We start from the raw sequence: 118,677 nt of genomic DNA, 5'->3' as shown, positions 1-118,677 counted from the left end.
CTCTCAATTGTTCGCTCCTTCCATACTTGGCCTCTGAAATCACACTCCCTCATCTCACCCCCCCAACCCTGATCCAAGTAGTTCTCCTGTAGTCAAAATCATCCTCTAAAAGACAAATTGAGGCCAGGCGCGTGGCTCACACCTGTAATTAATCCCAGCACTTTGAGGGGCCGAGATGGGAGGATCGCTTGAGGCCAGGAGTTGGAGACCAGCCTGGTCAACACAGCAAGATCCCATCTCTATATTTTTTTCTATAATGTATTTTTTTAAATGGAAAAATAAATAAGAGCCAAATTCAGTTATTTAATTTCCCCTTCCTCTTAAAATCCACACTGCTTTCCAAAACCTATCTCTGAGCTACATCCAGCCCCTGCCTACTTCTCTCTTCTCTCATTTCGTGTTCCTCTTCCTCTTTCTGTGTGTTTGATCACACCCTCATTCTCCAAAAAAGCAAAGCTGACTCTCCACCCCCAACCACTTCCACTTGCCCCCACCCTAACACCTTCTGACCCTTTATCTCTCAGATGTCACATACTCAGTTTTCAACCAGAGAAACAGAAGTAGTAGTAGATGTATATCAAGAGGTTTATTGTAAGGAATTGGCTTATATGATTGTGGGGCTCCAGCTAAGCAAGTCCAAAATCTGTACACTATGCTGGAACTCTCATACAAGGGCTATTGTTCACAGGAGGAATTTCTTCAGGGAAGCCCAGCTCTGTCTTATGGCGTTCAACTGATTGAATCAGGCCCACCCAGATTATCTAGGATAATCTCCCTTCCTTAAAGTGAACATCAGTTCACTTTAGGAAGGATGGACTTTAATCACATCCACAAAATACCTTTACAGCAGCATCTAGATTAGTGTTTGACTAATGACTTGGGAATGTAGCCTAACCAAGTTGACACAAAAAAAACTGACCATCACACTCAGGGACTTAGTTCTTTCTGGCTGCTATAACAAAATACAGTTGGTCGTTTGGGTTTGACATCTGTGGTTGGTTGACATCAACCAATGTTGGATCAAAAATTTGGGAGAAAAAAATTACACAAGTTTCCAAAAAGCAAAATTTGAATTTGCTGCATGCCAAGTACTACATTGAAGCCATGTGAATGAAGTGATATGTAGGAATTGTATTAGATATTCTGAATAATATAAACATGATTGAAAGGATATGGGAGGGTATGCATCAGTTAGTTATATGCAAATATTACACCACTTTTTATCAGGGACTTGAGCATCTGCAGATTTTGGGGTCAGGTATCCGGGAACCAGTTCCCCAAGCATACTGAGAGACAGTTATACCTTAGGCTGGGTACAGTAGTCCTTTCTTATCCGTGGGGGATACATTCCAAGACCTCTAGTGGATGCCTGAAACCACAGATATTACTGAACCCTCTATATACTATGCACACATTTCCTTTTCCTCAATAGTTTCATGGATAAAAGATTTATTCTTACCATAGATCTTAGCAACCTGAGAATATAGGTTTGGTTTCTTTCCTTTTTAAATCAAGAAATTTTCATGTTTTCACTTAAAAAAAGCATTTTACAGTTTCTCTTTGGCAGATCCAAATCACCAGCACCGCTACTTTTGTGCTTTGGGGCTATTATGAAGTAAAATAAGAGTGACTTGAACACAAGCACTGTGGTACTGCAACAGTGTATCTGATAACTGAGAAGGCCTTAATGGGCAGGTAGTATCAACAATGTGGATACCGAGGACAAAGGGATGATTCATGTCCTGGCCTAGAGAGAGCAGGATGGTACCAGAGTTCATCACGCTACTCAAAATAGTGTGCAATTTAAAACTCAAGAATTGTTTATTTCTAGAATTTTCTATGTAATATTTTTGGACTGACTTTGACTACAAGTTACCGAAACCCCACAGAAGATGAAACCATGGATAAGGGCGACTACTGTTATTTATAAGCAAAGACATTTATTGCTAACAGTTGTAGAGGCTGGGGAGTCCAAGATCAAAGCGCTGGAGATTCTGTCTGATGAGAGCCCTCATCACCTAATCACCTCCCAAATGTCCCACCTTTTAATTGCCAAGTAGTCAATAAAATATCAGATGTGAAGCTTGGCAGAGAGGACAGAACCTCGAAGGTTTTATGTCAACATATGAATTCTGGAGGGACAAAAACATTCAGACCACAGCACCATTTAATAAAAAATAGGCTACCCTTCCTATTCTAATTATTTTCTTTTTTTTTTTTTTTTTTTTTTTTGAGACGGAGTCTGGCTCTGCCGCCCAGGCTGGAGTGCAGTGGCCGGATCTCAGCTCACTGCAAGCTCCGCCTCCCGGGTTCACGCCATTCTCCTGCCTCAGCCTCCCGAGTAGCTGGGACTACAGGCGCCCGCCACCTCGCCCGGCTAATTTTTTTGTATTTTTTAGTAGAGACGGGGTTTCACCGTGTTAGCCAGGATGGTCTCGATCTCCTGACCTCGTGATCCGCCCGTCTCGGCCTCCCAAAGTGCTGGGATTACAGGCTTGAGCCACCGCGCCCGGCCTCTAATTATTTTCTCTATGGGGTAAGGATTGCACTCATCACTCTCAGTTCTATTTAGGCAGGAATTCAGCAAACTAGACGAGGGTGATATAGAGGCTTGGCAGTTCCCTGTTAGAATACACCCACCTGATCAGCAGGGAAACATTATAACTACATTTGAGCCTTTTCCTTTTAATAACTCAAAGAATTTAATCAAGCTGTTAATCAGTATGGACCGGGTTCTCCTTTAGTAATGGGACTGTTAAAGAATGTTGCTGTTTCCAGTCGAATGATTTCTACTGACTGGGATGCTTTACTTGAACTTGCCTGATTCCTGCTCAGTTCTTAAAATTTAAAACTTGGTGGGCAGATGAAGCTTCTGTTCAGGCTGCTTGCAACGCCCAGACCCAACCTCAAATTAATATAACTGCAGACCAACTTTAGGGTTGGCGGCAGGGCTGGTTTAGATGCACAAGTGGTCATGCAGGATGACGTCACAGAACAGCTTACGGGGGGTGTGCATTCCAGCTTGGGAAAAAATCACACAGGTGGAAAACAATATCCTCCCTTTAGTGTTGTAAAACAGGGACCAAAAGAACTGTATGTGGATTTTATAGCTCAGTTACAGGAGTCTCTTAAAAAGGTGATTGCAGATTCGGCTGCTCAGGATATAGTGTTGCAGTTATTAGCTTTTGACAACGCTAATCTGCATTGCCAGACTGCTCTGCGACCTATTAGAGGGAAAGCACATTTAATTGATTATATCAAGGCCTGTGACAGTATCAGAGGTAATCTGCATAAAGCTACTTTGTTGGCACAGGCAATGGAAGGACTGAGAGTGGATAAAGGAAATACTCCATTTCCTAGAGCTTGTTTTAACTGTGGGAAGCATGGTCATACTAAAAAAGAATGTAGAAAAAATCAGCAAGTCAGGCCGCCAGATAGGGGAAAAAAGAAAACTGCTGAGCCTGAAATTTGTTCAAAATGCAAAAAAGGAAAACATTGGGCTAATCAGTGTCACTCTAAGTTTGATAAAGATGGGAACCCCATTTCGGGAAACACCATGAGGGGCTCGTCCCGGCCCTGTTCTAAACCCAGGCATTTCCAGCTCAGGCCATTCTCACCCCTGTGCAATGTCTGTCCCCCGCCACAGCCAGTAGTGCCACAGTAGATTCATGCTGCCCAAAAGTTGTGAGCCTTCTGCCTCGGGAACCACTGCAAAAGGTACCAGCAGGAGTTTGTGGACCCTTGTGAGGGGGGACGATGGGATTACTTATAGGAAGGTCTAGTTTAAATTTAAAAGGGGTACAAGTACAAACAGGAGTCACTGATTCAGATTACAATGGGGAAATTCAAATTGTTATTTCTACTTCTGCTCCCTGGAAAGCAGAGCTAAGACAGCGCATAGCACAACTCCTGATTGTGCCATACGTGGGAAGGGGGAAAAGTGAAATTAAATGAACAGGAGGATTTGGAAGCACAAATAAACAAGATAAAGCAGCTTACTGGGTAAATCAAATTACTGATAAACATCCTACCTGTGAAATAACTATTCAGGAAAGAAATTTAAAGGTTTGGTAGATACAGAGGCGGACATTTCAATCATTTCTCTACAGCACTGGCCATCTGCATGGCCCATGAACACGCTCAATTTAACATAGTTGGAGTTGGTAAAGCCCCTGAAGTATGTCAAAGTAGTTATATTTTGCACTGTGAAGGGCCTGATGGACAACCTGGGACTATTCAACCAATTATAACTTCTCTACCTATAAGTCTATGGGGAAGAGATTTGTTACAGCAATGGGGAGCACAAGTTCTAATTCCTGAACAATTATATAGCCCTTAAAGTCAACATATGATGCATGAAATGGGTATGTCCCTGGTATGGGACTAGGAAAAAATTTGCAAGCTTTAAAGGAACCACTTCAAGCAGAAAGACAAAGTTCCCACCAAGGTTTAGGATATCGTTTTTGAGGGCGGCCATTGTTAAAAGCCTCCAGAACCTATACCTTTAAAATGGTTAACAGATAAGCCAATTTGGATAAAACAATGGCTGCTAAGTAAAGAAAAACTGGAGGCTTTAGAGGAATTAGTTACTGAACAACTAGAAAACGGGCACATAGCTCCAACATTTTCCCCTTAGAATTCTCCAGTTTTCGTAATTAAGAAAAAATTAGGTAAATGGAGAATGTTAACTGACTCAAGAGCCATTAATTCGTTATACAACCTTAAAATAATAACTTGGGGTCGAGGTTATGCTTATGTTTCTCCAGGACTGAATCAACAACCGATTTGGATACCATCAAGACACCTGAAACCTTATCATGAGCCAGATGCCGAGGAAGGGATTCTGGGAGGATCCTGAGGACTCCCCTGTTGCACCCATCTCAAGACTGATGCTGAGGAGAACCCCAACTGTCACGAGCAACACCCCCCAAACACAGTCACCCACCTGGGGACAGATCAAGAAGCTGTCACAGCTGGTGGAAGAAAGTCTGAGGAAAGCGGGACAACCAGTCACAATGAGTAATTGAATGGTAGCTGTGATCGCGGTGATCACCATTGCCCTGAGTATTCCTTCAACAAGGGCTGACAAGAGAACAATTATACTTATTAGGCATATTTATCAATCCTGGCTGGCAATAATGCCTGGATGTAATCACCCTATGACACAGTTACACATGCTTTCTGACCTCAGTATTTACCATAATAAATCTGCTCCTATAATTGAGGCCAACTGCCCTCAAAAACCTATTTGTAAACAGAATTGGACCTGGCCAGAAATAATGAACATACTCGTCTGGGAAGACTGCATTGCAGAACAGGCAGAGGTGCTGTGCAACGATTCCTATGGAATCATTATTAATTGGTCCCCTAAGGGGATGTTTAGCTTAAATTGCACCTCTCAGTCTGCGTGCCACAGCCACACTATATTCAGCTGGTCTGAACAAAATGGTCAGATGGTAGAAATGGTAAGAAGTATGGCAAGAGTTCCTATTATCTGGAACCATGGCGATATAGTGGCACCTCAACCTCAAATGATATGGCCCGCTGTAGGAGCTAAACATAAGGATTTGTGGAAACTATTAATACTCTTAATAAGATCAAAATTTGGGAAAGATAAAAAAAGCATCTAGAAGGACACTCTACAAACTTGACTTTGGATATTGCAAAATTAAAAGAACAAATATTTAAAGCATCCCAGGCACACCTGACGTTAATGCCAGGAACTGGAGTACTTAAAGGAGCTGCAGACAGATTAGCAGCTAGTAACCCATTAAAATGGATAAAAACACTTGGAAGCTCTGTGATTTCAATGATGATTGTGCTTTTAATCTGTGTTATTTGTCTTTGTATAGTCTGCATATGCAGATCCCAACTCCTGCAAGAAGTAGCTCACCGTGACAAAGCTGCCTTTGCTTTTGTTGCTTTGCAAATCAAAGAAGGGGGACATGTTGGGAATAGGCCCCCAAAATCTGGCCATAAACTGGCTCCAAAACTGGCCATAAACTAAATCTCTGCAGCACTATGACATGTTCATGATGGCCATGACGCCCATGCTGGAAGGTTGTGGGTTTACCGGAATGAGGGCAAGGAACACCTGGCCCACCCAGGGCGGAAAACCGTTTAAAGGTGTTCTTAAACCACAAACAACAGCATGAGTGATCTGTGCCTTAAGGACAGGCTCCTGCTGCAGATAACTAGCCAGGTCCCATCCCTTTATTTCCCATAAGGAATACTTTTAGTTAATCTGTAATCTATAGAAACAATGCTTATCACTGGCTTACTGTCAATAAATATGTGGGTAAATCTCTGTCCGAGGCTCTCAACTCTGAAGGCTGTGAGACCCCTGATTTCCCACTCCACACTCTATATTTCTGTGTGTGTGTCTTTAATTCCTCTAGCGCTGCTGGGTTAGGGTCTAACCAAACTACTCTCGGCATTCCCATTAACTGTTTTATTGTTGCCTAAGACTTTGTGCCTTCTGTGGCCTAGAATAAGCCACCCATCTGTTTGGAAACATCCTTTCATAGAGAGCCAACTTCAGCATTTCCACTCTTCCAAAATCCTTTTTGATTCTCTATTTCTGCAGGTGATTATTTATTTATCCCCTTCTGTACACCAGTGTACCTACAGTTCTTTAACAAAGGTATTTATTTCCATTTCTGTCTTTCTAGTAGACTGAGAGCCACATGAGTGCAGGGACTACGTCTTACTCATTCCCATATTCGTAGTGCTTAGCAAAGAGTGTCATAAAATGGTAGCCCAATAATGCTCGTAATGTTAATTATTGAATCACTTTACCTTCAGCTACATTCAATCAGCCAGCTTTATATGCCATGCTTTTACATGCTTTGTCTGATTTTCATAACGGTTCTGTTGAGACAGGCATAATTATGTCTAATTTTAAGGTGAAGCTTAGTCCCAGAGAGGTGATGTGACTTGCTCAAAGTTCCCCAATCAATAAGATTTGCCGACATGGCAAAACCTCATCGCTACAAAAAATATAAAAATTAGCCGGGCATGGTGGCACATGCCTGTAGCCCCAGCTTCTCAGGAGGCTGAGGTGGGAGGGTCACTTGAGTTGGGGAGGTGGAGGTTGCAGTAAGCTGACGTTGCACTACTGCACTCCAGCCTGGGTGACAGAGCCACACCCTATCTCAAAAAAAGAAAAAGAAAATAACCTGCTTCACTTCCTCCTGGTCACATTCTTGTTTCCCCTTTTCAGTCCACAGAGTTGTCTGTCCATAGTTGGGAAATGAGATTTTTCATTAACTTCGTGAAGAAAATATGACAGCATGACAACTGGAAAGGCAAATAGTATGCTATGTCAATGAAACAAACCACAACTCCCAAAAGCAGTGTTTTCAGTGCATATCATGATTAATGTTACACCAAAATGTGTTTTGGTTTCCATAGTGCAGTTCCTCAATCAGAAAGCCAGTTTTTATTCTGCTTATCTCCAGAGCTTTTGTTTGCCTTTTGCTCACCCTAGCCCCACTAAACCAGATAAAAAGACCAGAGAGCCTGGTTGAGATTACTCTTGGAGGAAGGCATCAGTTAAGGACACTGGAAAAGACAGGCTTTTTTGTTCTGGTTCCTAATGGAGTGGCTTCGGCTGTTCTTTCTCCATCCTGTATCATTTTACCAGGCGGCTGCATTTCCCTTTGCATTTCTGTTCAATTATCTCTGCATCATGGATTCATTCTCCACTCGTGCCAGGTAGGCTGGATGGCTATTTTTACTCTTATATCCAGAAATATGATAGTGACCGGGCGCAGCGGCTCACGCCTGTAATCCCTGCACTTTGGGAGGCTGAGGCGGGCAGATTACTTGAGGCCAGGAGTTCGAGACCTGCCTGGCCAACATAGCGAAACCTTGTCTCTACTACAAATACAAAAAAAAATTAGCCAGGCATGGTGGTTCACGCCTATAGTTCCAGCTCCTCAGGAGGCTGAGGCAGGAGACTCGCTTAAGCCCAGGAGGTGGAGGTTGCAGTGAGCCGAGATTGCGCCATTGCACTCCAGCCTGGGCAATGAAGCAAGCCTCTACAAAAAAAAAAAAGAAAGAAAGAAAAAGCCAGAAATACTATAGTAGGGCAAAAAGCAGAGTAGACTGCAGATGTAAAGATTACAATACATTAATTACAATTGTTTTTAACTTACTCTCACTGTCACTGATTATTGATTGCTTGATAATGAGTATGTGTAATAGAGTAAAACTAAATTGGAAATTCACACCCTGTCTGCACTGACGTAAGGTTTGCTGGGTTCACGTTAAATGGCAAGTGGATGAAAATAAACTCTCAGGAGAGACAGTTGTTGCAATAGTACAGGAATTCTCCAAATGGATATATCTCTGTCAACCATAGATCTCAGATATTCTTGAATAGACCTAATTTTATGGAATTTTATCGTTTTCGATCAAATTACATTTTACACAAAGTTACATCAGTATAAGTTTTATCATAACTAAATGTGATTTTTAAAGTGCCTTTATATGAATTCTCAGAGAAATGAAATAAGTCAAAATGAATCTTGTTAGATTAGCTATATGATCATTTGAAGTTCAAAAATTATTGTCACTAGAGATGTGATGACTTGATTTTAATAATTTTTTTAATATCAAATAACCTCAACACATTAGAGATAGTACCTATCTTTTTAGATTGTTCATGTAAGATTTTATTTTTTTAACATAGACAAAAGGCAAGAACTTAACTGAATGTAGAACAGAAATGGCAAGTGTATTGTTAACGTGGCTACATGATTTTCTGTTAAATTGAAAAGTCGCAAATACATCTTTAATTTTATTTACTTATATGTATTTTTGGAGACAAAGTCTCTCTCTGTCACCCAAGCTGGAGTGCAATGGCATGATCTTGGCTCATTGCAACCTCCACCTCCTGGGCTCAAGGGATTCTCTTGCCTCAGCCTTCCCAGTAGCTGGGACTACAGGTGCGCACGACCATGCCCAGCTAATTTGAAATACATTTTAAAAAATAATCCCAACTTTTATTTTAGATTCGGGGGTATATGGGTAGGTTTGTTACATGGGTATATTGTATGATGCTGAAGTTTGGTGTACGATTGATCCCATCACCCAGGTAGTGAGCACAGTACCCAACAGTAAGTTTTTCAACCCTTTTTCCCTGACAGTCCCTATTTTTAACAAGGTTTTGTGGAATGTCCTTTCGTAAAGTGAAAATCTGTTGTCAAAGGGCCACTTCCTAATAATTCACTTATTTTGGGAATTAGGATTTTTATATATTGGGTTTCTTTCTTTTTTTATTATTATTATACTTTAAGTTCTAAGGTACATGTGCACAACGTGCAGGTTTGTTACATATGTATACTTGTGCCATGTTGGTGTGCTGCACCCATCAACTCATCAGCACCCATCAATTCGTCATTTACATCAGGTATAACACCCAATGCAATCCCTCCCCCCCTCCCCTTCCCCATAATAGTCCCCGGTGTGTGATGTTCCCCTTCCCGAGTCCAAGTGATCTCATTGTTCAGTTCCCAACTATGAGTGAGAACATGTGGTGTTTGGTTTTCTGTTCTCGCGATAATTTGCTGAGAATGATGGTTTCCAGCTGCATCCATGTCCCTACAAAGGACACAAACTCATCCTTTTTTATGGCTGCATAGTATTCCATGGTGTATATGTGCCACATTTTCTTAATCCAGTCTGTCACTGATGGACATTTGGGTTGATTATATTGGGTTTCTTAAATAAAATATAGCTGTATCTAGATCAGTTAGGATTGTGGAATTTGATTAAACAATAGTATGATCACCTGTTCACGACTGTCTGATGGCCCTTAACTTCACTTATGGAGATTGGAGTTGGGGAACAGCTGTAAAGAAGTTTCCTTTTAAGAAAGAATCTCAAAACAATAAAGAAACGTGAGTGCAAAAATTAGGATTAATCCTCATGGAGTTACCTTAGGGTGAAGATTGCTCAGTTTCTGGCCGGATGCAGTGGCTCACACCTGTAATCCTAGTAATTGGGAGGCTGAGGCAAGTGGATAGCTTGAGCCCAGGCATTTGAGACCTGCCTGGGCAACATGACAAAACCCCTGTCTCTATGAAAAGTACAAAAAATTAGCCAAGTGTGATGGTACATGCCTGTAGTCCCAGCTACTTAGGAGCCTGAGGCAGGAGGATCCCTTGAGCCCAGGAGGTTGAGGCTGTAGTAAGTCGTGATCATGCCACTGCACTCCAGCCTGGGCAGCAGGGCGAGACTGGAAATAAATCAAATAAAAATAAAACAATAATAAAATAAAAATAAAAATAAAATAGAAAAGACTTCTCACTTTGGATTCAGCCTGTCAAAAAAATAAAAATAAAATAAAAAAGACTTCTCACTCTGGATTCAGCCTGTTGAGTCCTAACTCCCTCACCTAACTAAGTGTCCTTGTGTATACGAACATACTTCACCCAAATGCCCTCTTCTTATCTATAAAACAGAAAACATAATGCCTATCTCATGGGGCTATTTTAAATATTAAATAAGTATATTTCTCATAAAGGATTATTAGCACAATGCCTAGAATGAAACAAGCAATCGCTAAGTCACACATTCTACATTGTCCATGTACAGACAATTTAATATTTATAAAACTTCTAGGGAGTTGCCTCTGGGTGGGAGGGTTGCTGTAAAGGATAAATGTTCCCTCTATTGTTTTCCCATAGTAGGGAAGTGAAGGACCACAGTGTTAACTGGGGCGTTAAGTGGGGAAGTCACCCCAAGTGCAGGCTCAAAGAGAAGCACAGAAATGGCCCAGACTTTTGAGTAATAGATGCTTTCACACTGAGACACTTAACGTTCTCCCCCAAGAAAAAAAGTGGTTCTTGCTAACCTGTGCCTGGCACTGTGCCCGGAGCCGTGACACACATTTGCCTTGCAATGGTGTTTCCTGGTTCTGAGTTGGTAGAGAAATTCTAAGCTTCTTTGACTCGCTTTCCCTGACCAGTCAGTCCTTTTTTCTTTTCTTCTTTTCTTTTCTTTTTTTTTTCTCTTTTTCTCTTTTTTTTTTTTTTTTTTGAAACGGAGTCTCTCTCTATTACTCAGGCTGGAGTGCAGCAGTGTGATCTCAGCTCACTGCAACCTCTGCCTCCCAAGTTCAAGCGATTCTCCTGCCTCAGCCTCTCGAGTAGCTGGGATTACAGGGGCCCGCCACCGCGCCCTACTAATTTTTTTTTGGTATTTTTAGTAGAAACAGGGTTTCACCATGTTAGCCAGGCTGGCCTTGAACTCCTGACTTCAAGTGATCTGCCCGCCTCAGCCTCCCAAAGTGCTGGGATTACAAGCATGAGCCACCACGCCCAGCTATTCCACACTTTTTCTGACCCCTTCATTCAACTTTATTAATTTGGCACCAATTAAAAAACAAGCCTCCATATAATGCAGAAGGAAGAACCAAGTGTGCATAATGTGAACCTTCCCAGGCCTCTGCAGATCCACATCTCCTTGGCTTCTGAGAGAGGCATGATTCACAAACCATTTCATCAATGTGGGTATTTTGCAACATTAAAAAAACACTGGCCAGGCACCCTGGCTCACGCCTGTAATCCCAAGACTTTGGGAAGCCAAGGCAGGAGGATTGCATGAGTCTGGGAGTTCGAGACCAGCCTGGGCAACATGGCAAATCTCCATCTCTACAAAAAATATTTTAAAAATTAGCCAGGTATGGTGGTGTGTGCCGATAGTCCCAGCTACTAGGGAGGCTGAGGTGGGAGGATTTCTTGAGCTGGGGAGGTCAAGGCTGCAGTGAGTCATGATCGTGCCACTGCACTCCAGCCTGGGCAACAGGGACCCTGTCTTAAAAACAAGACAAACACTGCTCTTTTCCTCCCTGGCCACCTGAAAATTGGCCACTGTGATGAAAGACACAGCAGCTATCCAGACAAAGGAGTTCATAATCAACTGACAACTTCGGTGGAAACATACGGTCGTGGTCATCCTTCACTCTGGGAAGGCAACAGTACTGAGAAAGAAATTTGGGAAAAACTAGCCAAAATGTACAAGATCTCCTGGACATGATATATAAGATGGAGATCATCTTTGTATTTAGATTCTGACCGCATTTTGTTGTAGCAAGATAATTGGCATGATTTATGATTCCCTGGATTATGCAAAAAAAAAGTGAACCCAAGCATAATCTTGTAAGACATAGCCCAGATGAGAGAAAAAGACACCAAGAAAACAGCAAAAGGAATGCAAGGACAGAATGAAGAAAGTCAGGGGGCCCCAAAAGCCAGTGTTGGTGCTGTCAAAAAGGAGTCCAGATTCTGCAATGGCCGGGCACGGTGACTCACGCCTATAACCCCAGGACTTTGGGAGGCCAAGGTGGGCAGATCACCTTAGGTACAGTGTCTAACACTGTACCAGGAGTTTGAGACAGTGTCTAAGACTGAGGCCAAGAGTTAAAGAGCAGCCTGGCCAACATGGCGAAACCCCGTCTCTACTAAAAATGCAAAAATTAGCCAGGCATAGTGGCAGGTGCCTGTAATCCCAGCTACTCCAGAGGCTGAGGCAGGAGGATCGCTTGAACCCAGGAGATAGAGGTTGCAGTGAGCCAAGGTTGCACCACTGCACTCCAGCCCAGGCAAGAGAGTGAGACTCCGTCTAAAAAAAAGAAAAAAAGATTCTGCAATGACTTCATCTGCGGTGATTGTGCCGATTTTTCATGACAGGATATAATAAACTGTAACAACCTTTTGGGTTTTTTTAGAGACAAGATCTTGCACTGTTACCCAAACCGGAGTGCAATGGTGCGATCATGGCTCAAGTGTAGCCTCTAACTCCTGGGCTCAAGTGATCCTCCCCGCTCAGAATCCTGAGTAGCTAGGACTACAGGTGTGCCACCATGCATGGCTATTAAAAAAATTTTTTTGTAGAGATGAGATCTTGCTATATTGCCCAGGCTGCTCTCAAACTCTGGCCTCTAGTGATCTTCCCTCCTTGGACTCCCAAAGTGCTGAGATTACAAGTGTGAGCCACTGTGCCTGGCCTAAACTGTATAAACTTTAATAAAACAAAATCCTAACTCATAAGATCTTAAGGTGCAGTAGTGAGGATGAAGGGTGGATATAAAGATTTTTCTGAGTTTTCACTTTTCAAAGGGAAGTATTGAGTCTCCTTTCTCTGTCAGCCTCTGGAATGCTTCCGGGTAGCGCAACCTGGTGAAAAGGAAGGCGCTCGTCTTGAGAGGATGTCTTGGACGTTCTTCGAGATCCTTTACACTAGGTTCACAGCACGTTTCAGTCAGACAACGTACCAGGAGATTTCAAAGATGTCCTTGCTAGCCAGACTTCCAGGACTGTCAGGGGCAGGTGGTGGAATACCTTGGGTGGGAATCGCTTGAATGGTGGGCATCAAAGAGAGAGGTTCCAGGGCCACTAAGGCAGGAATTGAGATTTGTCGCCAGGCCAGGGATGTGGCTCATGCCTGTAATCCTAGCACTTTGGGAGGCCAAGGCAGGAGGATCGCTTGAGGCCAGGAGTTTGAGACTGGGCAACACACCAAGACCCCACCTCTAAAAAAATAAAAAGTTAACAGGCATGGTGTTGCATACCTTTAGTCCATCCCAGGTGGGAGGATCACTGGAGCCCAGGAGGTCAAGGCCATGCTTGCAACTCTGTACTCACCCTGGGTGACAGAAAGAGACCCTGTCTCAAAAAAAAAAAAAAAAAGAAGATTAAGAAGATTTGTCTCCAAGGCGGAAATTTACAAATTTACGCTGGCTCTTTCTCCTGTGATTGTTTTCTTCTGAAGAACAAAAGGAAGGCCCCAGGGTGCTAACAGCACGGCTACTTTAGGTGTTATGTGGGGCCTACTCAGATAGGGTTCCCTGGAGTGACATCTGCAGTGATTCCTTTGCTGTGTAGTTCTGAGTCATTCTCCCCAGGGTGTCCCTTCTCTTTCAGGTACCTCTTTCTCCTGGCTGGAGGAGGTGCCCTGGCTGTGGCTGCCATGGGTCCCTATGCCGTGCTCATCTTCACCCCTGCTGTCTGCGCCGTGGCTCTCCTCTATTCCCTGGCCCCGCAGCAAGTCCACAGGTGGACCTTCTGCTTTCAGATGAGCTGGCAGACCTTGTGTCACCTGGGTCTGCACTACACTGAGTATTATCTGCATGAGCCTCCTTCCGTGAGGTAAGCAGCCTGTCCATTGGTCATGCTCAGCCCTCCCGTGGTTTGCTTGTACCATGGCGGTAGCAGAGAGAACCTGGGTGTTGGGGTTGGAATCCTGATTCTTCCACATTTGACCAGTGTGACCTTGAGCAAGTCATTTTACCTCTTTCAGACTCATATCTTTTTCTGGAAAAAGACATGGAGCTAACAATAGTGTGTTGCAAGATTGTCGTGAATGTTAATTAACCACCCAATGGGTTCACCTTCTTCACTGCCTAGTCAGACAGGGGAATTGCAACAGAGAAAGAGTAATTCCCAGAGAACTGGCTATGCGGGAGACAGGAGTTTTATTATTACTCCAAGCATTCAGGGTCATCATAATCAGCTTCCCCGAGCATTTGGGGATCAGAGTATTTAAGGATAATTTGGTGGGTAGTGGGAGGCCAGTGAGTTGAGAGTGCTGATTGGTTGGGTTGGAGATGAAATCATAGGGAATCGGAGCTGTCTTCTTGTACTGAGTCAGGTCCTGGGTGGGGGCCACAAGACCAGATGAGCCAGTTTATCAATCTGGGTGGTGCCAGCTGACCCATCAAGGGCAGGGTCTGCAAAATATCTCAAGCACTGATCTCAGGCCTTAGAATAGTAATGTTATCCCCAGGAGCAATTTGGGGAGGGTCAGAACCTTGTCATCTCCAGCTGCATGACTCCTAAACCATAATTTCTCATCTTTTGGCTAATTGTTAGTCCTGCAAAGGCAGTCTAGTTTCCAGGCAAGAAGGGGGTTTGTTCTGGGAAAAGGCTGTGATCGTCTTTGTTTTAAACTATAAGCTATAAACTAAGTTCCCCACAAAATGAGCCCCAGGAATGAACAAGGACAGCTTGGAGGTTAGAAGCAAGATGGAGTTGGTTAGGTCAGACATCTTTCACTGTCTCAGTTATAATTTTGCAATGGCAGTTTCATTAGAATGAATATAAATGTGATTCTGTGGCTAATCATCGCTGCCACGTTTGCCTACCTGGTGCAGTGTTTGGCACTGAGCAGTAGTTGTCATTGTGCCTGAGAGGGAGGGCAAAGCAGGAATCCTAGAGCCCACAGAGCAGGCCTGCCCAGAAGTGACTCAGCACTGTCTGCCAGCCTCAGCACGGGCTGAGTGGACACTCCGCTTGCAGGTGTCAATCTTCCCACGGTGGCTGCTGGGAGAGGCAGCTGCTGTGTCAGTGTTTCTCGTCCTTCAGACTCAGCTGTTCCCATCTTGCTGAAGAAGAGTAGGCACCCCATCTAGAAAACAGAAACCAAGAGCTAATTACAGTCTAGAGAAGTGTTGTCATGAATCAGCAAGATCCGTGAGATGAGGGGAAACATTGCTTTGTGATCTGGAGATCTCATGTTCCTGGCTCTCTCTGGTGATCACAGTTGGCTTCAGGGTCACTCGGTGCAGAGGCTGTGATGCTCCAGGTGGTCACCTATCTGATTCTAGCCTGTGGTTGGTTCACTTGCTTTGCCATCCTGACTATACCCAGAATTTTTTTTTTTTTTTTCCTATGAAGACTATTTTCAGCCAGGCACAGTGGCTCACTCCTGTAATCCCAACATTTTGGGAGGCCGAGGTGGGCAGATCACTTGAGGCCAGGAGTTCAAGACCAGCCTGGCCAACATGGCGAAACCCCATATCTGCTAAAAATACAAAAATTAGCTGGGCATAGTGGCGGATGCCTGGAATCCCAGCTACTCGGGAGGCTGAGACAGGAGATTGCATCACTGCACTCCAGCCTGGGTGACAGAGGGAGACACTGTCTCAAAAAGAAAAAAAAAAAAAAAGACTATTTTCACCAAAAGCTTCAGGTTGGCTGCTCTAAGGAAAAGGCAAGATGGCAGGTGGGTGGGGTGTAGGAAGTACCAAATGGGATGGAGTGAATCAGGATTTCAGTAGGGAACTGGGGCCTGATGAGGCTGGGAGGGCAAGTTGAACAGGAGCTGGCTGGATGTGAGGGAGGCTGGAGCAGACCTGGAATGGGGGACTCTGCTAGTCGAGCAGGGCTGCTGCCATCACACGGTGCCACAGACTGGGTGACTCAAACAACAGAAATTCATTTCCTCACAGTTCTGGAGGCTGAAAGTCACTGATGATGGCGTCAGCAGGGCTGGGTTCTTCTGAGGCCATTCTCGTGGCTTGCAGGTGGCAGTGTCCCCCTGTGTCCGTGTGATGGTCACTCTTCTGTCTGTGCATGCATCGGTGTCCTAATTGTTCTCATAAGGACTCTGTGCATATTAGATTAGTGCCATCCTAATGACCTCATTTAACCTTAATCACATCTTCAAAGACCCTAACTCCACATACAGCCGCATTCTGAGGTACTGGGGTCAGGCCATTAGCATAGGAATTTTGGGGGCACATTCAGTCCATAAAAGAGAGTGAGTGAGCAGAGTTTGGTGGCATTTGGAGGCTACCTTGCTTCCAGTGAGAATCAGTCAAGTAAGCAGGTCAGTTTTTCTTAAATCTTCAGACAGACGGATGGAAACAGCAGCAGCTGGAAGACTGTTGTTTTCTCTCTACAGGACAGCGTTTCTGACTGTAGAGTGTGTCATTGTAATTTTCTTTCCTTTTTTTTTTTTTGAGACAGGGTCTTGCTCTGTTGCCCAGGCTGGAGTGCAGTGGCATGCTCATGGCTCACTGCAGCCTCGACCTCCCAGGCTCAAGCAATCCTCCCACCTCAGCCTCCTCAGTAGCTGGGACCACAGGCATGCGCCACCACATAGGGCTAATTTTTCATATTTTTTTGTAGAAATGGGGTTTTGCCATGTTGCCCAGGCTGGTCTCAAACTCTTGGGATCAACTGATTAACCCACCTCACCTCAGCCTCCCAAAGTGCTGGGATTACAGGCGTGAGCCACTGTACCCAGCCTAATTTTCATTCGCTGTTCTCCTCAATGATCTTGCCAGCAGAATCTTTGATGGTGAAGCAGTAAGAGCTCAGGTGATTGGTTAAGACCATATTTCAAATTGCTAATGGCTCAGCACACACTGTGATCCATTCCTTAGTACAAATCCCACATTAGACAAAGTCTTACAGCCAGGACCCGGTTTGTATTTAAAATCTTCACCTTCCTATCTTTTCTTCACTACCGAGTTTTTGTTTCCTCTATGGCAAATTTCTCCCAAGTCTCGGATCCTAATTGTTGTAGGCCTTTCTTGGAAATATTATAATCAACATTTCCCACAATGTTCCTCATCATTCTCTTATTTGCATCTCTGACTAATGTTTAATTTCCCCATTTACTTGATCCTGCCTGATGTCACCCTAAACAACAAACAGAAAGAGGCTCCCTAAAAGAAAATGATGGGGCTGGGCATGGTGGCTCACACCTATAATCCCAGCCCTTTGGGAGACTGAGGCAGGTGGATCACTTGAGCCTAGAAGTTTGAGAACAGCCTGGCCAACATAGCGAAATCCTGTCTCTACAAAAAAAAAAAAACCCACAGAAATTAACTAGGTGTGGTAGCACATGTCTGTAGTCCCAGCTTCTCAGGAGAGGGGAGGATCACCTGAGTCTGGGAGGCAGTGGTTGCAGTGAGCCAAGATGGTGCCACTGCACTCCATCCTGGGTGATAGAGTGAGACCATGTCTCAGGAAAAACAAAGCAAGAAAAAAGAAAAGAAAAGAAAAGAAAACAATGCTTATGGCTGGGAGCAGTGGCTCACACCTGTAATCTTAGCACTTTGGGAGGCCAAGGCAGGTGGATCACCTGAGATCAGGAGTTCAAGATCAGCCTGGCAGACATGGCGAAACCCTGTCTCTACTAAAAATACAAAAATTAGCTGGGCGTGGTGGCGTGCACCTGTAATTCCAGCTACTCAGGAGGCTGAGGCAGGAGGGTCGCTTGAACCCAGGAGGCAGCAAAGGTTGCAGTGGGCTAAGATTGCGCCACTGCACTCCAGCTTGGGCCGCAGAGTGAGACTCCGTCTCCAAAAATAAAAAATAAAAAAAGAAAATGATATGTATTTAGGGATTGGGCATTACAGTGGGAATATGTGTGCCATAGTATGTGTATTCAGGTAGGTAAAGGAAGACAAAGTTTTTGTTTGTTTGTTTGGTTGGTTGGTTTTTTTGAGATGGAGTCTCGCTCTGTCACCAGGCTGGCATGCAGTGACATAATCTCAGCTCACTGCAACCTCTGCCTCCCAGGTTCCAGTGATTCTCCTGCCTCAGCCTCCCGAGTAGCTGGGACTACAGGCACGCACCACCACGCCCAGCTAATTTTTGTATTTTTAGTAGAGATGGGGTTTCACCGTATTGGCCAGGATGGTCTCGATCTCTTGACCTTGTGATCCATCTGCCTCGGCCTCCCAAAGTGCTGGGATTACAGGTGTGAGCCACCACACCCAGCCAGTAAGAGAAAGTGTTTTAAGAGAAAAATAAGGAGGATTATATAATTGTGTTGAAATCATTATCCTTGAATACAGGATCAATGACAAGAGTGATGCCAGTCTGTGGTTGGGCAGGCAGTGGCTGTGCAGGTGACCTCACAAAAGTATTTTTTTGGGTAGGGTTGCAATGGTTTTTGTGCAAGGTTGTGGTTTTTGCAGCCTTTTGTGGTAGCTTTTGTTATCTGACATACAAGCATTGAGAACCCTCTCTTCATACCTTTCCCTGGCTCTGTTTGTCAGAATTGTTTTGTTTTGTTTTGCTTTTTAACACAAGTGATTTCGTTTTTTTTTTCTTTTTCGTTTGCTTTTTCTTTTTTTCGAGACAGGGTCTCACTTGGATGCCTAGGCTGGAGTGCAGTGGTGCAATCACAACTCACTGCAGCCTTGAGCTCCTGGGCTCAAGTGTTCCACCCATGTCAGCCTCCCAAAGTGATGGGATTACAGGCATGACCCACTGCACCCAGCCATGATTCCATTTTTATTCCCACAGCTTTCAAATTGGAGTAGTGTGTGGTTCTGAATTAATTCAAGAGTCTTCAGCTGTTAAAGTAAAATTTCCCAGGCAAATTCTCCTATTCAGGATGGCAGATTTCAGGATAGAAGATGGAATGGATCTCTGAGATCCCTGGGAAGCTTCTCAAGTTGAACATGAGTGTAAATGTGTGCATCTTTTTTTCTTTAAAACAAACAAAATATATATGCAATATACATACATATTCCTACAGATATACATATACTTATTTATAAAAAACACATGATCATTACAAAAAATTCAAACAAAGCAAAAAGTGAAAGATCTTCTTATGCTAATCTCATTCCCTAGAGGTAACTACTCTTAAAAGTTTGGGGTATATTAGTCTAGACTTAAGCTCCACTGCATATATAAGATCTGTAAATATTGCTGGGGGTAGTGGCTCATACCTGTAATCCCAGTTTACACTCCCAAAGTGTAATCCCAGCACTTTGGGAGGCCGAGACTGACAGATTGCTTATGCCCAGGAGTTTGAGGTCAGCCTGGGCAACATAGTAAGACCCCATCTCTATAAAAAATAAATAAGATTGATTTATTTTAAGATTTATTTTTTGTGGGGTCCTGCAGGTCATGAGATTAATCTTAGCTATACAGACCTATGTATTTCCTGTGAGATCATGTATGACAGACTGGAATAATAGAAAGAGAATAAATACAGAGTGTTTTTATGTTTTAAAAAAATTGTCTTGCAGGTTCTGCATCACTCTTTCTTCTCTCATGCTCTTGACCCAGAGGGTCACGTCCCTCTCTCTGGACATTTGTGAGGGGAAAGTGGAGGCAGCATCTGGAGGCATCAGGAGCAGGAGCTCTTTGTCTGAGGTTGTGTGTAAGGCACTGCCCTATTTCAGCTACTTGCTCTTTTTCCCTGCTCTCCTAGGAGGCTCTCTGTGCTCCTTCCAGCGATTTCAGGCTTGTGTTCAAGGGTCCAGTGCTTTGTATCCCAGGCACTCTTTCTGGGCTCTGAGCTGGAGGAGTCTGCAGATTCTTGGACTAGAATGCATAAACGTGGCAGTGAGCAGGATGGTGGATGCAGGAGCAGGACTGACCGATTGCCAGCAATTTGAGTGCATCTATGTTGTGTGGACCACAGCTGGGCTTTTTAAGCTCACCTACTACTCCCACTGGATCCTGGATGACTCCCTCCTCCACGCAGCGGGCTTTGGGTCTGAGCTCGGTCAGAGCCCTGGAGAGGAGGGATATGTCCCCGATGCGGACATCTGGACCCTGGAAAGAACCCACAGGATATCTGTGTTTGCAAGAAAGTGGAACCAAAGCACAGCTCGATGGCTCCGACGGCTTGTATTCCAGCACAGCAGGGCGTGGCCGTTGTTGCAGACATTTGCCTTCTCTGCCTGGTGGCACGGACTCCATCCAGGACAGGTGTTTGGTTTCCTTTGCTGGGCCGTGATGGTGGAAGCTGACTACCTGATTCACTCCTTTGCCAATGAGTTTATCAGATCCTGGCCCATGAGGCTGTTCTACAGAACCCTCACCTGGGCCCACACCCAGTTGATCATTGCCTACATCATGCTGGCTGTGGAGGTCAGGAGCCTCTCCTCTGTCTGGTTGCTCTGTAATTCGTACAACAGTGTCTTTCCCATGGTGTACTGTATTCTGCTTTTGCTATTGGTGAAGAGAAAGCACAAATGTAAGTGACATCTTTCCCTGGCTTTCATCTTATACACCCATGAAACAGTTTAGAAAGTGCCAGATGATGCATCAATAATGTGTACGTCTGAACTTTTCCATAATAAAAATTTTTCTAAAGTTTTAGATGAATATACCCAGTGACTTGCAGTAGGAATTTGTGTATCTACTTTAGCAAGCTATTCTGCTGGTACTGAGGATATGAAAGGGAAAAATACGTGGTTTCTTCCCACAAGGTTTACAGTCTAGATGGGGAAGCAAAGATTAAGTAAAGTGATACATAAAAACACAAGGTGCTGTGAATGAGATGGCAAATGCTCTACATATAGACACCCCAAAATTGAGTGTTCAGCTGGCCCACCTGATCCTGGAATGGGAACTTTAGCAACACAAAACCAAAACAAAACCTAACTCATTATCACATTGGTTTGTTATGTGGACTACAGACTCATATTCATTATTAAGTTTGAAAATTTTTTTCTAAATTTGAAAATTTGGGCCAGGTGCAGTGGTTCATACCTGTAATCCCAGCACTTTGCAAGGCTGAGGTGGAAGGATTGCTTGACGCCAAGAGTTTGAGACCAGGTTGGGCAACAGAGCAAGACCTTGTCTCAAAATATATATATGTGTGTGTGTGTGTGTATATTTATATGTATATTTGGGTGGGCTTGATGTATGCACCTAAAGACCTAGCTCCTCTGGAGGCTGAGAAGGATCTCTTGAGTCCAGGAGTTCGAGGCTGCAGTGAGGTGTGATTGTGCCACTGCACCCCAGCCTGGATGACAGAGGAAGGCCCCATATGCTAAAAAACATTTTTGGGACGGGTGCGGTGGCTCACACCTGTAATCCCAGCACTTTGGGAGGCCAAGGCGGGCAGATCAGAAAGTCAGGAGTTCAAGACCAGCCTGGCCAATATGATGAAACCCCATCTCTACTAAAAATACAAAAATTAGCCGGACATGGTGGCGGGTGCCTATAGTCCCAGCTACTCGGGAGGCTGAGGCAGGAGAATTGCTTGAATCCGGGGTGTGGAGGTTGCACACTCCAGCCTGGGCAACAGAACAAGACTCTATCTCAAAAAAAAAAAATTTTTTTTGAAAATTTGAAAAAAAATTGTCCTAAAAATAAATGGCTGATATTTTTCCCAGAGATATGTTAATAAACTAAAAACCCACATGATAACTATTTGCATAATTGTTAAATACAAAGCTGACTCATAAACATGTCTTACAAAGAGATCAATAACAGGAAGTAAACACTACTTTAATATGACTTTGAGGGTGGGTTTGATTCTTTTTTTTCTTGGCATATCCTAAATAACTCCCTCTGTTTCTTCCTGTTAGAATTTAAAATACACAAGAGAAAAGTATCAGGACTTCCAAATTATGCAGTAGCAATATCATTTAACTAGCACTTACAAATTACTGCCACATCTGCAGGTCACCTGTACTGTTATGTAATTACCATTTTCTTCAATCAACTTTAACTTACTTATAAAACTTACCCTGCTTCTAAGCAATGGCAGTGATGAAAATTGGGTTTGGTGTAGTAATTCTATTTTACTCCAGTACTCACTAAAAGAGACACATTCTTGTTCAAAAAAAAAAAAAAAAGAAAAGAAAAAGCCTCTTTATTTGTGTACTGTGTAAAACCATCTGCTTATCTAGGGTGACATCTATCCCACCATATGAAACATTGTACAGGTATCTCAGCTTGAGTATTCCAAACCAATCCTTCTCACCCTTTTCAAAATGTAAAATTGCAAATAAGCTTTTTGATGTGGTTTGGGTCTGTGTCCCCACCCAAATCTCACATCAAATTGTGATCCCCAGTGCTGGAAGAGGGGCCTGGTGGGAGGTGATTAAATCATGGGAGTGGATTTCCCCCTTGCTGTTCTCATAATAGTGAGTGAGTTCTCACAAGATCTGGTTGTTCATAAAAGTGTGTAGTACCTTCCTGCTCTTTCTCTTCCTCCTGCTCCAGCCATGTAAAACGTGCCTCCTGCCTCTTCACCTTCTGCCAGGATTTTTTTTTTTTTTTTTTTTTTTGAGATGGAGTCTCGCTCTGTCGCCCAAGCTGGAGTGCAGTGGCCAGATCTCAGCTCACTGCAAGCTCTGCCTCCTGGGTTCACGCCATTCTCCTGCCTCAGCCTTCCGAGTAGCTGGGACTACAGGCGCCCGCCACCTCGCCCGGCTAGTTTTTTGTATTTTTTAGTAGGGATGGGGTTTCAGTGTGTTAGCCAGGATGGTCTCGATCTCCTGACCTTGTGATCCGCCCGTCTCGGCCTCCCAAAGTGCTGGGATTACAGGCTTGAGCCACCGCGCCCGGCCTCTGCCAGGATTTTAAGTTTCCTGAGGCCTCCCCAACCATGCTTCCTGTACAGCCTGTGAAACTGTGAGCCAATTAAACTTCTTTTCTTTATTAATTACCCAGTCTCAGGTAGTTCTTTTTTTCTTTTTTTTCTTTTTTTCCTTTTTTGTGGGAGACAGGGTCTTGCTCTGTCACCCAGGCTGGAGTGCAGTGGTGTGATCTCAGCTCATTGCAACCTTTGCCTCCCAGGTTCAAATGATTCTTCTGCCTCAGCCTCCCAAGTAGCTGGGACTATAGGCACATGCCACCATGCCCAGCTAATTTTTGTATTTTTAGTAGAGACGGGGTTTCACCATGTTGGCCAGGCTACTCTTGAACTCCTGACCTCAAGTGATCCATCCACCTTGGCCTCCTGAAGTGCTGGGATTACAGGTGTGAGCCACCACTCCCAGCCTCAGGTAGTTCTTTATAGCACTACAAGAACAGACTAATACACTTTTAATTGTTAAAACTTCACAAAGATAATACTAAGTTAGAAGTTATAGATAACTTAGAAAGTTGTAGGTCAATGTCACTGATGGCAAACAACACGCCCAATCTTAGCACTCAGAACATAACACGACAAGTGGTGAGGGTCTTGATGAACAGAGATGGCAAGGATTTGTAGTGGCCTTGGTGGGGCGCAGTGGCTCACGTCTGTAATCCCAGCACTTTGGGAGGCTGAAGCAGGAGGAGCTCTTGAGCCCTCGAGTTTGAGACCTGCCTGGGCAACATAGGGAGATGCCATCTGTATTAAAAAACACACACACAAACCCAAAACTTGTAGTGACCTTACCCAGAAGGGTTCTATACTTTCTCTCACCATACTCAGTAGCCCAGAGGAGACAAAGTAGATAAACGGGGTTTCCCAGAGTTGGGAATAATCAAAGAGACTCTGTCTCAAAAAATAGTTTCAGACTCTGTCTCAAAAAGAGAAAAAAAAGAGTGATTTTTTTTTTTATTTTGAGGCAGAGTCTCGCTCTGTCGCTCAGACTGGAGTGCAGTGGCGCAATCTTGGCTCACTGCAAGCTCCGCCTCCCGGGTTCACGCCATTCTCCTGCCTCAGCCTCCCGAGTAGCTGGGACTACAGGCGCCCGCCACCTCGCCCGGCTAGTTTTTTGTATTTTTAGTAGAGACGGGGTTTCACCGTGTTAGCCAGGATGGTCTCGATCTCCTGACCTCGTGATCCGCCCGTCTCGGCCTCCCAAAGTGCTGGGATTACAGGCTTGAGCCACCGCGCCCGGCCAAAAAGAGTGATTTTTATAGGGTCACTTCTGGGCAGCTGTCTATGGGTGTGTCCAATTGATGAAAATCCTTTGAGAGGTACACTTTAGATGTGTGTCCATATATATGTTACACTTCAGTACTTTTTTTTTTTTTTTTGAAACAGGGTCTGGCTCTGTCACCCAGGCTGGAGTGCAGTGGCATGATCTCGGCTCACCGCAACCTCTGCCTCCTGGGCTCAAGCAATCCTCCCACCTCAGCCTCCCAAGTAGCTGGGACTACAGGAGCGCACAACCATGTCCAGCTAATTTTTTGTATTTTTTATACAGACAGGGTTTTGCCATGTTGCCTAGGTTGGTCTCAAATTCGTGAGCTCAAGCAATCCAGTCTCCTTGGCCTTCCAAAGTGCTGAGATTACAGCCATGAGCCACCGTGTCCAGCCTCGTAATTTTTTTAAGTGACTATTATTCATGATTAGGGAAACGCTCATGAAGGAATGTTAAATTTAAAGAAGAACTTGGTTAACAAAGCCTTTTGAAATGCAATCTGGGCCGGGCGCGGTGGCTCAAGCCTGTAATCCCAGCACTTTGGGAGGCCGAGGCGGGCGGATCACGAGGTCAGGAGATCGAGACCATCTTGGCTAACATGGTGAAACCCCGTCTCTACTAAAAATACAAAAAACTAGCCGGGCGACGTGGCGGGCGCCTGTAGTCCCAGCTACTCAGGAGGCTGAGGCAGGAGAATGGCGTGAACCCGGGAGGCGGAGCTTGCAGTGAGCTGAGATCCGGCCACTGCACTCCAGCCTGGGCGGCAGAGCGAGACTCCGTCTCAAAAAAATAAATAAATAAATAAATAAATAAAATGAAATGCAATCTGGCCTCCAAATCTATCTCCCCACTGATGGCCAGGGGTAATTCTACTCCTCTGGTTAAACCAGAATGTCTGCTTCCTTCTTTTTCTATTTGCATTCTGTAGAGAATGATTCATTTCTCTGGACAGTAGTAGAAAGAACATTTCTCTGGACAGTAGAAAGTGATTTGTGGGAATTGATCTAAGGAAAGAAGTTGGAGCCAAAGATGTAGACCGGAGCCATCTGTCTGCCCAGAGCACAGCCCGGATCCAAGATGGGCAGAGAACAGAGAGGAGGTGTCTCCTTCCAGTTCTGTTTCTTTTGTTAGGTCTTAACTTGTTCACTTCCCAACTCCTGCCCCTGCTGCTCCCACCCATTTGGCAACAGTTTCCCTATCCTTCATTACCCATTCTGTTTCTTCCAAGATGCCGCCCATTGCTCCTGAATTCCCTTTGCCACATGAATGGTAGTACCTGTTATTAACACCCCACCCTCTCTTTTAAAAAAATTCAGTGACTACCCTTCTGGAATATCCTCTCATTAAGGTGCTCTAACCTCACTTCCAGATCTGGGTTTGATGTTTTCCTTTTCTTGCTTGATCTAGAAGTAACCCTCAGGTTACCCCTGCTTTCTGTCTTGTTCTGGCCTGTTTATTGGCCCAAGCAGAATATATATATATATGAGAATGAATCATTCTCTACAGAATGCATATATATATATATATATATATAGAGAGAGAGAGAGAGAGAGAGAGAGAGAGAGAGAGAGACTGACTGTATGTGTGTGTGTATATATATTTTTTGAGACAGGGTCTCTGTCATCTAGGCTGGCATGCAGTGGCACAATCAGAGCTCACTGCAGCCTTGAACTCCTGGATTCAAGCAATCCTCCCATGTCTACCTCCCAAGTATAGAATAGTATTTTGACGAATTGTGCCTATCCTTACGAATGCAAGGATGGGGCCAGCTGTCTCTGTCTTGCAGGAAGTAACCCTGGACAAGTGAACTAAATTCTGTGGACCAAGTACTAGAGCTCAGTAACCCATGGAAACAGCGCCCAGTAGGCACATGCCTCCTGACCTCTGGCCTCCCACTTTCATCAGCCAAATCACTCTGAGAGGTTTGGCAGCTCTTTCAGGTCCCCAGGGGGCCTCATTCATTTGTTTGAAAATAGTGTCTGAGAGTTTGGTGATTAAGAAATCCCTAAGAGGAGGGTAAGCTAAGCCATGAAAACCAACTCAGGATGCTGGCAAAGCTTAATAAGAAAATGTTTAGCAGAAAGCTATAGCATTAGCCTTTCTAAGAGCAGCAAGAAACTATAGCCTTTATTATTTATAGATTGAAATGACATCATTACCTAGGAAGTGTCACGAGAGAACTCAGGTAATCTGTCAGCATATTATTGAGTTTTTTCTTTTTTTTTTTTTTTTGAGACGGAGTCTCGCTCTGTCACCCAGGCTGGAGTGCTGTGGCCAGATCTCAGCTCACTGCAAGCTCCGCCTCCCGGGTTCACGCCATTCTCCTGTCTCAGCCTCCCGAGTAGCTGGGACTACAGGCGCCACCACCTCGCCCGGCTAGTTTTTTGTAGTTTTTAGTAGAGACGGGGTTTCACCGTGTTAGCCAGGATGGTCTCGATCTCCTGACCTCATGATCCGCCCGTCTCGGCCTCCCAAAGTGCTGGGATTACAGGCTTGAGCCACCGCGCCCGGCCGAGTTTTTTCTTTTTTTGAGACACAGTCTCACTCTGTCACCCAGACTGGAGTACAGTGGTGCCATGTCAGCTCACTGCAACCTCTGCCTCCTGGGTTCAAGCGATTCTCATGCCTCAGACTCCCAAATAGCTCAGATTATAGGCATGCGCCACCATTTCCAGCTTTTTTTTTTTTTTTTTTTTTTTTGTATTTTTAGTACAGATGGGGATTTGCCATGTTGGCCAGGCTGCTCTTGAACTTTTGGCCTCAAGTGATCCTCCTACCTCAGCCTCCCATAGTGCTGGTCTGGCCTGTTAACCCATTATTCTGAATAATCTACCCTCATAGTGCAGCCCCATCCTTCTGAATCATAGCAGCTACTAAGCTGCGCTGGCCTCCTTCTTAATCTGTAGACAGTTGTTGTGATCAACAGTCAGCCAGTGGCTTTAATATGTGTCCCAGGTTTAGCGATCCACTCCAGTAGTTAAACTTCTCCAAAGGGGACAATCCAACCTTGGCCTTTTTCTTTTTTTTTTTTTTGAGACGGAGTCTCGCTCTGTCGCCTAGGCTGGAGTGCAGTGGCCGAATCTCAGCTCACTGCAAGCTCCGCCTCCCGGGTTTATGCCATTCTCCTGCCTCAGCCTCCCGAGTAGCTGGGACTACAGACGCCCGCCACCTCGCCCGGCTAGTTTTTTGTAGTTTTTTTTTTTTTTAGTAGAGACACCTTGGCCTTTTTCTATCCATGTAGTTTCTTTTTTTTTTTTTTTTTTTTTTTTTTGAGACGGAGTCTGGCTCTGTTGCCCAGGCTGGAGTGCAGTGGCCAGATCTCAGCTCACTGCAAGCTGCGCCTCCCGGGCTTACGCCATTCTCCTGCCTCAGCCTCCCGAGTAGCTGGGACTACAGGCGCCCGCCACCTCGCCCAGCTAGTTTTTTGTATTTTTTAGTAGAGACGGGGTTTCACCATGTTAGCCAGAACGGTTTCGATCTCCTGACCTCGTGATCCGCCCGTCTCGGCCTCCCAAAGTGCTGGGATTACAGGCTTGAGCCACCGCGCCCGGCCTCTATCCATGTAGTTTCATAAAGCAAACCACAGGAAGACTTCACTGATATACATCCAGTCTGTTGATTCATCTATACTGGATTCATCAATTCCATAAGAACTTGGAAAAGGAGGCTGGTATGCTTTGAATGTGTCCCCTAAAGTTCAAATGTTGGAAACCTAATCCTCAGTGCAGCAGTGTTGGGAGGTGGGGCCTAATGGAAGGTACAGTCATGTGTCACTTAATATGGGGACACATTCTGAAAGATGCATTGTTAGGCTATTTTGTCATTGTATGAACATCATAGAGTGGCCTTACACAAAGCTGGATGGTCTAGCCTACTACACACCTAGGCTATATGGTATAACCTAGGGGTCTCTGACCCCCAGTACTGATCCATGGCCTGTTAGGAACTGGGCCACACAACAGGAGGTGAGTGGCAGGCAAGTGATTGAAGCTTCATCTGTATTTATAGCTACTCCCCATTGCTCACATTATTGCCCGAGCTCCGCCTCCTGTCAGATCGGTGGCAGCATTAGATTCTCATAGGAGTGTGAACGCTATTGTGAACTGTTGTGAACTGTTCTCCTTATGAGAATCTAATGCCTGATGATCTGTCACTGTCTCCCATCACCGCCAGAGGGGACTGTCTAGTTGCAGGAAAACAAGCCCAGGGTTCCCACTGATTCTACATTATGGTGAGTTGTATAATCATTTCATTATATATTACAATGTAATCATAATAGAAATAAAGTGCACAATAAATATAATGCACTTGAATCATTTCGAACCATCCCCTGTCCACCACCTAGTCCATGGAAAATTGTCTTTCACAAAACCGGTCCCTGATGCCAAAAAGGTTGGGGACCTCTAGTATAGCCTATCGTTCCTGGGCTACAAACCCCCACAGCATGTTGCTATACTGGATAACGCAGTTCTAACACAGCAGCTACATCACTAGGCAATAGAGATTTTTAAGCTGCATTATTATCTTATGGGACCACTGTCATATATGTGATCTGTCATTGACTGAAACGTCATTATGAGGAGCCTGACTATATTTAGGTCATAAGAATTCCATTCTTATGCAAGGATTAGTGTTGATTATAAAAGGGCTTGAGGCTGCAAGTTCCATCTCTTTTTTAAAAAAAATATATTTTTAGTTTCCTTTTTTTTTTTTTTGAGGCAGAGTCTCACTCTATCACCCAGGCTGGAGTGCACTGGCTTGATCTCAGCTCACTGCAACCTCTGTCTCCCGGGTTCAAGTGATTCTCCAGCCTCAACCTCCCTAGTAGCTGGGACTACAGGCACACACCACTACACCAGGCTAATTTTTGTATTTTTAGTAGAGATGGGGTTTCACCATGTTGGCCAGGCTGGTCTCAAACTCCTGACCCCAGGCGATCCACTCACCTTGGCCTCCCAAAGTGTTGGGATAACAGGCGTGAGCTACCATACCTGGTTGCAAGTTCCATCTCTTATTCTCTCTCATACATGCTCTCCTGCCTTTCCACCTTATGCCATGGGATGGTGTAACAAGAAGGCCTTTGCCAGATGTGGGCTCCTGGATCTTGGACTTTCCAGCCTTCAGAACTATAAGAAATATACCTCTGTTCTTTATAAATTACCCAGTCTCAGGTATTCTGTTACAGCAGTACAAAATGGACTAAGTTAGAGGCACCGAGATGGAGAGTTTGAGGAATTCATATTGGCAGGCATTAGGAAATGTCTCAAACCAGAAAACTGCCAAGAGGTCGTGTTCTACCTCTGCCCTGAGGATGCCACTCAGCCTGTGTGATCTCCCTTCTGCAGGTGATGAGCCCTCTCTCTGGTCACCTGAAAGGTCCTGGCAGCTGCCTGCCATAGCTGGATGATGGGGGAAGAAGGATGAATTGATGAGGAGCATATTGATTTTGATGGTGAAGCAGGTCCAGTGGATGTGAAAGAACTGATTTGACCACCACATTCGTAGACATATCATAAAGACCCATAGATTATGGCCGTTGCAATGACCAATTGCAATCATTAGCAATTATCCTAATTAGAACGCCAACTATTAGTTAGTACATTCAAGTCACTTACAACAGATTCTTCACAGATTTATAACATAGGAGATGGTTCAGGAAATTTGATTCTCCATAGTCTAAGAGCTCAGTACTAACAGGTGAAGGGATAGTGATTATATTTTATGTGAGCTTTTTCCAAATGTCTAAATGCATCTATTTCCAAAGCATTTCAAAGGAAATGATAGAGTAAAATGACCATGACTACTTTAGCATTTTCTTCCTGATAATGGCTGATTCCGATGTTAGCAAAGCCATCTCATGGGGAAGCAGTCTGAACCCCTCTCCTCTAGGCAGGAGTTCTGGCTCTGTCCCAGTTCTAGCACAGGCTAACTGGGCGACCCAAGCAATTCCCTCTGGGCCCCAAGTTTCCTAGCACGCCAAAACAGGATGTGGATAAAATATTCCTTTTAGAGTATTTAATTTTAAAAACGAAGGCATTATGATTGTATAAGTGCTCTATTAATTTTTCAACACATTAAGCAGAAAAAGTAAGGCACCCATCTCCCAACCTGCCTCTATTCATCCAGTAAGAATTTTATAGAAAGCAGTGGAAGAGCCGGGCGCGGTGGCTCAAGCCTGTAATCCCAGCACTTTGGGAGGCTGAGACGGGCGGATCACGAGGTCAGGAGATCGAGACCATCCTGGCTAACACGGTGAAACCCCGTCTCTACTAAAAATACAAAAACTAGCCGGGCGAGGTGGCGGGCGCCTGTAGTCCCAGCTACTCGGGAGGCTGAGGCAGGAGAATGGCGTAAACCCGGGAGGTGGAGCTTGCAGTGAGCTGAGATCTGGCCACTGCACTCCAGTCCGGGCGACAGAGCGAGACTCCGCCTCAAAAAAAAAAAAAAAAAAAAGAAAGCAGTGGAAGAAAATCTGCTGAGTGCTCAAGGTTCTTTATAAATAGCCGGCATTTCCTATTACATTCCTTCCGTTTGTTTTCTATTGTATAAAAAGAACAAAGTGATATTTTTGTGGCTCACCAAAAAGCTGAGAGTCGACAATAGTTCTCTCCTACTAAGAAAACACTGTTAACTTCTCTGACTCTTTCTTTCCTGAATAGTAGGTTTAATTTCTTAGTCTATATTTGGCAGCTCATAACTGTCAAATAGTTATTGATCTCCTTTGGCTCGTTTCCAGGAACAATCATAACAACAGCTAGAGATACCAGATTATTTCTAGGGAAGTATTTTTGTCTTGCTTGGTTCTTGCTGCACCTTTTTCTTCAGAAACACCTTTTAAGCTACAACAAGTGAGATAATTATGTATGTATGTTTTCCTTGCAGGGAATTTTGTGCAGTTCATAAGATTCAGGTGATACTTTGATTTAGTTTCATGGCCAATCTGGGTATGTTACATGAGTGCCTTAGGTGGATTCATTAGCCTGAGGACATGTGAGGTGATGTTTTCTGGCATTTTCAACTTACGAAAGGAATGCTTTCCACAATTTTGCTTCTAAATTGTTTGTTTAGAGTTTAGATGACATTTCCCTGTAGAAAGAACATTATGTTAACTCCTAATGGGTGACACTCATGGCAATGACCTGAATTCAAGGGAACATGTTGTTTAGGATTGAAGAGAAAAGCAAAGGTAATTTCCTCCCCATTTCTTAAATGTGCAGCTGACCCTAAGTACATTTTATTTTTATAATTCCTTCTGTTTATATAGTTATGCAAATAACTATATAATAAACTATATATATGAATTATATATGGACTTTGTTTAGATCTTGATCCAAATAAACCAACTTTGAAAGGATGCTATAGGGAAATTTAAACAGTAACTGGATAGTAAAACTTTATTTTTAACTTTTTCAGGTGTAACAATCATATTGTGTTTTTTCTTAAGAATAAGGAAGGGTCACATTTTAGAGATGCTCACAGATTAAATTATATGTCTTGGATTTGCTTTAAAATAATCTAAGTTAGAGAGAATGGAGAATACATGGATGAAACAGAACAGCCACATGTTGAGAATTGTTGAAACTGGTTGATGGGGAGTTCAATATATTCTTCTATTTTTGTATAGGTTTGAAAATTTATATGAAAGCAAGTATGCAAGAGACTACTGGGTAGATAAGGAAGAGGGAAGTCAGGTACAGGAATTTCCATTCCCCAATACCTAATGAAAAGATCAAAAACTGCAAAAAAAAAATCACTGTGGCCCCAGTGACCCATCCCCTCTTCCGGCATTCTCATCATCCCACATTGAATCAAGGTTGGTCTGTGCGTTGCGTATTACATGACAGAAGTGATGGTATGTCACCTCTGAGATTAGGTTATAAGAGACAGTTGACAGTGTGAGACTACCAATCTTACCAACTTTGTGTTTTGGTAGTTTCTTCTTCACTGCACTCCAGGTACAATGGCCTTGCTATATTCTGGGGAAAAAAAAAAAAAAAAGAGCATATTCCTCTCTTTGAGCCTTTGAAATTGCTGGTCCTTCTATCCAGAATGTTCTTAACCAGATGTCCAAGGAGAGAGATGCTGCTTCTTTACATTATTAATGTCTCTGTTCAAATGACAGCTTGCCAGAGAGGAACACCTTGTCTAAAATAAATCTCATTCCCACGCCATCATTCTCATCTCCTCACTCTGCTCTATTTGGTTCATTTACTTTTCATTGATTGAAATTATGTTATTTATTGTTTGACTAAATGAATAAATTATAGGTCTGGATAGAGCTTCCTAAGCAGGAATAAGGATAGACATGGGAACCATGCAAACATACTCCGTACTTGAAGTTTGTATGTGTGTATATGTATGTGTGTGTGAGTGAGAGAGAGAGAGAGCAAAAGAGAGAGGAATGCTAGCATGACATCAGAAAACCTGACATATTTAGGAATAAATGTAGTAAATGACTGCAAGATCTGTACATGGAAAACTATGAAACACTGCTGAGAGATGTTGTAAATCTCAATAAATTGAGAGATATACCATGTTCATTGATTGAAATACTCAATATTGTTGTGGCAGATTGCATTTTCCAGAGATGGACACCATAATATATTCCTTCCCATATGCTTTTCTTACAATGTAACATTAACACTCTTCCCATTGAATGGTCTATGGTCATTCCCCTTGAACCTGGAGGGATATTTACACAACTGGTTGATCACTAGAGTATGGCAGAAGTGAAGCTTTGTGAATTCTAAGGTAGGTCATAAAATGTCCACACACTTCTGACTAGTTTTCTTGGGATGATTCACACTCTTGGAATGGATGTAAGAAAGCCACATTGCCATGGAGAGGCAGAGTTTTATATGGAGAGGAGCAGAGACCCCTGGCCTTCATACTAGCTGAGCTCCCATTTAGACATCCAGCACCAATTGCCAGCTATGTAAGTGAACCATCTTGGGAGATGATCCACCAAACCCCAGCTGACACCATGTGGAACAGACAAACTCTTACTATTAAGTCCGGACCAAATTACAGATTTGTGAGCTGAACAAATGATTATTGGTTTAAGTCAATACGTTTTGGGTGGTTTGTTATGCTGCAATAGATAACTGTTACAATTGTTAAGATTCATTCTCCCCAAATTGATCTATAGTTTCAATGCAATCCCAATCAAACTCCCAAAAGTTTTTTTTGAGAGGGAGTCTTGCATTGTTGCCCATGCTGCAGTGCAGTGGCACGATCTCAGTTCACTGCAACCTCCGCCTCCTAGCTTCAAGGGATTCTCCTGCCTCAGCCTCCCAAGTAGCTGGGATTACAGGCATGCACCACCACACCTGGCTAAATTTTTTTTTTTTTTTTGTATTTTTAGTAGACACGGAGTTTCACCATGTTGGCCAGGCTGATTTTGAACTTCCGACTTCAAGTGATCCACCGTCTTGGCCTCCCAAAGTGTTGGGATTACAGGCATGAGCCACTGTGTCCGGCCCTCCCCAAAGTTTTTTTTTTTTTTTTTTTGAGACGGAGTCTTGCTCTGTCGTCCAGGCTGGAGTGCAGTGGCCGGATTTCAGCTCACTGCAAGCTCCGCCTCCCGGGTTTACGCCATTCTCCTGCCTCAGCCTCCCGAGTAGCTGGGACTATAGGCGCCCGCTACCTCGCCCGGCTAGTTTTTGTATTTTTAGTAGAGACGGGGTTTCACTGTGTTAGCCAGGATGGTCTCGAACTCCTGACCTCGTGATCCGCCTGTCTCGGCCTCCCAAAGTGCTGGGATCACAGGCTTGAGCCACCGCGCCCGGCCTCCAAAAGTTTTTTAAAATAGAAATTGACAAGCTAATTCTAAAGTTTATATAAAAATGCTAGACTGGGTGAAGTGGCACCCGCCCATAATCCCAGTACTTTGGGAGGCTGAGGTGGGAGGATTGCTTGAGGACAGGAGTTTGAGACCAGCCTGGTCAACATAGTGACACCTTGTCTCTACATAAAAATTTTGAGCGAATTTTTGAATATAGAGTGAAGTAGGGATCCAATTTCATTCTTTTGCATGTGGATATCCAGTTATCCCAGCAGAATCATCTTGAAGAGATGATTCCTTCCACATTGAATTACCTTGACAACTAAAGTTAATTTATTTTTTTGTTTTTGTTTTTTTTTGAGAGGGAGTCTTGCTCTGTCACCCAGGCTGGAGTGCAATGGCATGATCTTGGCTCACTGCAACCTCCACCTCCTGGGTTCAAGTGATTCTCCTGCCTCAGCCTCTCGAGTAGGTGGGATTACAGGCACGTGCCACCACGTACAGCTAATTTTTTGTATTTTTAGTAGAGATGGGGTTTTACCATGTTGGCCCGGCTGGTCTCGAACTCCTGACCTCAAGTGATTCGCTCGCTTTGGCCTCCCAAAGTGCTGGGATTACAGGGGTGAGCCACTGTGCCGGCCTAATTTTTTTAAAAGATAAAAATAAAACAAAAAAGGAATCACTCGAATGCTTGGGGGAGCAGAAGGTAAGGAGCTCTCCACCAGCTTTCCTGTTAGTCCCCACACCCCTAATCCAGAGGTCAGGACATTTCTACTGCCATCTAGAGGCCAAGAAACCACTGCCAGAATCAAATATCCTCGCATCGGGTGAAAAACAGTGCAACAGAGTCTTGTCAGCCCCAGAAAATCCACATCAAAGCCCACATACCACTGCTGGCAGAGGAGGGATGTCTTTTGCTTTCCTTCAGGTGTCCAAGTCATTTCATGAGTTTATCTTATTAACAATATCTAGGCTGGGCATGATGGTTCACACCTGTAATCCCAGCACCTTGGGAGGCTGAGGTGGGCGGATCACTTGAGCTCAGAAGTTCAAGACCAGCCTGGCCAACATGACGAAACCCCGTCTCTACTGAAAATACAAAAAATTAGCCGGGGGTGGTGGCGGGTGCTTGTAATCCCAGCTACTCGGGAGGCTGAGGCAGGAGAATCGCTTGAACCCAGGAGGCCAAGGTTGCAGTGAACTGAGATGGCACCACTGCACTCCAGCCTGGGCAACAGAGTGAGACTCTGTCTCAAAAAAAAACAAAAACAAAAACAAAACCCCAAAAACAATAAACAGCAAAACACCCAAAACACAATATGTAGATGAAACACAGAACCCTGGAGGTAACGGAATTGAGTAAATGTAGTTTCAAGGGTCCTGAGATAAAAGGGGATGGGAATCAGTAAACAATATACAGCTTATCAACCAGTCCCAGAAGAACAAATGCTACATGATTCCATGTATAGGAGGTACCTAGAGGAGTCAGACTTATAGAAACAAAGTAGAATGGTGGCTGCCAGGGGCTGGGAGGAGGGGGAAATGGGAGTAGAGTTTGTCATGCAAGATGAAAAAGTTCTAGAGATCTGCTGTATAGAATTATGCGGGTATACAACAATACTGAAGTGTACACTTAATAATTTAACATGGTATTTCAGCCAATCCTGCTTAAAAAGAAAAACAAAACAGGTGGGTGTGGTGGCTCATGCCTATAATCCCAGCACTTTCGGAGGCTAAGGTTGGTGGATCACTTGAGCCCAGGAGTTCAAGACCAGCCTGGGTAACATGGTGAAACCTTATCTCTAAAAAAAATTATGAAGATTAGCCAGGCATGGTGGCTCATGACAGTAGTCCCAGCTATATGGAAGGCTGAGACAGGAGGATTGCTCAAGCCGGACAGGCGAAGGTTGCAGTGAACTGAGATTGCACCACTGCACTCCAGCCTGGGCGACAGAGAAAGAATCTGTCTCAGAAACAAAATTAAACAAAGATGGTAGATTTCGTGTCATGTATTTTGTTACCAGACTTAAAAAAATATATACATATATACGTATGTGCATATACATATATATGCATATACATACGTGTATATGCATATACATATGCATATATGCATATACAAATACATACAACTTATTAAGTGACCATTTATATTTTGCCCTCTTTATATTTTACAACTAAAAGAATATCATGTAACATCTTATGCATGTGCAGCCTTATGATAGTTCTTATTCTTCTATTTTTCCCCAAATGACTGGGGGAGATCTAGATCCATGCTGTTCTTTTATGTTTGTTATGGAGGAAGCAACTGTTAACAGATTTTCCAACTCAGAATCTGTTTCAAGGGGATGAGCTACTTGGACCCTTTTCAGAAACTTGTTTGGGGCAAAAATTATTAGTAATAATGACAATCAACTATAATTTTATCATTTTATTTGAGGTAGTTTAATGTGCAGCATTAAAAACATACATTTATTTATTTATTTATTTAGAGATGGAGTCTCACTCTGTTGCCCAGTCTGAAGTGCAGTGGCACGATCTCGGCTCACTGCAACCTCTGCCTCCCAGGTTCAAACGATTCTCCTTCCTCAGTCTCCTTAGTAGCTGGGATTACAGGCATATGCCACCACACCCTGCTAGTTCTTGTATTTTTAGTAGAGATGGCACTTGGCCATGTTGGCAAGGCTGGTTCTGAACTCCTGTCCTGAAGTGATCTGCCTACCTCGGCCTCCCAGAGTGCTGGGATTATAGGCATGAGCCACCAGGCCCGACTTAAAAGCTTATTTATTTATTTATTTATTTATCTATTTATTTATTTTTTAAAAGCTTTTTCATAAAAAATCGTTAAGGGCCGGGCGCGGTGGCTCAAGCCTGTAATCCCAGCACTTTGGGAGGCCGAGGCGGGCGGATCACGAGGTCAGGAGATCGAGACCCTCCTGGCTAACACGGTGAAACCCCGTCTCTACTAAAAATACAAAAAACTAGCCCGGCGCGGTGGCGGGCGCCTGTAGTCCCAGCTACTCGGAGGCTGAGGCGGGAGAATGGCTGGAACCCGGGAGGCGGAGCTTGCAGTGAGCCAAGATCGCGCCACTGCACTCCAGCCTGGGTGACACAGTGAGACTCCGTCTCAAAAAAATAAAAAAAAAATAAAAAAAATAAAAAAAATAAAAATCGCTAAGAAATTCTCCATATTTTAAAAAATATCTAGTTAATATTTTTGTATATAGCTGTTATGGGCTAAGTAGTATTCCCCTAAAATTCATATCCTAACCCCCGTACCTCAGAATGTGACTGTATTTGGAGAAAGGGCTTTAAAGATGCAATTAAAGTTAAATGAGGTCATTAGCATGGACTCTCATCCAAAATGACTGGCATCCCTCTAAAATCAGATAATCGGGACACAGACGCAAAATAGAAATTGACAAGTGAGTTGTGAAGTTTATATAAAAAAACTAGATAGGGTGCAGTGGCACCTCACACCTATAATCCCAATACTTCTGTGTGAGGACACAGCGAGAATGGGCCATCTGCAAGCCAAGGAGGGAGACTGTAGGGAAAAGAGAGATCGGACTGTTACTGTGTCTATGCAGAAAGGGAAGACATAAGAAACTCCATTTTGACCTGTACCCTGAACAATTGCTTTGCTATGAGATGCTATTAATCTGTAACTTTGCCCCAACCTTGAGCTCACAAAAACATATTTTGTATGGAATCAAGGTTTAAGGGATCTAGGGCTGTGCAGGATGTGCCTTGTTAACAAAATGTTTACAGGCAGTATACTTGGTAAAAGTCATCGCCATTCTCCAGTCTCGGTAAACCAGGGGCACAATGCACTGCGGAAAGCCCAGGGACCTCTGCCCTGGAAAGCCAGTTATTGTCCAAGGAGGTTTCTCCCCATGTGATAGTCTGAAATATGGCCTTATGGGATGGGAAAGACCTGACCGTTCCCTAGCCCAACATCTGTGAAGGGTCTGTGCTGAGGAGGATTAGTGAAAGAGGAAAGCCTTTCACTAATTGAGTTGAGATAAGAGGAAGGCCTCTTTCTCCTGCCCGCCCATGGGAACTGAATGTCTCCGTATAAAATCCGGTTGTATGTTTGTTCAATTCTGAGACAGGAGAAAAACCGCCCTGTGGCAGGAGGCGAGACATGTTGGCAGCAATGCTGCTTTGTTATTCTTTACTCCACTGAGATGTTTGGGTGGAGAGAAGCATAAATCTGGCCTACGTGCACATCCAGGCGTAGTACCTTCCCTTGAACTTATTTGTGACACAGATTCCTTTGCTCATATATTTTCTTGCTGACCTTCTCCCCACTATCACCCTGCTTTCCTGCCGCAGTTCTCTTGCTGAGATAGTGAAAATAGTAATTAATAAATACTGAGGAAACTCAGAAACCGGTGCCAGTGCAGGTCCTCTGTATGCTGAGCGCTGGTCTCCTGGGCCCACTGTTCTTTCTCTATACTTTGTCTCTGTGTCTTATTTCTTTTCTCAGTCTCTCGTCCCACCTGACGAGATATACCCACAGGTGTGGAGGGGCAGGCCACTCCTTCAGGAGATCTCAGAAAAAACTGAACCTGCTGACGCCTTACTGTTGGACTTTCAGCCTCCAACAGTGAGAAAATAAATGTCTGTTGTTTAAACTACCCAGTCCGTGATACTTTGTTATTGCAGCCCTGGCAAATTAATACAATAACCTTCCAGCTTTTTCCACATGTACATATGTATCTGTATGTACATATATTAATATATTTCTGTTTTTCTGGCCAGGCACGGTGGCTCACACCTGTAATCCCAGCACTTTGGAAGGCCAAGGCAGTTGAATCACTTGAGGTCAGGAATTTGAGACCAGCCTGGCCAACCTGGTCTCTACTAAAAATACAAAAATTAGGCAGATGTGGTGGCTGGCACCTGTAATCCCAGCTACTTAGGAATCTGAGGCAGGAGAATCACTTGAACCCAAGAGGCAGAGGTTGCAGTGAGCCAAGATTCTGCCACTGCTCTGCAGCCTAGAAGACAGAGCGAGACTCTATCTATCTCAAAAAAAAAAAAAAAAAAAACAGCCAACCAAAACAAAAAATACATATATATATATTTTGTTTTCTCAAAAAATATATATATATTTTATTTTCCCAAACAGTAGATTCACACTAATTTCTATTTTGTAGCCTGCTTTTTAAACTTTATGTCTATAAGCATTTTTCTACAATGTAATTTTTAATAACCACCTAATACAGTCATAGTTGATTTAATTGATCTTCTGCTAACTTTCAGATTTTTAAAATTTTTTGTAGAAACAGGGTCTCACTATTTTGTCCAGGCTGGTCTGAAACTCTTGGCCTCAAGTGATCCTCCCATCTCCAACTCCCAAAGCACTGGGATTACAGGCCTGAGCCACCACACCTGGCCTTAAGATTGTTTTGATTTTTCAATACCATAATTAGTAAAGCGATGACAATCTTCTGTCTGTGACTAATTCCCTAGGATTACAATACAGGGAGTTAGTAGGTCAAATGGTATGCATATTTTGAAGGTGTATAGGGAAAACAAACCATTTTTTTCCCTCTACTCACAATCTCTCAATACTTCTGATCACCAAATGTATGGTTTTTCTTCTCCCCCATCTTGACCAATTCTCCAGCACCAGCTGGGTGTCCTATAATTCAGTTCATGTCTGATACTGACTACCTGGAGTTAGCATCAGATCCCACAGGGTGAGGGCCCAGTCCCACAAGATTGTGCCTCCCTTCAGATGCAATCACAAGTAGCAGGTCCCTAGAAAACCCACAATGTCTGTTTGACTTGGCTACAAATCAGAGGTTCTCACAACCCCCTTCTTGGATTTGACCATTTGCTAGAGCAGCTCACAGAACATAGGAAAGTACTTTACTTTATTACCTGTTTACCCTAAGGGATACAACTCAGGAACAGAAGGACATTTATCATGTAAGGCAGGGGTCCCCAACCCCCAAGTCCCACAGCCCCCAGGCCAGAGGCCAGTATCAGTCCGTGGCCTGTTAGGAATCGGGCAGCAGAGCAGGAGGTAATCAGCTGATGAGCGAGCATTACTACCTGAGCTCCACCTCCTGTTAGGTTAGTGGTGGCATTAGACTCTCATAGGATCACAAGCTCTATTGTGCATTGCACATGCAAGGGATCTAGAGATCTATGAGAATCTAATGCCTGATGATCTGAGGTGAAACAGTTTCATCCCAAAACCATCCCCTGCCTCCCTGTCCATGGAAAAACTGTCTTCCACAAAATCAATCCCTGATGCCAAAAAGACTGGGGACCACTAACCTAAGAGACCTCAAAGATGTTAGGAGCTGTGTGCCAAGAAATGAGGGTAGCAACCAAATTTTTTTTTTTTTTTTTTTAAAGACAGGGTCTCACTCTGTCACCCAGGCTGGAACACAGTGGCATGATCATGGCTCACTGCAGCCTCTGCCTCAAGCTTTAGGTGATTCTGCCACCTCAGCTTCCTAGGTAGCTGGGACCACAGGCATGTGCCACCATACCTGGCTAATTTTTTGTATTTATGTAGAGACAGGGTTTTGCCATGTTTCCCAGGCTGGTCTCAAACTCCTGGGCTCAAGCAATCCGCCTGGCTTGGCCTCCCAATATATTTCTTATTACATCACAACATTATAGAAGGCTTTTAATATTTACTACCAAATTACATTTTAGAAGGTTCAGACCAACTACTTACACCCCCACCTAAAATGTATGAGAGTGATCATTTTCATACGTACTACCTGGGTATTATAATTTCTTAGAAACACTGGGTATTATAATTTTTACAGATCTTTGCCAAATTTGTAGGTAATATAAAGTATGATATTGATATTTAAATTTCATTTATTTGATTACTAATGAGAATAATGCCCCTTCCTGCACTCTTTATTTGCCACTTATGGGTTTTTATTCAGAAATTGCCTGTTTATATATTTTGCTATTTCTCTCTTGGGCCTTTTACCTTTTCCTTATTTATTTGTGAGGTTTTAAAGCATTCTCCTAAGCCTGGGCATCATGGTGAAACCCCATCTCTACAAAAAAAAAAAAAAAATTAGCCAGGCATGGTGGTGCGTGCCTGTAGTCCCAGCTACTAGGGAGGCTGAGGTAGGAGGATCCCATAAGCCCAGGGAGATCAAGGGCGCAGGATTAGATGAAGGTATGCATTTTTGGTAAGAATATCATGGAAATGGTGTGCTTTTCAGTGCATCATATCTGGGGGTACATGATATAGATTTTTTTTTTTAAATTTTAAGATGGGGTCTGGCTCTGCCACCCAGGCTGGAGTGCAGTGGTGAAATCTTGGCTGACTACAATCTCTGCCTCCTGGGCTTCAGCGATCCTCCCACCTCAGCCTCTGGAGTAGCTGGGACCACAGGCCCACAGCACCACATTTGGCTAAGTTTTGTATTTTTACAGAGACGAGGCTTATCATATTGCCTAGGCTGATCTTGAACTCCTGCTCTCCAGGGATCCACCTGCCTCTGCCTCCGAAAGTGCTGGGAATACAGGTGTGAGCCACCACTCCTGGGCCACAGTATTTATATCAGAAAAAAGTCAAGTACTGTCCATGAGTTTCAGGAGCAGGAGAGAAATAGGGGAAGAGTTGTATAAAGAAGGGTGGTCGACTGTCTTGCTGGCATTCACTTTCCCCCATGTCTTGAGATCAGGCGTGGCTGTGTGACTTGCTCCGGCAATGAAAGGGGAGTAGAGGAGGAGCGTGTGACCTCCAGGTAGGAGATCTAACAGCCACCATGGAGGCCTCCATGCTTGTTCCCAAGTCTGCCAGAAGACGGACAGTGCTACTGATAGCCCAGATTCCTGAGACAATACTCCAGTAAAGTCACAGCCAATCTGTGATGTGGTGAGAAATAAACCTTTGTTGTTAGCCCTGAGATTTGGGAGTCGTTCGCTGCTGCAGCATAATTGAGCCCATCTGGACTCCATCAGGGAGTTTTCCAACTCGAATAAATGTCCACAATGGGCCATGCAGGGTTCTAGGTGGGTATCCAAAATGTCATGTAAGCTGGGCACACTGGCTCACGCCTGCAATCCCAACACTTTGGAAGGCTGAGGCAGGCAGATCACTTGAGGTCAGGAGTTCAAGACCAGCCTGACCAACATGGTAAAACTCCATCTCTACTAAAAATACAAAAATGAGTTGGGTGTGGTGGCAGGTGCCTGTAATCCCAGCTACTTGGGAGGCTGAGGCAGGAGAATTGCTTATGCCAGGGAGGCGGAGGTTGCAGTGAGCCAAGATCACACCACTGTATTCCAGCCTGGGTGACAGAGCCAGACTCCATCTCAAAAAAACAAAACAAAACAAAAAATGTCATGTAAGATGTGTCATTCTGAGCATAACTTTTCCCTACCTTCCTATCCAAGCAGATGGCAGGTTCTGGGTTCATTGTCTCAGGACGAATGTTAAAGGAAGAATACATTGGTGAATAAGGTTTATCCGTATTAAGATTATACTATGTGTCTTTGAATCAAATTCATCTTTGTGATAAAACAAAGAGCCTCTGAGGAAAACCAAAATGAAATGTTTTCCCTAGGGTTCAGTCCTGGGGCAGCCCAATTGGATTTGGGTGCAAAAAATGTAAAATATTCTCTAACTTTAACCCTCATCAGCCTGACTTTGTACAACAGTTGTTAGGGTCTTCCTAGGCCGGTGGGTGGCTCCAATACTTAAAACTGTAAAAACGGAGCTTTGGTGTGTTCTCTTGTTTCCTCAGTGGTGAGTTCTCCGAATTTGTTTTCTTCCTGCGCTGTTGAGTGATCCTCTTTGCATGGAGATCCCCTGGCTGGACGGCCAGACGTGCCTGCTTGTGGGTATCACTAAAGGGAGAGGCACAGGATTTTCCCAGCATTAGGGATGCAAACGAGGTGCTGCTGAGCAGAGGGCCCAGTGGCTGCTCTTCCACACTTAGTATTCTTATCCTCGCTACTGCAGGAAACATGTTCTCTCCGGCCCAGAATGGAGGGTGAGACGGAGACGCATGTGTACGTGAAGCTACGCCGGCATCTGCCGGCTTGGCTGCTCCCCTGCGGCCTCCCAAGTCCTCTCCCTGCAAGCTGCCTCAATAAGTCCCCTCCTGCTCCTGGATTCCACCATTCGCAGCGATGACAGTCTCTTTGGCAGGGCTCCCACCTTTTATGGTAGTATTCTTCCACGCTTGCTAGCAGCATTTTAGGCTGCAGTTTCCCTGTTCAATACGATCCCGTATGTTTTCGTTTTCTCAGAAATGTCTTAGTTTCAGATCCACCAAGGCTTCCCTTTCTTGTTTTAACTTTGCCAATGTATTTTTCTGTTCTTTTTTGTTTTGTATTGTTTTGAGACAGTCTTGCTCTGCGGTGCAGGCTGGAGTGCAGTGATGCAATCTCGGCTTACTGCAACCTCTGCCTACCAGGTTCAAGCGATTCTCCTGCCTCAGCTTCCGGAGTAGCTGGGATTACAGGCGTGAGCCACCACACCCGGCTAATTTAATTTTTTTTTTTTTTTTTTTGTAGAGAGGGGGTTTCACCATGTTGGCGGGGCTGGTCTCAAACTCCTGACCTCAAGTGATACGCCCGCCTCAGCCTCCCAAAGTTCTGGGATTACCACCATGCCTGGCCTATTTCTCTGCTACACACACACACACACACACACACAAGTGTATCATTTCTAAGATTTGGTGCAGGAGTAGGGATAGGGAGGATCACATGCTTAGTCCACTAGATCATTAAAATGTGTTTTTAAAGAGTTTGTCCACTTAAAAGAGGAAACTGCTTAGCAATACAGGTAACTGGTAAGAAACAGTGAAAGTAACGGCTAACATCTATCATTCACTCCCTATCTATGTGAGCTCTCTGTGGGTTACATTTAAATCTCACCACCACTTTATGAGGTAGATACTATTAGTATATTCACTTTACACATGTGGAAATGGGACACAGGTTAAATAACTCGGCTAAGGTTACATCACTAGTATCAAGAAGAGCTAGAAGTTGGGTGGGTGGTCTGCCTCCAGAACCTGGTGTGTAGCCCTTATGCTGTGATGTGTGCTACAAAATGTAAACCCTCCAGGAATTTAAAAAATGGTTACAAAGGCCGGGCATGGTGGCTCACGCCTGTAATCCCGGCACTTTGGGAGGCCGAGGTGGGTAGATCACCTGAGGTCAGGTGTTTGAGACCAGCCTGTCCAATATGGTTAAACCCTGTTTCTACCAAAAAAAAAAAAAAAAAATTAGCTGGGCGTGGTGGCGCGTGCCTGTGATCCAGCTACTCGGGAAGCTGAGGCAGGAGAATCGAACCCAGGAGGTGGAGGTTGCAGTGAGCCGAGATCGTACCAGTGCACTCCAGCCTGGGCGACAGAGCAAGACTCCGTCTCAAAGAAAAAAAAGAAAAGAAAATGGTTACAAAGTTAGCGTCCCAACTCTGAATAGTGTTTTGTTTGGCAAGGGTCTGAAACAAGGCAAATCGTGGCATATCTAAGTAACGGGTGGATATGATGAACCAGTTTGGATCTGTGGTCCAGAACCTTGGTTTTTATTTTCAATCTCTCCCTCACTACTCCTTTACTCCTACCCAGGTGATATGGATGCGCAAAAACTTGGTAGTCATCACTGACTCCACTCTCTCTTCCACACAACTCATCAGCAAACCTTTTATTCCTTTAAAATATAGCCTGACTCTCATCACTTTTTATATCTCCATGGTATCTGGGATCTAGAGATCAGGGTGTCAGAATCAAAAAGCTGTCCCCAGTTGCCTCTGAAACCCCAGGACGCTGAAGAACCCCAGACTGCTGCTCCAGAGGAACTCTCACATCCCTATGACCCTGCTGGCTGACACAAGACCCGCCAGAGAAAACGGCCCCCCACCCAACCTCTGCCTCCCAGATCTTTCCCTTCCGTGAATTCCACACTTCTCTCTGGGCTTGGAGAGGAATTGGCTTCATTTGATATATTTCTGTCTCTCTGTCTCATTAGATTACCACTTCAGAGAGGGACTGTGCTCCAAGATTTTCCTCTTTCCAGTAGTACCTGGAATGCTGTCATGTGGCATGTAACTGCCGCTGGGAACAAGGAAGTTTTCTAGAGGAAAAGCTGAAACCAAATGTGGAATTTCAGCATAACTATCTCATGACATACCCGAAGTGAAATAGAGAGATGTGAACACCAAGTTGTTTCTACCTAATTCATTGGACATTTCTTAGCATCTGGGTTTTTAAATGTATATATTTTTGAAATCACTGTTTTAATCACTGTTTTGATTTAGTTGATAATTTAATAAATTAAATTATTTAATTTAAATTACTAGGCCATTTACATGAGTAAATGACAAACATCATTTCTAGTATGAAGTATAGCTCGAAACCACCTTCTTTTTCTTTTAATTCTCAGGGACTAACACCCTTGTCTTCACTGCTACACTCAGTTAATGTTTAGAGCCAATTCTTGCTTATGTTTTGGAAGTTGATGATTTAGACCCTGACAAAAATAAATCCATCTGTACTTGGTTTAATCCTAGAAAGTTGTTTCAGTTGTAAACCCTTTTAGAAACAATCCTCAAATAGCTGACATAAGTAAACCTAGCTTTCAGAAAAACATCTGTCCTATTTTGGGGAGGTTCCCAAATCTACACAAGTTCATTTACTTTTATGTCATAGTTGTATTTACATATTATACAATAAACTGATCTACCAAGAGAAAAAGATACTTTCAATATTAAATGCCAGACACACTATATATCAAGATAATTAATAAATACTAATGCTCTTACAGACAGACATGGAAATACTCAGGTTTAGTCTTGAGTATTTTATTCTATTTGCTGGTTTCTATGGTTGTAAACTGCCACCACGCTTCCCTTTCCTAGTATTAGACGTTCTACTTGCTTTTTTTTTTTGAGACGGAGTCTCGCTCTGCCACTCAGGCTGGAGTGCAGTGGCACGATCTTGGCTCACTGCAACCTCTGCCTCATACGTTCAGGCGATTTTCCTGCCTCAGCCTCCCAAGTAGCTGGGACTACAGGCACCACCACCACACCCAACTTAATTTTTTTATTTTTAGAAGAGATGGGGTTTTACTATGTTGGCCAGGATGGTCTCGAAGGTCTGACCTCAAGTGATCCACCCTCCTCAGCCTCCCAAAATGCTGCGATCACAGGTGTGAAGCCACTGCGCCCAGCCTCTACTGTCTTTTGAAGTAAAAAAAAATTCCCGATTCTGCCCCCACTACAAACACACACACACACACACACACACACACACTACTGCCTCTAAATACAAAACTCCCCAGAATTACAGTTGAAAGGTAAATGTTTTATGGTCATAATCTCTCACTCATAGAAACAGGTTTGGATTTTCTCTGTTCCCACCACCCTCTGCTGGAATTTACAAGCTTAACAGTAAACATTTGAATCGCTGTGACTAACCATGTGTATGGGCATAAGCCACATAAATCACAGATGAATTCAAATAATCTTCAAGAGACTGGAAGCAAACCATACAGTCTAAAGTTTCTTGTAAAAATAATCTGTAAATCTGTCTTCATCCCTAAACTTTTAGTAACTAAACACAAAGGGTGAAGTGAGATATAAGACCCCAGAAATCAGATAAAGGTCTATGAATATCTTGGGCTCAGAATAAGCCCTACATTAAAGCGTAGTAAACTTAATTATAAGGCTTCTTCCGCTGCACAGCACAGTAACACCTCCCTTATGTGGTGCTCCTTTTGCAATCTCAGATTATCTAGTATACAGTTAAAAATTATTTTTTTTTCTTAAAAAAGCCTTTCAAGAGGAAGAATACCTATCACAAAGTATTTCATTTGTGCAAGAGGTAGGAGGCACCCTCATTAACTCCACTGACGTTGTACTGTGTACAGAAATGATAATTGATTTAATAAGCTTGGTTGCCTTATTTTTTTCCTTGACCACTTTCCACTCTTTCTAATATACTGTAAATCAGCAACTTGGAAACAAAATAAGTTAAGGGGTGCTAGAAACAAATACTCAGTTGTACGAAAAGGATCAAAAACACAATTCCAGAAAACTACAGGTCTGCAGCCACTTACGATGGGGGGGGACATAGTTTATGATGATAGTCCTAAATTACCAAGGCAAAATTAAAGTGGTTTAATATATTCTAAGAAAGCACAAGTGTACGATCCACTTAATACGTTCAAACGATTACAGTAAAACAAACATTAGTTCTTATTAAGTTAAGCTTCATTGATCTGAAATATTTACCTACAGGATATGTTTTCTTCCTCGGGAATGTCATAAAATGAACAGACCTGTAATAAAATCAGAGCTCCTAATCTTCACTGAAAGAAAGGGCAATACAAGCTTATAGGGAAGAAATACGAATTTCAATTTCCCACCAATCGTATACATCATAAAGCATCCTGGGACCTAAAACACACATATCACTTAACAATAACGTGTTGCTTGTTAACTTTGGTGCATTGATTAAAAGTTATCTGAAACTTAAGAATCTAGTCACATTCAATATAAATATCCTAGACTTTAGAACTAATCTGGATTATTTTGGCCAAGTGTGGTGGCTCACGCCTGTAATCCCAGCACTTTTTTCGGGGAGGTAGTGGTGGGGGGCGGTGGTGGTGATCACTTGAGGCCAGGAGTTTGAGACCAACGTGGCCAACATGGCAAAACCCCATCTCTACAAAAAAATACAAAAATTAGCCCGGTGTGGTGGTGCATGCCGATAATCCCAGCTACTCAGGAGGCTGAGGGGCAGGGGGATCACTTGAGGCCAGGAGTTTGAGACCAGTGTGGCCAACATGGCAAAACCCTGTTTCTACAAGAAATACAAAAATTAACCAGGTATGGTGACCCATGCACGTAATCCCAGCTACTTAGGAGGCTGAGGCATGAGAATCGCTTGAACCTAGGAGGCAGAAGTTGCAGTGAGCAGAGATTATACCACTGGACTACAGCCTGGGCACAAAGCAAGTCTCAAAAAAAACAAAAAACAAAAAACAAAACTGGATTATTTTGACAATGCCCCCAAAATCATATTAGAGCAGACATTTAGTGTCCATGGCCTAACTTTTTAAAGTATATGATGAGATTATAATTAGGACAATTTGGGACATGATTAATGTTTGAAAAAAGAGAACAGTACTTTTCTCTCTTCATAGTGTACCAAACAAACATTTTTTGTTTAAAATATTCGCAAAAAGTAACATGCTATAATAATGAGTGGTAATAAATACATAGTAAGTAGTCATAAAAATGTTCTGAAAATTTAAGAACAGGTAGGACCTTGCCTTTAGATCAGTAGTAGTCTTAAATGTCAACAAAACCTTCTATGACTGTTTTTGTAAAAGATTTTGTAAAAATTCTACTTCCCAGATTACCAATCCTTTTACTATAGCTCAGAATCAAAGGGCTGCATTGTAATATCTGTTACTATGGTTTCCATTTTATTTTGGAATGGAAACTTCTGCAAGTCTAACATTACACCAATGTCATCTTGCTTTATATCACATTATTAAAATGGTTAATGCACTTTACAACGAAAGTGTGCAATATATTTTAATTTCAAAAACACCCACAAACTAAAATAGGTATTTAAAATCTTTATTGTTTCATCATCAAAAGTTTTCATTCCATAGAAGAATGGTAATGCTGTATCAGTGCATATTCTATGGAAAATTCATATCTCAAGTAACTAGCCTAGAAATCAGAGACAGCACTATGTCAAGCTAGTGTACAAGGTCAAAGACACAATGCTGCCAATGCAATTAGTATATAGAAAGAATATGCAGCTGTTAGAAAAAGAGTCTATGGCCAAGTGGATAAAACAGTAGCAGTGCACTGCACTGACATCTAGAACAGAAAATGGGGAAGGACTAGAGAATGCACTTCCTGCAAAAAAAGTCCAGTAGATCACAGGCACAAAGAGTTCCCAACTGTCTCACCAGCTGTCTAATTCATGTGTACCTGCACCTTCCTCTTCAAGTCTGAACATTATAATACCACACGCCACTTTCAGCCTCAAGTGTGAAGGCTCCAGCCACATGCCGATATTTCATCCTGATATTTAATCCTGCTTCCCGTCATCTCATATCTAAAAGTCATGGCTTAAGTTAAGCAATAAAACCTGTGGCTTTAGGCATCTTTAGTAAAAAAGGTGAACAAACCCCAGATTTATTCCCATTTTCTTGAGAAATAAACTTCATAAAACAACAAAAGATAGCTGTCATGATTACTGAGTTTTGGCTGGTGGCGAAATAATTTTTATGTAAGTATACCGAATAAACATACAAACAAATATTCTTAACAAAATACTGTCAGACCAACTTGAATGTTTTTATAACCCACTCCCGAAAAAAGTCCTGATGATTGTTAGATGTAAACGACCACTACAAATAGATCATGCCTAGTTACTGGGAATTTTTTGGTCACGTATGTTTCTGAAGCTGCTATATAGCTGGACTTGGCTACTTTGTATTAACTCACACAACAAATGCCTTTTTTAAGCAAACAGCAGATCTATCATGATGAAATCAAAATCAAAACAGTTCAGAGGTATACAGGAGACTTGTCTTAAATACTTTTAAATTACATATGATATAACCTTAGAGAATAAGAACTACCATTACCATGGTCTAAATCTTAAACTGTTAATGCAATGAATTATCTGTAAGACTAACAAGTTACTTGTTAATCATGGCAAGGCCTTGTTGGGGAGGGGGCATTCTGAATGTATGGCATAGCAATTATTTTCCAGGTAAGTAAACACTTCTAAGTGTTATTAAACTATATTTGAAAAGTTATTTTATGTAATATATACAACATACAAAATAAGTCAAAAGGAGGAAGCAGAGGAAGGTTTTCTGGCATATATGATGCAAACATACAACTGTCCCTCATCAGTAGTGGTTCCATGTATGTCCATTTTAACAGGGTAAAACATGAAAGGTTGATAGGAGATCACAAAGTTCACTTATAAATAGAAACAGGATTCAAAAACTGGAATTTCAATGTCATTTCTTCCCACATTGCAACTCACTCTAACGATAATAAACATAAATAAAAACCTTATCTCAAAAATCTGTTTTTACATCCTTACCTTAAAGTTTAACATAAATTCTTCTAACAATTGAGAAGAAAAGCACTCCTCTGTAGCAATTCCATAAAATAATTTTCAATTCACAAAACACCTGTCATTAGTAAAACCAGCAACCCTTATGGAGGGCATGGGCATTAACACTTGGCCCCTCTGAGGTATAAATGCAGCTATATTTGCACTGAGTATATAGTCTATAACGTATGCCAACCATCTGCATGTTTGCATAACATTGGGAGTGATGTCATCCTGACTGATTGAAAACTTACTTTTACAATTTTTTGTAATAATGGAGGCTAAATAATTTTAAGAGAAAAGATGTACTTGCCCAGTAATACAGCCGGCAGAATTCTGAATTCCTAACCAATATAAACGATTACATTAAAAAAGTGTTTAACATTGCATATTGATTCCAAAAAAATCAACCAAACAGGAAAAACACATAAATATTTAAATTCAGCAGGACACCACAAAAAGCATACTATAGATAAGTGTGAAATCAGTCAGGCTTTTCCAAAAGAGAAAATCCTTTTAATCCTTCAGCAAGTCTCTGTGAAAATAGTACGCTTACAATAAAAGTGAGAAGGGAGCACCTAAAATACCCCCAACAGGCTTGCTATATCATTCAGCATTAACTGCCCCGTCTCCTGTGTGCGTGAATGGCCAACGAATGACAGGAAGTCCATTTGACAATAGTTCAGTAATTTCTTTTCACCACTGCTGCCAGCTGAAGTCGTCGTTGCTTCCAAAGACCAAGAAAAAGCCTAGTATAGTTGCAAAGATGACTGTGTTTCCTGTGAGAACAAGTGCACAAGCTCCCCACTCAATCTATGGAAATAAGATACACTGAGTTAACAGGCATGAAAAACAAAAGGAAAATGAAAAAAAAAAAAAAAATCAAGGCTCCAGTTGTATCCTAATTATGATTGAAAAGAAACATGGCTTGTAACAGTAATTGTCACAGTGCTGAACACATACTTAGTGGTACTTTTATACTACTGTTTTCATTTACCATTGGTTCCTTTAAAAAGAAAGTCAGGAAATGACCATTCAAAAACAAGCTTGACTTCTGGGCTATGATGAAGCAGCATAAAATTCTACAAGTTTCTGTTTATAAAGGAATGTGCTTACTCTTCCTTAATCTAAAAATCTGTCTAGAGTAGATTAAATTTTAGCATATCACAGATGGAAACACACCCGTGTACATTCTTTTGAAGGGGTGGGAAAACAATTGCCTTCTCCATATGGCTGTCTTCTCTACCTCCCCAGAGATGAAGGCGCCAAGTGTGGATCAGTGAGTTTGGGAGGAAGAACTGAGTACCCATAGCCAGCCCCTTCCCCTCTTCAGTGCTCTTCCGCCTGCAGAGCACATACATCTTTTCAGGTCTTCCAGATTTTAAGTTGTACAGGATAGGCCTGGGTTGTTCAGCACTGGGGGAGCTGATATGCTCAACTCTGACAGTTAAGTATTAGCAAGCCAACAGCTGCTGCAGATCCAAGCCACGTTCTCAAATATATATTTTTTTAGTTAACAAGAACAAACAATAAAGAGAGATTTTAATCTCTGTCTTCTAGGCTCTTATGTCTTTCATCTCTTTTCATGTCATTAACAAAAACTTTGCTTGAGAAAAATTTAACACATGTTCAATATAAAATCATTAATGGAAGAAGATAATCACTTACCAGATGCGCTCTGGCAAATACAATAGGGAGTCCAAAAGCTGACACAACAATGCCTGTTGTAAGAAAGATGGCAAGTTCCTTACAAGCGTTACTCATAGCATCTGTATCATCCACTAATCTTCTTGCTATGCAGTATGGAATAGGTGAAAGGATGTAAAAAAATAGAACAAAGAGGGGCCAGTATTTGCTAGAAAAAGAAAAATAAGTTAATGTAATTTTTGCTATGTCATTTTCCTACACACAAAATATGGTCTTTTTAAAAAAATCAAGATTCATTCCCTTGACTTCTAATGGATGATACCCAACCTTAGCATAAAGCTGAATCAACCCTAAACTTCCCTTACATCACAAGGAACTCCCAAATTACAGAAATCAAAATACAAAAAAGCAGCTAAAAGTAATTTTGAACACTTTCAGTCAGAATATAGAATTTATCACAATAAAAATAGATGGCTTTTACTCTACCATCTAGTTAATTGTATTGTACCACAGTCATTTCCTGGTTTTGATAACTACAGTTATGTACGATCTTACGACTCTGGCAAGCTGTGTGGAGGGTACAGGGGATCTCTGTGTATGATTTTTGCAACTTCTTCAGAATCTAAAATTGTTTCAAAATAAAAAGTTAAAAAGAAATAGATGCCCTTAAAACTACCATAGAATAAAATACGTATCATGGTGGAGATCTGATTATACAGAGGCTAATGATAAGCAGCTATTTATGTTTCCTAAATTTATTTTTATTTTTATTTTTTTGAGACGGAGTCTGGCTCTGTTGCCCAGGCTGGAGTGCAGTGGTGTGATCTCGGCTCACTGAAACTTCTGCCTCCTGGGTTCAAGTGATTCTCCTGCCTCAGCCCCGCTGAATAGCTGGGATTACAGGCGTGCGCCACCACGCCCTGCTAATTTTTTATTTTTAGTGGAGATGAGGTTTCACCATGTTGGCCAGGCTGGTCTTCAACTCCTGACCTCAGGTCTAGGCCTCCCAAAGTGCTAGGATTACAGGTGTGGGCCACTGTGCCTGACCATTTCCTAAATATTTTAAGAAAATTAAAAATTGAATATATGCTTAAGAAAAATAATTCAAACAGTACAAAAGCACAAAAAGACTAGAAGTTCTCCAAATATCCTCTTGCACACTCCCCTATTGAGCTTCTCGGGGACTCTTCCACATTTCCACATAAACTTTAAAATATGAACGGGTCCCAGCAGTTTCCTAACAGTGTGTCTTGAACATATTTACATGTTAGCACTTACAGCTCTTCCTCATTCTTTTTAAGACTGCCTAGTATTTCCATTAATAGATTTACTATAATGTAACCATTTTTCTTCTGAAGGACATTTAGGATGTTTCCAGAATTTTTTTTGGCTCTTATAAATAAGGCTCAGATGAACAAAACAAAACCAAAAACCAAAAAACAAGGCTGCTTGAACATCCATACTCTCCCCCACTAAATGTATCTATGTAAACATCTGCAAGTGGGTTTGCATGAGTGAAAGGGCTACCGCAAAGAATATATACTTTGAGAGCTACCAGCAAAGTTATCTCCAAGAGAACTACCTATGTGTACTCTCCCACAGCACAAAAGAGGGCCTGCTTGCACTGTCTCTTGTCTTTGCCAATGGATTTGGCTTAGTTTTGAGTGAGGCTGGGGATATTTTCATGTGCTTATTAGCAATTTGTAGTTCTCTTTTTGTATTTTTTTTCTATTGAGTTGTCCATTGCTTTCTAATTTATCTAAATGTTAAAATGCTAACTTTGAGAAGTTCTTTCTATCCTAAGGAAAGCAATTTTTGTTTTTTGTTTTTTTCTGGAAACGGAGTCTTGCTCTGTTGCCCAGGCTGGAGTGCAGTGGCGTGATCTCGGCTCACTGCAACCTCCGTCTCCTGGGTTCAGGTGATTCTCCTGCCTCAGCCTCCCGAGTACCTGGGACTACAGGCATGCGCCACCACGCCTGGCTAATTTTTTTTGTATTTTTAGTAGAGATGGGGTTTCACCATGTTAGCCAGGCTGGTTTCGAACTCCTGACCTCAGGCAATCCTCCCACCTTGGTCTCCCAAAGTGCTGGGATTACAGGCGTGGGCGAGCCACCGCACCCGGCCGGAAAGTAACTGTTTACATCTCTTTTTTTTTTAGTCAATTGTGCTTTGACTGCTTATGGCATTTTTTTGCAAAAAGACATTTTAAATTTTCTTGTAATTAGTATTATCAATAGGTGTTAAAAACTGAGCAGGAGGGCTGAGGTACTGTGTAGCTATCTTGCCATTGCAGACTCAGCAGTAGTGAAAGAGCAGGTAACAGCCAAAAGTCTTATTTGCATTTTGGTGTCCTAAAATCTTTAGGAACAAATTTTAAGTGATGATTTTTACAAAGGTATGTGTTTGGTAAGTGAACATTTCTCTGCTTTATTTTTATAGTAGTAAAAAAAAAACAAACTTTTTTTAAGCTTTAAGAGTAGAAAAATTTTCCCCTTAAATATTCAGAAAGACAAACATTTTACATACTTGTATATTGGAAGGGCACATCCAAGCATCAAAAACATCAGTCCGATCGCTCCTCCAAAGGACAAACTAATCAAAGCTGCAAAGCAAATAAAAAGTGCAATAGGAATATAAATTAGTTAAATAAATATTATTTTATTAGTATCAGCAGTCTGAATATTATCTGTAACCTCAGAAGCAAAAATCCCTCAAACGTATTAATAGCAAGTTGCCATCAAAAGTGTAAGTTATCTAGTCTTAGAATAAGTCTTCTGTGGTATCTTCAGGGCAAAATAAAGTGACATTGACTTTTCTTGTTTTGTTTTGTTTTTGAGATGGAGTTTCACTCTTGTTGCCCATGCTGGAGTCCAATGGCTCGATCTCAGCTCACTGCAACCTCTGCCTCTCAGGTTCAAGTGATTCTCCTGCCTCAGTCTCCTGAGTAAGGTGGGATTACAGGCATGCACTACCACGCCCTACTAATTTTCTATTTTTAGTAGAGACAGGGTTTCTCCATGTTGGTCAGGCTGGTCTCAAAATCCCGACTTCAGGTGATCCGCCTGCCTTGGCCTCCCAAAGTGCTGGGATTACAGGCGTGAGCCACCACACCCAGCCAGTGACACTGATTTTTAAAGCTCTAACCTACTGCTAGTACCCCACCACATTCCCCAATTGCTGGTTCCCTTTCTAAAGAGTCACAGTCCACAGGCTCAATGCTCTTCTGGGCATTAGAATTATATTTACTTCACAGATCACTACAGTTTTGAAAAAGCAGTATATGGAGAAACTCCACATTCTCAAGGTTACTGGACTTTAAAAGCCTCATACTATAGGAAAACCTCTTCTAATCAGCTCCTGTTTCTTGCATATATACTCTCAATGTGCATAAAACTGACCAGAAAAAATGCCTGAGGATATTTGTAGTTAATGATTTTAATCAATTAATTTTGTTGCAGATCTTTAAATCGTTTGCAAAAGTAGAGCTGGGTTTCCTTCCCTAATCTACATTAGAAAATCTGTAGGATAATGGGTTATAATCCCTCTGAGGTATCACTATTTTAAGGTGTTATTATAAGCAATAGATGCATTCTACAGGTGAAATATAGTTTCTAAAGCTACACACACACACACACAGTAGTACATTTTAAGGTGCTCTCACATGTTAGTGAATAGAAACAACTTTCTTGAATAGGCATAATCAATGACCTAGACTAAAGCAAAGAAATAAATGATAGCCGAGCGCAGTGGCTCATGCCTGTAATCCCAGCACTGGGAGGCCCGGGTGGGCAGATCACGAGGTCAGGGGTTTGAGACCTACCTGGCCAATATGGTGAAACCCTGTCTCTACTAAAAATACAAACAATTAGCTGGATGTGGTGGCACATGCCTGTAGTCCCAGCTACTCAGGAGGCTGAGGCAGGAGAACTGCTTGAACCTGGGAGGGGGAGGGAGGTTGCAGTGAGCCTAGACTGTGCCTTTGCACTCCAGCCGGTGCAACAGAGCAAGACTCCATCTCAAAAAGTAAATAAATACTGATAAATTTATGTTGAGTTCTATATAACCTGTATTTCTACAGTTACAGTGGCTAAGAAAATAACTAGTTTTGTTGTTGTTAGGCCATTTTATTAAAATTCAGAAGTTAAAATTCAAAAGATTTGAAGGTCTAAAAGTTACCAGGACAAAGGCTAACAAAGAGAAACCAAAATGAACAGGAAACAGGTTAAACTTTGCCAAGTACTACTGATGTACTCTGCAGAACTAAAATGGTTGTAATCAAGGACGCCCAATGACATAGTGGCTGGCAGATTTAGTTTTTGGTTAGATCGCTGATGCAGGTCATGTCAACCCCGAACACAGTCACTTAGTCCTGAACACCATCCTATTTCCAGCTACAGGAAAAGAATTGCATTTTTATTTTACAGCAAACGAGGCACTTCAAGTCTACAGGGGAATGCAATATAAACTGTAAGGAAAATTACAGAATTTACCATTTGTTTTCTTCAGTTCCAAACTGGTTCTCAAGACCGGGCCCTGCCCGCCTCTCTTGTGATGTGTCACACCAGACTACTACAGTGTCCCTGAACCCTCACTTTAGTTACACTGGCCCTCTTTCCTTTCCTGGAAATCAGCAGTCTCGCTCACTCACGTGGCCTGTGCATACTGTGTCCCTTCTGCCTCGGACATTTTTTTCATTCACTGAAGAAATATTCACTGAGCACTAAATATGTGACAAGCACTGGGGATACAACAGTGAATGACGCATGGCCCTTTCCCACTCCTCTCCCCTTTCTTCCAACTTAACTCCTGCTTTTCCTTCAGATCTCAGCCTCTTGGGTAGCTGGGACTCCAGGCACACACCATCATGCCCAGCTAATTTTTTTTTTTTTTTTTTAGTAGAGATGGGGTTTCACCATGTTGGTCAGGATGGTCTCAATCTCCTGACCTCGTGATCTGCCCGCCTCGGCCTCCCAAAGTGCTGGGATTATAGGCATGAGCCACTGCACCTGGCCCCAGTGAAGTTTTTCCAAACCTTCTGACTAGACCAATTCCCTGTTATATTCATTTATTCATTCCTCTAACAAACATCTATGGAGCACCTAATGTGTGTCAGATACTGTTCTTGCTACTGGAGACAGAGCAATGACAACAATCAAAGCTTTTGCTCTCACGGAGCTTATGTTCTAGTGGGGGAAGAAAATGATTTTTAACAAGCAAGCAAATAAATGTCAAGTGATGACAAATGTCAGGGAGAGTAAGGGATATTAGTGCTAGTCTAGACACAGTGGCCAGGGAAGGCATCTCTGATGAGGCATCACCTGAGCAGAGATCTGTGTGAAGGGAGGGAGGAAATCACATGGATATTTGGGATAATATTCCAGGCAGAGACCCGTGTATGCTGAGGCCCTCTGTTCACTGAATGCCTCTCCTTTGCTCAGTTATCAGCTGTGATTTCCTACTGGTTTGTATTTTGTCCTTCCTTCTCAACTGTCCATTTCATGAGAAGGGGGAGCAAGTTTTTCTGTTGTGATGGTCGTGCCCTGGCTCTTAATATTCAACAAATATTTGTGGAATGAATGTAGCAGAGTGGAAGCAGCATGGAACTGACAGTAAGGAGGGTCTAAGGCCCTAACAGCTACTAACTAGTTGTCCAAGTAATTTATGAGTCTCAGTTCTTCCTCTTTAAAACGACAGTTGGACTAGATCTTAAAAGCAGATAATTTTCTGAACACTAAAGGTACTGTTAAGACAGCTAAGTCCATTACTATAAATACTACCTAGTAACACCTCAATCATTCAGAAGCCATTTATATGCAACTTAGAATCCTGGAGAAAACAAAGGCCACTAAAAAGACAAAATAGATGTTAGAAAGCCCATACACTAAAGCCAACATTCTCTATAAAAAGACCCTTAAGTTCTTATTTATGTTAATTCATTTTCATGACACAGTTGTTAGGTGGGAATTCAGAGTACAACACATTTTTATTTTAAAGAATCACCTATGCTCACTTATATATTTTTCAATAGGTAAATCATACACCCAGAGCAAAAATTAAGTAAAAAGGAACTTTCCCTTCCCAAAAGTAATCACTATTACCCGTATACCTTGTGACACAAAATTTTCTAAGTTTGATTCTCTTGCTTCCCACATTGAAACAAATGGGAACTAGGAGAAAGAACTGCATACAAGTAAGAATTGCCCTCTGACAGGAGGCAGGAAGCAAAAAAAATATATATTTAAACCAGGAAGAAAAATCTCAAAAAGCATGTTTATGGTAATCTCTGCAAGAGGCAAGCCACCTTAGGACCATGATGGCCTCTGAAGGTGACTGTTCTGTGACAGAACATTCATGTTCTTATCAAAAAAGAAAGTCTAAATTGACTATACTCTTGCAAAGTTAATGAAAAATGATTCCTTAAAAAAAAAAACAAGGTCTAAAATGAGATAAGGCTCAAGTATCAAAAAACAATTTTAAAAACATAAACCAATATTGTCTTATTATAAGCGTTATGAATAGGAATATTGGAATAACATTAATATATTTATTTATGCCTGAGATTCCAATTCCTTTTAAACGCTGTTGTATAATGAAAAAGTAAGGTCCTTGGAATTGTTTGGGGGAATTAGGATACCTTGAGATAATACTTCCATTCCATTAAATACTAAATATAATATATACTATATATAATTTATTATATATTATATAATATGTATAATGCGATAATATAATAAATATATGTATATAACATATAACATACATTATATATTATATATACATGATATATAAATATATAATATACATAATGTATATATACATGATATATAACATACATAATACATTCTAATATATAATTATATATAATATATAAAATATATTATAATATATAATATATAATTTTATTTCATATATAATTTATTATATATATATATTTTTTGAGAAGGAGTCTCACTCTGTTGCCCATGCTGGAGTGCAACAGTGTGATCTTGGCTCACTGCAACCTCCACCTCCCAGATTCAAGCAATTCCCTGCCTCAGCCTTCTGAGTAGCTGGGATTACAGGTGCCTGCCACCATGCCCGGCTAACTTTTTTGTATCTTTAGTAGAGACGGGGTTTCACCATCTTGGACAGGCTGGTCTTGAACTCCTGACCTCGTGATCCACCCCGTGGAGACGGGGTTTCTCCATGTTGGTCAGGATGGCCTCAAACTCCCAACCTCAAGTAATCCGCCCGCCTCGGCCTCCCAAAGTGCTGGGATTACAGGCGTGAGCCACTGCGCCGGGATTAAATACTAAATTTTTAAGAAATATTCATAACACAGTTTGATGTGATATCTCATCTCCCAGCATACCTCTAAGGTAGCAATTAGAGGTTAAATAAATTGCTTATCAGTATTCTCAAAACTTGTAGTTTCTTCAATCTTATGAAATTGGCAACTAGGCAGATTTATATTTACATTTCATCATTTGTATACAAACTGTTTCTTAAATGACACATCAACAAGGCAATAATTCATATAGTAATTGTGTGATGCAACATTTGGAAGGCAAAGCTTAGATAAGTCTGGTTTCTACTCCCAAAGCCTCTAGGCTAGGGATGGAGCAGCCCAATTAGCTAGAAAAACTCTCTAGAGACAAGATGCTCACTCTGTGATTACAAATAAATCAGAGTAGGAGGGACCACTTCTCTAACCTGGGAGTCACCAGAAAATCCAATATATCAAAAAGTAATAGACAAAAGGCTCAAGAAATGCCTAATGGTCTCTAATTATAGCAACACTCCTTCCTAATATAAAGATGATATTAGGCCAAGAGAAAGAAACATACTGACTCACAACAACCAGAAAATCCTGCTGAAATCAAAAGTGCAATTCACCTGAGGTACCTTCCTCAGTTTAATGCAGTATTTCCCTAGGTCTGGAGAAGTAAATTACAGAGCGATTTTCTTAAGAGACTCCTGTATTAATGACACTGAAGAAACGGCGAAGAACAGGGAAACAGGCAACATCCTAAAAACCACAGCAATTCACAGTAACTGCCTTTCACATAAGGGTTTAAAAGAGTCTATTATAGTTCAAAAGGAGATTACAAAAAGTATCCCAGTTGCTTAAATGACAAGGTTTTATATGGGAAATGAAATGTTTCCAGACATTGAAAATAAACAAGAAACAGTAAGACCGACTCTGAGAAAAAAAACTCGATTAAGTTTTCCTTAGAGAAGAAAAAAATACAAAGAAAACCACTGCTCCCAAAGTAGTTCCTGCTTCCTGCCTGACTGCCCTTCTACAAAGCGGCAGGTCAAGAAATCAATGTAATTAGTTAAGCAGTAGTTGAAAACTTTGCTTCTCATCACACAGACAACAAAACTACCTAACAGTTGGAACAAATGCAACATTCCTTTTTTTAAAAGAAAATACATGAATAAGCCAGTAGTTTTTCATTAAGTTGTAACACTATTTTCTCTTCTAAAAAAAAAAAAAAAAAAAGAAATACTTTGCAATTTGAAAAAGCCTCAGGGTGCAACTGCAGAGAGGGAAGTGAGCCAAGAGCACTTTGAGGTCGCTACGGGATCCACTCTAGGGTCCAGACACCGCAGATGAAAATGCACCGGTTTCGGGAGCCTGTAAAGCTTCCGGCGCGGGCGGCCGGGGTGGACATGGGGCTCGAGGTTTCGGGGAGACCCGTGCAGTGCCCGCAGCCCGCATTTGTGCCTTTCGGTGGAAAATGACTGGTTTTCCATAGCTGGCATCTCCAGCAGCCTCAGCCTCCTCAATCCCACGCTCTGCCTGCCTCTCTCTTGGATGCAAACTCCTCCAAAACGTGTGTGGCCGCCCAAGTCGCGACGGGACTCCTCACTGACCGCCAACCACTTCATATTTTGTCCGGGGTACGATAGGTGGGAGAGAGGCTGCCGAAATCGGCAGGAAGTGGGGGCTGTCGGGGGAAGCCGGAGTCGCAACCGTCCCTTGCCTGACGGCGCCGCGCCCACCTTCTGGCCAAGGGCAGGGCCCGGGCGGGGGTCGCTTCCCCGAAGCAGGGACCCCCACGCGCGCGCCCGGGCCTAGCGGGGAAGTGCGGGGGCCGCGTGGGACCCTCGGCCCATCTTCCCCGGCGGGCCCCAGCCCTCCCGCGTCCCGCACCCCAGGCCCACCTTTGATGCCTGCCATGGCGGTGACGTCGCTCCTGGCTCCACGACCCGAGGCGGCGGCGGCGGCCAGGAGACCCAAGACGCGCTACGGCGGCCAGACAACACCCGGAAGTGCGCGACGCAGCACTTCCGCCGGCGGCTTGGGCTTGCGCGGGCTGGGCTGTGTGGCCGACCCCTGCCTCCCTTCTTGGCCGGTCTGCAGATCGCCGCCGGCCGAAGCTTATCACCGCCGGCCGAGGCTTATCACCGCCGGCCGAGGCTTGCCGCCGCCGCCCCGACTGGGGGAATGAGCCGGCGCCAGGTCTTGAATTCCCGTCAGGGCCGGTCTGGGGGCTCCCTGCTGAAGCCCCTGTCCCTGATCCCGCAACCTCCCGCGTGCTTTGGGAACGGATCGCGGGTGGCGGCCGTCCTTTGGATGCACGTGTGATGGCTTTTGGCTTAATTTCACATTCTTTGTTTTGTTTTTTGATACAGGGTCTCTGTCGCCCAGGCTGGATGTGATCACGGCTACTGCAGCCTCTGTCTCCAGGGCTCAAGTGATTTTCTCACGTCAGCCTCGCAGTAGCTGGGACCACAGACATGAGCCACCATGCCTGGCATTTGTTTTGTTTTGTTTTGTTTTGTTTTTTGTAGAGAGGGGGCGGGGTGTGAGACTCTCACCTTGTTGCCCAAACTGGTCTCCTGAGCTCAAGGATCTGCCCTCCTCAGCCTCCCAAAGCGCGGGGATTACAGTGTGATACCCTACCTTGTTTTAACCTGATTGACTCTCTCTTAGCTGAGAGAGCCGGACAGACTCCATTTTGGTTTCTTCACTTGCAGACCCTTGTCCCCCTCCGTTAAGGACATAACTGGTGCAAGCTGACTCCAAGCACATCCAGGAATGCGCTTATTGATAAGATACTGAGGCAAGCTGTACCAGCAGCTCCTGGGAACGTGCTCAGTTGATGGTACCCAAAGCCCCTGCGTTTATCACTTTGTGATAATTTAAGACCCATGCACCTGGAACTGTTTATTTTCCTGTAACTGTTTCTGTAACCATTTATCTTTTAACTCTTTGCCTGTTCTGCTTCTGTAAATATTGCTTCAGCTAGACTCCTCCTCCCCGATTTAGACCAAGGTATAAAAGGAAATCTAGTCCCTTCTTCAGGGCCAAGAGAATTTCGAGCTCTAGCCGTCTCTCGCGTCTCTCGGTCGCCGGCAATAAAGGACACCTGAATTAGTCTCAAAGTGTGGTGTTTCACTCGGTTACAACAGGTTTCGCCATGGTGGCCAGGCTGATCTCAAACTCCTGGCCTCAAGTGATCTGCCCACCTGGGCCTCACAAAGTGCTGAAATGACAGGCGTGAGCCACTGCGCCTGGCCCTCAAAAAATGTGAAAACAATTTTTTCTACTTATAAATATTTGCATTTCCCAGACCAGGGAGAGGAGGCAACTCTTACGCCCCAGTAAACAGCATTTTTTTGCCCCAGTGAAAACGTTACAGAAGTAGACCTTATCTTTCATTAGTTTTCCCCTATATATTTATCTTGTTACAATCTACTGCCCCACATTTCTACTAAAAATACAAAAATTAGCCGGGTGTGGTGGCGTGTGCCTGCAATCCCAGCTACTCGGAAGGCTGAGGTGAGAGAACTGCTTGAATGTGGCAGGCAGAGGTTGCAGTGAGCTGAGATTGTGCTACTGTACTCCAGCCTGGGCGACAACTAGAAGTCCAAACCCTTTCCTTTGTTTACTTTTCCATAATGCATCACCCTTTGTTAAAATGATCCAAGGTCCCAGGCCTAATTACTTTTTGAGTTTTCACTTCTTTTCTGTGAAGACTCCTTGTGCATGCAAAATAAACCTTTTTTTTTTTTTCCTGGTAATCTATACTTTGTTAGTTTAATTCACAGTTCTCAGCTTCTGAACCTAAGAGGGTAAAGGAAGTTTTTATCCTTTCCTACACTAGGAAAGATGGGTAAATAGTCCTATGAAAACTTTTGATTACGCTCTGCCAGGGAAAATTTCCCCCAAGGAGAGACAACACAGGGATGAATAAATGTGTTAATAGAGAAGGGAAAAGCCATCACAGGTGGCAGGGTGTGTTGTGTTTGTGTGTGTGTGCGTGCATGTGTGTGCGTGTTTGTGTGTGTACATGTGTGCGTGTTTGTGTGCGTGTTTGCGTGTGCATGGGTGTTTGTGTGCGTTTGTGTTGTGTGTGTCCTTGTGTTTGTGTGTGCGTGCGTGTGTTTTTGTGCATGTTTGTGTATGCGTGTTTGTGTGTGTGCGTTTGTGTCTGCGTGTATGTGCGTGTGTATATTTGTGTGTGCCTGCGTGTTTGTGTGTGTGTGTGCATGTTTGTGTGTGCACGTGTTTACGTGTGTGTACATGTTTGTGTGTGTGCGTGATGTGTGTGCGTGTTTGTGTGTGTTATGTGTGCTTTTGTGTGTTTGTGTGTGTGTTTGCGCGTGCGCATGCATGTGTGTGTGGTGGGGAGTCAGGAGCTTTGGCAGCAAATGGAACAAGGAGCTTGCTTGGTCCCTTGGAGAGAAGAGAGGTGGCCAATGGGGTTGGTCAAGGTTGGGGTGGGGCAGCATGCTTATATAGTAGGGCCGTACACAAGGAGTTTTGGCTTTTCTCTCTGAGCAATAAAAATCTTTTGAAAGTTTTAAAAGGAAGTAGGTGGGGGTGAGTTACATACGATTTGAATTTTTAATTTTTTTCAGTCATCAGACTAAGATAAAGTGGCGTATAAGACTTTGTTGAGTGAATGTTTAGAAGAGATATTTCCAATATGCTTTTAAATGAGAGCAACTGGGAAGTTTGAGGCATTACCCACTCCACTTCTCTCTACTATTTCTAGAGTTGCATTACAATTTAAACAATAACAACAACAATAAACCGGTCACTTCTTGAGTCTTAATGCACCAAATGAGTCTATGGGTGTTTTGTAGGAGAGTAGATTTTTTTCTGTTCAAGTTAGTGCAGAAAGATCTACCATCTCTTTCCTGTATCATGAAAAAAATTTTCATTCAAGGATGTGGTAACAAAACCACAAGGCACACTTGAACATATGCCATGGAAATGCACCCTGTTTACACGGAATCTGTGAGCCACCAGCTCCTTTCCCTAAACTACTGAAGCAGGCATATGCGTCCTTCTCCCCAGCCATCTTGAATGGATAGGTAGAATTCCTGGAGAAGTGAATAATTCTGTCTCACATGTCACCCACCACAACACCTTTTCTTGTTTTGTTCTTTGAACCCACAATATCTGAGACAGGTCGTAGTCAGTTTAGAAAGTTTATTTTGCCAGGGTTAAAGACGCACCCTTGACACGCCTCAGGAGGTTTCGATGACCTGTGTCCAAAATGGTTGGGTCACAGCTTGGTGTTATACATTTTGGGGAGACATGAGACAGCAATAACTGTATATAAGGTATACATTGGTTCGGTCTGCGAAGGGGACAACTCAAAGTGGGGAGGGGGCATCCAGGTCTTAGGCAGATAAGAGACAAATGGTTGCTTTATTTTTTATTTTTTATTTTTTTGAGACCGAGTCTTGCTCTGTTATCCAGGCTGCAGGCTGGAGTACAGTGGTGTGATCTCGGCTTACTGCAACCTTCAACTCCTGGGCTCAACTGATTTTCCTGCCTCAGTCTCCCGAATAGCTGAGATTACAGGTGTCCACCACCACGTCCTGCTAATTTTTTTTTTTTTTTTTTTTTTTGAGGCCAGAGTGCTGTGACACCCTCTGTCTTCTGGGTTCAAGTGATTCTCCTGCCTCAGCCTCCCAAGTAGCTGGGATTGCAGGCATGTGCCACCACACCTGGCTAATTTTTGTATTTTTAGTAGAGATGGGTTTAACCATGTTGGCCAGGCTGGTCTCGAACTCCTGAGCTTGAGTGATCCACCTTCCTCGGCCTCCCAAAGTGCTGGGATTATAGGCATGAGCCACCGTGCCCAGCCTCTTCTGAGTTTCTGATTAGCCTTTCACTGAATACACAATTTACAGGTATAGTCACTTATGCTTTAGTCTGGTTTAGTGAAAAGACGGGGCAAAGGAAGCAATCAGATAAGCATTTGTCTCACAGTGAGCAAAGGGTGACTTTGAGTTCTCTCTGTCCTTTGTCCACAAGGAATATCCTTGAGGGCAAATTGTGAGATAGGTATATAGCTTTATTTTTTCATTTATTTTTATTATTTTTAAATTTTTAAATTTTATTATTTTGTTATAAATTTCCTCCTTTTTTTTCTTTTCTTTTCTTTTTTTTTTTTTTTGAGACAAGGTGTTATCCTGTTGCCCAGGCTGCAGTGCAGTGGTGCAATCACAGTCACAGCAGCCTCCTGTCATGGCAGCCACCACCTCCAGGGCTCAAGTTATCCTCCTACCTCAGCCTCCCGAGTAGCTGGTACCCCAGATATGCACCACCACTCCCTGCTAATTTTTTCGTTTTTGTAGAGGCGGGGTTTTGCCATGTTGTCCAGGCTAGTCTTGAACTCTGGGGCTCAAGAGATCCTCCCACTTTGGCCTCCCAAAGGGCTGGGATTACAGATGTGAGCCACTACGCCCTGCCTGATTTCCTCTTTTCAGTACAAATGTGTTGGCATTACAGATGTCCTTGACAACATTCACGGGCAACTGGGATTATTCAGCAGGTTACAGGAATCTATATTCTTTTCTTCCATGGTCACAGAATCCTAAGAGATTGTGCTCTTTATCTTTCCCATGAGATTCACAGTGTTTCCAGCACAAAAACACTCATTACTCTAATGACTATTTTTGGTTTACTGTTGTAGGGACCAGTCACTTGAGACCTTAGAAACAGTGTTTCTAAATGTTGCATTTCAAGGACCACCTAAAGCAGAGTACTTTGGGATGCTTTCCAAATTCTTTTTTTTTTTTTTTGGAGACAGAGTCTCGCTCTGTCGCCCAGGCTGGAGTGCAGTGGCCGGATCTTAGCTCATTGCAAGCTCCGCCTCCCGGGTTTAAGCCATTCTCCTGCCTCAGCCTCCGGAGTAGCAGGGACTACAGGCGCCCGCCACCTCACCCGGCTAGTTTTTTGTATTTTTTTTAGTAGAGACGGGGTTTCACCGTGTTCGCCAGGAGGGTCTCGATCTCCTGACCTCGTGATCCGCCCGTCTCGGCCTCCCAAAGTGCTGGGATTACAGGCTTGAGCCACCGCGCCCGGCCTTTCCAAATTCTTGACTGCTACTCCAGACCTTCTGAATTTAGAACTCTTGTGGGTAAAGCCCGGAATCTAAAAATTTAACAAGCACCTCAAACGATTCCTATGCAAACTAAAGTAAAGCTTGAAAATCATTGTCTGAAAAAAGGTAGAATGTCAGTTTTCTTCACCAGTTTTCCAAGAGAACCCTAAATGCTAGTTAATGTCATATCCTTTAAATGTTCTCTATTGTTATGTAATAGCTAATTAGTGTTACATTTCAGTTTTAATACTTCTTATACAGATGGTTTCCCATTCTCCAAAGTTAAATGGTAAAGATGAGAATGTGGATGAGAGGAAGGGAATTCTTACTTTTTGAGCAGGTGCTATATGCCTGGTGCTTTAGCATTCATCTCATTTAATCCTCTTCACAATTTTGTAAACTGGGAATTACTAACACTTACAGGTTGATTCAGAGAAAACTCAGAGAAAAAAAAATTTTTTTTGAGTCAGGGTCTCACTCCGTCACCCAGGCTGGAGTGCAGTGGTGTGATTTCGGCTCACTGCAACCTCTGCCTCCCAGGCTCAAGCTATCCTCCTGCCTCAGCCTCCCAAGTAGCGGGGACCACAGGTATGCACCATCTTGCCTGGCTAAATTTTTTTTTTTTGTAGACAAGGTCTTCTTACGTTGCCCAGGCTGGTCTCGAACTCTTAAGCTAAAGTGATACACCCACCTCGGGCCTCCAAAAGTGCTGGGATTACAGGTGTTAGCCACCACACCCAGCCCCTCCTGTGGACTTTTAAATAATCTCCAAATTATTTATAATACCTCATGCAATGTAAATACTATGTAAATAGTTGTTATACTGTATTGTTTACAGACACCAGAAAGTCAGTCACCAGAAAGACCATGTGATTAGAGTGTTAGAGGGTTGGAACTTTCAGCTCACCCACCAACTGACAGGAGAGGTGGGAGGAGGGCGGCTGGAGATTAAGCTCTATACAAACTCTAGACAACAAGATTTCATGAGCTTCTAGGTTGCTGAATACAGGGAGGTGCTGGGAGGGTGGGGTGCCCAGTGAGGGCATGGAAGCCCCATGGCCTTGATTCTTATCTTTGCCCTATCCATCTCTTCATCTGGCTGTTCGCCTGTATCCTTTATAAATCCTTTATAATAACAGTGGTAAACATAAAGTATTTTCCTGGACTGAAGCCTGAAGTGGGGGCAGTCTTGAGGATAGTGGGCCCTTAACTTGAATTGAGTTATAGGACATCATGTTGATGTCCTTTAGAGTTGGTTGGTGTGTGGGAAAATACTCCCCCAGCTTCCCTTCCGGTCACAGAACTGCTCTGTGTTGTGTGACAGTAAAAAGGAGAAAACAGTTTGTTTTTTCCTTTTACAGCCTCATTTAGCTCTCAGCTCAAATGGTAATTTCTCAGAGAATCTTTCTGGGCTATCCTACTTATTATAGCACTACCTGTCATATTGTTCTGTTTTCTTCTTCAAATACTTATTATTATTTGAGATGGAGTCTTGCTCTGTTGCTCAGGCTGGAGTGCAGTGATGCAATCATGGCTCGCTGCAGCCTCAACCTCCAGGACTCAAGTGATCCTCCCACCTCAGCCTCTTGAGTGTCTGGGACTACAGGCACATGCCACCACATCTGGCTACTTTTTTTTTTGAGACAGAGTCTCACTCTGTCGCCCAGGCTAGAGTGCAGTGGTGCGATCTTGGCTCACTGCAAGCTCTGCCTCTTGGGTTCACACCATTCTCTTGCCTCAGCCTCCCAAGTAGCTGGGACTACAGGTGCTCGCCACCACGCCCAGCTAATTTTCTGTATTTTTAGTAGAGAGGGGGTTTCACCATGTTAGCCAAGATGGTCTCGATCTCCTGACCTCATGATCTGGCAGCCTCAGCCTCCCAAAGTGCTAGGATTACAGGCGTGAGCCACCATGCCTGGCGACATCTGGCTAATTTAAAACATTTCTTTTTTTTTAGAGATGGGGCCTTACTATGTTGCCCAGATTGGCCTCAAACTCCTGGTCTCAAGTGATCACGCACCTTGGCTTCCCAGAGTGCTGAGATTACAGGTGTGAGCCACCGTGCCTGACCCAAGGCACTTACTTATTTGCAATGACATAATTTGTTGGCTACCTCTCCCACTAGAATGTTTATTAGTACAACCTTTCATGTTTTGTTCATGACTGTCCAGAACTGTACATAGTGCATGGTGAGAATCTCAAATAACAAAAATTCTGTTGTTAAGGTAATTAGTGATTTCTACATTGTAAAATTCAAAGACCAAATTTTGCTTCAAGCTTTCAGCAACAATGGACACTGTTGACCATTCTTTCTTTCTCTCAATTACCATATCCTATTTTCCTAGTTCTTCCTCCTGAAGTAACCAGAGGTTACTTCTCAGATTCTTTCTAGAATCTTCTTCTGCTCAAGGTTCAAATGTTAGTGTTCCCATAGCCTGGGCCACCTCTTTTGTGGTATCTCAATTCTCTCCTTATGTTACTGTATCTCTTCTCACATGTCTCAGTTCATTTTGTGTTGCTATAACAGAATACCTGAGACTGGTAAATTTATAAAGAATAGAGATTTATTTCTTATGGTTCTGGAGGCTGGGAAATCCTAAGTCCAGGGGCCTGCATCTGGTGGGGAACTTCCTGTTGTGTCATTTCACGGTGGTAGGCAAAAGAGAAAGTGAGCTGAACTCATCCCTTTTATCTGGAACCCACTCCCCAATAACTAACCCACTCCTGTGATAACAGCATTAAGAGCTCTGCCCTCATCACCTCTTAAAATTCCCCTCTCTCAATACTATTGCTTTGGGGATTAAGTTTCCAACACATGAGCTTTGGGGGACACATTCAAACCATAGAATCCTGACATTAAATGCTACCTTTGTATTTACAACATAACTACCAAATTTACCTTAGTTTTGAACTTCCGACTTCTACAGTATATCTGTTTATTTGACATGTCTACCTGGATGCCTAATAGTCACCTCAAACTTAAGAGAATAGAATTCTCTATGATCTCTATTTCAGTCCTTGGTCCCACCACTCCTTGGTTCCACGCCGAGGTCTCACTGATCTGCCACCTCTTATTCCACTCTTCCCCTAACTTACTTTGCTTCAGTTATGGCCTTGTTTGCCTCTCTTATCCCCCAAATTTTGTTTTATTCACTGCTGTATCCCCAATACTGATAACAGTGCCTGGTAGGTACTGTTAGGTACTAGTAGGTGCTCAATATAATAATCTGGTAAACATAAAGTGTTTTTTGAGTTCTGTGAGCCATTCTAGCAAATTATGGAACTCAAGATGGGGGGGTCATGAAAACCCTAATTTATTCGTTGAGAGGGAGTCTCTCTCCGTGGCCCAGGTGGAGTGCGGCAATCTTGGCTCACTGCAACTTCTGCCTCCTGGGTTCAAGCGATTCTCTTGCTTCAGCCTCCCGAATAGCTGGGATTACAGGTGCGTGCCACCACGCCCAGCTCTTTTTCCTATTTGTAGTAGAGATAGGGTTTTACTATGCTGGCTAGGCTGATCTTAAAGTCCTGACCTCAGGTGATCCACGTGCCTTGGCCTCCCAAAATGCTGGGATTATAGGCATGAGCCACCACGCCCGGTCTGGAAACCCTAATTTGTAGCTGGTTGGTCAGAAGCACAGGTCACAACCTGAGACTTGTGACTGATGTCTGAAGTGGGGGCAGTCTTGTGGGACTGAACTCTTTATAGCATCTGACCGAATGACTCTTCCTCAAAACACAAAGCTAGGGCTTTTGCATCCACTTTTCCCCGGATGGGAAGATGAGTCCCCTGATCTTTGTAGGGCTAGTTCTTCCTCATGATTCAGGTCCCAAGCTTCAAAAATCACTTCCTCAGCAAGGCCCTCCCTGAAGTTGTGTCCCCAGGCTCCATTGTATCACCCTGTTTTTTCATCAATGTAGTTATCACTACCTATTATGTTTGTTGCTTAATTGGTATGTCGTTTGTCCTATTCCTTTTTTTTTTTTTTTGAGATGGAGTCTTGCTCTGTCGCCCAGGCTGGAGTGCAGTGGCGCGATCTCACCTCACTGCAAGCTCCACCTCCGGGGTTCACGCCATTCTCCTGTCTCAGCCTCCCAGTGGCTGGGACTACAGGCGCCCACCACCGCGCCCGGCTAATTTTTTGGTATTTTTTTAGTAGAGACGGGGTTTCACCGTGGTCTCCATCTCCAGACCTCGTGATCCGCCCGTCTTGGCCTCCCAAAGTGCTGGTATTACAGGCATAAGCCACCATGCCCCTGGCCCATTTGTCCTATTCTATTTCAATGAGTACAGGGATCTTGTCTGTATCCTCCACGCCTAAAACAGTGCCTGGTGCGTATTAGGTATTCAACATATACTCATGGAATGAATGAATGAATGAATGAATGAATGAAAGAAACCCGGGCCTGCCAGACCTCAAAGTTCAGAGAACTGTTTTCTCTGGCTGGTTCTTCATTCAGACAATATTTTCTCCACCTGACATTTTATACAGTCTTCCGGCCTCCATGCGTAAGGAACCATGTAAAAGTTCTGAGCCTTGAAACCAGACAATATATTTCCCTGCTACCTTTCGGCTGAATCTTCTCTGTATTTAGCAACAAGTCAAAGAACACTGACCATGCGCCAGGCGCTATGCTAAGTGCTGAACACATAGAGCTGAATAAAGAACAGAACTTCCCTTGGTACAGTTATTGAGGTTTTAATAATACATAATTTGACTACATTTCTTAGATTTCGCGTCGTGACGTTTTCAGCCTCTTAAACTGCAGCGCCTACGCACAGAAGCTTCCCGAATCTCAGACCAGACACAACAAGGCAGCTCGTAGCCCTCGCCCCGCCCGCGGGCGGGGCCGCGTCAGGCCCTCGGCCCAGCCCACACCGTGTCGCCCCGCCTCCAACCCGCCTCCTGCCGCATCTCGCCTGGTCCTCGGCCCCGCCCACACCGCCTCGCCCCGCCCCAAACCGCGCTGTGCTCCAGGGGCGGGGCCGACGACGGCCACTCACGGCGCCCCACTGGCCGCGTTGGCAGTGACGTAGGGTTGGCGCACTGACCCATTGCGGCTGCGGCTGCGACTCTGCAGTCGGACAGTCCCTTCGCCGCCGCCAGAGCTTTCGGTGTCGCTGCGAAGCGTCGCGCGCGCTGCCGTACCCGGGTTAGGCCCGCAGGCGTCTGACAGCCCAGCGCCATCTTCATCGAGCGCCATGGCCGTAGCCTGCGGGCCGGGAGCGGCCGGGCACTGCTTGCTTCTCGGCCTGCATTTGTTTCTGCTCACCGCGGGCCCTGCCCTGGGCTGGAACGACCCTGGTGAGTGCTGCCGGGGCTGTTCGCTCGCCCTTTTCCGCCGCCGTCAGCCGGTGCAGGCTTCCCTGCGTTTCCGTGCGCCGTCTTCCCGGAGCCTAGGTGCCCGGATTCCCATGTCTGGCCTCTTTGCTGTTCGTGCCCTCCCTGGTTCCGCTGCTTTTCCCAGGCGTCCTGGTAGGCGGGTAGGGATGGCTCGAGTGGGCGGGGCGGGACGGCTGGGGATCCTTAACGTCCCCTTTCTCCCTGCCCCGGACTCCCGGAAATTGCCCACCATCTTCTTTCTCATCTCTAAGTATGACTGGAGAGCTGGACACTCACCTGCGCATCTGCTTTGTTGTCATGGCTGTGTGATTGTGTGATGTCATCGTGGCCGGCTGTTGTCATGGCTGCCTGTTGCTGTCGCCGGCCGTTGCCTGCCATTCGCAGTCTCTGAGTCACTCTTAGTGGACAGGGCTGCAGACCTCGCAGGTCTGTTAGCAGAATCGCAGATTGCACTCATTCTTCCTTTTTTTTTTTTTTTTTGAGTCGGAGTCTCACACTGTCGTCCCGGCTGGAGTGCAGTGGCGTGATCTCGGCTCACTGCAGCCTCCGCCTCCCAGGTGCAAGAGATTCTACTGCCTCAGCCTCACCAGTAGCTGGGATTACAGGTGGCCGCCACTATGCCCGGCTAATTTTTTGTATTTTTAGTAGAAACGGGGTTTCACTATATAGGCCAGGCTGGTCTCCACCCCTGACCTCGTGATCCACCCGCCTCGTCCTTCCAAAGTGCTAGGATTACAGGCGTGAGCCACCGCGTTTTTATGAGAACCCCTTCCTCTTATTCTGACGATTGCAGTGAAGTAAGTCGCGCGGCACCAGCTCTTCCCTTTGGCTTTCACCGTAGAGAAGAATTTAAAAAATAATTTTCTGTCTCTTTTTTTTTATTTGGTGGTGGCACATGCTAAGTGGATTCTAGGGAAGAGGTTCTTTTATGTCAGTACGGTATTAAAATTGTCTAAAGAATTTTCATGGGGTCAGTAATATTCCGTGCAATTAATACGTATATGTCTATATACTTAGATGCAGATTTTGACTTTTTTCATTTAATAAATGACGCATGCTGTTACATTGTAATTTTGTAAAAAAAGGACATCATTTTTGGTTCGCGGAGTAAAGATGGCATGGAAAGCGTATTGTCTTTGTGATTTGGTGATTGGAAATGCCTGCATTGTTGAATTTAAGCAACAGGTTTATTTCTGTAATAGCCTGTTTTATTCTTACATGCTGAAATGAGAGAGAAGGTGCTATTTGCAAGCACATCACGTTGAGTAGTCATTTGATGTGGACGTTGTATTATCAAAAAATAAAAAGCCACTTTGTATTTAAATGTCTATACGTTTTTCTTTTGTATTTCTAGAAAGTTGTATATGAGTGGGAGACTTGATCAGAATTACAGTTGAAAACCTAGGATGAAACATTAATTTGTTGAACTTTGAATCAGTTGGTAAATAAATTTAAAAAGGAAGTTTACAGTTGAAGAGTCAGAAGAACTATAAAAACTATAAAAGAAGAACCAGATTTAAAGATGAACCACTTCCTCGTTTACGCTGTAAAACTATTGTTCTGGAACACAAAGCACCACAATATTTTGCAGAGTAAACTCAATTGTTTTATGTAAATTCTACCTCAAAGTTTACTTTGAGGAACTTTTTTATGAAGGTACTTCATTGGCATACTTTTTATTAAGTCTTTTAGTAAAGCATTAATCAGCTCCCTAATTTATCTTTTGTTTGACTTGGATGCCCTTTAGCTCACGTTGAGCAGTAATTTGTCTGGAAAAAAAAATTAGCACCGTTCTAAAGAGATTACCAAAGAATTTTCAAATTCTTTGTTGAATGTAGTCTTAAGTTACTTCAGGGTATTGGGGATACAGCAGTGAACAAAACAGTGTCTTGCTTCCAAGGACTTTACCTCTGTTGGGGAGAAATAGCAATAAACAGATAAACATGTAAATAGCATGCTATATTGTGAAAATTGGTATGCACCGTGTATGATAAACAGGGTGAGGAGGACATGTTGTGCGGGCAGAAGTGGAGACTTAAAAAACGTACATTGGTCAGGGAAGTCACTGTTAGGGTGACATTTGACTGGAAACCTGAAGTGGGGAGGAGGAGTAAATGACCTGAAATTACTTATATCTTTAAAGGGTCATTTTAGCTGCTCTGTGGAAAACAGACCGAAGAGGATAGGAGGGAAGCAGGTAAACCAGTGAATTAATATATATTGGTATCTATTTTAATATTGTACAGTAAGTTCTTAAGAGTGGTGACCGCTTGGACCGGGGAGGAGCAGTGGAGTTGGTTAGAGTAGCTGGATTCTCTTGTCACCTGTTTGGAAGGTGGAGCTAACATGATCTTCTGAAGGATTAGATGTAGGAGTGAGAGGAGTGAAGATGAGCAGAAATCCAAGGTTTTTGTCTTGAACAACTAGAAGCATGGAGGTACCATTTCCTGAGATGTGGAAGAATGTGGGATGATCAGGTTTAGAAGAGTTTGGTTTTGTTTATCTTGTTTGAGACCTGCCATGGATTTTGATTTATGAGTCTGGAGTTCAGGGAGCTCCTGTGTCTCTTGACTGATGTAAATAGTGGGGCGTGGGTATTAGAATTTTGTTCTTGGACCGTAAGAATCTCTAGGGAAGAAAGATGCTATAGGATTATGGTAATGCTATTCCATCTTAAAACTTTCAGTAATGTTTATCATACCTGATCACCTGTTATACTTCAAGTACTCTGCCAGATAATAAATTACATCTAAGCTTCACAACAAATTTCAAGGTTGATAGCATTTTAATTTTGTAGGTGAGGAAACTTCTACACAGGTAAATTAAGTGCCTTGGCCAAAGTCATAGCCAGTTAGTGACACTAACTTAGTTCAGTGTTCTTTGCATTATTGCAACTGTTACAATAAATTCAATTTATTATTTCTGTTATTTAGTTGATTAACACAGTCTGATTTTTCTAAACCATTGAACATTTTCATTGTTTTATCTTTTATTTATGAGGAGATAGTAGCTTGTGTTTAATGTAGCATAGTTTATTTTAATATAGTTTTTGGAAATTTTAGATCCTTAGCCCATGTGGAATTAAGTTTTTATATAGCTTTAGGTGGATTTTCTTGTGGCTGCATAGTCAGTTATGCCAGTGCTACTTATTAAAGAAGACATCTTTTATCCACTAAATTAAAAAGACCACTTCATCTTACTGAATTCCCACATGTATCTCGATTTATTTCTGATCTTTCTTTTGTTTCACAATTTCTTTGTCTCGGTTCCAATTCCCTACTATTTTGATTATAATCTTTTTTTTTTTTTTTTTTTTTTTGAGATGGAGTTTCACTCATGTCGCCCAGGCTGGAGTGCAGTGGGAGCAATCTCGGCTCACTGCAACCTCCGCCCCCTGGATTCAAGTGATTCTCCTGCCTCAGCCTCCCGAGTAGCTGGGACTACAGGCGTGTGCTACCATGTCCAGCTAATTTTTGTAGACGGGGTTTCACCATGTTGGCCAGGCTGATCTCGAACTCCTGACCTCAGGTGATCTGCCCTCCTTGGCCTCCCAAAGTGTTGGGATTACAGGCATGAGCCACCATGCCTGACTGATGATAATAATTTTATAGTAACCTTTACTATCTGGTAAGCTATGTGTTCTTTTTTTTTTTTTTAAAATTGTTCTCAGGACCTTTAACATAATTTCTTTCCCCCAAAAACCCTAGCGGGTTCCTGGTTGGAAGTATGTTTAGGTCTCTTTATATATATATTTTCTTACATAGATAGGGTATTGACCTTAAGTTTATTGGATTGATTAGATTCATATTAAATACTTGTGGGAAATACATCATAGGATATGTTGTAACATCAGTGTGTTCTACCATTAGCAAAGTGATGGTTGGCAAACCCAGCCAGACTTTTTCCTTTAGAGTTTTTGAATACATTTCTCCATTTTCTTTTTCTATTCCGTTGAGATATCTGAAGCTTTCTAAGTCTTATCTTTTCTATATGGCTTGTTTTCCCCCTATTCTGGCAATTAGTAGAATCTTTTTTCGTCTAGAGTGTTGTAAAATTCACTTTTTGTGTGCCTCTGTGTGGTCTGTTTCTCAGGCCTGGGTTTTTGTTGGGCCCTTTCAGTATGACAACTCAAGTCCTTCAGTGTGGGAGTTTTTCTTGAATTACAGCCTGGAGTTTGTCTAATCAGATTCCTTTATTCATTCTTTCTGAAACCGTTGTTGGATTTTTGGACTTTCTGAACTGGTCCTGAACTGGTAATTTTCTTTTTTTTTTTTTCTCTCCTGCTGTCTGTTTCCCTTCCCCTTCCCCTTCCCCTTCCCTTTCCCCTTCCCCTTCCCTTTCCCTTTCTTTTCCTTTTTTTGAGACGGAGTCTAACTCTCTAACTCTGTCCCCCAGGCTGGAGTGCAGTGACGCCGTCTCGACTCACTGCAACCTCTGCTTCCCGGGTTCAAGCGATCCTCCTGCCTCAGTCTCCTGGGTAGCTGGGATTACAGGTGCCCGCCACCACACCTGGCTAATTTTTGTATTTTTAATAGAGACGAGGTTTCACCATGTTGGCCAGGCTGATCTCGAACTCCTGACCTTGTGATCCGCCCATCTCGGCCACCCAAAGTGCTGGGATTACATGCCTGAGCCACTGTGCCTGGCCTTTCCCTCCTACTTTCTTGTCTTTTTGCTCTACTTTTTCTTTTTCTTCTCTTTTCTTTTTTTTTTCAGATGGAGCCTTGCTCTGTCGCCAGGCTGGAGTGCAGTGGCATGATCTCGGCTCACTGCAACCTCTGCCTCCTGGGTTCAAGCAATTCTCCTGCCTCAGCCCCCCGAGTAGCTGGGACTACAGGCACATGCCACCATGCCCAGCTAATGTTTGTATTTTTAGTAGAGCCAGGGTTTCACCATGTTGGCCAGGATGGTCTCGATCTCTTGACCTCATGATCCGCCCGCCTCAGCCTCCCAAAGTGCTAGGATTACAGGCATGAGCCACCATGCACTGTGTCTTTTTGCTCTACTTGCTAGAAGATTTTCTTCTAACAGTTCTGTTGTATGTATGTATGTATGTATTTATTTCTGTTTTGAGACAGGGTCTCACTCTATCACCCAGGCTGGAGTGCATGGCTCGCTGCAGCCTCGACTTCCCCAGGCTCAGGTGATTCTCTCACCTCAGCCTCCTGAGTAGCTGGTACTGCAGGTGTGTGCCACCACACCTGGCTAATGTTATAATTTTTTTGTAGAGACAGGGTTTTGCCATGTTGCTTAGGCTGATCTTAAACTCTTGGGCGCTAGTGATCTGCCTGCCTTGGCCTCCCAAAGTGCTGGGATTACAGGCATGAGCCACTGCACCTGGCAGTTCTGTTGTTTTTAATCTTAGCTGTCCTGTTTTTAATTTCCAGAAGCTCTTGTTTTTTCTCTGAGTATTCCTTTTAAAAATGGTTGTTTTATTAATGCAGTCTTTTTCTCTTATCTCTCTGAGGATATTAGAGTGTTTTTTAAAAAGTTTTCTTCTTCTGCATGGTCTCTTTTTTCCTCCTGCTTCCTTTTGTTGTTGTTCTGTTCTGTCCTGGTTGCTATATTTCATGTTAGGGGCTGTTTTGTCTGTTTAATGTTACTGTAACACAATACCACAGACTGGGAAATTTATTTAAAAACTACATTCATTTCTCACAGTTCTGGAGGCTGAGAAGTTCAATATTAAGGTGCTGGCATCTAGTGAGGGCCTTCTTGCTGTGTCATGCCATGATGGAAGGCAGAAAAGGGAGAGAGTGAAAGAGGGGAAAGGGGCCTAACTCATCCTTTTATCAGGAGTCCACTGCTGCGATAACCCAGTCCTGCAAGAGCAGCATTAATCTATTCATGAGGGCAGAGCCCGCTTAAAGGTCCCATCTTTCAACACGGTTGCATTGGGGATTAAGTTTTCAACACGTGAACTTTGGGGGACACATTCAAACCACAGCAGGGACTTTTGTCATATTTTTAGTAATCCTTGGCTCCCTGCTCATGGTTAACCCTGGGGAACCAAAAAGCTCATTGGAAGCTATCAGTGTGCAATTGCAGTTTTGATTTTGAACTTCACAACATGGTTACCTAGGTTGCTCTTTTTTTGGAGGAAGTTCCTGATGCCACTGTATTTAGGTACTTCTTCTTGGTTAGATTACCAAGAGAATAGTCATCCAGTCTCCCACAGAGGACAAGGGGATGGCTGTTAGCATTTTGTGCACCACGTGGGAAAGGAGAACTGTGATTTCATCTGTCAGAGTGCACACAGTCACTTGGGTTCCCTGTTTGGTTTGTACCCATGCCTTCTACTATGCCAGATGGTCCCCAATGCAAATCTCTTCAGTTTTATCCTCTCCAGGGAATACATATCCAGACAGTTTCCTTAGTGGAGAAGAGGGAGTTAGAACAGTGTGGAGTTGGGGAGAGGATCTGGGGATATGGCTTCTTCTCAAGTAGCTTTCACACTGTAGTGTATATTTCAGGCATCTCTCATTCCAGAGCTGCCATTTCCATTTTTTGTTTTGTTTTGCCTTTTTTTTTTTTTTTTTTTTTTGGGGGGGGATTCTGTTATGTACATCAAGTTGATTCTCAGTTTCCCCCCCCCTTTGCTGTTCTGGCATTTGACTTTCACTTGGGTCTAGTCACCTACCATTAGTCCATTTGCTTTCTCCTTCCAGAATTCTTCTGTCATCTCCTCTTTGGTTTTACCCGACCACAGTCATTCACATCATTAAAACAATGTATTTATTACAGTTTTAGTAGAATTTTGGGAGGCTGCAAATTCTGCTAATTTGACAGGCTGAATATAGGCAATTGGGTACTCACAAAATGATAGAAAGTCATGCCTATTACATCTGCCACACTGAAAAATAGGTTGCTCATGTCAAGCCTCTTGACAGCTAGGAAGCTGATTAGAGGATACTATCAGTTTGAAAACCCACGGTCTCCATGCCTGTGTTTGCTAGCTGAAGGACAGAGCACTGTGTAAGTCTAGGGTCTGCTTTCCGGATTTTGCTCTAGTCCCTCTGGTTGGCAGAACTGAAATTGCTTTTGTCAACTACAGCTGTAAGAGGTTTTGGGATTCCTTTTGCTTTGCAGGAAGGCACACCTGTTTGAGGGTGAAGTGGATCTTGACTGAGCCAATCCACAGCATCTTCCATCAATAATCCACAAAATGATAAATAGGAAGATTTTGTCCTTATTTTGCAATACATAGAAATTCTTTTTTTTTTTCGAAATGGAGTTTCATTCTTGTTGCCCAGGCTAGAGTACAATGGATCTTGGCTCACTGCAACCTCCTCCTCCCAGGTTCAAGCGATTCTCCCGCCTCAGCCTCCCAAGTAGTTGGGATTACAGGCATGCACTACCACTCCTGGCTAATTTTGTGTTTTTAGTAGAGATGGAGTTTTGCCATGTTGGCCAGGCTGGTCTCGAACTCCTGACATCAGGTGATCTATCTGCCTTGGCCTCCCAAAGTGCTGGAATTATAGGTGTGAGCCACCATGCCTGACCTAGAAATTCATTTTTGTACATGAATGCCAGACATAATTTTATTGTTTTGACTTCTCCTTTCAAAGTCTCTTGTCAGTATGTTTTAAATTTTTTAGTTTGTGAAATAGTTTAAATAGTTTTGATTTTTAAAATGGTGAAATATCTAAAGTATTTAAACATACAGAAGTGTACAGTGAACATACATGTAGTCATCACCCAGTTTTATTGAATCATCGCATTGTACCATATTTGCTACAAATCCCCCACTCCCAGTAATAAAACATTAGGAATGGAGATAAAATCTCTTTCCTTTCTCTCTCCCTAGACTAGATACTTACTTGAATTTGGTGTTTAATCCTTCCCATATGTGTTTTCATGTTGTTGTTATATACATATATAGACATTAACAGTATGTAGTATTGTTTCGCCTTTTTTAAAGGTTTATGTAAACCTATCATACAAAACATTCTGCAACTTGTATTTTGTTTAAAATGTTTTTGCCATTTATCTAGTTTGATACATGAATTCTAGTTCACTCATTTTAACTGCTGTGGAATATTCCACTGTAATAGATCAGAATATGTTAATCTCTTCACCTGTTGATGGACATTTAAATCATTAAATGTGCTTCAGGAACATGCTTATATTTTTGTCATTTTAATTAACCACTATTATTATTACACAGTAGTACAATGTTTCAGGTTAGTGAACTTTTTGTTCTTTTGATTTAGCAAAAATGATATACAACTTGTGCTGTAGAAGCATCTGGCATGAAATGCAGGGAGATCTTAAAAGTGTGACCTGAATTTTGTGCAGAAGGCCTGAATGTTGTTGGGATAGCTTTGAGAGATGGATTCATCCTCTCTTAGCCATTCTCAGAAGGCGAGAAAGGCATTTCCTATGACGAGAGTTTTGTTAGGATGAACCTTTCTTTCTCTGACATGATATTTACTTTGTGTTCCTCTGTTTTCTTGCTATTTCAGACAGAATGTTGCTGCGGGATGTAAAAGCTCTTACCCTCCACTATGACCGCTATACCACCTCCCGCAGGCTGGATCCCATCCCACAGTTGAAATGTGTTGGAGGCACAGCTGGTTGTGATTCTTATACCCCAAAAGTCATACAGTGTCAGAACAAAGGCTGGGATGGGTATGATGTACAGGTAATATCCACTACAGTGATGGCAGTCTAAATGGGGGTTTTTATTCAGTAAATTGTTTATTGGGACATTATTCAGTATTTTGAGGGAGCACATACGGAAATCTCAGATCAGCCTAAAATATGTAAGTAAATCAGTCACTCTTCCTGTGGAAGAAATGGCCTCCAAAAGAAATGCACCGATTTTAAAGCCTGAAAGTACTTATTGTAGTTTTTGTACCATGACCTCCTTCTAAGATACTTGTAAATTTTCACAACTTTTTATATACTTGATGGTGAGGGATAGGGGATCTCTTGTGGTTGTCATTTTCCTGTCATTCCTCAAAGAATACCAACCTACCCTTAAGACAAAGTTGAGATAATTAGGAATTATAGATCGTAAATAGTAGGGGTTCATATATTTCTGTTGTGCTTCTAGCACTTGATTTTAAAACTGTCTTATAACTGAGGGTGGTTACTTTTGAATGGAAGCATTTCAGCAGGTTTCATTTATTGTCTTTGGGACACTGGTATTTTGTATACGAGCAGAGCATCTCCTTGAAATTCCAAAACTGAGTATGCTTTAAATATAGATTTTGTTAAATGAATTCAGTTTAAATCACTAGTTACACATTTCTACTTTGTATTCTGACTGCTTTCAAAAGGGATTTAAGACGACTGGTCACAAGGCAAGAAACTTGTGTTGACGATTTCCCCTCTCCATCGGAATGATATTCTTGTTTGATACAACCTTTATGCATGGTCTTTGCAATTCAGAGAGGAAGTTGATGTGTACTGGGTGATACTTACTTCACTATATTTTCCCCCATTACTGTTAAGTTGAATCATAGAATCCTCTGGGTTATAGCGGAAGTCTCACTCCCACTTGACTTACGACTTTTACAGTCTTGATGGGAAAAAAAGGCAGTAATGGTGATGTCATTCATTAAACATGTATTAATTGCAATATAAAAAAATGGATAAGGTAGAATGAAGAAACTCTCTTAGTAGTAGAAGAGGTAAGACAAGTACTCAGATTACATGTAGGTCCCAACACAACATTATAAAGTCACGTCTAGTTGGAGTCATTGGGATTTAAAGGATGAGGTATTTGTGCTGTGTTAGGAAGGAATGATAACATTCTTAGAGAGGAAGGGCTAGAGAAGGGAATAGCATGAGCAAAGGAGTGTTGAGCAGATCATACATTGGCTTATGTTTAGTAGCTGGAGAGAGGCCATTTAGTAGCAGGAGAGAAACTCCTTCTATTCCAGGAGTTGAAATTTAAATACAGTACTTAGAAGCTACTTATAGTACGCACGATTAAGGAAGTGGTAGTTAACATGAAATACCAATATAAGTTTAGCTTGTTTTATTTACCTAAGTCAGCAAACTTATAAATCTTCCTCCAAATAAAATTATTTTAAAAACAGTGTAGTAACAGCAACAGCAACAAAAGAAAAACTGCATCTTATCCAAATGAAAAACTTTTGACCGTCAAAGGACATCATCAAGAAAGTGAAAAGACAGCCTACAGAATGGGAGGAAGCTTAACAAATCATAGTTGGTGAGGGACGTGTATTAAGAATATACAACTCAGTAAGAAAACAACCAAGTTAAAAATGGCAGAACCTCTGAATAGACATTTCTGCAAGGAAGATACATAAGTAACAAATAAGCACATGAAAAATGCTCCTTATTAGCCATCGGAGAAATGCAAATCAAAGCCACAGTAAGATACCATTTCACACTCAGTAGGATGGCTATAATAAAAAAGATAACAAGGCTGGTGGGGATGTCGAGAAAATGAAACCCTTATACACTGCTGTTGGGAATGTAAAATGGTCCAGCTGCTTTGGAAAATTGGCATTTCCTCAAAAGTTTAAACATAGAGTTACCATGTATGCCTCAGTCATTCCACTCCAAGGTGTACACCCAAGAGAATTGAAAACACATGTCCACACAAAAACTTGCATACAAATATACATAGCAGCATTATTCATAATAGCCAAAAAATGGAAACAATTCAAATGTCCATTACTAATGAATGATAAATAAAATGTGGTATATCCATGCAAAGAAATATTATGTAGTGTATGTACCAATACGTGCTACAACGTGGATGAATCTTGAAAATGTTATGCTAAGTGAAAGAAGCTAGTCACAAAAGACCACATATTGTATTATTACATTCCTGTGAACTGTCCAGTTAGGGAAATCCATATAGACAGGAAGTTGGTTGGGAGGGGTGCAGAGGGCAGAATGAAGAGTGACTGCTAATGGGTACAAGATTTCTTTAGGGTGATGAAAATATTCTAAAATTGATTGTGGTGATGGTAGCACAACTGTGAATATACTAAAAACCATTGACATGGGTGAATTGTATGGTATGTGTGAATTATATTTCAATAAGGCTGTTATAAATGAAATAAAATAGTGTGAACTTTGAAAGAGGAAAATCATTTGTACAAAAATTTGCAGAAGGGCAACAGAACCAATTAAATCTACTTTAGCTTGTATCTTTTTTTTTTCTTTCTTTGAGACGGAGTCGCCCTCTGTCGCCCAGTCTGGAGTACGGTGACATGATTTTGGCTCACTGCAACCTCTACCTCTGGGTTCATGTCATTCTCCTGCCTCAGCCTCTATTTTTGAAGTAGCTGGAATTATAGGCATGCACTACCATGCCCAGCTCATTTTTGTATTTTTAGTAGAGACAGGGTTTTGCCATTTTGGCCAGGCTGTTCTGAAACTCCTGACCTCAGGGGTGATCCACGCGCCTTGGCCTCCCAAAGTGCTGGGGTTACAAGCATGAACCACCGCACCCAGCCTTTAGCTTTTATCTTTTTTTTTTTTTTTTTGTTTTTTTTTTTTTTGTTTTTTTTTTTTTTGAGGCGGAGTCTTGCTCTGTCGCCCAGGCTGGAGTGCAGTGGCCGGATCTCAGCTCACTGCAAGCTCCGTCTCCCGGGTTCCCGCCATTCTCCTGCCTCAGCCTCCCAAGTAGCTGGGACTACAGGCGCCCGCCACCTCGCCGGGCTAGTTTTTTTTTTGTATATTTAGTAGAGACGGGGTTTCACTGTGTTCGCCAGGATGGTCTCGATCTCCTGACCTTGTGATCCGCCCGTCTCGGCCTCCCAAAGTGCTGGGATTACAGGCTTGAGCCACCGCGCCCAGCCAGCTTTTATCTTAAGAGTTAAAGAAGCATATTGCTTTTTCACCACAAAATATAGAATATAGATCAAACTTGGGCATATGTTTTTTTAAGGTGGACATTTTTGGGGCTAGCCTGGGTTCTTTTTGCGTTTTTCTAAATATCTTTAAAAAATACAAGAGAATTACATAGAATTGGACCCTGGAAAGTTAGTCCATGGTTTTATAAAATTTGTGTAGAAAGGTTTTTTTCTCAGAGGGTTATGTAATATCTCTGTTGCTTTGTGTAGCTACCAGATGTTCATATATGATGCTGTTTTGAGCCTTAGCATCTTTTAAGAAATCTGTAATTTTAAAGAAAGCTTCTTGAACAACAGTGGCAAAAAGTTGACATTTTGGCATTTTGCTTAAATTGTATAAATTATGGAATACTTAATATGTTCAGATGGATATATAACATGTATATGTAAAGAATGAAGAATAGTGATAAAGTGAATACTCGTGTACGCACTATCCAGCATAAGAAGTAGAACACAGATACCACCATTATCTTTGAAGCCCGTCATTTTCCCTCCCTTCTAGACACAAATACTCACTGTCATTAATTTTGCGGATCATTCCTTTGCTTCATTTTGCAATTTTATGACGGATATATAGCCCAAGTAACATTTTCTTTTTTTGAGACGGAGTCTTGCTCTATCGCCCAGGCTAGAGTGCAGTGGCACGATCTTAGCTCACTGCAATCTCTGCCTCCCGGGTTCAAGCAATTCTCCTGCCTCAGCCTCCTTAGTAGCTGGGATTATAGGCACCCACCACTGTGCCCGGCTAATTTTTGTATTTTTAGTAGAGATGGGGTTTCACCATCTTGGCCAGGCGGGTCTTGAACTCCTAACCTCGTGATCCAGCCGCCTCAGCCTTCCCAAGTGCTGAGATTACAGGTGTGAGCCACCGCGCCCGGCCCCCAAGTAACATATATTTAATGAAAAAAAAGTTTGTTTCTAATAATCTGTTTCTATTTTTCTTCACAGTGGGAATGTAAGACCGACTTAGATATTGCGTACAAATTTGGAAAAACTGTGGTGAGCTGTGAAGGCTATGAGTCCTCTGAAGACCAGTATGTACTAAGAGGGTCTTGTGGCTTGGAGTACAATTTAGATTATACAGAACTTGGCCTGCAGAAACTGAAGGAGTCTGGAAAGCAGCACGGCTTTGCCTCTTTCTCTGATTATTATTATAAGTGGTACTCGGCGGATTCCTGTAACATGGGTGGATTGATTACCATCGTGGTGCTCCTTGGGATCGCCTTTGTAGTCTATAAGCTGTTCCTGAGTGATGGGCAGTATTCTCCTCCACCGTATTCTGAGTATCCTCCATTTTCCCACCGTTACCAGAGATTCACCAACTCAGCAGGACCTCCTCCCCCAGGCTTTAAGTCTGAGTTCACAGGTATGTTTCCCTCGCAGTGGCCATAAATAGGGTGGGTGTGAGGTTAGTGCATCCTGTGCTTGGTTCTGAAATAGAAAATCGTTGCATTGGGAAACCAAAGGAGGTTTGTCTTCTCATTTTGTTTTTTACTTTCTTTCTTTTTTTTTTTTTTGAGACAGAGTCTTGCTCTGTCGCCCAGGCTGGAGTGCAGTGGCCGGATCTCAGCTCACTGCAACCTCCGCCTCCCGGGTTCACGCCATTCTCCTGTCTCAGCCTCCCGAGTAGCTGGGACTACAGGCGCCTGCCATCTCGCCCGGCTAATTTTTTGTATTTTTAGTAGAGATGGGGTTTCACTGTGTTAGCCAGGATGGTCTCGATCTCCTGACCTCGTGATCCGCCCGTCTCGGCCCCCCAAAGTGCTGGGATTACAGGCTTTTTTTTTTTTTTTTTTTTTTGAGACGGAGTCTCACTCTGTCTCCGGGGCTGGAGTGCAGTGGCCGGATCTCAGCTCACTGCAAGCTCCGCCTCCCGGGTTCACGCCATTCTCCTGCCTCAGCCTCCCGAGTAGCTGGGACTACAGGCGCCCGCCACCTCGCCCGGCTAGTTTTTTGTATTTTTTAGTAGAGACGGGGTTTCACAGTGTTAGCCAGGATGGTCTCGATCTCCTGACCTCGTGATCCGCCCGCCTCGGCCTCCCAAAGTGGTGGGATTACAGGCTTGAGCCACCGCACCCGGCCTGTTTTTTACTTTCAACTTCTTTTACCTCTTCTGTTCTGCTCTCTCCCAAGGTATATTGTGATCGCTATGTTAAGAATGCCTGATTGGCCAGGCACCATGGCTCACGCCTGTAATCCCAGCACTTTGGGAGGCCGGGGTGGGCAGATCACTTGAGGTCGGGAGTTTGAGACCAGCCTGACCAAGATGGTAAAATCCCATCTCTTAATAAAAATACAAAAATTAGCCAGGTGTTGTGGCGGGCACCTGTAATTCCAGCTTCTTGGGAGACTGAGGCATGAGAATCACTTGAATCCGGGAGGTGGAGGTTACAGTGAGCCGAGATCGTACCAGTGCACTCCAGCCTGAGTGACAGAGCGAGACCCTGTCTCAAAAAAAAAAAAAAAAGCCTGATTAAATTATAAGTACTCTTAATCAGAGAAACTTGATCAACTTTGCTAATAATCATTTGCCCTGAACCCTGTCTCACACTATACATAAAAATTAATTCTTTAAGTAGTATAATTCTCAACGTAAAAGGCAAAACAATTAAGTTTCCAGAATAAAACATAGGAGAATATTTGTTATGACCTTAGGATGGGTAAAGATTTCTTAAACAGAACGTAAAAAGTACTGGCCATAAAACAAAACATGGGTAAATTAGACTTTATTTAAATTAAGAACATCTAATCATCAAAAGGCACTATTAGGAGAGTGAAAAGGCAAGCCACAGACTGGGAAAAATTTACAAAACATATTTCCGGCATATATATGTGTCTAGAACATAAAATGAAGTCCCATAAATCTGAGCAACAGGCAGACAAGCCCTCCAAAAAGGACTTGAATGGCCATTTTATAATAAGAGAAGACATCTACTTCACCAGTCCCCAGCCTTTTTGGCACCAGGGACCAGTTTTGTGGAAGACAGTATTTCCACGGACTAGAGGGGTTGGGTTAGGGTGGGATGGGGCGGGGAGGGAAGGTTTTGGGATGATTCAAGCATATTATGTTTATTGTGTACTTTATTTCTGTTGTTATTACATTGTAATATATAATGAAATAATTAACAACTCACTGTAATGTAGAATCAGTGGGAGCCCTGAGCTTGTTTTCCTGCAACTAGACAGTCCCATCTGGGGGTGATGGGAGACAGTGACAGATCATCAGGCATTAGATTCTCATAAGGAGCACGCAACCTAGATTCCTCGCATGTGCAGTTCACAGTAGGGTTCATGCTCCTATGAGAATCAAATACTGCTGCTGATCTGACAGGTGGGCGAGCTCAGGTAGTAATGCAAGTGATGGGGAGTGGCTCTAAATACAGATGAAGCTTCAGTTGCTTGCCTGCCACTCACCTCCTGCTGTGTGGCCCAGTTCCTAACAGGCCACTGACCAGTGCTGGGGTCCCAACCCATGATCTACATGGTCAATAAAAATAAGCAAAGGTGCTTAGCATCATTAGTCTTCAGAGAAATGCAGATGAAAACCACAGGGAGATTATTTTTAGCCACCAAATAACCACCATAATGACTAATGTTAAAAAAACAAGAGTACTGGCCGGGCGCGGTGGCTCAAGCCTGTAATCCCAGCACTTTGGGAGGCCGAGACGGGCGGATCACGAGGTCAGGAGATCGAGACCATCCTGGCTAACACAGTGAAACCCCGTCTCTACTAAAAATACAAAAAACTAGCCGGGCGAGATGGCGGGCGCCTGTAGTCCCAGCTACTTGGGAGGCTGAGGCAGGAGAATGGCGTGAACCCGGGAGGCGGAGCTTGCAGTGAGCTGAGATCCGGTCACTGCACTCCAGCCCGGGCGACAGAGCGAGACTCCGCCTCAAAAAAAAAAAAAAAAAAACAAGAGTACCAAGAGTGAGCAAGGATGTAGAGTGACTGGAACTTTCATACTTTGCTGGTAGGAGTTAAAATGGTAAAACAACCCAAACATGTGCCTACCCATTTCTATTCCTACATAAGTACCTGGGAGAAGTGAGTGCATGGTGCACCAAGAAAGATGTACAGGAGTGTTCATAGCAGTTTTGTTTATAACAGCCAAAAAATGGAGGTAGACCCTCCCCAGTCCTAAAATCTATCCCTCTCCCCCCATATATATGGGAAATGCCCTCCTTCATTATAAACCAGTATTTTACAAATACCTTTTTGGATACAACTTGTTAATAACTTGATGCCTGAGTATTATTAATAGTTCAGTACAGATGAAATAATTGAAGTGTTATATTGGTTATATTATCTTTACTTTTATAGACTATGTCATGTTTAAGTGAGGATACATAATAAATCATTTTTATTTTAAGGAACGCAGAATACTGGCCATGGTGCAACTTCTGGTTTTGGCAGTGCTTTTACAGGACAACAAGGATATGAAAATTCAGGACCAGGGTTCTGGACTGGCTTGGGAACTGGTGGAATACTAGGATATTTGTTTGGCAGCAATAGGTAAGCTTTTTGCATTTATCTCTCTTGCTCTTTAATTCAAGAGACTTCTGCTTACAATTTAACTGCATTTAGTTTTGCTAAAGAAAATAAATTCTGGTGACATTAACCTGTTAAATAAGATTCTCTGGGAAGGGGGAAGGTACACTATATGTGTTTTGATCAGTATTGTATATGTTATTTTCTTTCACTGTGTTTCTTCCTATGTCACCCTCATAGATATTATAAGATAAGAAAAAGACTGTTTAGTTGACATCTGAGAAAATGAGAAGGCAGGAAAGAATACAATATTTGGGGAACAGTTAGTCTGGTTTGGTAGGAGAATGATAAAAGTAAGGCTGGAAAGAGCTTGGGGCCAGATTTTGGAATATGAAGTATTAATGGTAGTTTAAGCTTAGATTTTATTTGAGTACAAATTCAGAAAGAAAGAGCATTGACTCCCTGTCACTTTCCCCCATAGCAATGACCATAATAATGGCAGAAATATGAAACAGTTTTTATTTCATGTTAATTCTGATATACCAGAACATTCAGGAAAAAATGCTTGATAAAGGTATTTTTTTTCTGACAGTTTAGGAACAGGAAGGTATTTAAAAATTATAGCCACAAGAAAAAAAATGCCTAACCTACTTTTATGCCTTTAAAGAGCGGCAACACCCTTCTCCGACTCGTGGTACTACCCGTCCTATCCTCCCTCCTACCCTGGCACATGGAATAGAGCTTACTCACCCCTTCGTGGAGGCTTGGGCAGCTATTCGGCATGTTCAAACTCAGACACAAAAACCAGAACTGCATCAGGTAAGAGCAAAAAATACAAGTTCATTTTAACCTAGGAGTAAAGTACAGAAATAGTTTTGGAACTTTAGAAGATGATTATCTATTTAGCCACCATGGTTTTATTTGGTGTGTACCTACCAAAAATATTAATAGCACAATTAACTGAGATCCCACTTCTAAATATTCTTTAAAAATCAAACAGGGATTTGATTTGGGCTTAGCTCTACCATAGACCACAGTTTTAACTTGAACCTTACTGGATGCTAGCTTCCACATATATTTAATTCTGTGATCTCTAGAGATCCTTTAAGTTCTAAACTAGACTTTTCTAAGTAGAAACTTAAACTTAAAATTCAGTAACATTCAAAAAAGATATTGAGGTATATTTTAATTTTCAAAAATATAATGTTTACTGGAATGCTGAGAGAATATTTTGTAAAAAGCAAAGATATATAAAAAAAGGAGTAACTGGATTAAACATCAAATCTAATTGGCAGAAAATGGGAGCTGCTGGGTAAGGAGGCCATGAGAGATTGCTGTGGAGTAGATTTGTCTTTCAGGAGAAAGAAGTTATAGAACAGTGATTAATTCTTGAAATTGATAGAAAAATACATTTAAATATGTTTTAAAATGTGAGTAGAATTCTCATAATGCTGGTTTGGATATACATTGATACATTCAATTAAAAGAACTGGTACTACCTCCTAAAATTGAATCTATGCATACCTAGGACATAGCAGTTTTGCTCTCAGATATATAGCGACAGAAATGCATACGCTTGTATGCTGGCAGATAAGCACAAGACTGTTTATAGCATCCCTATTCATAAATGCCCAAAACTAGAAACAGCCCACGTATCCATCAGCAGTAAAATGGATGAATAAATTGAGTTATGTTTGCTGTATTGCAGTGGGTTACTGTGCAACTAAGAAAATAAGCAGTTGTGTGCAATAACATGGATAGATCTACCAAATATAAAGAAGCCAGACACAAAAGAATATATACACTATGATGATAGCAGTTATATTTTATAAAATACACATGCAAAAACAGGCAAAACTGATCTGTGGTGTTAGAGTATGAGATAGTGGGTACTTCCGGGGAGAAAAAAAAGGAGTTGGGAGAATATATAAAAATATGACTAGGTAAGGCCAGGCGCGGTGGCTCACACCTATAATTCCAGCACTTTGGGAGGCTGAGGGGTGGATCACCTGAGGTCAGGAGTTTGAGACATCAGCCTACCCAACAGGGTGAAATCCCGTCTCTGCTAAAAATACAAAAATTAGCTGGGTGTGGTGGCGAATGCCTGTAATCTCAGCTACTTGGGAGACCAGGCAGGAGAATCACTTGAACCTGGGAGGCAGAGGTTGCAGTGAGACGAGATTGCGCCATTGCACTCCAGCCTGGGCGACAAGAGGAAAACTCTGTCTCAAAAAAAAAAATATATATATATATATATATATATGTATGTATGTATAAAAATATGTATAAAATGTATATAAATAAATTATAAAAAATATATAAATGAGTTTTCTTCTGTCATGATGTCTTTTTTTTTTTTTTTTTTTTTTTTTTTTTTGAGACGGAGTCTTGCTCTGTCGCCCAGGCTGGAGTACAGTGGCCGGATCTCAGCTCACTGCAAGCTCCGCCTCCCGGGTTGACGCCATTCTCCTGCCTCAGCCTCCCGAGTAGCTGGGACTACAGGCGCACGCCACCTCGCCCGGCTAGTTTTCTGTACTTTTTAGTAGAGACGGGGTTTCACTGTGTTAGCCAGGATGGTCTCGATCTCCTGACCTCGTGATCCGCCCGTCTCGGCCTCCCAAAGTGCTGGGATTACAGGCTTGAGCCACCGCGCCCGGCCTATGATGTCTTAATATATATGGCTAGGTAAGACATGACAGAAGACAACTCATTTATATATATTTTTAATATATCTATATTATATATATGACAAGAAAACTCATATATATATTATATAGATATGTAAAAAATATATATATATGGCTAGGTAAGACATCATGACAGAAGAAAACTCCTTCTCAGTGGAAAGAAGACTTGCAAAAAATCATGACTATCAACGAGAAATGTATGGGAGTTATATGAAAGAAAATCATAAAAACCAAATAATCTAAACCTGAAAATAATTGAGAGACTTTCCAGATAGGAAGACTTGTCATCCTGTAGCCTGTGTGTGTGTGCATGGTGTCTAAATAATGCTTAACCATCTGAAGTCCATAACCCTCCCCACATTACATCTCTTACCACTGGAGTTGTGAGAGGTAGCAGGGCATGGCTTATGCGCCACTGGCCTCTGTCTTTTTGGCTTAGACTTTGAGTATTGCCTGTACCATGGTGGCTCCACTATAGAATGCATCTTCTTTTTTGGTGTCCTAACTGTCATTCCCAGCAACCATGTGCGAGTGTAGCAGGCTCAATGATTGGGAAGGTTGCTGTGGGAGGTGATGCACCGTCCTGCTCAGCCCAGTTCCACCTAGTGGCTCACTCTTTCCTTTCCTCCTATCTCATTCATTTGCTAACAATAAACATGTATGACTTGTAATTTTATAAGCAATTCTAATGCATTTTTAAAAACTAATGTAAATTTTACCCCTCTCATTCTAGGATATGGTGGTACCAGGAGACGATAAAGTAGAAAGTTGGAGTCAAACATTGGATGCAGAAATTTTGGATTTTTCGTCACTTTCTCTTTAGAAAAAGTGCTACCTGTTAACAATTGGGAAAGGGGGATATTCAAAAATTCTGTGGTGTTTTGTCCTGTATAGCTTTTTGTATTCTATTATTTGAGGCTAAAAGTTGACGTGTGACAAAATACTTATGTGTTGTATGTCAGTGTAACATGCAGATGTATATTGCAGTTTTTGAAAGTGATCATTACTGTGGAATGCTAAAAATACATTAATTTCTAAAACCTGTGATGCCCTAGGAACCATTAAGAATGAAGATGTTGTACTAATAGAAATTAAGTACAGAAAATTTCAGTCTTAGGTGGTTGTAGCTGATGAGTTATTACCTCATAGAGACTTTAATATTCTATTTGGTATTATATTATTTGGTGTTTGCTGTTCTTCAATCATTTAAATCAAGCTTTGGACTAATTATGCTAATTTGTGAGTTCTGATCACTTTTGAGCTCTGAAACTTTGAATCATTCAGTGGTGGTGATGGCCTTCTGGTAAGTGAGTATTACCTTCTGTAGGAAAAGGTAGAAAATAAGCTCTAGAAGGTTGTTGTAAATGACTGTGTGCTGGTAGAAATGCTTGAAACCTCTATATTCAGTTCATAAGAGGTAAAGGTCAAATTTTTCAACAAAAGTCTTTTAATAACAAAAGCATGCAGTTCTCTGTGGAATCTCAAATATTGTTGTAATAGTCTGTTTCAATCTTAAAAATAATCAATAAAAACAAAGGGTTTAGTCTCATTCTTTCTATTAGCCTAGGCACAAATAAATGTTACCTTTTTTTTTTTTTTTTTTAAAAACCCGTTTTCCCAAAGGGGAATGTTCATGCAGAAGTTCTGTCTCCCTAAACAATAATTTTATGTGGTAGTCATACCTTAGTCTTTTGGTAAATGTTTTCAAAAAGTAATTTAGAAATGATCTGGAAACCTCTGCCAAAAAAAGCTTTTTAAAAAAATAATTAAATCTCCAAGCCTCCCAACCCATCAGAGATTGCATGGTTACACTTAGTTAAGCTTCATAACCTGAAAACCCTGGTTTTATGTCTTATGTGTTTAATGATTTTTGCCATTTAAAACCGCAGTTACTTTTCACCAACCAATAGGAACCAATTTAAAACAAACCCTTATTAAAACTTTAAAATATGATTTAGGGGATAGTTGCAAGGGTCTTGCGATTAGAACTATCCTCTCTTCATCAGTGAAACAGTAGAAATTTTAACTGATAGAAGAAACACAGCTTTACTTTATGTATGTTCCACTAAATCCTTACTCCATTTCTCCTTAGTAGAAGGATATGGAGTAAAAGAGAATGTAGTTTGTTGCCTTTTTTTTTGAGACAGAGTCTCGCTCTGTTGCCAGGCTGGAGTGCAGTGGCATGATCTTGGCTCACTGCAACTTCCGCCTCCCAGGTTCAAGCAATTCTCCTGCCTCAGCCTTCTGAGTAGCTGGGATTACAGGCTCCTGCCACCAAGCCCAGCTAATTTTTTGTATTTTTAGTAGAGATGGGATTTCACTATGTTGGCCAGGCTGGTCTCAAACTCCTGACCTCAGGGGTTCCACATGCCTCAGCCCCCGCAAAGTGCTGGGATTACAGGCGTGAACCACCGCGCCCAGCTTACTCAAGATTGTTTTTGAACATAGTACTGCAGATCATTGGGATTGTAAGAAAATAATGAGTAAATGTAAAGAGAGGTGACTAAAAAAAAGTTGACTAATTGGTGACTTTCAAGCTACTCTGGGGAACCCTAGGGATGTTCTTATGAGGTTCTTTCAGAGGGTCCCTGGAGGGAAGGGAGGTAAAGAGGCAGAGTATAGGTTTCAAACCCCACCTGAGTGTTCCTCTTTTATCTGTTGTGTATTTGCACTTCCTTGTCATTTTTTAATTTTAATTTTAATTTTTTGGTAGAGATGGTGTTTCACTATGTTGCTCAGGCTAGTCTCAAACTCCTGGCCTCAAGCAGTCCTCCCATCTTGGCCTCCCCAAGGGCTGGGATTACAGGCATGAACCATTACTCCCAGCCCTTTGTTGTTTATAGAAAAGGTTCACATATATCACCTCCCCAAATGTAAAACTCAGAGTAGTAAGATAGTACAGCTAAGTCTCCTTAGGGACCAAGATAAGGGTCACTGCCAAGGGAGACTGGGGCACTTCAGTGGAAGATTGGTGTGCCCTGTTAGGAGGGCAAAGAAAGGACAAAGAGGAGTGAAAGGGAACTGAAGACAAGCTTTGAAGTTTTATACACATGAGAGTTCACTAGAACCTTTGAATGTTAAGATGAGGTTTCTGGTATTTTAACCAGTTAGGGGTGTTTCTATAGATTCAAGCAGGTTTCTGTATGAAGCTGCTTGATCTTTTCCATTCTGACCTTGTACCGCCTTAAGACTGGTTTAAGTTTTTCTAATGTTCTTTTTTTTTCTTTTTTTTTGAGACAGGGTCTCGCTCTGTTTCCTAGGCTTGAATGCAGTGGTGCAGTCTTGTCTCACTGCAATCTCTGCCTCCTGGGTTCAAGCAGTTCTCTTGCTTCTGCCTCCCGAGTAGCTGGGAGTACAGATGCACGCCACCATGTCCAGCTAATTTGTGTGTGTGTGTGTGTGTGTGTGTATAAATATATGTGTGTATATATAGATATGTATGTATATCTATATGTGTGCATGTATACATACACATATATACATATATACACATGTATATACATATATGTGTGTGTGTATATATCTATACATGTATACATATGGATATATATTTTTTTGAGATGATATTTCACTCTTGTTGCCCAGGCTGGAGTGCAATGGCGTGATCTCGGCTCACTGGGTTCAAGCGATTCTCCTGCCTCAACCTCCCAAGTAGCTGGGATTACAGGCGCCTGCCACCATGCCTGGCTAATATTTTTTTTTTTTGTAGTTTTAGTAGAGACGGGATTTCACCGTGTTGGCCAGGCTGGTCTCGAACTCCTGACTTCATGTGATCTGCCTGCCTCAGCCTCCCAAAGTGTTGGGATTACAGGTGTGAGTCACCATGCCTGGCCTGAATTTCTGTAGTTTCTTTTTAGTAAAGACAAGGTTTCGCCATGTTGGCTAAGCTGGTCTTGAACTCCTGACCTCAAGTGATCCGCCTGCCTTGGCCTCCCAAAGTGCTGGGATTATAGGCATGAGCCACCGAACCTGGCCTTACAATGTTCTTCTATAACACATCTTAGTATTTTGTGTCATAATTATCTTTTAAACACAGGTCTTTTCTTGCTACTCTGCTCTTTAGGGGCATGGAGTACTCTTCCCTTTTGCAGCTAGTGCATGGTCATGTGACTGAGTTCTGTCAATCAGATGCCTCCTTCAGGTCTTTGAGGGGAGTGGTACTAAGAGCTCAGGGCAATTAGAAATTATTCTCAGCAGTGACGGAGTAGTCAAAGACTTAACAGAGGTATTGGCGAGTGCCTGGTGCTAGTTCACAGGGAGATGTTCTAACTGGACACTTGCTGTGGCATATCTTGGCTGGGTTGTGCTGCTTGGATGCTGATGGTAAAAACCTGCCTCTTCCCAAGCCTGCATCTCTAGCCTTCCCATCGACTCTGAGCTATTTGACACATATGTTAACAATTTCCCTTTTTGCCCACTTTAATAGAGTCATTTTTTGTTGTTTGCTATTAAAAACTTCATACATATGGTGAATCTCCTAAGATTCTTTCATTGCAAGCAACAGATGTTGGCTGGCTAATGGTAGTGAAACACTGTGGTTGACTCCCAACATCTGTTCCTCCTGGTTGGTTTGGTTTCTTTTTTTCTTTTTATATTTTTCATTAACATTTTGAAAGAAGGTAGGTAGATTGGTTTCTAAGCCAGTGGTTCTCAAACTTGAAGGAGCATCGGAATCAATGGAGGGCTTTGGAAACACATTGCTTGGCCCACCCTCAGAAATTCTGATTTTGTAGGTATAATGGTTAGTTTTATGTGTCAACTTTGTTAGGTTATAGTCTCCAGTTATTCAGTCAAACATTGTTGTAGGTGCTGTGAAGATATTTTGTAGAGGTGATTAACATCTACATCTAGATTATCCTTGTTGATTTGTGTGGGCCTGATCCAATCAGCTGAAAGGCCTTGGGAGCAGAACTAAGGTTTCCTGGGAGAAATTCTGCCTATGCACTGCAGTTTCAGCTTGGGAATTAGCACCTGCCCTTCCTGGTGATCCATGTTATGGATTTTGGACTTGCCTAGCTAACTTCTACAATCATGTAAGCTAGTTCCTTCCATAAATTTCTCCATATATGTCTCCTGCTTGTTCTGTTTCTCTGGTTGAACCCTGACTGATGGGGATTTTGGTACCAGAGGAACGGAATCTTAAGTATGAGTTTTCTGAATTGGCTCTGTGTTTTCTAGAACTTGTTTTCTAATCTGATTAGATTGAAAGGCACTAATGACTGTTTCCAGTGGTAAAGATGGTGCTGATGATCCGTGGCCTGATGTGGCAGTAGAGATGCATGAAATACCATGTTTAGATGCCCCTATGAAATACCTTATAAAATGCAAGGTTCTGGGTGACCATGGATCTGATATCTTAGAACATTTTAATCACATAGGTACTATAATGAGATTGGCTGACTGTTCCTAATTGGGCTGGACGAAGTGGAGAAAGAAAAGAGTGAGCTAAGGGTTTCAAATTCCCAGCTGAAGTGTTGCATAAATGATTGGAAAGTGTTTTATGTCTGTCCTGGAAGCAGCTCTCATCTTCTTAGCCACAGGACTAAGATTTCTGAAAACCAAACCCAGAGTGCATCCTGCAAGTGGCTGTATTACTATGTAAATGGAATTCTCAGCCTTGCAGAGTGTATACTGTTGAAGTGAGAGCATTGGCTGAGTGTGGTGACTCATGCCTGTAATCCTAGCACTTTGGAAGTCTAAGGCCAGGAGGATTGCTTAAGTCCAGGAGTTCGAGACCAGCCTGGGCAACATAGTAAGATTTCATCTCTACAAATTATGATTATTATTATTTTAATTAGCTGGGCATGGTGGTGTGCACCTGTAGTCCTGGCTACTCCAGGGGCTGAGGTGGGAGGATCACTTGAGCTCACGAGATTAAGGCTACAGTGAGCTGTCATTTTGCCATTGCATTCCAGCCTGGGCAACAGAGTGAGACCTAGTCTCCTAAAAAATAAAGTGAGGGCATTGATTGAGAAGCAGTGGGATCCTGAAAAGTGGAATGGGGATATATGAGAGGATCCTGATGAAGCCAGTGAAATGGAGCCCCTAAATTCTGCGTCGTATTTCTTGCCAGTAGAAGCTGCCCTTCTACTTCTGTTTGAGAAGGTTAATCCTACTTTGCCTGAAGGATCTGTAATGGTCTCTTCAGAGGTGTTCCTTACCAGGCATCACTGATCTTCCTCAGGGTCTACCCTTGTTACCTGCTTTGCTCCTAGATGTATAACTAGACACAAGTTCCAGTAGGCACCAAAGAGTGAGGTATAAATTATGATCCATGAGGAGGTACCCTGCACACCAAAAGGACTCCATGATTTTCCCTGTCTATACAGACAGAAATCTGGGGAATATATGTGAGAATGGATCTCAGAGTGTAGGATATGGTGTTAGGACTAAAGTTGAATCAGGACAACTTTATTGATCTGGATTCAATATTTGAGGGGTTAAAAAGGACTCTTTAACAGTTTAGTTGGTTTGCTGAACATGGACTCAAATATGGCCTACACTAAAGTCAAAATGCCAGAACTGCCTCAGTGTACTGTGGAGGAAGGGATTCAAAGGTTCAGGGAGACTGGAATGTTAGGGTAGATTTATCATATAAGCCCCACCCACCCACCCTGGAGGAGTCAAGAGGACACACTTTTCACCATGACTGTGAGAAATAGATTTTTGAGGACACCCACAAATTTGGGTTCTCTTCTTTGTAGGTCAGAATGTACAGTGGGAACTGCTAGCATCAAACTGGAACCCCTAGAGACAGTGGGGTTAATTTGATCCCAGGGTAGCAGGGGCAGTGGTGCCAATCACCAAAGATAGCATGGCATGGTTATACTGTAATGGACAGCAGAGTCAAAGCAGCCATCAGAATTGTTGGACTCAGGCTAGGAACATTGGCACATGCCTGTAATCCCAGAACTTTGGGAGGCAGAGGCAGGAGGACTGCTTGAGGCCAGAAGTTTGAGACCAGCCTGAGCAACATAGTAAGACTCTATCTCTACAAAAAATTTTATAAAACAAAAATTAACAAGAATTTAATAAGAATTGTGTGACTCAGAGACCTATGGCATTGGCTGGTTGATCATTGTGTACATATGGAAGAGATAGATGGCAGTCTTACTTGATTTATGTAAGTGGAAGAGTTCTAGGCTGAGTAAACAGAAGTCTTTTTTTTTTTTTTTTTTTTGAGACCAAATCTCACTCTGTCACCCAGGCTGGAGAGCGCAGGGGCACAATCTTGGCTCGCTGCAACCTCTGCTTCCCGGGTTCAAGTGATTATCTTGCCTCACCCTCCTGGGAGTACAGGCACCTGCCATCATGCCTGGCTAATTACTGTATTTTTAGTAGAGACAGGGTTTCACCAAGTTGGCCAGGCTGGTCTTGAACTTCTGACCTCAGGTGATCCGCCCACTTTGGCCTCCCAAAGTGCTGGGATTACAGGCATGAGCCACTGTGCCCAACCAACAGAAGTCTATCTTAAGTTACCACAATTAAGTCATAGCCTTTGAATCATTTCCTAGACTTGAGCTAGTTTATAGGTCCAGAATCCCTTCAATGAAGGAGAGGCTGGGTTCCCCTTGAGGAAGGACCCTACCACATTGCCAGATTTATATTGTTTATCTTTCTCCCAGTCTTCCCTCAGTGGACCCATGACTATTTACTGGGGTAACTATGCACTGGGGAAAGGGAAAAGAATCAGACAGTTTAGGGATTACTGGACACTGAATTGATGCTAATTCCAGGAGACTCAAAACATTACTGTAGTCCACCAGTCAGAGTAAGAGCTATAGAGTTTTAGATCAGTTTCACAGTGAGTCCCATGGGTCCCTGGAATGATCCTGTGATTATTACACAGGAATGGAACCTACATTCTAGAATGCAGAATTAGAATAGACATACTCAGCAACTAGCAGAATCTCTACATTGGGTCCCTGACCTGTGGAATGAAGGCTGTTATGGTGGCACAGGCCAAGTGGAAGTCACTAGAACTACCTCTACCTACAAGAATGATAAACCAATAGTGGCTGTGATATGGACACTTGATTAAAGGGGCTGAGAGGACTTGTGGGGAATCCCAATTGGAAGAATATCAAAGTTAGAGATGAAGGTGACTAGGGGGAGTTGGAGTGAGGAAATGGTGTGAAATGGAGGGATACAAAAAGTGCCTGAGCTCTGTGCCTCAGAATATGATCTTATTTGGAAATAGAGTCTGTGTTAGTCCATTTGTGTTGCTATAAAGGAATACTGGAGACCAGGTAATTGATAAAGAAAAGAGGTTTAATTGGCTCCCAATTTTGCAGGCTGTACGGGAAGCATAGTGCCGTCATCTGCTCCTGGTGATGCCTTGGGAAGCTTCCAGTCATGGTGGAAGGTACAGGGAACAAGTGTGTCACATGGTGAGAGTGGGAGCAAGACAGCGAGGGAGGGAGGTCCCAGATTTATTTATTTATTTATTTTTTTGAGACAGAGTCTCGCTCTGTCACCCAGGCTAGAGTGCAGTGGTGTGATCTTGGCTCACTGCCTCACCTCTCCTCTGCCTCCTGGGTTCAAGTGATTCTCCCACATCAGCCTCCTGATTACCTAGGATTATAGGTGTGTGCCACCATGCCTGGCTAATTTTTGTATTTTTTTAAGTAGAGGTACGGTTTCACCATGTTGGCTGAACTCCTGGCCTCAAGTGATCCTCCTGCCTTGGCCTCCCAAACTGCTGGGATTACAGGTGTGAGCCACTGCACCTGGCCAGGTCCCAGACTTTTAAACAACCAGATATTGTGTGAACTAACTGAGCAGGAACTCATTCATCACCAGGGGGATGGTGTTAAACCATTCATGAGGGATCCTCCTGTATGCTCCAAACACCTCCCACCAGGCCCCGCCTGCAACATTGGGAATCCCATTTCAAGGTGGGATTTGGAGGAGATAAACATCCAAACCATATCAGGATTACTGCAGATGAAATGACGATCAGGTTATACTGGAGCAAAGTGAACACCAGTGATTCATGTCATTATAAAATGAGGAAATTTGGACACAGACACACACAGAAATCGTCATTTAAAGACTGGAGTTCTGCTAAAAGCCAATATATGCCACAGATTGCCAGGAAACCACCCGAAGCTAAGAGTCAGGCCTGGAACAGATCCTTCCTCAGCACATACAGAGGGAGCATGGCCCTGCTACCACCTGGATCTCAGACTCACAGCCTCCAGAACTGTGAGACAGTTTAAGTTCTACATTTCTGGAGGGATTGCAGAGATTAATGCCACCATCGACTTGAAGGATATAGGGCTGGTGCTTCCTACCACATCCCTGTTCAACTTGCCTGTTTGGCCTGTGCAGAAAACGGAGAATAATAGTAGATTGTCATAAACTTACCCAGATGGTGACTCGAATTGCAACTGCTGTTCCAGATGTGGTTTCATCGCTTGGGTACATGAACATATCTGGTACTTGAAACACAAGTGCTCTGGCAAATGCTTTTCCTCGATACCTGTTAGTACACACCACCAGAAGCAACTTGCTCTCAACTGGCACGGCCAGCAATACACCTTCACTTTTTTGTCCTGTATCATAATTTAGTCTGCAAGGACCTTGGTTACCTTTCCCTTCCACAAGACTTCACACTGGTCCATGACATTGATTATATTAAGCTGATTGGACCTGATGAGCAAGAAATAGCAACTACCAAGAAGTAACAACGACTGTAGATATATTGGTAAAGGCGTTTGTATGTTAGAGGGTGGGAAGCAAATCTGACAAAGATTCAGGGGCTTTCTACTTCAGGGAAATTTCTAGAAATCCAGTAGTATGGGAAATGTTGAAATTTCTTTTTTTTTTTTGTTGAGACGGAGTCTCGCTCTGTTGCCCAGGCTGGAGTGCAGTGGCCAGATCTCAGCTCACTGCAAGCTCCGCCTCCCGGGTTTACGCCATTCTCCTGCCTCAGCCTCCCGAGTAGCTGGGACTACAGGCGCCTGCCACCTCGCCCGGCTAGTTTTTTTTTTTTTTTTTTTAGTAGAGACAGGGTTTCACCGTGTTAGCCAGGATGGTCTCGATCTCCTGACCTCGTGATCCGCCCGTCTCGGCCTCCCAGGGAAATGTTGAAATTTCTAAGGCCAAGGATAAATTGTTACATCTGGCTCCAGATGAAAAAAATGATGCAACACCGAGTGGATTTTGCAGGCAACATATTCCTTAAGTGGTACGAGACTCGAGTCCATTTACTGATTGATCCCAAAGCTGCTAGTTTTAACAGGAACCTAGAACAAAAGAAGGCTCTGTGATGGGTCCAGGTTATTGGGCAAGCTCAAGTGTCATTTTAATACTCATTTTTTTTTTCTTTTTTTAGACATAGTCTTGCTCTGTTGCCTAGGCTTTAGTGCAGTGGTGTGATCTTGGCTCACTGCAACCTCCGCCTCCTGGGTTCAAGTGATACATCTGCCTCAGCCTCCAGGGTAGCTAGGATTACAGGTGCCCATCACCATGCCTGGCTAATTTTTGTATTTTTAGTAGAGATGGGGTTGGCTAGGCTGGTCACGAACTCCTGAGCTCAAGTGATCCACCCGCCTCGGCCTCCCAAAGTGCTGGGATTACAGGCGTGAGCCACCGCGCCCGGCCGGCGACCTAATTTTTCCTTGATAATTAGGATGAATTATCCGCAAGAGTGGCCCCTTACTTTGTCCATTTGTTCAGTAGCATGAGGAGCCCAAACTGGCCAAGGACAGTCTCAGGTTTCCAATTCATCATGACAGTGTTTCCTGGTGGAAGCATTCCTTCCTTGCGCACTGGAACTTCCAAATCCACCATATTAGCACCACTTGTGCACCTTCTCAGAGGCTCTTGACTGTCTCCTTCTTAGACTTGGTTGGTGTCACACCCACACCAGGTCACCCCTCCACTTCGAGATTTGAATAAGATGCCACATTGCAAGTTGTGGGATATGGTTTCCTGTGTGGCTGCCAAGAGCCCAGATGGTGCAACTCAGAAGTTTAGGGAATTAGCTCAATGGAATGAGCAATGACCAATGGGAAGTAAATTCCTGTCTTTTCAGGAATTACTACAAGGTGTGTTTTCTTTTGGCACCTCTTCTGGAGGAGTTCTGTGTGCAGAGTGAACCTGCCTGCAAAGCGACGTGCTATGTGTCTGTAGCTCATTATGAATCAGTGCTGCAATCCACTGCATGCCATTGCATCATGTCTTGTCTCACATTTTTTTCCCTCACATTTGTGTCTCTGGACATGCTTCTGTCCAAGTGCCAGAAACTTTTTTTTTCTTTCTTGAGTTCTGCTTTCTAGAGGACTTGTGTTAAGACAATTGGTTGTGAAAGTTGTACAGGATGGAATTTTGGAATTGGATTGTTCACAGGAATCAGAAGACCTTGAATATCGACATCTTCCCAAGTCTGTCTTTCTGGCATAGCAGCCCCTTCCTTCTTGCTGAAGGGGATTAGCCTTCCTTGTCTAGAGACCATGTAACGGCCTCACCTGAAGCAGATGCCTTGCAAGATAGCATTTATTCTTAAGACTGAGTCCTGCCACATCTCTGCCTCCAGGCTAATAACTAGAGTCAGATCTCAATCTTGACAGGGAAAGACAGTCCCTGCTTTGGGAGGAAATAAGTCACATAGCAAAGGAATGATAACTCTCTTGGAATTAGAGCACTTGGCTTGGCAGGAAGTAGGTCACATACTAAAAAAATCATGGTACCATACAGCTAATATGTACCAGTGAGAGTAGGGACAAACCATGTGGAAATTCATCTGGAAGTTGTTGGGCTGTGGGAGGAGTGAAATATGGTGGAAAGAGAAGTCCTTTATGTTCACTTGTGAATTGGTATTCAGTGCTCTGTCAAAGACAGGAGCTACTGGTTCTGATACTCTTCTGGGATGGTTTCTTGATGGATGATGATGGTTTCCTGATTGGATGTTATGATGCCTACTGTAAGTGAGGTGGAGATGCCAGACTTTCTGTGGTATGGTATTGAGCACAGTATCCGAAGACTTAAGGAAGTGGAATGTTAGAATTGACTTATGAGACTTAATAATCCAACATTTGACTCCCCTCTGAGGGTTCAGAGCATCTCCCTTTACCCAAGGTAGTAAGGAAGGTACTGGTGAGAGAGTTACTGGCATTTTTAAGAGCTCAATGATGGCTGTCCTCTGTGGGCAAAGGCTAATAGTGGGAAATACTGTCATGGAAATGGACTTCCAAAGATCAACAGAGATGGTGGGTTTCTGAAGTGGTAGGTTGCATCTCTTCATTGTCAGAACTAAGGTGGATGGAGTTCCATACTGGGCAGCAAGTCAAGAGTAGCCTGATTAAAAATGGATCTGCATGATATGCTGATACCACCTGGAAGGACAGTGAAGGGAAATGCCCTGAGGGGGTGGAATTTTGAGCTATGCATCTGAAATAAGAGATGGCAAGACATAGTATCTACATGTTTCAAAATAGACAGTGGTTTCTGGTTTGAATGGGTGACCAGCGGCTTGGAAAAATGAGATTGAAAAATTGACGATAAGGGTGGGCAGGATTACTGGCTCACGCCTGTAATCCCAGCACTTTGGGAGACTGAGGTGGGCGAATCACCTGAGGTCAGGAGTTAAGAGACTAGCCTGGCCAACATGGTAAAAACCCATCTCTACTAAAAATAAAAAAAATTAGGCCGGGCGCGGTGGCTCACGCCTGTAATCCCAACCCTTTGGAAGGCCGAGGCAGGCACATCACGAGGTCAGGAGATCAAGACCATCCTGGCTGACATGGTGAAACCCCGTTTCTACTAAAAATACAAAAAATTAGCCAGTCATTGTAGCACACGCCTGTAGTCCCAGCTACTAGGGAGGCTGAGGCAGGAGAATCACTTGAACCCAGGAGGCAGAGGTTGCAGCAAGATGAGATTGCGCCACTGCACTCCAGCCTAGGCGAAAGAACGAGACTCTGTCCCACGCCCCCCCCCCAAAAAAGAGAAAGAAATATTAAGGAGATCTGGGGGAAATGTAGATGCATAGTCCTCTCTTAACAAAAATGAGATTTATTTTTTTTGTCCAATATACATGCTTACAACTACCTGAGTAGTAGAATATCACAGAAATTCTGGCATCTCCACCTCACTTACTATAGGCATCATCACATCCAAGCAGGAAGCCATCATTCCTCAGGAAACCATACACGGAGAGTATTAGGATCAGTAGTTCATGTCCCCAACAGAACATTGAATCTTGTCACTTCACAAGATGACATTTTCTGTGGCTATTATTCAGCGTCTTTTTTTCAGCAAACCCTATTCCTGTTTCATTGGCTCATAAAGTCGCTAAGGTGATAGGGATGAAAGTTATCCATAGATTCAGCAAAAGGGTCATCCATTCACCAAAACCGATCAGGTTACAACCGCCGCTGAGTGCCCTATCTCCCAACAGCAGAGGCCAACACTGAACCCTGAATGTGTTCAATTCCCTGGGGAAATCAGCACGCCACCTGATGGCATGTTGATTACATGAGACCACTTCTACCATGAAAGGGGCAATGATTTGTTGTCACTGGAGTAGACATTTACTCTGGGTTTGGGTTGGCCCTTGCCAGTTGAAAAGCTGTTGTTGAAACCATGATATGTGGATTTACAGAATGCGTTATTGTGCATCACAATGTTCCACATTGTTTCTAAGTAAATCATTTTATAGTGGTTGAAGGGCAGGATGGGAATAATGCCCACATAATTTATAGGAGTTCCTGTCTTCGCTGGATCCAGGAACAGTAAATCTTCATGATTTTGCTAGCTCTAGGATGCCTTCAGGAAGATGCCTTTTCGTATTTTGCCCAGTTTTGTTAGTTTTCCTGTGTGATAGGATTGGTTCAAATCATCTTGCCCTCACAAACCTGAAAGTGGAATTCCCTTACTTTAGATATTTGAAGACAGCTCTATCTTTTATTCAAGTTAAAAATCCAAACCATCCTCAGTTATTTCTTTACTTAGCTTTTGGATCCTCCACCATCTGGTCATCTACCCAGGTTTGATAATTTTGTTTGTTTGTTTGTTTTTTGTTTTTTAAATCCCCAGCACAATCTTTCCTTATTAAAGGAGAAAAAACACATTTCTTTCTTACATTAAAATATTCAAAATTATGAATATTTATCAAATTAAATTATATTTAATTAAGTTATACAGATAAATCGTTCACAACTATATATGTTAAAATAATATGCATATTTCGTAATTGAAAAAGAAAAGCAATGCGAGTTCTTTGTAATACATTCAAACAGTTTAGAAGGATATAAAGAGAAAATAAAGAGTCTGTATCTGGCCAGGCATGGTGGCACATGCCTGTAATCTCAGCTACTCAGGAGGCTGAGGTAGGAGGATAATTTGAGCCCAGGAGTCTGAGGCTGCAGTGAGCTATGACCGTGTCAGTCACGACACAGCAAGACCCTGTCTCCAAAAAAAAGAAAAGTCTATATCTGCCCAACTCCCCACAGCCACCTTCCTTTCATCCTCTCAGTGTGATCCCTCTACCTAGTAATAATCTCTGTTAACATTTTTTGGTAATTATTATAGAAATTATACACAATGTCCAGAATTTTTTCACAAAGAATAAATCTATTCTTTTCACAACTGCATAGTGTTCCATCATATGGATATATTATAATTTAAACTGACCATTCCTTTATCAATATACATTTACCACATTTTCAATTTTTTCCCTATTTTCAACAATGCAATAATGAACATCCGAACATATCTTTTGTACATGAGTTTATGTTGTAGCTGCTCCAAACACTGGAGTCAGAGTCTTTATTATAGTTTAGATCTTTAATGTACATGTGTTTAGATTTATAAGATATATTTCTAGAATAAGATTTATGCTTAAATGTGGCACGCAGACGGTAATTAATATATGGATGTCAGAGAAGCTGCCATTTAACTTGGCCTTTTGTCTTCCTGCATGGGAGGATAAAGCGAATCATTCTGAAGCAGATCTTCTTTGTTCTTTGTGGTTCATAAGTAAACATAGGGTAAGCAGGCATCTATTGCTCTTGGGGAAATGTACAACAAAGCCTTTTAAAAAGGGCTTGATGAAGTCTGCTTTTTTAAATATGTAGAGATGAAAGTTTGCTTAAGTGGAAATAAATTTTCATGGAAACCCAGGTGGCTACTGGAAGAGTATGTAACATCTCTCACACATCTCTTTTGGACTTCCTCATAAATAGTACCTTTTGGATGGTTAGAGGCAGCTCTTAGGGGAGAGAAGGATGAGTGAAGACCAGGAATTCTGGCTTATTACCTGATTCTACATAGTCTTGGGGAAAAGTGGGTTCCGGGTTAGCTTGTGGCTATGTCTGGAACTGGAATTGTCCTGGATCCACAAAGGCACAATGAGTGTGTTGGGAAGAATGACTGCATATGTGGGTTTAACCTGGAGGAGGACACCACTGTGGCCTGCATAGGAATATGGACGGAATAGAATATACCAGACTTGGAAAGACCTGTGTTCATAATGTGGCAACAACAATGGTAGCTGAAAGTTAGGTCTGCTGGTGATGGACTGGATCCTCTGGATTACTCTCCAGAAGGCATTTCAGAAATATGTTCAGCCACTCTGGACAACATCCTGGGATTCTTGAATAAGTGGGCAGAAGAAGAGAAATCCGTTGAAAGAAATTATACCTCCAACCTATCCAAAATATTGGGATTCTGCTTGGTTTAGTTAAGTAAAATAAGAGATGCAACCATATTTGTATCTTGATTAAATAAATTATACTGGTTGTGCCAGCATAATTATATGAAGTTCAGTGGATATATTACCTCCTTTTAGATAAACATTTCATGATTGCAGCCTTTTGGGAAGCTACATCTCTCTACTACTTCATATTGAGCTTATGAAGGTGACAAAAAAAATGCCACTCTATTTCACTAACCACTATTTCACGGAACTACTAAGAGGAAGTCTCCCACCATTCCTCATTTGTACAACTGGTTAAAAAACAAAGCAAAACAAAAAACACCAAGTTCAGGAATTATCAGTTACATGCATTAATCTTCATCCCCTTACTTGTCCCTATCTTTTATGGAAGACAATAAAATATTTGTGTTGTTGATATCACGACTAATTCTTATACTTACAATAATCATGGCACCTTAACCAACAGAGATTCAGGATTCTCACTTTTTTGAAAATTATGGATAACTTTGAAGAGCAATGCCAGATTTTATCTTCTCAGATATACAGTTGTTCATGGTGTCTCCCAGTCAAAAGTTGTTAGAAAGCAACCAGTCTTGGCCCAAAGAGAACCCCAAATTTCAAACTGTGTGTTTTCCAGAAGCATTGGTTGTCACTTTTCTTTTCTCTAAGAACATTTTCTCTTTTATCACTAGAGGGCAATAATGCTCCACTATACAAGTAGGAAAACTCATTACAGACATAAAATCTCCTAATATTTAGTAGGTTGCTTATGCTGTTGTAAACTTGCTAGATAGAGTATTTATCTCCTCCCAGATTGTCACCAGACTATAAAAGATTGCCTCTAGTATACTTCCCCTTTTTACACAAGTATTTCCCCTTTTTACACAAGAAGTCTCTGACATACTATTAGAATCAATGTAGTCTTCTGTAACTGGTCTCACATTTTCAATCATATAGGACTTAACTCTTTTCCATACAGCAAAATATTTCCAGATTCTGATGACTTCTCATCTCTTCTGCTATTGTCACTCAGGTTCAAGCCACTATCATCTGTCATCTTAGTGGGGTCTACCCTGACAACTTGCATCAGTTAGGATAGGTCCGGTTATGCTGCAGTAACATACAAGACCAAAATTTCATTAGCTTAATCAATATGTAGCTCACACCAAGTGTCTAATGCAGGCTGGCAGGGGCTTTGGCTCATGATGTTATTCAGGAATTCTGGCCAAGCGAAGCTTCCTATGGCACGCAGCAGTGGGAGAGGCACGTGGAGAATCACACGCTGTTCTTAAAGCTTCTGTCCAGAAATCATACACATCATTTCTGCTCACATTCCATTGGCCAAAACAAATCCTATGGCTGTACTTAACTTTAATATGATAGGGAAGTACAATCCTAGATTAAGCCTGGAGATTGAACATCATATGTATTTGGTGAACAGCAGAAAGGAAACCAAACCACTCTAATGATAATTTCACTTCCCCGTTTCTGCCCTAGGACTTTGGATTTCCTTTATTCTGTTCTATTTTCTCCTATAACCCTTATCTTCTGCCTTACTATATAGTTTACTTTATTATTACTTTTCCTACCCCCTCTTTCTAGAATATAAATTCCACAAGGACAGGGATTTTTGTCTATCTTCTTCTATACTATATCCATATTGTTTGGAGCTGTGCCTGTCTCATACTAGGAATTCAATACATGTTGAATGAATGAGTAACCAATTGATCATGCAACAATTTTCTTCACCTTATACAATAGCCCACCTATATAGGTGGAATGATGACACGAATTAGAGAATTGACACTCTGCTTGTTCAAAACCATGATATTTAGGTTGGACACCATGGCTCATACCTATAATCCCAGCACTTTGGGAGGTTGAGGTGGGCGGATCACTTGAGGTCAGGAGCTCGAGACCAGCCTGGCCAACATGGTGAAACTTTGTCTCTACTAAAAATACAAAAATTAGCCGGACGTGGTGATGGGCACCTGTAATCCCAGCTACTTGGGAGGCTGAGGCAGGAGAATCACTTGAACCAGGAAGGCAGAGGTTGCAGTGAGCCAAGATCATGCCACTGCACTCCAGCTTGGGCAACAGAGTGAGACTCTATCTCAATAAAAAAATAAAAACAAAAATAAAAAACCCCAAATCATGATATTTAGGAAAGTCTTTGCAAGTAAGATGTCTTACTGAGAGAATGAAGTCTTTTGAATCCAGGACCTCATAAAGCATCATGACAACAAGCAGATCAGGAATATTGTTTACTGTACTGTCTTTACTATTGGATTCATAAGCATGATGGTAAACATAATGGTAAGTCAATTATTTTCTTATTTAATTAATTATTTATTTTTTCGAGACAGGGTCTTGCTCTTTCACCCAGGCTGGAGTGCAGTGGTGTGATCATAGCTTGCTGCAGCCCTGAACTTTTGGGCTCAAGCGATCCTCCCACCTCAGCCTCCAGAGTAGCTGGGACTACAGGTGTGTGCTACCATACCCAGCTAATATTTTTTCATTTTTGGTAGAGATGGGTCCCACTATGTCGCCCAGGCTGGTCTCAAACTCCTGGCCTCAAGTGATCCTCTTGCCTCAGCCTCTTAAAGTGCTGGGATTATAGGCGTGAACCACTGTGCCTGGCCAATTATTTTAAATATATGCTGTTATGGTCCCTGCAGAGGCAGATGGAGGCTTAAAAGCTGTCAGTAGTCAAGCAGCAAAAAGTGGAGTCAGATTCCTCATTGCATATGCGTTCTTATTATTAGTTCGGTACTGCCTAACTTGATATTTTAAAGTAACTCACAATTATTAGTTACTCATTGGACTTCATGGAAATGAAAGGATCAGTTGTCATTTTCTGTTGGGAAAATGCCCGTGTGGCGGAGCAACAGGCAAGGATGCTTCTCAGATGACTTCCATCATTAAGTGTCCGTGATTCTGGGACATGGCCGTTCCAACACCAGCTTCCAGAAATCATCAAGTGTAAGGAGATAAAGAAATTGTTTTATCTTATTGCTTCCCTTTCTTGCCTTATGCTGTAAGCCTGGTCATAAGAAAGAAGAATAGGCTGGGCGTGGTGGCTCATGCCTGTAATCTCAGCACTTTGGGAAGCCAAGGCAGGCAGATCATTTAAGGTCAGGAGTTTGAGACCAGCCTGGCCAACATGATGAAACCCGTCTCTACTAAAAATACAAAAGTTAGCTGGGTGTGCTGGTACAAACCTGTAATGCCAGCTACTCAGGAGGTTGAGGCAAGGAGAATCGCTTGCACCTGGGAGGCGAAGGGTACAGTGAGCTGAGATCACATCACTGCACTCCAACCTGGATGATAGAGCGAGGCTCTGTCTCAAAATAAAATAAAATAAAATAAGAATAGTCAAAAGATGGAGAGGTTTGATGGTTATTTTGATTTCAAAGAAGTTACGGAAACCTCATTTTCTTTTTTTTTGGTTTTGAGTTGGAGTCTTGCTCTGTCATCCAGACTGGAGTGCAGGGGTACAATCTTGCTCGCTGCAACCTTGGCCTCCCAAGTTCAAGCAATTCTCCTGCCTCAGCCTCTCGAGTAGCTGGGATTACAGGCATCCCTCACCATGCCCGGCTAATTTTTGTATTTTTAGTAGAGACAAGGTTTCACCATGTTGGCCAGGCTGGTCTTGAACTCCTGACCTCATGATCCACCCACCTCGTCCTCCCAAAGTTCTGGGATTACATAGGCGTGAGCCACCATGCCTGGCCAGAAACCTCTTTTTCTTAGGGAAAAAGAATGTGAGGGGTGTGTGTGTTTTCAAATTAAGACCAGGGTCCATTGGAATAAATGCTAAGATATTAAATGGCCAGATTTCTTTAAATTAATGAACACCTTCCTTTACTACTTATCTTCAGCAACTGCAGGTTGCATCAGAAATGCCCATTGACTAAAATTTTGAATCCCAAGAGAAGAAGCTATTTTAAAATAAAACATCTCTTTTGCCTTTACTTAAAAGACTGTATGAGCATCATGAAAAGTATAAATTTCAATCTTCGTTTGTATAAGTAACTTTCAAGAGTGTTTTGAAAAAAAATTATGTAAATTCCCTTTCCTAAACTAGCTTTGGCCCATCTGATAGTCCCCTTTCTCCATTTCCCCAGGTTACTATGTCCTTTACATATATTTGTGGCCTCAGGGGCAAGGTTCACAGCCAGAGGACCTTCTCTTCTGTCTCTACCACCTTCCACTCCTGTTTCCTTCTCTCTTCTTCCTGCCTCGGGTCACACTTTTTCTTCTCCTCTTATACTATGGTAGGTCAGGCTCTCAGGCAATGTAGATGGCTAGGACTGATAGCATAGCACAGGAGATGGAGAAAGGGAGAGGAGGCTGGGTGGGCGGTTCATGCCTGTAATCCCAGCATTTTGGGAGGCTGAGGCGGGTGGATCACCTGAGGTCAGGAGTTGGAGACCAGCCCGGCCAACATAGGGAAACCCCATCTCTACTAAGAATACAAAAATTAGCCAGACATGGTGGCGGGAGCCTGTAGTCCCAGCTACTTGGTAGGCTGAGACAGGAGAATCGCTTGAACCTGGGAGGCAGAGGTTGCAGTGAGCCGAGATGGTGCCACTGCACTCCAGCCTGGGTGACAGAGAGAGACTCCATCTCAAAAAGCCAAAAAAAAAAAAAAAAAAAAAAGATTGAGAGAGAGAAAGGGAGAGGGAATATGGAACAGTAAACTCTCCTGGCCATGCCCCCTCTTCCCCATTAACCGCTGCTGTTAGTGACTGACTCCAGCAGTGAATGTGGTATCCTCTTTCAATCCCTCAGTCTATTCTCATGGGTCCTAATTTGCCCTATTCCCATGCTTTCCTCCTCTGGGTTCATTTTTTACTCTCAAAATTTTACTCTCAAAACTGCATTTGTGGGAGGGAATGAGAAGAAATAATAAGTAAACAGCATAGGGTATCCAGACAGATGGTATCACCAGTATCCACAACATGCCCTAGACTAGGCAAGCCTGGTTCCCTGGTCTAGTTTGGTCAGGAGGTCAGATGTCCAATATCAATGACTTAGTGTTTTCAAACCGTAGGTCAGGGCTTTTGTTCCCTCCTGATATGAGGAGGAGAAAGAGGTGGACTTACATCTGGTAGACAGCAGATGATGACGCGGTACATAACCCATAGCTAATCTTAGCTCTTTAAAAACATATCTGCTTACTCTTGGGAGTAAGTTGTAGATGTGACTTTCAAAATCAGGTATGCTGTAGAGGAAACAGGGTTGAGAATCTCTGTCCTACTTTACACTATAACCACCTCCCTTAAGTACACTCTTATTCAATTTCCTCCCCAGTTCAGTTGCTGGGATGTTTTATAGACCTAGTGACATCAGTTACAATGTAAATTTTGGTAAGGGTGGAACAAGGGTGGGTCATCTGGACTCCAAGTGCTCTCTTCTGTGTGTCAGGCCTCTGCAGAGACCAAAACAGGAGATTCAGCCTCAGTACTCAATTATATATTTTCTTGTGAATAATTATTAATTTTAAAATTTATTACAAAATACATCAAATATGAGAAGAGCATGGAGAATAGTATATCAAATATCCTGCTATCTTATAGCTATTTCAGATCCCTATATATATATATTTTTGAGACAGAGTTTTTACAACCTCTGCCTCCCGAGCTCAAGCAATTCTTGTGCCTCAGCCTCTTGAGTAGCTGGGATGGCAGGCAAGCCACCACTCCTGGCTAATTTTTGTATTTTTAATAGAGACGGAGTTTCATCACGTTGTCCAGGCTGGTCTCAAACTCCTGACCTCAAGTGATTGACCCGCCTTGGCTTCCCAAAGTGCTGGGATTTTGATATTCTTCACATGGACACTTAGTATATCACAGGAAGGCATCTTTAATAACTTCCTTTCTGTGTTCTGCTCCTCCTCCTGTGCTTATCCTAAAACAGAGCCTTACAGGGTCATAATTTGGAGAAAGCACAGGTGTGAGCCACTGTGCCCAGCCATATTAGATCCCTATTCTTGTTTTATTTATTTTATTTTTTGAGATGGAGTCTTACTCTTGTCATCCAGGCTGGAGTGCAGTGGTGTGATCTTGGCTCACTGCAACCTCTGCCTCCTGGGTTCAAGTGATTCTCCTGCCTGAGACTCCCAAGTAGCTGGAATTACAGGTGGATGCCACCATGCCTGGCTAAGTTTTGCATTTTTAGTAGAGATGGGCTTCTTCATGTTGGCCAGGCTGGTCTCTGACTCCTGACCTCAAGTGACCTGCCTTGGCTTTCCAAAGTGCTGAGATTACAGACGTGAGCCACTGTGCCCAGCCATATCAGATCCCTATTTCTGAAGAATCTAAGTCACTAGGTATAGTACCAGGCACTGTGTATCACTCCCCAATCTCATTAGTCTCTTTCTTTTCCCAGAGGTAACCACTAATTCTAATTTTGGAGTTCATCATTCCCATGAATATTAAAAAATTTTAATTACAGACAAGTGCACGATTATGTGAAGAATAGTTTGAATATATTACAACTTTACATAAGTTTATAAAGTTATGTTCATTCCTCTGGGTCATTCCTTTCAACTGCTTCATAATATTTCTGTATGGCTTTAACCCAGTTATTGTATTTATTTTCTTACTATTGGATAGTATTTTAAAAAATAAATAGAACTATGTTGAGATTATTTTAAAAATAGTGCATATTAAGTGTCAGGCACTGTTCTAAACACTTGACAAGTACCGATTGATTTAATTCTCATAATAGGACTAGGAGGAGCTCAATATTATTTCTCCATTTTACAGATGGGAAACTGAGGCACAGAGGGAAGTTAAGTCACAGAGAGAGGTTATTTGCTCAAGGTCACAACATTAGTAACTTGGGGGCCTACTTCCTAGAAGTGAAATTTGTGGATCACGGGCTATAGGCAGCTTCCACCTTACTAGATACTACACTCTACCAAGTAGTTGTGTAGATAGGAACTCTTGGAGAACAGCCAGAAGAAGCCCAGAACTGTGAGGAATAATGGATTAGGAAACCATTCCCAGGATGTAAAACTAGGCCCTAAACTAGGAACATTCTCTGCCTCCAGAATAGGGGGTGTGGCATGGACTGAATGATGTCTCCCCTCAAATTCATATGTTAAAGCTATGTTCTTCAGTGTGACTATGCTTGGAGACAGTGCCTAGGAGGAGGTAATAAGATTAGATGAGTTCATAAGAATGGGGCCCCAATCCAATAGGGCTGGTATCCTTTGTAAGAAGAGGAGGAGACGCCAGAGCTTTACAGCTATCTGCAAACCAGAAAGAGCACCCTCACCAGGAATCAAGTCGGCTGGCACTGTGATCTTGGACTTCCCAGCCTCTAGAACGCTGAGAAATAAATTTCTGTTGTTGTGATTGCTTTGGCAGCATGTATACTAAAAAATTTGAATGATGCAGAGAAGATTAGCGTGGTGCCTGTGCAAGGATGGCATGCAAATTTTTTTTTTTTTTGAGACGGAGCCTGGCTCTGTGGCTCAGGCTGGAGTGTGGTGGCACCATCTCTGCTCACTGCAAGCTCCGCCTCCCGGGTTCACGCCATTCTCCTTGCTCAGCCTCCCGAGTAGCTGGGACTACAGGCGCCTGCCACCGCGCCCGGCTAGTTTTTTTGTATTTTTTTTAGTAGAGACGGGGTTTCACCGTGTTAGCCAGGATGGTCTCGATCTCCTGACCTCGTGATCTGCCCGTCTCGGCCTCCCAAAGTGCTGGGATTACAGGCTTGAGCCACCGCGCCCGGCCGGCATGCAAATTTTTGAAGATATACACATATGTGTGTGTGTGTGTGTCTATGTAGATGGAATCTCCCTCTGTTGCCCAGGCTGGAGTGCAGTGGCCCAATCTTGGCTCACTACAACCTCCACCTCCTGGGTTCAAGTGATCCTTCTGCCTCAGCCTCCTAAGTAGCTGAGACCACAGACATGTGCCACCATGCCTGGCTAATTTTTTTTGTATTTTTGGTAGAGACAGGGTTTCACCACATTGCCCAGGCTGGTCTTGAACTCTTAAGCTCAAGTGACCTGATTGCCTTGGCCTCCCAAGGTGCTGGGATTACAAGCGTGAGCCACTGCACCTGGCCAACATTCCATATTTTAAAATGGACTCTGGGGACTCGAGGGAAAGGGTGGGAGGGGGCCGAGGGATAAAAGACTACACATTGGGTGCAGTGTACACTGCTTGAGTGATGGGTGCACCAAAATCTCAGAAATCACCACTGAAGAACTTTTCCATGCAACCAAACACCACCTGTTTCCCAAAAACTATTGAAAAATAAAAAAGAAGCTAGAAGATAGATATAATGGGTTAAGTACACTATTCTCTGTATTCTTGTGTAAATTTGAACTTTTTTGTAATAAACATTAAAGGCTGCTTAAAAAAATTTCTATTGCCTAAGCCATCCCCTCTATGTATTTTGTTATAGCAGCCCGAGTGGGTTAATCTAGGGTCTTAATCAAATTTGTCTGGCTATGGGTTGGTTGTTACTATATGCCTTCCATTACTCCTTTTTGTTTTTGGATGGAGGTGTCTATTGTGACTGTCCTACCTCTGCCTCACCATTGTATGCTGGGTGTGTGTGAGCAGATAACTCGTCTTTTTAGTTCATGGGTCTCTGGATCCAGAGAAGTTGGATTTGAGAAGCGTTATTTACGTTTGAACCTTGCAGATCATGTCGTCATGGACGTTGTCCCTGACGACATGATCGAGTGAGACTTCGGAGTCCTGATTGTAGATGAGTGCCCCTTCCATGCCGGAGGGGTATCAACCACTGGGGTCAAGGGAAGACTGTGATAGAGATTGTTTTATATATGTGTGCAAGTATATATATTATATATATGTATTTATTATTTATTATTATTATTTTTTTGCCAAGTCTGGCTCTATCGTGCAAACTGGGCACCCAGGCTCTGTTGTCCAGGCCCAGTGGCATGATCTCAGCTCACTGCAACCTCTGTCTCTGGGGCTCAAGCCATCCTCCCACCTCAGCCTCCTGAGTAGCTGGGACTACAAGTGCATGCTACCACACCTAGCTAATTTTTGTATTTTTTGTAGAGATGGGATTTCGCCATGTTGTCTAGGCTTATCTCGAGCTCCTATGTTCAAGTCATCCACCTGCCTGGTCTTCCCAAAGTGTTGGAATTACAGGAGTGAGCCACTGTGCCTGGCTGAGAGTGTTCTATATCAAAGGCCTCCCATGAATTTCTCTTTTTAATATCCAAACCCTTGCAGTCTTCCTGTCTTGATGCTGAAGTTGATTATATGACTTTTTTTTTTTTTTTTTGAGACGGAGTCTCGCTCTGTCGCCCGGACTGGAGTGCAGTGGCCGGATCTCAGCTCACTGCAAGCTCCGCCTCCCGGGTTTACACCATTCTCCTGCCTCAGCCTCCCGAGTAGCTGGGACTACAGGCGCCCGCCACTTCGCCTGGCTAGTTTTTGTATTTTTAGTAGAGATGGGGTTTCACCGTGTTAGCCAGGATGGTCTCGATCTCCTGACCTCGTGATCCGCCCGTCTCAGCCTCCCAAAGTGCTGGGATTACAGGCTTGAGCCACCGCGCCCGGCCTTTTTTTCTTTTTTGAGATGGAGTTTCACTCTGTCACACAGACTGGAGTGCTATGGTGTGATCTCAGTTCATTGCAACATCTGCCTCCTGGGTTCAAGTGATTCTCCTGCCTCAGCCTTCCAAGTAGCTGGGATTACAGGTGCCTGCCACCACACCTGGCTAATTTTTGTATTTTTAGCACAGACGGGGTTTCACCATGTTGGCCAGGCTGGTCTCGAACTACTGACCTCAAGTGATCTGCTTGCCTCAGCCTTCCAAAGTGTTGGGATTACAGGTGTGAGCCACCGCACCCAGCCATGTGACTTTCTCTGGCTTGCAGGGCATAAGCAAATACGAGGCTAGCAGACACTTGATAAGTACTTTGCACTGGGAAATTGTATGCCATGTGAAAAAGGCCAGTTTAGCCAGCCTAAGGATATAAAATCATATAGACAGAGGTCTAGCCATCCCAACTGAGCCCAGTCCCTGCCAACAAATGTAGCCACATCAGGCCATGCAGGTATGTCAACAGAATAATTGCCCAGCCATCCTACAGATTCAGGAGAAATAATAAATTGTTATGTCTTTAAGCCACTAAGTTTCAGTCTAGCTTGTTACATAGCAATATATAACATACATAGAAGTTTAGCCCCCCATTGTCATTTTTATTTTTTCAATTATAATCCATGACATCTATGCATTTTTTCCTAAGCACAACTTTAGCGGTATCTTATACGTTTTGATGCATACTATTTTCTAATTTCCATTATACTTTTTCTTTGACTTAAGAGTTACTCAGGTAGGGTGTGGTGGCTCCCACCTGTAATCTCAGCACTTTGAGAGGCCGAGGTGGGTGGATCACCTGAGGTCAGGAGTTCGAGACCAGACTGGCCAACATGGTGAAATCCCGTCTCTACTAAAATTACAAAATTTAGCCGGGTGTGGTGGCATGCACTTGTAGTCCCAGGTACTTGGGAGGCTGAGGCACAAGAATTGCTTGAACCTGGGTGGCAGAGGTTGCAGGGAGCCGAGATCTGCACTGCACTGCACTCCAGCCTGGGCAACACAGTGAGACTCCATCTCAATTAAAAAGTAAATAAATAAATAAGAGTTATTTAGAAGTGTGTTTTTAACATTTCTTTATATAATTTTTTTGTTACTTTTTTGTTATTGGTTTCTAGTTTGAGTTTTGTTAGGATTGGATTGTTAGAATTTTTTGAGATTTAATTTGAGACAAAATTCACGTTCAAATACTCTAAAACATTCTGTTTATGTTTTAACAGCAGGCGTATTTGGTGATTTTTGGCTGTGGTATATATATACACATATATATACACACATAGTTTATATATCTTATATATGTTAAATAAAAAATTAGCTTGATATGATATATATGTGTTTGTGTATACAGACTATATATATCTATATATCTATTATATTTACTATGTAATATGATCATTATTCTATATTATATTTACTGTAGTAATTATATAATCTGATGTATAATATATTAATTATATATATATATATTTTGTTTGTTTTTCCTGTCGCCCACGATGGAGTGCAGTGGTGTAATCTTGGCTCACTGCAACCTCTGCTTCCCCGGTTCAAGCAATTCTCCTGCCTCAGCCTCCCAAGTAGAGTAACTGGGATTACAGGTGCTTGCCACCATGCCTGATTAATTTTTGTATTTTAAGTAGAGACAGGGTTTCATCCCATTGGCCAGGCTGGTCTCGAACTCCTGACCTCAAGTGATCTGCCCACCTCGGCCTCCCAAAGTGCCGGGATTACAGGCATCAGCCACAGTGCCCGACCTCTGTTTACTTTTTTTTTTTTTTTGTCTATTTGCTTTATTAATTACTGAGGTACTTTTGTTAAAATTTCCCAGTTTTACAATGGATTTTAAAATTATCCTTGTAATTTTACCCATGTTTACTTCATATTCTGATACTGTTATTAGTTGAGTACGTGTTCAGAATTGTTGTATGTTTTTGGTGGTATACTTTTCATCTACTTTTCCATAATAATTCTTTTGGACTTAAAGTCTTATTTAAAATATTAATATAGCTCTATCAGTAGTTTTGATGATATTCACTTGTAATATATTTTTACATCTTTAGTTGTAACTTTTCTGTATTCCACTGTGTCTCTAGTAAGCAGCTTATGCCTGCATTTTAATTTTGTAATTAAAAAACTTTTTTTTTGAGACTCGCTTTGTCACCTAGGCTGGAGTGCAGTGGCGCGATTTCAGCTCACTGCAACCTATGTCTCCTGGGCTCAAGTGATTCTCGTGCCTCAGCCTTCCAAGTAGTTGGGATTACAGGCGTGCGCCATCACACCTGGCTAATTTTTGTACTTTTAGTAGAGATGGGGTTTCGCCATGTTGGCCAGGCTGGTCTTGAACTCCTGACCTCAGGTGATCTGCCTGCCTTGGCCTCCCAAAGTGCTGAGATTACAGGTGTGAGCCACCGTGCCCAGCCATACGTGCATTTTTAAAAGCTGATGCTCTATTAATGATGAATTTTATCCATTTGCATTTATTGCAATTACTTACATGTTTATATTTCTTCCTCTCCTCCTCTTTTGTGCTTTCTGTTTACTATGCTTTTTCTTTGCTCCTTTTTCTTTGTCTTGCTTTAAGCGTGTTTTTTTAAATTCACATTTTTCTTTTTAAGTAACGACATCATGCATTCAATTTCTATTTCTTACATTTAACTTGCATCTTGATTTAAGAAAGTCTGAAATTGATCAGCATCACCAGCCTTCTCTGGAACTGGAAAATAATCTTTATTCTTTAAACAGTCCCAATAATATGTTATTCGTAGCTAATATTCTAGTTTCACAATGTTTTGTTTCCTCCGCAAATTTGTTACT

The 118,677-nt window shown here is 42.6% G+C and overlaps 3 protein-coding genes and 1 pseudogene across 5 annotated transcripts; 3 read left to right on the top strand and 1 right to left on the bottom strand.

Annotated features, from left to right (window-relative positions):
- The first annotated feature begins 7,498 nt into the window (after positions 1–7,498).
- MBOAT4 (membrane bound O-acyltransferase domain containing 4) lies at positions 7,499–21,022 on the top strand. The gene is made up of 3 exons (XM_033229950.1): positions 7,499–7,716; positions 13,932–14,156; positions 19,787–21,022. Exons 1-3 carry the CDS (start codon positions 7,598–7,600, stop codon positions 20,748–20,750), a joined length of 1,308 nt encoding a protein of 435 aa, XP_033085841.1. The 5' UTR covers positions 7,499–7,597; the 3' UTR covers positions 20,751–21,022.
- Positions 14,342–61,971, bottom strand: LEPROTL1 (leptin receptor overlapping transcript like 1). 2 transcript variants are annotated; one of them, XM_033229963.1, is made up of 4 exons: positions 61,049–61,971; positions 54,425–54,500; positions 51,920–52,106; positions 14,342–15,414 (listed from the first exon to the last, which is right to left on the bottom strand). In XM_033229963.1, the coding sequence occupies exons 1-4, from the start codon at positions 61,062–61,064 to the stop codon at positions 15,184–15,186; spliced, it is 510 nt and encodes a 169-aa protein (XP_033085854.1). In that variant the 5' UTR covers positions 61,065–61,971; the 3' UTR covers positions 14,342–15,183. The 2 variants fall into 2 exon arrangements, with proteins under 2 accessions (XP_033085854.1, XP_033085863.1); XM_033229972.1 differs by lacking the exon at positions 14,342–15,414 and adding an exon at positions 48,729–51,064 and having other exon boundaries at positions 61,049–61,217.
- Positions 61,972–71,170: 9,199 nt separating this feature from the next.
- Positions 71,171–92,144, top strand: SARAF (store-operated calcium entry associated regulatory factor). 2 transcript variants are annotated; one of them, XM_033229925.1, is made up of 6 exons: positions 71,245–71,537; positions 80,042–80,220; positions 84,368–84,785; positions 87,791–87,932; positions 88,576–88,727; positions 91,329–92,144. In XM_033229925.1, exons 1-6 carry the CDS (start codon positions 71,435–71,437, stop codon positions 91,352–91,354), a joined length of 1,020 nt encoding a protein of 339 aa, XP_033085816.1. In that variant the 5' UTR covers positions 71,245–71,434; the 3' UTR covers positions 91,355–92,144. The 2 variants fall into 2 exon arrangements, with proteins under 2 accessions (XP_033085825.1, XP_033085816.1); XM_033229934.1 differs by lacking the exon at positions 80,042–80,220 and having other exon boundaries at positions 71,171–71,537.
- Positions 92,145–113,626: 21,482 nt separating this feature from the next.
- LOC117096040 lies at positions 113,627–113,722 on the top strand (annotated as a pseudogene).
- The last annotated feature ends 4,955 nt before the right edge of the window (positions 113,723–118,677 follow it).

The sequence above is a fragment of the Trachypithecus francoisi genome, unplaced genomic scaffold (genome assembly GCF_009764315.1).
Source record: "Trachypithecus francoisi isolate TF-2019V2 unplaced genomic scaffold, Tfra_2.0 Contig01440, whole genome shotgun sequence".
Lineage (NCBI taxonomy): Eukaryota > Metazoa > Chordata > Mammalia > Primates > Cercopithecidae > Trachypithecus > Trachypithecus francoisi.
Note: the sequence above shows the minus strand (reverse complement) of the source record. Positions and strands in the feature narration are given on the sequence as shown.

What these genes read in the sequence shown, in the direction of transcription:
- MBOAT4 (XM_033229950.1), top strand. Translation starts at nt 7,598, where the DNA reads ATGGAGTGGCTTCGGCTGTTCTTTCTCCATCCTGTATCATTTTACCAG. An exon ending in TCATTCTCCACTCGTGCCAG is followed by an intron (nt 7,717 to 13,931) that starts GTAGGCTGGATG and finishes CTTCTCTTTCAG; the next exon opens with GTACCTCTTTCTCCTGGCTG. An exon ending in CATGAGCCTCCTTCCGTGAG is followed by an intron (nt 14,157 to 19,786) that starts GTAAGCAGCCTG and finishes ATTGTCTTGCAG; the next exon opens with GTTCTGCATCACTCTTTCTT.
- LEPROTL1 (XM_033229963.1), bottom strand. An exon ending in TGTGCCCTTCCAATATACAA is followed by an intron (nt 52,107 to 54,424) that starts GTATGTAAAATG and finishes TTCTTTTTCTAG; the next exon opens with CAAATACTGGCCCCTCTTTG. An exon ending in TATTTGCCAGAGCGCATCTG is followed by an intron (nt 15,415 to 51,919) that starts GTAAGTGATTAT and finishes TCTGTTTTCTAG; the next exon opens with ATGGGGTGCCTACTCTTCTT.
- SARAF (XM_033229925.1), top strand. Translation starts at nt 71,435, where the DNA reads ATGGCCGTAGCCTGCGGGCCGGGAGCGGCCGGGCACTGCTTGCTTCTC. An exon ending in CCTGGGCTGGAACGACCCTG is followed by an intron (nt 71,538 to 80,041) that starts GTGAGTGCTGCC and finishes TTGCTATTTCAG; the next exon opens with ACAGAATGTTGCTGCGGGAT. An exon ending in AAAAACCAGAACTGCATCAG is followed by an intron (nt 88,728 to 91,328) that starts GTAAGAGCAAAA and finishes CTCTCATTCTAG; the next exon opens with GATATGGTGGTACCAGGAGA.